Source organism: Mytilus galloprovincialis, chromosome 12 (genome assembly GCF_965363235.1).
Source record: "Mytilus galloprovincialis chromosome 12, xbMytGall1.hap1.1, whole genome shotgun sequence".
NCBI lineage: Eukaryota > Metazoa > Mollusca > Bivalvia > Mytilida > Mytilidae > Mytilus > Mytilus galloprovincialis.
This window is the reverse complement of record NC_134849.1, coordinates 35,054,165-35,198,343: the sequence shown is the minus strand read 5'-3', so window position 1 is coordinate 35,198,343 and position 144,179 is coordinate 35,054,165. Positions and strand designations below refer to the sequence as shown.

The 144,179-nt window shown below is 31.6% G+C and overlaps 3 protein-coding genes across 3 annotated transcripts; all 3 read right to left on the bottom strand.

Moving 5' to 3' along the window:
* Positions 1 to 50,501: 50,501 nt before the first annotated feature.
* Positions 50,502 to 70,583, bottom strand: LOC143053651 (uncharacterized). Its single transcript, XM_076226438.1, has 11 exons — positions 70,397 to 70,583; positions 69,548 to 69,692; positions 69,205 to 69,362; positions 59,904 to 60,048; positions 59,392 to 59,555; positions 58,827 to 58,993; positions 55,982 to 56,123; positions 55,119 to 55,321; positions 54,131 to 54,284; positions 51,216 to 51,423; positions 50,502 to 50,659 (listed from the first exon to the last, which is right to left on the bottom strand). Exons 1-11 carry the CDS (start codon positions 70,581 to 70,583, stop codon positions 50,539 to 50,541), a joined length of 1,794 nt encoding a protein of 597 aa, XP_076082553.1. The 3' UTR covers positions 50,502 to 50,538.
* Positions 70,584 to 70,623: 40 nt separating this feature from the next.
* On the bottom strand, positions 70,624 to 102,828 carry LOC143053650 (scavenger receptor cysteine-rich domain superfamily protein-like). The gene is made up of 27 exons (XM_076226437.1): positions 102,671 to 102,828; positions 102,275 to 102,422; positions 101,292 to 101,446; positions 99,901 to 100,048; positions 98,187 to 98,353; positions 96,707 to 96,854; positions 95,270 to 95,433; positions 94,338 to 94,488; positions 91,616 to 91,779; positions 90,316 to 90,463; positions 89,621 to 89,784; positions 88,300 to 88,447; positions 86,755 to 86,912; positions 86,040 to 86,193; positions 84,468 to 84,625; positions 83,377 to 83,527; positions 82,746 to 82,903; positions 79,494 to 79,644; positions 78,904 to 79,073; positions 78,486 to 78,642; positions 76,543 to 76,715; positions 75,939 to 76,080; positions 75,066 to 75,253; positions 74,217 to 74,361; positions 73,875 to 74,032; positions 71,180 to 71,324; positions 70,624 to 70,831 (listed from the first exon to the last, which is right to left on the bottom strand). The coding sequence occupies exons 2-27, from the start codon at positions 102,394 to 102,396 to the stop codon at positions 70,624 to 70,626; spliced, it is 4,095 nt and encodes a 1,364-aa protein (XP_076082552.1). The 5' UTR covers positions 102,397 to 102,422; positions 102,671 to 102,828.
* Positions 102,829 to 126,211: 23,383 nt separating this feature from the next.
* On the bottom strand, positions 126,212 to 140,122 carry LOC143053648 (scavenger receptor class A member 5-like). The gene is made up of 5 exons (XM_076226436.1): positions 140,119 to 140,122; positions 138,410 to 138,550; positions 127,656 to 127,797; positions 126,439 to 126,605; positions 126,212 to 126,225 (listed from the first exon to the last, which is right to left on the bottom strand). The coding sequence occupies exons 1-5, from the start codon at positions 140,120 to 140,122 to the stop codon at positions 126,212 to 126,214; spliced, it is 468 nt and encodes a 155-aa protein (XP_076082551.1).
* Between the last annotated feature and the right edge of the window lie 4,057 nt (positions 140,123 to 144,179).

The following is a 144,179-nucleotide window of genomic DNA, read 5'->3' as shown; positions in this document are numbered from 1 at the left end:
CTTTGAGGTAGAACACATCTTCAGTAAATCTTCGAAAAAAAACGAATCATCAGTAGTTATTCTGTTCCGTTTCAGCCTTTAAACACTCGAAAATATAACTTTTTCACGTAAAAGACTTTGTTTCGCATAATTAAAGACTGAATAAATCAAAATTGATTGAAGTTGTCATCTGATTTACTCTTAAATAATCTCTTTGAATGAATACTGATCCTTGTATTAATAGTCGGAATACCATAGAACTAAAACATAAAATGTATCTCTCGTGAATAGCACTCATTACTTCACCAGTCTGTTTTTACTTTTGTCGTCTTTGGTGGATATTCCGATTCTCCGAGTTCAGGACTTTTGAATATGTTGGCTTTGACCATCCCTCAAGAGACATTTATAGTAAGAATGATCCTATGGTCATTATATGTAGTAGGGTTGATTTCGTTTAAGCAACATTAAGACTTATCGTTGACTTTCGTGAACTGTTTGATATTCCAATTGTATTGCAGGTACCTTTTTATTACAGACATACAGAAAGGGTCAGTTTTAATGTATGTAACGTTTTTATTTAATAATCAACTTTGTTTTCATCGAAATTTTGTCGTATGTAAACTGCACTCCACAGTTGTTTAACGTAATATCAAGGTATAATATCAGTAAATAACAGAATGGTCGTCTGTATAGTAACTTATCAATCGTGTCGTACTCCTTGTAGAGTGCATTACATAGACAGAAACGCTTGTAATGTCGTCGCATTCAGAATCGCTCAATTCGCTGTTCTGTTATTCCATCATTTGTTTCCCCAGTATTCAAAATTGTCGTACGAGATTTACACATCCGTACACTCATTGTAACTTCTTTTTATAAAAATAAAAATACTGTTCGTAACGTTAATAAGAAAACACGCACGGATAACATGGTGAAGCATTCGGGTGCTTCAATCACACGGAAGAACCACAATCATTTTATGGATTCGGGTATTCCATTTTAGACGTAATTCCAATATCTGATCCATAAAATCAGTATTTTGACGGTAGCAGTGCTGTCTGTTGAGGTGGGTCTATACTATCTGGAAGAAAATATTGCTAAATACATATTTGTTAAATAACTCGAAAAGCTATAACTATATAATGGATGTGAATGTCTTAGGAGGATGTTTTTAAAATATAAGCATGGAACTTTAAAACTATTATAACTACAAAATGTTAAGGTTTATCGCTGAATTAGATGATCATACATATTTTTACCTGTCTCAAGACTAGTGATTTGCCTTTTATCTAGTGAATTGGGTTAAGGTATCTGACTAAATTGTTTAGTTGTTTTACCTGAAGACCTCTAGTAAGGTTTGTTCTATTTATTCCGTTCACCAAGTGCATACAAAGTTTAGTACTGCATTAGTTAATAAACCCTTTATACTGATTTGACTTATATTCACCCAAATGTGGTGCAGTAACCGGCTTACATCTTATCTTTTTTTTTGTAAGTCGGCCTGCATTTATACATCGTATATGCAATGCAACTTTTAAAGGTATTTCAGAATTCGAACTTAACATTTCGTTCTTTAATGTATCCACATAGGTTGATTAAAAATAACAATGCTACAAATGTTTTCGCATACGTGTTTCTGAATTTAGTTTTGTTAAGTGTCGTTAATAATTGATGTGAATAAAGCGCGTAAGCTGGGCATTGATTGTATCATCAGCCCAGTCGCTAGTATGTCGTTACTTGAATTATAATACGGGTATTGTTTGGTTAAAATTTGCTGTTTCAACATTTCAAAACATCTTTAAATTAAGATTATCTCCATCAGGCTTAGTTATTTTTATTCAACTGGATTTTGAGTGTTCTTTTTATCCTATTTTGTTTTATTAAAAGTAAAATAAAGAAAAACCGACCTCTTAGAAAACTTCAAATCAGAAAGTCACTTATTAAATAAAAAAAAAAAGCGCAAACATATCAACCGAATGGACACCAACTGTAACATTCCTAAACCTGGTTATAAAGCTACATTTTGTACTAAACCTCTCACATGTATCACATGATTAAAAAAGCTGTTACATAAAGTTTGAACTATTAAATATTTTAGCACCGCCGATGAGACATGCATTATCGAAATGCGCATCTGGTGCAGTGACAATGTTACCGTAATCGCTTGAATGTGATTAAACAGACAAAGAAATGGAGGACAAAAGAGAATAAAAACAAAGAAGAAACAACAAACCTTCAATTGAAGATGTCAATAACACCATGGTGGTATCAATAAATGACGGAATATATATTAAAAATCCCGCATATAAAACATTACACAAAAACAAACATAATATTTGAAACGCAAAACCCAAAAACAAAACAAACAGAGGAATAAATGCTCATGCTTCACAAGTTTCAATAATTCCTGCAATACTATCAAATCAATTTTGTGAAAAAAAGCTTTCAATAACAATTGCAATAAATAACAAATAAGTGGACCACACATAAATATTTACACTTATTCTCACTAAGTCAATTAAATTGTTTAATGTATTTAAAAGTTATTATAACAAAAATCATAAAAAAGATTTCAGTAATCCACAGGGACAGTACATCTTCTTATGAATTTTGTCGTCATAGTTTAACAATTATTTTCATTAACTTCAAATTATCTACGGCAAAAGGCGTTCATACTACCACTCAGTATAACTGTAGTTTAATTAAACCATTTGGAACAGAGAAGGTTTTGTTCATCACATTTGATTAAGATATTAGATATCAAATTAAACAATTAATGAATTAGTATTAACAAAACAGACAGTGATTTCCTAGTATATATCACAGTCATCAGATGATCGAATCATTGTAATGGATGTAAAGCGGAGTGTGAAAATTGTTGCCAAAAAAAAAAAATCACCAATGTTTGTACACAAACTGACAGTTGTCAAAAAGCATTCTCACCACCATGCCATTCTCGTTCATAAAGATACAAGGCTACTAAATGTGTACACCAGACGCGAGTTTTGACTTAGTACGACCCTTAAATGGAGCTTGCAGTAAAATCAATGAAATGCCTAATTAAGGCCAAAGTTTATGATTTTTTTAATGTTCTTGTTATGTTGTTGTTATGTTGTGATTTGGACAACATTTGTATATAAATAGTTTATAATAACCGTCTTACAAACGACAATGGTATGTTTTCATTTAGATTGTAACAACTTAGTATATGTGATAGTCAACATGTCTGCTTTAGTCAGCAAAATGCGTTGCACTAAAGTTATTATGTGAAGATGTCGCGGCGTTGATTTAACATTGTAAAATATTTTGACATGGTTGAATTGCGTGCTGAACGACAGATAGGAAATGTATTCTAGTAATCATAAGTATTCAATATATTCACATTACAATCAATATAACAAAACGTATACCTACAGAGGGAAAACGTCAATAAGTCAACTTCTCAATGCCTCAAGGTGACCAAAAGTGAACACCTTGAGGTTATCATGTAATCTGTAACAATGAGTTGACGTAGTGATTTCTAAAATAGTTCAAGGTTAACCTGTTCAGACATAGTATGTGATAGTACAAGTTCAATGACTTCGCATACCTGAGTGCATGGTATTTTTTTTCAATAATTATATAGCATATTTACCTGACGATATCGGGATATCGATATTTAGTCGGATCTTATCATGTACTTGACAATGAGATTTATTCCAAACCGGTATTTCTTAAAATAAACAATTCAATTTTGCATTTCAAAGTTTTATTGCCATATACACTTTACAATTTGTGACATATAACAAAACAAATGTCAAAATGTTCAGGTCTTAATTAAATCTGTATTTGGGTAAGACGATCTTTATTGCGTCTTACACTTTGAGAAGCAAATAATCTTTTACTACTTTATTAAAATATTGTGTAAAAACGTTAATCATTTATAAGCTATGAAAGTCAAGTGACTCGAGCATTTTTCTCAGGAAGTTTTTAAAAAATTTCAAAGATTTTTTTACAGTGGGTTAGCTTTCATTAGTCTTCACAATCCTATAGATTAACAACTTTTGGTTATATTTATAATTTAGAATCTTCATTGAAGGTGGAGCACGAACGTACAGTTAGTTAGAAATATTGATGTGCCATTTGTATGCAAGAGTGACATTCCTTTGTTTTATGTGCCGATTCGAAAAAGTTATGCGAGCATTGTCTCCCTTTAATTCATTATTTTATAATTAAGTATAGATTTCTGATATAATTTTTAATAATTACAAAATGTAACAATTCAATATATTTCAGTTTTTGTTATTGGTGTATCAAACACATTGATGTACGAATATAATTTCATAAATTTGGAACGTTTAAAATGATTGCATACCAATATAAAGAACTGTTCATTATTTTTGAAAAAGACTATAATGAAAGTCGAAAACGCTCTCCAACCGCCTTCGACCACCGAGCCGACCGTGCGAGGGCTATATAGTCAGTCAAGGTTGTTAAAAACTTCCATTTGTTTGAACTACTTATCTCCCCTTCATGATAGATGGATTGGGAAATAACCAGAGTTATTTAATATTAATCACAGACAGGGACTAGCGAGCAATTTTTAAGTGTAGCTCATTTAACGTTAAAACAATTTTCCACTAAACAAATGTTACTTTGTACAAGTATAAGACTATGTAAGCTAAATCTACAAATTTATTAGATATTATGAATTTTTATTACAATAGATTAATATGCTAAATTATAAACACATAAGTTAACAATAAGTTAATATGTTTGACTTTTTGTTACCTCTAGTTCGTATCAAAATTATAAAAAAAACCCAGCTTTAACAAAAAATCAAAACAAAAATTCTGTTTGTTTGTTTTTGATATACAAAGTTGCTGACAATTTGCAATGTATCAACTACAATCTTCTATTTTGCAGGCTTCATAAGCAGTTACACAAATGTGAAATAAATAAATACAATGATTGATTCATTGTTAGTGTCTAGCGTCATATTTTGCACTCATGGTGGCCATTTTTTTATGTTATAGGAAGCTGCAGTGACGTAAGATACACACAAACCTTCTGGAAATTATCAATCATATAGTAGAAAAACAAAAGATATAGTCAGGTTTCTACCCTGGTCGAAGGAGATTAAATTTTCAAAAAAAAATCTGACTGTAGGTGAAGTATTTAAGAACAAAAAAAAAATTTAGTTGGACACAAGTTTAAGAAAATAGTAAGTGATGTTCATATGTTAGGATGTTTATGAATGTTAAAAGAATGTATTTAACCAGAAAAGAGGTTGACGATAAATAATACTCTGTATTACTAGTTCTTGTTGCATTCATGGTGTGTGGAACACCTGTTTAAAATCCGTTCGTCCCTGTTTCTATCTGAATAACGAATTAATTACAAACAAAACATCCGAATGCATAGAAAATATAAAAAAATAAAGTAACTTAAAAGCTCGTAATGATCATTAAGACGTGTACATCACACCCATTTTTTTGTTTATATAATATGCTGCAAATGAAGCCTTTGGAAGAATACTAAACGATCGAGACTTAAGGGAAGATAGTATATCAAATTACCTCCTTAAAGAGGCTCGCGGGTACAAAAATTTCAGCAAAAAAACTCGTTACAAATTTTATTTATTACTCTATTATTTATAACTTTATGATATGGTACAAAAATCAACCAAAAAAAATCGATTCGGTTTGGCCCCAGATGACTTTTAAAACGTTTATATCATTGAAAAGGCTCCAAATTATCTCCCTTTGGTTCAAAAATGCCATTTTGTGGCATTAAAATTGAAATATCTTTTTTAACTCATCGGTGACCTATATTTTTTATTATTGTTTTCTAATAAGCTGTACACAAACTAAAAAATTGTAAAATTTAAGCGATTTCTGTAATTTAGTTCTTTTTTTACTTCGATATAACCTCTATTTCTCCTATTAGTTCAACAGAAAAAAGGGAAATTAACAAAATGTATGCTTCTTTCGGAGGCAGATTTTGGGGCCAAACCGAATCGATTTATTTGGGTTGATTTTTGTACCATATCATTAAGTAATAACTAATAGTGTAGTAAACAAAATTTGTAATAAAAAAAAAGAAATGTTTATTTTTTTGCTGAAATTTTTGTACCCGCGAGCCTCCTTAAGGTCCCTTTAAGTCCCCTTTAGGAAATAAAATGGCTAAGAGATGATGAATTTCTCACTACAAACAATTGAAAGTTCTGTTTAATGCTTTGTCATTTGTGATCAAGGTTTACAACTATATTTTTGTACATCTTGATTCCCAATATTACGAAAGTCGGTAAGATTAATTCGTTACACATTGTCCTAGTGACCTAATATGATGTATACAGGGTCAGTATATTCCATGTAGGGCTCGAACTAAGGTCCCTATGTAGAGATTACAGATCCTGTATATATCGTACTGGGTCACTTGAACGCTGTGTAACATATGATACCATAACACTCTTCGGGAATATATCTTAGTATAAGAATACTTTTGCTAACAAGATTCCTTATTTATATACAAACGACATTAAATGAAAATTAAACAAACAAAATGACTCAGCAAAAGGTACAAATATGGTTAAATACCAATTTTGAAAATTCTGTTTCCAAGCAGTTATTCCTAAAACGTATTGGAAAAGTCAGCATAAGCTTATACTACTTATATCAATCGCAAAGATAGGTAGGTAAACAAGAAATACTGTTAACAAGATCTAAAGTGCCCAGATAAGTAAATATAACAGTTTTCTTTGACTTCTCATTTGTCATAGATATTAAAGATAAATGTCTATTAAATCATCTATGTTCACTCACTACCATCCTAACTTGAGAGGTATCATAATGGTATATTACTTGACTTACTAACTATTGAAAAATGAATGCAAATTGGTATATTTAAGGCAGTACCCAACACTTTCACTAAAATTAATTTGGCTCGTTTAATTTTCATAAAATTTTACAAAGTATTTAATTTGACCCTTTAACAAAAATATAAAAAATTGAAAAAATTTGAACCAAGCGTTTTATCAGAAAAATTACACTGGTTATATAGCAGTTTAACAAACACTAATTTTGATCATTGAGAAGCTTAATATTTTCTTAACAATACAACGTAATTAAAACGTTTAGCTAATATTACAGAGTTATATCCCTGTAGTGTTAGGTACCACCTTTAGAGTTAATATTGGTATCATACATTAATATAAGTATAATTGGTTTGGTGCAGCTGCTTCAAGACTGTTCTCGGGGTTGCATGTCAATGCATGTCAGTTTACATAACTTAAATACTTAAATACTGTTCATGTTTAACACGTATTTGGGCTTCTAAAGTTTCAGTCAATATAGCATTTGATGAAGACAGTACGCGTCGACGCATGGCATTTATAAACGTGTATTATAATGCAATTATTTTGTATCAATGGTTCTGATTGGATGACTGTTAGCGTAAAATTCTCTATCTCCTTGTCTGTAACTAAGCAAGCCGACATTTTGAATTGCTGAATGTATTGACATGTAATTTCTACAATAATACGACAAAAAACTTACATGTTGCACCTAAACATCTTCTTTTTATCAAATTTTAGTACTTTCTGAAGCGGCACAGAAACCAGAAAACGCACGGTGTTTGTGTTTAACGCCGGAAGCATATGTATGACATCACCTAGTGTAGGGACCAAAGAAGATGACATTTTTTCGCGGAATTTTTTTTAATGAAGATTTTACACTGAAATAATGATTGAACTTTAATTATGAACTTGTTTTGCATTAGAATAGAAATAACTGTATTGTATTTGAAGCTTTGCGGACGTCCATCGGTAGTTTTATTGTCGCAAATACCCGTTTACCTGTCTCCGCTCCGCGTCGCCAGGTAAACTAAATTTCGACAGTAAAACTACAGATGGACGTCCTTAAAGCTTCAAATACAATGCAGTTATCTCTTAATTTTTACAGTCTATTTTTGCAAATGACAGGAGTCAAATTTGATCAAAGACGATATTTGATAGTGTGAATATGCTTTACTTTAATTTGAATCTCGAAATCTAAGATAATTATTCAGATGGGTTTATAGAGTGTATGTACAGATGTACCTGAAGCTAAAGTCATGATCATAGTGACATATGTTTATTATAATTGGCATCAAGTACTTGAATTTGTACTTGCGTTATGTGGTTGTCATACCGCTGAATAAAACTCATTCACCAAATATGTGGTAACGTAACATCTATGTGTACTTACATTAACCACAAGTCAATCATTGAATACTTTAGTCGTTCCTTTTAAAGTCAAAGTGTGTTGACTGTTGTATCCCTATTTTTGAAATTTTTATCTAAGTATAATGTCTGTTTGTTTTGTTCACGCATCGTTGTCAAGATAATGAAATTTGATGCGACTGGCATACAAGTGAGAGGTTTAACTAGCTATAATTAAACAGGTTTAATCCATCATTTTCTACATAAAGAAATGCCTGTACCAAGTCAGGAGTATTATAGTTGTTTTCCATTCGTTTGATGTGTGTGACCTTCAAAGTTTGCCATTTGATATAGGACTTTCCGTTTTGAGTTCAGTATTTTTGTGATTGCATTTTGAATGTGTAAAGGAGATCGTATTATCAATGAAATATTTCAAGAGTCAAATTGATCTTATATTAATTATTGCGATTTAATATTGCATGGTATACAAGAGTAAATTTGTACTGTAGTATTAATCTGTCAATATAAACAACACAAAAAGACCACCACATGTACATGCCATATTGCAAAAACGTAACGTTAACAGTGTGTGTAAAGCTTTCGACTTTCGTTGTTGTTAGGGCTCAGCCAACTGATAGTAGTCGTTATATCATTCTATAAATGTAAATAGAGTAAAATAAAATTGTCAAACAAAAAAGATACATCGTGAGAGAAAAACAACGATAGCAACATTGAAAGACGTACACCTGCCAAAAAGTATTTGAACGAGAAACCTTTTAACAAATATGATGATATACAAAAAAAAAAAAAGAATGATCAACTTCATTTTCGTGAGTAAAACTTATGTTTTTACTCAACGCTGTTTAAGCCTTTACCATGTTTGGAAAGTACGAAAACAAGTAAGTGCGATAGGACGGGAAATTGAATGACTAATGTTGACCAGAATGACTGTTACATTAACTGGCACAGACGTCATTATATTGGGTTACCAAATCACAATACAGACTTTGAAAATGACTATCTGATGAAAGTACACAAAGAATTACAAATGAGGAACATTTAACATCTTGTATCTTTTATTTAATAAATCTTCGTGTTTGTTTTCGCATAAAATATCTACTATATTTAACAAACCGTTTTATCGATACTACATTTGTGCGATATTGGAAATAAATGACCATATTTATATTCATTAGTAAACAATAGTTTTCTTTTTCGGACATCGTGGGGAAGTTTATATATCTTGACACAAACAAAAAAGTTCTAATTATAGCACACTAAAGCGTTATAACATAATTTCCCATATGGTAAAACATACAATGTTATTATTCATCAGACGTAAATCAGTGTTTCATCTGACCTGGGCAAAATTAATTGCACATTTGACATGTTTAACTTTAATCAACGCTGATTGATCCCTTAACATTAGTGGAAAGTGCGATAGAACGAGAAATTGAATGACTAATCTTGACATTGAAACTGTCGACAGTCCGACAATATTACCAGGTATTACATTTTGTTTAAGCTGTCCAGCATAGTTAATACGTCTAGCAGTTCGACCCTTCATTAAATTTAGTGCGACTGCTGTCCTATTTGTTTCCTACTGCTATGATAATAAAATTGAGAATGGTAATTGAGAAGTTGTCAAAGAGAAAACAGCCTGACCAACGAGCAGGAAACAGCCGAAGACCAACAACAGGTCCTCAAAAAAGCTGTTTGAGCTTATGCGGCGTAATCTGTGATCCCATGTTGTCAAAAGCCATTATTTGACTTACACGCCATGTTTGGATATTAAATTGTGTTGTGTTAAACAACAAAACTAACCACAATAATATTAGACTTTGTGTTTGTTTATTTTCTACATGTACGTCTATTTTTTTTTTTTTTTTGTATTTGGATAACAAATTTGTATAGTCTTTTTCAGAATCTAATGTCTACATAGACGTTTCTTTTCTGTCATTTGATGTGTCAAACCACTAACAGTTGAAACTGGACAGTAGGTACAATATAATTATAAGTGTCATTTCAGAAACTATTCAGTGTAATCTGATTTTTCTTTTTTTATGTTTTTGATTTAATGAATTTGTTACAAAGGAAAATAAGTGTATTCATTTGAATAAATGTATCTGTGCAAAGAATATAAATTTGCAAACCCAATACCGTAGAGTATAAAAAAACGCAGGTGATTAGTAAAAACTTATTATATGTAAACATGGTAAAAGATTAAACAAATAAAAAGACCAAACACAAAGAAGACGCAAACCACAACCAATTTATTAATCTTCATAGTTCTTGCTATTATGGTAATTTTTCAGAAAAGGGAGTTTCTTTAACAAGAAGGTAATACCATACTATACTGCGCATTTTAAAAGTTTTTCTTATATATGTCGGTGAAAATCTTTTCTATATACCTTGCCTTGTCTCTTAATTGATTATAAATGAGAGTATAGTTTTGGGGGGTTTCTTTAAAATGCAGCAACAGGAACATTTGTAAAGTTTTGTGTCGACTTTGACATAGATATTTCGAGAAAATTAAAGGAACATATTAAAGGTCTTTTTTCTGTAATATACTACTTTGACATAGATATTTCAAGAACAATTCAAGTGCAATGCAAGACATCCTCAAAAATGTCTTAAACGTGCATAACAGAAACATTTGTAAAGTATTTTGTCTTCAATATACGACTTTGACATATATATTTCAAGAACAATTCAAATACAACGTCAAATGTCCTCGAAAAGGTCTTAAAAGTGAATTTGACTGACTTTATCTTTGCGTTGACATTGATAGTAGTCTGCACATTTGTCGTGTCTCAAGGTGACTATACTATTTCATTGATCAGTTAAATAGGTGAAGGTTTTCTGAAATCTTCAAGTTGTCATACTTGGAGCAAAAACTGTACGTGTTCATATCTCGTTTACTAAGGACTCAAAGTCGTAGTAACATTTGTCAGATAGTTTGGGTTTTTGTTCTCATGCAAAAACAATGTATGTTGCGATTCAGTTATTCATTTTATCATATCTTTAATTATATACTATTAAGTGCGAGCTAAGGCTCCGTGCTGAAGAGTGTAATTTAGCCTATAATGGTTTACTATTAAAAATTTTGACTTGGATGGAGAGTTGTTTCGTTGGCACTCATACCACATCTTCTTATTTTTTTTTAAAAATAAATCAGTTTCCAACAATGGACGACTCGATACACTTGCCTTCTTTGTTAAATGATGGATAGGTAAATTGAAAGTAAACGTCCAGCGGACAATCTTTCAGGAACGGTGGCCAGGTGGTTTACGTAGTTCGTCTATTAGTACTGTCTCGCTGAGTTTATGAGTTCTAACCTTTCACGTGGTACATGTCGGTACGTCTGACAAAAATTTTGGTTGACTAGGATTGTCTGTCCTCCGACCGAAGGTCTCTGATTTAATCCGGACACTCCGGCTTCCTCCGCCAATAAATACTGGCCTCAACGAAATATAGTCAATATTGTTGAATTTGCTTTACACACTAAAATTCATATCAAACAAAGACGAGAAATAAATGTATGGTTTTAATAGAACCAACGCGATGAACAATATTTTCAATGTGATAGCTAGAAAACATTTCACATGAAAACATTTCACATGAAAACATTTCACACGAACACATGATATCTTAACAGGATATACTATTCTTACCCAGAGTCTAGCATTATTTACTCTCATTCTAAGATGCAATATGTCTCGGAGGCGAATAACAAAAAGGCAATTTCAAAGTCTTAAGTTGGACAGTTCTAAATCAAACAACGATCGCCCCACTCTATGCACACAACTGTGCTAAATAATGTACATACAATCATCTAATATATAGAAACTATAAATCTTGGTATCACATCATCTGAAATCGTATTTTCTTCGCTACTGTAAGCATGAAATAGGTATTTTATTTTTTATTACAACAGAAAAACCAAAGAGATGTAGAAATACGGTGACTTTAAAACTATACGGTATTTAAGTACGCTATATTCGACGTATACACATTTCAATATCTAATAGCGTTAGTGGCCATTATATCTTTTTAATATTGGTTTTTGATAGATTTCTTTAATTTTGAGATTATCTTTTATATGGTCAAATTCGAAACATTTTACTTTGAAGGAAACAAAACTATTAGTATATGCATGTATCGTGTTTTAATGTGTATTCAATTTTGAATACCATACATCCGTACGTAATGCAAATAATTTTCTTTCCTTATTTCTTCAAAATTACGTTGCATCTTAGAAGGTAAAAACTAAAGTCATGTAAAGAATTACAGGTACATTTGTTACAGTACGTGTCCGCATTTTTATACAAATGGGACCATAATCAAAATTGACCATTATATATCTTCATAAAATCAGCTTAGGAATAATATTTTGCACTTTGTTTTACTATATTAGTCACCAACTATATAATTTGAAAAATTATTTAAACGTCATTAGCAAAACACGTGCTTGATTAGAAATGTAGAGCAACGACGTCAGCAAGACACGTCATAGTAGGGTCAAACTATACCGTGTCATACTATCGTACGTTTATTAAATTTATAAATTAGAAATTAAATGACAGCAAACAAAATTATCTAGTCAGAAACACCTATAATGGGCAAGAAAAGTAAATGTTAAAATCTCATACTGATAATATTTCTTTGCGTCGATGTCAAAGTCATTATGATAAATGAAGATTTTATTTCCATTAAGCTAAAATTAGTATGACCCCAGACAGTCTTTGGTGGAGTATAGTTTATTTTATGGAAAGGGTAATTAACTAGATTTAATAAAGTTTCTGTTCCTTCTTTGTAAATATATTCTAATGAGTATCGCCTAAATTCTTACGAAATATTTTGTCAGAATGAAAAATTTGCTGACTGTAACATTTTCTGTTGAAATATTAGATGTAAGAGAGTCTGAAATAAAAAAAAATGAAATGCTCTCCTTACGCTACATCGGTTATAGGTACAATATATAGGGGGATTGAGATCTCATAAAAAAAATTGTTTAACCCCGCCGCATGTTTGCGCCTGTTACAAGGCAATATCCTCTGGTCTGTGTTAACGTTATTCTTGTATGTTTTTTTTTTTAGTTTATTTATATGTTTTGGAGTTTTAATTAGTAAGACATCCATTTCCACTGAACAAGTATAAATTTTTATTGATAACCAAGCTGAGGCCCAGCTCCGGGTGCTGGATTTTCTCGCTGCGTGGAAAAACTCATTGGTAGCCTTTTGGTTGTTATCTACTCATTGGTCGAGTTGTTTTCTTTTGACATATTCCCCATTTCCATTCTCAATTTTATTTTTGTTAATTTTATAAATTAAGTAAATAAATGTAACAAAATCTTTTAGATTTGAAATTCATTCAAAAGCAAAGTTTCACTCAATGATAACTGCTCGTTAATTGATATTTTTATAATGTCCAGCGGCATATATTACATATCATGCATTTGCAAAATGAGAACACAATTACAATAAAAACATATAAGGATTTTGCAAAGTGAATAAATGACGGTGTTCAATGTACAGCCAAAAATATGACCACAATCACATTCAAAAAGAGTACTTGAAATTCAAAAAGGGGCAAGTTTCATCTTGGGCTTTATGATCTAATGTAACAAATGAGCAGATGTGGTATTATTGCAAACGAGACAACTATTCCTGCATCAAAGCTCAAATAAAGCGCGTGTCGCCAACCGCACGGCCTTCAATATTGAGAAAAAAAGATACATGTATACCGTATAGTCGGTTATTAAAGATCCCGAATGAAAAATATAAAAACAATGCGTCTATATATGGATCTATCAAAGGGTTGTTACAAACGCTATTTAATGTACAGAGAGCATGGCTCTTTCCAAAGATGAATCGTGGTATTTGACTCACTATACCAATCACCAATGTTCCAAAAATTGAATGTACCTGTAAAAATAAATGAAATAAGGAGATGAGGTACCATTGCCAATAAGAAAACTATCCATCAGAAATTTTACCGTTTAACTTAGTTTTCTCAAATGAATTATTTAATATGTTACATGTCCATGCCTTTTATAGCCGACTTTACAGTGTGATTTTTTTCTTATTGATGAAAACCAAACGGTTGCATATGATTTCTTCATCCACTCCATTTGAACGTTGATTGATAGTTGTCTAATTCGCAATTATCCACGTTTTCTTATTTTCATATCATGAATAAAACAAGAAACAAATAGCAAAATTGAATATGAAATACAATAGCAACTTCGGAACATTGGACAAGAATATACATAATGGGGCGCGGTTAAAAAAATGCCGGAGCACTACACAGGAACAAACATGTTAGGGTTATAAAGAAGAGGTGTCGTATATGTAAGCAATCCAATAACATACGACATTGCAAAATAGCAAGAGGCCTTCATGCGTTCTTCGCCAATCGCTGATAGTGATTCTACAAATGTATATAAAAAATATCTTCTGACAAGGTTTCACTATTTGGACGAATCGGCAGTTTATCATGTTTTGGGGATAAGCAGGTATTTTAAAGTAATGAACAACCCTTTTTCCAAATTATTAAACTGAACATTCGAATTTAAGAGGTCATAAACGAAATTAGATCATTGTAGTTAAGAACACGCGAATACAAACGGATTACGCATGAACAATAATTTATTGAGGTAAATTTATTAGTGAAGCTTTAAACTAATTGTAAAATGCTTTGAAGTTTTATCTTATCAAAAGTGAAAAAAGATTAAGGTAATACGTTAGTAAATATAATAAATTCAGTAACAAATGCAATAAATTTAATAAAATAAATATTGAATTCGATATAAGTATAAATCTTATCCATTCATTCATCAAATCATTTTAGCAAGATCAGCATTTTAATGGAGTGAATTACGTTCTTCGTGACCCAATGTAACCGCATACAAAGACTACCACGATAACCTTTTTAATGAAAGTGTCAACTCGATTCAAGACTTTAAAACCGCAAATCATATGTAAATATACAGCCGAGATACATGTGAAGTTTAGATAACACGAAGATTAAAGGGTTAGTTAATACAATTGTACAATTTGTTTGAAACACTACGCGATAGTTGCTTGGGATATGCGAATACACATCTGAAACTCAAGTATATTGTTGCTAGACAGTGAGCGTAAGAAATACAATTCCATTGAGTTTGTAATGTCTCAATGTTTGAATTAGGATAATAAATTACTAAATATGCACTGTTTTGTCCTATTTTTTTTATATGTTAAGAGGTTTTTTGCAGCCTTATTTTCCATACATTAGATGCATACTGCTTGCATATTTCATGATATGAACGCCAGGTTATTTAGGTCATTGTTATGTTATCAAGTTCAGATCGGTGGATCGTACGACAAAAAAAAAATGGTATCAGATCGAAAGATCAGTTTACAGACTAAAATAAAACAAATCGCGTACTTTATAATTTTGGGGATTTGCATTAACAATACGATGAACCTTTAATATTGGGAAATGTGTTAGTTCTGGTATTTTTTTCAAAATTCGAATCTTTTCGTTTCATTTATACGTTGTCTCAGTTTAAGGATATTACAAACATCGCGTTTTTTAAATATGAAGATTAATTCAATGCAATGAAGAAGAAAAAAGATATTCTGTACTGACTGATATAAGGCACGCAGTCACTTGAAAAATGCAAAGCAAACGATCAATTATTTTGCTTATGTTCCTCATATAAAAAAAAACTATGAACGCTGCCATAAAATTATAGACAGTTACAATAAGTCAAAACGACATTTTCACGAACGGTCTTCTAGCTGTCACATAGACGTTTACGCTATGCCTTGAGGAACAACGACATGTGTGGAAACTCAGCAGTATGCGGACTAAGGGGGTATCTTGCATGTACTATCAAAATAAGCTAATCAATATTTTAAATATGTCAGCTATAGCATAGGAGAGTGCAATGTTTATCCAATGTTAATTTCTTTTGCTCTACTTTTGATAGTCATCATGGCATAATCAAAGGAATAGATGCTTAAAGTGAAGGAGTTATAGTAATTTAAATCATCTACGAGGTCCTCACGAGACCACACATGCGCTAAATGTATACCAATTAGTGTCAAGTATTACCTACAAGTACCTACAAGTAATTACCTTCTATTCTATTTTGCAAAGGGGACTCAAAATGTCTTACATGTACATGTATCAGCTGCTTCTTTATATAAGAGAGCTACCATTTGATTTTTATGGGGGGGGGGGGGGGGCTAGGATGAAAAATGTTGTCCTGCATTTTTTTTTTAGTTGTAATCTCTGTCCTGCCTTTTTATTTTTCACTCTAACTCAAAACTCCTGTCCTGCCTATTTTTTTCAAATTTCATCCTAGCGCCCCCCCCCCCCCCCCCTTTCCCATCAAATGGTAGCTCCCTGAAACAAATCAATACAAGGTAGGATGGCCAGTTAAAGCATTATACATTAGAGACCAATTAAATGACTGGGTACACACAACTATACATCTGGCCGTTTGAATCTACGTTTTCTCATTTCGGTTTTCTTATATAGCTGAATATATTGTATGGGTTTCGATCATTGTTGAAGGCAGTTTGGTGACCTTTAAAGGTATACATGTATATCAACTGCATTTAGACTCTTTGTGACAGATGCATCGCTGACAGTCATACCACATATCCTTATTTTATGTAGGTCATACATAGTACGGCCTTCAACAATGTAAAAAAAAATTGAACCTTACAGTAAGCGTTAACAGTCCTTGGGTGACAAAAAGTGAAGCAATTTAAAACAGATTACCAACGTCTTGATATAATATGATAAACAAAAAAAAACGAAAAAAAAAAAAAAAAAACAGCAATGCAAAAACTTTTTATTCGGATAAAATTCAATACCGTAAGCTAGAATATTTGGTTATAGTACTCTGTACAATATTTACTACGACCCGATTTCACCCAACTTGCTGGTTTATATGGTCTTTTTTTGCTTTCTATGCTAAATGCTTTATTTTGGCTGGTCATGTAATGTTGAATGTGGCTATTAACCGACATTTTGTCAAACATGACAAATAGCTTGTAACGTAGCATATGCCAATGTTGTGTTGCTTTCTGCAAAGAATAGCAATCAACTATAAATGAATCATTGGTGGCATTTAGCTGTTCTCTGCTCTTTGATCGAATTGTTGTCTCTTTGACATTTCCATTTTCAATTTAATCTACTTGACAATAATCATTAGAATCGGATTTGCTTTTCTTTAATCGAAAGATAAATATAAAGACAGTTTATATAATGATACGGGTCTATATTTGTAAAATTTTTCTCTAAATCGAGGTATATATATGATAGCCATTACAATTAAATTTTAATATATCAGATATCATTGACTAAGAGTCCTAAATATAAAAACTGGAGAGAAAACGAAGTCCCCCACGTTGAGTTCACCTTGTTAATTTATTGATAACGTCTGAGATTTGTTCCACGTTCTTAGATGCACAAGTGAATAAGGTGAAGGACGTTTCCCATGACGTCATGCAGACCTGACTTTATCTTTCTGCAAACAGATAAATCAGATCTCTTTCGACAGTTGACCTTGTCGGCAAGTAAAATTCGTGTGTGACAGTTCGGAAACCTAGTTTACATGAAATCATCTAAATTTTAATGAACAAATAGACAGTTTTTTGGGGTCTTTTTATACATGTATGTTGAAATTTTAAACTTTAATATCTGTTGTCTAGAGGATGCGTACTGATTGATCTATAGTCTGGATAATATGATTTATATTAGTATATCATTGTGTGTCATTGACTTTGAACTAGGCTAAGCTTTGAGTATATGTAGTACTTTTATGTCAACACTCTATGTCTATAGTCTTCAAGGTATTTTTTTCTTGTGACTTGCCGGTCTGATGAGTCATGTTATTTCAAATCATTGACCTTTTCTTTTTTATAGTTTGTTTTTCCTATGTTATGTAGTAACATCATTGTTTCATGTTTTTTTTCCTTTTGCCAGCATTTCTAATTAATGAAAACAAGTTATTCGGATGGAGAGTTGTCTCATTGACACTCACACTACATCTTCATATATCTATATACAAGGTTCCCAGTTTAAAACATGCAGTCGTTAATTTCACTATAAATCAAATATTGAATGGGCAATCTAGTGTTACCAAATTTTTTTTTTAACACTTCTTTAAAGTACTTTTTTTTGTCTTCAAGTACCTCTAACTGATACCATTTTGTGATAGCTTTCTTTGACGATAGTATATAATCTTGGCTTTGTTTGAAATTTTAAAAATGTAAATTTTGCACATATTTCTTTCACATATCGACCATGCAATACCCTTATGGGTAGTCATGTTAGTTAGAAACTGTTCTTTTATGGTATTGCCATGTTTTGTTTTTGCTTGATATAAGCAATGGCATAATTCTATTTTTTGTTATTTACAAAGTGAGATAGTTTTATAAATATACAGTTCCAATAGTCTAAGATTTGTTTCTCTTCTGAAGTTATTTTGAGTTTATTATTTGTGCACTGTTTCACTAACCGATATTAAATGTGAAAGGTTTTTTTTTAATAGTTATCCCATAAGGACGCAGTGTGTCAGTGTAAGATCATCCCAATGGCCGGAGGCCAGAGGGTGATCTCCGACCATCGGGATGATCTTTACACTGACACACCAAGTCCAAATGGGATAACTATTTTACATCACAGCTATTTTAGATTAGACGAAAAAACATTTTTAATTCATAAAATCTAGTTTAGAACGCCACACAACCATTATTATATACTTTATATATTACTATATGATGTATACCATTTACGACCCCCTAACACGATGAGAAGATATCAAACAATGTCAACTCGCCCCACTGGCCAATCGGCCCACTTATATCGCCACTTTATGAAAAAATCGCCTCACTCTTGTAACCGACTCGCCCAACTTTAAAAAAGTGTAAAATCAAATTGAACAATCAGTCTGAAAACTCATTTATATAACGAAAAGGATTTAAACCCCACTGAGTAAAAGTCCGCAAACTCGCCCCAGTTATAAAAATATCTTGCTTCCTTTAAGTATATTAAATTTCTGATAGTTCGTATGCAGTCGTCCTGGTGAAGTGGTATGTGTCGTGGCTTGATATGCTAAAGGTCTTGAGTTCGAATGCCAGCATATACACTGGATTTTTTCTACGTGAATTTTGATAGATAGTCTTCTCCGTATGGTTAATTATAAGTTTTATACTGGATTTGACATTCCCGCCGAAATGTTACAGAACAAAGGAAAGCATGCATAACAAAGAAACTTAAACTGGGGTGATCCAGCTGAGGTCACCCCTGTTAGAAGAAAGGAGCTGGCATGTAATTGTTGTTGTTTTTTTGGTAGGGTGTGTTTATCTCTGTTAATTCTTTACATTAATTCTTTTCATATACTTAGCAATTAAAGTCATAAGAAACCTCAAATAAAAAAATAATAAATATGGATAGTTTTCATTATAAAACTTATGTACATATACTTTTTTTCTGAAGAAAATTCTTTAATTTATTCATATTTAGAAGAAGTTTACTTTATTTTAATTGCTTCCCCCGACATATTTTCCGTATGTAAAGTGACCTCAGTGTGACCCATCTCGTAAAAATCCGGTGATCACAATACGCATGGATGTCCTTAAAATAGACTATTATCTGAATTTACATGTTAAACACGTGCTCAATTTCCATGCTTTTTTGTTGATTTTTTTTTTCGATTGTTGACAAACAGGTGACAATCGTTAAACTTCGGCTTCAAAACACGAACTTTAATTACCTGCCATATTTTGACAACAACACTGACCGATTGAAAAAAAAATTGACTATTATACGAAATTTACACGAAAAAAATGATAAATTCGTGCACAGAAGACTAAGTTTATGATGTTTGTATGCATTGGTTCAAGAATTGGAAGAACATTATTTTTCACCGGTCACTCGTTTCTTATGACTTTAATAAGAAATTAAAAATGCATGTCTACAGCTGAAGACCGTGACTGTGTTGACATCAAGACGTCCTTTGTTTTTGTTGTCGTTGGGTAGCTGCTGTCTGATCGTGGTTTGTCTTAATCAATTTCTATTCATATTTACTTTGCATTGCAAGACAGAAGAAATAACAATGTATTATGAAGGCTGGCAGGATTACTTTACTTTTAAAGACAATAAGCAGTAGTGGCCAAGTTTAATAACTAATTTTTAACATGTTTAATGCAGGAAAATAAATTTTGCATTCAAAAAAATAAAGAGAATGGAATTGGGGAAAATGTCAAAAAATGAATTTGTGACTTGGTGTATCGTTCTAATTTATCACCTATAGACAGACATCATTTTATAAACGTGCAGTTTTAACGTGTAGTTCAAAACAGATTTAAAAAAAAAAAGAATTACTTTTCATGCGGATATATATATTCTTATTAATTTATGGGGTTTTCTCATTGTTATAGAATGCCTGGATGTATGGTGAACTTTAATTACTTTTAACCTTGTTAACTGAACTCTGGTGGATAGTTTTCTTATACGAAATTCCCTTAGTGTTCTACTTTTATGCTGTATGAGTCAGACGGTGTTGTTAAATTCGCACAATGACCTTGCAATACTTACACTCACGTGTTTTGAACTCGGGTATATAGATGTATGAAAAGCATACATGTACCTAACTCCTTATTTTTTTTAATATAATGTTTCAATCGATCATAACGTTATTTCGAAAAGGTTTTACAAATCCTTATATTTAACAGTTTTGGGACATATAAATGAAAGAACGTTCTAGCCAACTCGTAATTTAAAACAAACGATGCCTTATTCTTGCTTATTATTATAGTATTAATGAATGGGTGTTTTTATAATGGCCCTGTTATATGTCCAAGGTCTGTAATAATGGTCGAGGAAGTCTGTAATGGCCCGAGGCAACGCCGAGGGCTATTACAGACATCCGAGGCCATTATTACTGACCGAGGACATATAACAGGGCCATTATAAAAACACCCATTTCTTAATACATTTATTAACCAACTGACCAAAAGTGTATGTGTTGCTGCTAACTTGATGTACGGTCTTACTCTTTTAATGACAGTTTAGTTTGAACAAAATAATTTGTACTTCACCTTTATAAAGCTTTAAATATACCAAATATTCAAGATATAAAGTTGAAAGAGATATGTGTTAAAAAACAGGATGAACAGTGATCCCTTTATATGGTTCTTTAATGTTGGCTGCTGGTTACTAAATTAAATAAAATACAAAAAGGTATTTATTATACTCTTTGCAACTTAGTTTTATAAACTTTATTAAAAACCCTAACAAGGCTTAATACAGACAAACTGGGCATTAATACAGGGCCATTACAGAAAAACAGGGCCATTACAAAAAAAACAAAAACAGGGCCATTACAGAAAATCAGGGCCATTACAGAAAAAACAGGGCCATTACAGAAAAACAGGGCCATTACAGAAAAAAACAGGGCCATTACAGAAAAACAGGGCCATTACAGAAAATATGTAATTTTTAATAAACAGTCACTTTTGGCAATAATGCACTTAGTTGGTTAATAAAAGTTTATAATTGCGTGTTTATAAAAATGTTTTAAATATGGGTACATTATAAATTTACATTATGCATGGTGATGCTGTTTTATATCATTATAAATAAATTTGGTGTTTTTACTGTCTTCTGATTGGTTACAATTATTTTCAATGTTGTCAATTTTGATGGCGACCCGCGCACTCTGACGTTGTGTATTCATACGCCAACATGTGTGTACGTTGTTATGGTTAATATAAATAATATAAAAAATTCTTTTAGCCTTATTTTTGAAAGAATTTATTTATAATGAATGGCAATAATTTATTTTGATTTAATTGAACCATAAAACTATTTTTTGACTCTTCACATTTTACATAATCTGCTTTGCGGATTATTCAATGTGAAGAGTCAAAAATTAGTTTTATGGTTCAATAATTCAAAATAGATAATAGCCTTTCATTAGGTAAAATTATGAAGAAGTGAAATGATTGCCAATGAGTACACTCCCTACAAGAGATCAAATGACGTAGGGGATTTAACAACTATATATCAACATTTGACCTTAAACAATGAGCAAAAACTAGATTGCCTTAGTAAACTATTAACATCACGGAATGATAAGTGTCAACACAACCATGTAGGTCAAACAGTTAAGGTTTCATCAACCTGATGAACATTTTAAAAACTATTTCTATTATTTATTTGTTCAGTTAGCCGTTTACCTCATTCAATGGACACTGGTATTAAACTTTTGTATCTGCACAAGACGCACCATTCCGTAAAGATGTAAACATTTTACATACACGTACATGTATGTTTTTAAATATTTCCTTTTGTATTTAAATGCAACCATCATAATATATGTTTGAATTTGTCTTTTGTTTAAACGTTTGTATTATGGCATGTTGTAATGTCGATTTTCGTAGTATGGACCTTAAAGGTTAATAAAAAATTAAGACAATCTCTGACTATATGAGTTCTGAATTTCGTCTATTTTCGAATTTCGAATTGTGGACGCTCTCTAACACAACATAGTTTAGCAGGGAGAAAGCAAAAACAATTAAAATAATAATTATAGATTCACAACACTTTTCTGGAATTAACCATATTCAAGCCAAGTATTCGAAATGCAAGGATGTATAACAACCGACAAATTTAAAACGCAATTTGACCAAAATAATTCATACATGTAGTTAAACATTCCACAACATGGAAATATTCAACGCGAGATAACTCCGATTCTTTTAAGACAATTAGAAAAGAAATCCAGTACTGTATTTAAAACTCAAATTTGAGAATTAGTTTGTTTGCAACAAATGTAATGATGCAATGTGTTTGCACTGTTTTGTTTTTGTGTATTCTTTTATTTTTTGCATTATTATATTTACTGACGATGCTACTGTTTCAAATTAAGAATCGCTAATACTCGATTATAATACAATGTATAATAGACCACTTTCGAGTTTGTCTTTCATCGGGAAAACCTCGTCAATTATGCGCGCCTTTATGGCGTCATTTACCAGAGAGAGGGGATCGCCTGTATCCCTGCACTATTAACGTTCATGAAGTGTCTTACTGATCGTCATTGTGCAGGATAACATAAGGTTTGTTCTGTAGGTACTTAATTACAATTCCCTGATGACAGTAGTGCTGGTTGTCTATAATGTGAATCAAATTTGCCGAATAATTCGTGCCATATAGCATCATAGATTTAAACAACAACGTTGAAAATTAAACCCAGCGTGTCCATCTTATACATGCATGGTTTAAATTCATTTCACAGGGATATTTTTTGTATTTATATCTTTGAAATTTTTGCTACTAGATGCTAAACACCAATCGTATCCTGCCATAAACCTTTGTGTTATAATATCCCTGCAATAGTTGCTACTAGACATGAACCACCAACAGCATCCCGTCCTCATCCTTTATGCCGACTTAACCACACGGTAGACATTGCCTGATGGTTGAATTAAAAACATGGTTACGTTGTTGTAATTACAATTCCCTCCACTTTATTCCTATTGGTTAATAAATCCAGTTTAATTTTCTTATCATAATATACTACATGTATGTATGTGGCTTTTCAAGCGTCTTGAACACTTTAATTATGATTTACGTAGTATTGTGCTCATCTTGAATATTTGTGAGTCAATGAGTTAGATCCTCGACATATCATTTCAATTATGGTTACAAGAGCACAATTATTCGTAATGCATTTTCCATAGGGTACCACTAGTGTTCCGTATTTTTTTTTTCTCGAAGACTACACAAACTAGGAAAAAAACGGGTAGCAGATCCTGTTACTAGAAATGCCAGTGTTGCATTACAACCAAAAAAATATATAGGGTCATGCGGCTCAAATTGACTTAAAATGCAGTTGAAAAAGATCGTCTTCTTTTGTCGCTTAATGAAAAAGCATATTTTTAATGGCTCCGACGTGCAGAAATGAAAGATATTTTCTATACTTCGTAAAATGTGAATATGATTTTCGGAAATTTTTAAACCTAATTGGATAAGTTTTCGATTAAATGTAATTCCAATCCCGTATCAACCAATCAGAAGCCGTATAGGATTCTATTTTGAGTAACATCTTCAAAAAAAACTTGCCGGTAAAAAGTCACGGGCGGATCCAGCCATTTAAAAAAGGGGGGGTGGGTTCCCAACCCAGAGTAAAAAGGGGGGGTTCAGCTATATGCTCCCATTCAAATGCATTGATCGGCCAAAAAAAAAAGGGGGGGGGGTTCCAACCCCCGGAAACCCCCCCCCCCCCCTCTGGATCTGTCAATGAATGTAAACAAATAATTGCGCTCTTGTAACCTATATGCAATTTGAAATTGTTTGTTCTTCATTATTTTTGCTACAACTACTGTTCTTGGGGGATAAATCAAAGCTTTGGTTGCTGCTAAGGTTACATGTAATGTTACTGAAGACTCTGATTCTCTGGACTAATTAATTAATTCATCGATCACATTCGTTCACTCATGTATGCATTAGATACAATACAAAGGTAACAAAGAAACAGGCCGGTAACAACCGTTGCCGGATAGTTTTTCTGCACGAGTAGTCAGGTCAAGGTCCGAGGCGCCAGACGAGGACCTTGACCTGACTACAAGTGCAGACAAACTATACGGCAGGTTGTTTCCGGCCTATTTTTTGTTACCTTTGTTTTGTATCCGACATGTACGACGTTTCAGGAAGGACGTAGTACATTTGCATTTAGAAGAGGTAGCAAAACTAAACATATTAGAAACTTCAATGGCCATATACCAGATAATGTAAGTTACAGTTTAAACACATTTTTTTCACTTCCCTTAAGCCGAGAGGTTTTTTTTCTAAAGAGAATTTAAGAATTTAATAACTTTATAAAAAAAACCAACCACTTCAAGGAAAAGATGAATGTCGCTCACATTTGAGACTTTCTAGAATGCAATTTCGCTAGTAAAGTAATTTCTAAAAAAAAAACAGAGCTACCATTTGAATTTTTTTTATTGTGTAAAAAACAGAAGGAAAGCGGGGGGGGGGGGGGGGGGGGGGGTAATCAATTAAAAGAAACAGAATTGATATTTGTTTTTGTTGAAAAAGTGTAGGATATCAGGATATGCCATTCTACTCACCCCATTTTCCCCATAAAAAAACTGGATTTTGTCTTGTTATTAGATATATAAATAGGTATAGGTTTTGGATTTTTCTTAATAGTTAATACATATAGTTTTGTTTTTATATGTCTCTGATAGTAGTGTTGATCAGGATTTAACACGTGTCACTACATGTATATGATCCAATCACAGCTTACCGTTCAAAACTGATGACAATAGTTGAATGATTTTTCTTCACGATTTGCTGCATATTTGAACATGTATTATACGGAAACTTTTTATTTATAGGACCAATCGTGCATTGGTGAGTTGATAGGGATTTTATCTTTTGATTAGATTAAATTTTTTTATATATATTTCCTGTCTTTTTTATTGAAATAAACGTTGGTACCAGCATTTCTTTACTTTCAGCATTGTCCAGAATACTATTCATGTCCGTATGTTGAAGGGGAATAAACACTTACGGACCGACCATTTAGCTTCAAAAGGGGGTATGGTATCTTCTTTTCTGAGTAAGAACATTATTTATTTTTTCAACGCTATTACCCAACTATTTTCATTTTTTTTCGAAATTAGACAATTATATACGGTATACGGAAAATCAGGAATCAGAACATTATTTTGTCATCTGCTAGACCACAATATATTTTTTCTAATAAAATTGGGGATCAAAATATTTTTTAGAAAAAAGACATACCCCCCTTCTTTTTTTTTAAAGTTAAATGTTCAATCCCTTAGTGTACTGATATGAATAGTAATTTACTGGAATTGTTTGAAATATAGTTATTGATGCTAACGTAAATATTTTAATCAAAAAGACAGGAAATATGTCGGTGAAACAAAAAGTTAAAAAAAATCTAATTGAAATTTAAAGTGCCCATGAACTCACTGATCATGCACGAGTGATTCTATTCATAAAAAGTGTCCGTGTATCATCTAAAAAGTGTCCGTGTAACACCCGTTAATGTACTGTTTTTCTATAGCTCTGCTGGGGGTAAAGTCGTACAACACCCGTTAATATACTGTTTTTCTATAGGTCTATAATGAAGGTAAAATGAGGTAAAATATTTAAAGAAGTAAATTTTAATATTTCATATAAAACTAAGGAATCTTCTATGTAATTGTAGAAAATAACTAATTCTTGTATAAAGCTTGTTGTATAAAAGATATAATTAGAAAGTCTATAATGTTATGTAACTTTAGCTATATAAGTATTAGATGTGAAATTCTTCTTATTTGACACTTAGCGACATAAATAAGGTTTGACAGCTTAAACTCTTAGAAGTATTTCCTTTAGCAAATATATCTAATTCTTTTCTATTGTCCACTTAGAATTCTATCTAACCAAATAATCGGATTTCCCTAATGGTCGTAAAAACAAAGTATTAAGTAATTAAAAATAGTAACCTCAAACTATGCAAAACTATGAATAAGGTAAAAGAGATCTAACCAATAGAAACTGTCCTTATAAAAATAAGTATTCTAAAAGTCATTTTGATTGGTGAATAAAACAAGTCCAACCAGCACGTGTTCTTAGGGTTTAAAATAGGAAACCCTAAGGAATGAAACATTAATTTACTCGTATGGTTGGACTCCAAATAAACATATATTGACATCTTTGTTTTATTCACCAGGTTCGTAAACTTATAAATTTTGTTTAATGAAAAACATAACGTAACCTTAATAATCTTTTAATGTAACAGTTTATAACAGAAATCTTTCTTAATTAAAGTTGCCATTAATATCATGATAAACTATTTTAATTAATTGATAAAGTATTTTGATAATTGTTAATTCAATTTCATTTTAAGAATCAAACTCTTTATTTCATATTTATGTATTTGATTAATTTACTCGTATGGTTGGACTCCAAATAAACATATATTGACATCTTTGTTTTATTCACCAGGAAGCCTCGAAAGAACGCAAACGATAGTCCCCCAATTATCGTAGTTAAATAGAGAAGACAGAAATGTCAAACAACAGAGACCAACAACACGTTTAACCCTTTAGTGGGAAAGGGGAGGCGACTGCCTTAGTCTGCGCTTTCCCCCTCTTTCCCGCATAACAGAAATGGTGGAGGACCCGGGCAAGTGAAAAGATTCACGGTACCCGTAAAGCGAGTAGTTTCCCGAAGAATAGTGTATTCGAAATTCGAAAAGAAATCAAGTGTGTTAAATATATTCTAAAGGATAAAGTAGAAAGTAGAACGGAGAAAAGAGAATCGATAAAGGAAAATGGAGAAAGGAGACAGGAGAATACAAATGGAGCATTTAGACTTGAACAGAGAAAGGAGAACAAAGAACGGAGAAAGGAGAATCGAGAAAAGAAAATGGAGAAAGGAAACAGGAGAATGGAAAAGGAGCATGGAGAACGGAGAAAGGAGTGTGTAGAAAGGAGAAAGAAGTACGCAGAATGGAGAACGGAGAAATGTGTAACATTACGGAGCTTAATTCGGACATTGATTCTGAACAGTGGGATTTAAAATGAACTATATTGCATTATTCTTTGTGTATATATTGTATATATGTTCTATTGTTAAAAAAATATGTTTCTTAAATAGCAAGTAAGTTAAAGTTAATTTTAAAAATAAATCGAATAGCAAATATATAAGTTTATAAGTTTAAGTTGAAGTTAAAATAGATAAAATAGCGAATATACTTATAGAGAAAAAAAAAGATAAGATAATGAATAAGTTAAAATTATTAAGAAAAGAAATCTATGTAAGAATAAGTTAAATTGAAAATATGGTAATTGATAAAGCTAAATTTGAAAAGAAATGTAAGGCAAGCAGAATGTGAATTATTATATTAGGTACCTAAATATCTTATAAAAAAAGTGTGATAAAGAAAAATATTTAACATGGATAACTGTAAATGGCAAATAAGATACTACAATGACGATAATCTGATGTAAAAAAGTAAAGAAGTAAAGAAATAGATGAGAGGTAAAATATTTAAATTGTTTACTAAATAGAAAATTCAAAAAGTAACATTGAAATGTAATATCTGAGAAGTTAATGTTCAGGCGATTCAAATTCATTTAACGTAAAAGAGTAGAAAGAAATACCCTTGTTTATATGAGAATCGTAAAATAATGCCTTAGATGTTAACCTTCAAAAGATAAAAGTAAAAAAAAAAAATCTGTAAGAAGAGGTTGGTTGTTTAAAGACTTAAAAAAAAAGCAAAATTGCCGAAGTAAGGCACAGTGTCCTATAAGGAATAAAAATAGAGAAATTTAAAGAGAAATGCACGTGTAAAAATGAATAAAATGTTGGTAAATTGTGTAAGTTTTTAATGGTTCTATAGCGATTACGATAAATGTTGAGTAAAACATGTGTTTTAAGGTTCCCGTATGTAAGAATTTAATGTGAGTTTAATCATAAGAATTAGGACGGTACACACCTAATTTAGTGCTAAATATGTTGACCTAACTAGTCATCATGTAAAATCTTGATTATAGCAAACATAATGTATTCTAGCATAAGCAAATCATTAACCATAATGTAAAATCTTAACTGTAATCAAATGTTTTAGAAAACTATCCATTGTAAAACAAACAACAAATCCGACTAAAAGAAATATAATAGAAAATGAGGGTATGACTTGCGGTAGTTCTGGAGTCGGAGCAAAGTACCCAGGAAATGAGCATACTCCAGCGAGAGGAAATGACTCGGGTATGTTTGGAGTTCGAGCAGACTACCAAGAAAAGCGGGCTTACCACATATAAGAAATAGCAAACGATAATAATAATGGTAATAAAATAAAACACCAACGCTCTTACAATAAAGATGAAGAGATCGAAAATGTAAAATATTAAAGAATAAAAATTGTTTAATTAATAAGAAATATAAAAACAAGAATATCTAAAACGCAATAAGTCATCTTGTTCATAACAACTTGTATTTAACCAAAACATCTTATATAAAATGATCATAAGCCACAAAGTCAAAAAGTCAAATCCAGTTAAGAGAATATTTAAAAAAAAAAAATTTTTTAAATTTAAACAAGTTTGAAAAGAAATAAATTAGAATGTAAAATTGCGGAGCAATTTCTTCGAACAACAGGGATATATAATGAAGGTAAAATGAGGTAAAATATTTAAAGAAGTAAATTTTAATATTTCATATAAAACTAAGGAATCTTCTATGTAATTGTAGAAAATAACTAATTCTTGTATAAAGCTTGTTGTATAAAAGATATAATTAGAAAGTCTATAATGTTATGTAACTTTAGCTATATAAGTATTAGATGTGAAATTCTTCTTATTTGACACTTAGCGACATAAATAAGGTTTGACAGCTTAAACTCTTAGAAGTATTTCCTTTAGCAAATATATCTAATTCTTTTCTATTGTCCACTTAGAATTCTATCTAACCAAATAATCGGATTTCCCTAATGGTCGTAAAAACAAAGTATTAAGTAATTAAAAATAGTAACCTCAAACTATGCAAAACTATGAATAAGGTAAAAGAGATCTAACCAATAGAAACTGTCCTTATAAAAATAAGTATTCTAAAAGTCATTTTGATTGGTGAATAAAACAAGTCCAACCAGCACGTGTTCTTAGGGTTTAAAATAGGAAACCCTAAGGAATGAAACATTAATTTACTCGTATGGTTGGACTCCAAATAAACATATATTGACATCTTTGTTTTATTCACCAGGTTCGTAAACTTATAAATTTTGTTTAATGAAAAACATAACGTAACCTTAATAATCTTTTAATGTAACAGTTTATAACAGAAATCTTTCTTAATTAAAGTTGCCATTAATATCATGATAAACTATTTTAATTAATTGATAAAGTATTTTGATAATTGTTAATTCAATTTCATTTTAAGAATCAAACTCTTTATTTCATATTTATGTATTTGATTAATTTACTCGTATGGTTGGACTCCAAATAAACATATATTGACATCTTTGTTTTATTCACCAGGAAGCCTCGAAAGAACGCAAACGATAGTCCCCCAATTATCGTAGTTAAATAGAGAAGACAGAAATGTCAAACAACAGAGACCAACAACACGTTTAACCCTTTAGTGGGAAAGGGGAGGCGACTGCCTTAGTCTGCGCTTTCCCCCTCTTTCCCGCATAACAGGTCTGCGGGGGCAAAGTCGTACAAGCATTTAAAAACCAGTTGTTGGCATGACACGGGTTATGTTCTTCTCATATATTTTATGATGGTATAACACTTAACACATAAAGGGATGGATTGTGCCTGATATTCATACGAAGAAGACATAATCTTTCAATCAGTTTAATTGAGGCCTGGAGCTGGTATGTCAGTAACTGCTACATGTAGTAATCTGTTGTTATTTATGTATTATTGTCATTTTGTTTATTTTATTTTGTTTCCTCTTCTGACATCGGACTCGGACTTCTCTTGAATTAAATTTTACTGTTGTGAGTTTACTTTTCTGCATTGGCTAGATGTATAGGGGGAGGGTTGAGATCTCAATAAAACATGGTTAACCCCGCCGCATTTTTGTGTCTGTCCCAAGTCAGGAGTCTCTTGCCTTTGTTAGTCTTGTATGATTTTTAATGTTAGTTTCTTGTGTATAATTTGGAGTTTAGTATGACGTCCATTATCACTGAACTAGTATATATATATATATTTGTTTAGGGGCTAGCTGAGGGACGACTGCAGGTGCGGGAGTTTCTCGCTGCATTGAAGACCTACATGTATTGGTGACCTTCTGTTTTTTGTATGTTCTATGGTCGGGTTGTTGTCTCTTTGACACATTCCCTATTTCCTTTTTCAATTTGATGCGTTCAGTTATTCATTCAATCATTCAATTTTTGTAAAGTTTGCAATTCGAAGCTGATACTGTACTTCTCAGTCAGAGGAGATAATTATGTTATATATTGTTCAATATTTGAAACCACAAGCTTTGCTTAGAACTAGACACATAGGCATTAACACTTTGTCATTCTTTTCATTCACTTAAACGTATTTATTTTATAACTATAAACTGTATTTGTGATAAAACTTAATAAAAACTGTGTTGTATTTGATTCTTTTAAATTTAATTCCAGTGTGAAATTCTACTATGAAGGTCCAGAACGATAAGAATTACGGGTTGTCTGCTCTTTGATCGGGTTGTTGTCTCTGTGACATATTCCCCATTTCTATTCTCAATAGGCTACTTGCCAATTCCTGTTATTGACCCTGTAATTAAAGATCCCTTTTTTAGTTGTCTCCATTATGAGGGACATTAATTTTAAATTTTATAATTACATTAATTTGTTGTTCAGCTAAATACTTTTGACATCAGAAATAAGTTCTGATAAAAAAATTAGTTAAAACCGACGATACTTCACTTTCAATTCATCATGCTATGCATTGGAAAATGACAATTTTGTCCGGTATGGAACCAGTGGACGATTGACAAAGGGAAGTAATTTGCTTAAAAAGTATGTAACAACAGAATCAAATCAGTAATTGGCAAATGGACTATTTCATTAGTAGTTAGAGAAAGTACAACAGGGAATATTTCATCTTCATATTTAGAAATCAATTTAGAATTATTTTTAAAAAAGAGAATATAATAATTAATTTTTTTAATCTCTGCCAGTATAAATAAAACAAGTCTGTCAGGTGGTATTTCCTTTGACTTTTATGAAAAGTAAATAAAAATCTATAGTTTCAAGATCGGCTCAATAAATCATCAAATATAGATTCTCTAAAAAACAAAACATAAAAGAGTATAAAAGTATATATATATTTATTTCAAATAGCAAGTCTCAACGACTTCAACTTGAATGATAATACATTTCTAAAACCAAAAAAAAAAAAAAGCCAGGCAAGTTGAAAAGTTACTACATTCATAATTGTAAGAAAATTACCATGTTACCGTAATAGCGGGTTATTTTCGCGGGTATACAATTTCGCGATTCTCATTAAATAAAGTACATGTATGCAACATATTTTAGCGGTTATTCATTTGGCGGATTCAAAACTTTTATTAATACCTTTTAAATTGCCGGAATTTATTCGATTTTATCATTATTTAAGCGAAAATTTTCACCCCGTGAAAATAACCCGGTAGTCTCCCGTAAAATAGTATATTTTCATCATATCGTCTGATTTATCAATTATATATATCTTATCAACAGTACAACAACCGCTATCCACTTGCGTACATAACGTATTTGTAGATACATGTATAAATATATCTATCAAATCATGTGAGCTTTGTACATGTAATTATTGATAGTCCCGAATTGGGCGGTTTGTACGTGTATGTAAAATGGAGAAAGAAAAAATGGTTTGAACAGTGTAGAACTTTCAGTAAGTGTATTAAACTGTTTTTTTTTTTTGCATATTTACCCATTTTAAAAATCTGAATAGCAAATAAGCGCATTTATTATTGAATTTAATCAAATTTTAAACTATTGTACTCTATCGTGTTCGTCTATAACTCAGACCAACGTAACTTAAAATTACATCGCAATTCATTTTATCCCGAAGGTAAGTGCGTTCAGCGCAGTCAGTTTTTTGACAGTGAGATCATATTACGAGATAACGTATATTATAAGATACAGCCATCGGATGAAGGTACAAAAAATGTATTAGGGTAGATTAACACACAGGGGAAACAAATCTGTCAAGACGAGGTCAATGGCAGCATGTATTTTTATTATACTGAATGCCTTATGAATCAAGTGTGCACTGTTTTATCAGAAGGACAATTGTCAAGCATTAAGATAGTTTACTTATAACAACAACAAAACGACAGTTATGGTATAAAAATAAGAAGTGGTAAACCTAATGCAGGTGTTAACTGTTTCGAATCAGCATACTTCGGGCTCATTGGGTGATAATTTAAGACAATATCACATGTTGCTATGGGTTGCCGAGGCTAACTAAAGGTAAATGAAAATTAATAAATGCCAGTCCAATCTAATGAATAGATAATATAATAAATTTGCATAAAGTATAATAAATCATTTGATTGGAACTTTTTTTTATCAATACAAGCGTATAATAACATTTTTATCTGTTTCTTTACAAATATAAAGGTATTAAACTAACTATTTAATTTATAAGGTATGCCAGAGTGAGATTATCAGATACTGGCTGTGATATTCTAGAACAATGTTGAGATGTGTCGTCGAATAAATCTTTCCAAGTGTCAATGGAATGATTGCATGATTTGTTTTAAAGAGTTTTAATGAATAAAACAACTACTAGTAATTAGTTTAAATACCAAATGTAGTATTGACTACTACATTTGGTATATTATAAACTAATTGCAAAGTGAGTCTGTCAATCTTACTTGATGTCATTTTGTAGTTCAGTGGATAATATACAATTTTTGTGGTCATATTCTTTTCTAATGTACTGCAAGTAAGACGTAAAAAAAATAATTGTACTTTCGTAAGGATAACATTTCAAATTGACAAGGTTCAGTTTCATATTTCATTGATTCAGCGGCAATTGAAAGTTTTTGATTATGTTCCTTTTGAAGATACTTTCAATACCGATTTTTGAATTTATTCATCAATTATACAAGGAACAGTAGTGTCAAAATGCAAATGATCTCGATATGGAAATAAGAATATGTGGTATGATTAACAATGAGATAACTTTCCATCAGAGACCAATTACATAGAAGTATGCATCTGTAGGGTACGATATGGCATCTATGTCACATAAAATACCCTGAAATGATTAATGTAAAACAGATCCACGTTTCGGATGTTTATATTAGAAATTGTGTTTTTCTTTGAGATATATGCATGTTACAACAAACAAGATGTTGTTTGTTGTTCATAGTTTGTGACGTTTTGTTGCTTATCCAATTACCTGCAATTAAAGTCAAATTCCTATCTTACAATATTATCACAATTCATAAAAACTCGGATTCATTAACATATTTATTTGAAGCACTTCAACTTGTTAAAACAATTTTTACCAAATGGTGAACTTAAAATGTTCAAATTGGTGTTGTCGGATTATTTATTTATTCGGTTCATAATTTCAAATACCAACGAAAAACAAATCTATATTTGTTGTTTTAAGATTTAATGTATGATGCAATTTAATTCTCGTAGCAACTTACATTTAACTTCTATTGCAGAAAAATGGCGGGAAATTTACCACACTGTGACATTTGCAGTCTTCGTGATATTTTTAAACTAGCTACTGTTTGGTGTTCTGAATGTAATGAGTCAATTTGTTCCGAATGTCAAGAGCACCATTGTCTTAGTAAAGCTACCAGCGGTCATCCCACATTACCGATCGAAGATTTCCTGAAACTTCCGGATTTTGTTCGGGCAATTAATATAAGATGTGAGGAACATAAGGAAAAATTTGATTGGTACTGTACAAAACATGCTGCCCCTTGTTGTGGTAAATGCTTGAAAGTAAATCACGAAAATTGTCTCGATATCAAACCGATCCGTGAAATAGATCAAAATATAAAATCATCGTCCGCTTTCTCGGAAATCGAAAGTCGTTGTACTCACCTTAGAGATGTCTACAAAACAATGGAAGATGAAAAGATACAACACATACAAAAAGTTGACAGTCAAGCTACGACTATACTTGATTTAATCCAATACAGAAGGCTAGATATCATTCGCCATTTAGATAACCTTGAGCAAAAGTTGAGGGATGACGTTAAGGAAAAGAAGGCACAACTAAAAGAAAATATCGTTTTAGTTACAACTGAACTTAACACCAGGGGGCGTTGTGTTCAGACTTTTCTAACACAGTATGAAGATATGAAGCGGTATGCATCAAACCATCAAACACTTCTATGGCTTTACAAAATCGACAAAGATATTAATTCAGAAATTCGTATTTTGCCTTCTTTGAAGGCAACACAGTTTGATCTTAAGTTTGTTCCTTCAAATAACTTGAACACCATCCTTGATTTTGGAAAAATTGACGCATTGTCAACGCCATTGAATATAAGGTTTGATAAAACTAACCAGGTTCAAATTCCGACAGGAATACAAACCGTCGTAGACATTGATAATATCTCCCTTAAGGAAAGAGACCGTGGTAAAGCCATTGAAGTTCTAGACTTCTTACCCAACGACACGTACCTTGTTCGTGATGGTAAACAGCTTTATCAATTTTCAACATCGGGCAAATTACTAAATGAATACGGCATGCTTTGGAAACCTCAACATGCAATACATATTGATGATCAAAATATAGTGGTCTTATTTGGGAACGCATACAAGATTTGCATTTTCAATATGGCGGCCAATGTGATGAAAACTGTCATCAACTGCATTACAAATGATGTTAAATCAAATATAGTCTTCAATGATAACAATTTGTTTTATATCGCTTCTGCATACATGGGAAATGAGATTAAAATTGTTAATATTTTAGACCGATCAATATTATCTCATGATTGCAGAATTGTTTTTAAAACGGCGCACATTTCAAAATATAAGGACATGCAAATTTATTATTCGCATGGAAGGAAAGTTACTTGTTGTGATATGAAGGGCAATACCATATGGGAAAACACAGACCCTCTTCTTATAAAACCCACCGGTATATGTTGTGATAGTAATGGCATTGTTTACGTTGTCGATGTCGAAACAGAACTACTATTTGGATTTTCACCTGATGGCCAAAGAGTGAAAGTTCTTCTGGATAAATCAGCCGGACTTAAAAGTCCATACTCCGTTGTAATAGGGTCAAACAAAAACCAACTCATTATAAATGGAAATAAGGAGAGATACCAATATGACATCGTATGGCAAATTTAGTTTCTTTTTTGTGTTATCCTCACTATGTAACAATTTATGTGCATTCAGTATTTTTACACATGCGTGTACACTTTGTAGAGTGGGCTTTTTTTGTTTTTGTTTTCATTTAGCAAAGTTATTTATTACTGTATATATCATATAACAAATATTTACGCATGTATAGTACAATGTAAAGTTTTTAAAATTAGATTGACTTTTGCAATTGCTTTCTTCTTATAATCATAATTAGAATAAATTGGTATGGCAACCTACGATAATACTTCTGCATCATATGTTTCGAACAGTATTTTAAAAGATCGAACAACAGATGAGAAAAACAACCTTACTTTAAAAAATACAATTAGGTATTTTTAGCCCAAACATTTTTACCTGTTTCATCGAGAAGTCGAGCATGTTAAACAAATTTACCAAAAATCAAAGTTGAGCAGTTTTCGTTATTTGAAAATATCTTCTAATTCTTTATCACAACATGTTTGAATATAAATTTAAGGAGGTGTGTTATGAGGCAACAATATACCAGATCCCATGAGGCCACCGAACAATACTTATACCGCATAGTACGCTATAAAAAAACCAATTTAAGTCAGAAAATTAATGACCTGATTTATATACCAATTTGACAGACAAAAAAAGCTAACATACCGTTTGATTGGCAACATTAATACAGACAACACAAATACACTAACGAAAACAGGAACACAATTCTCATCTTCGAGTCAATCTGTTACTGAAAACGAATGAAAGACAATCAGAACTGACAAATATATCAAATAACGAAGACTAAAAAAAAAGTCAATCATATTAATGTTAACTGTGTAGTTTTTTTTTATTATAATCATTAAACTTAATCATCCATTAAGTCAGATGACTCTAAAAATGTTAAAGGCAAATTTAGTCTTTTTATAGAGTATATATGTCGTGTACAAGTTACAATTTTGTACAGGTTATACCATGTATGAAAATATTGTACATGTTATAATTTGTACAATGCTAAAATACATGTTATAATATGTACAAAAGTACCTCGTACATGTTATAACACTGTACAAAAGTACCTCGTACATGTTATAACATTGTACAAAATATTGCTTAAAAACGGTTTTAACTTGTACAGAATTTAAAAATAATAATAAAGAAGAATATACATTTACAATTAAAATTTGTCTGATTTTAAGAATATGCTTTAAATTGTAATAAAATATTGGAATTAGCCCTCGCCGCGATATAATCTTATTGTGCTAATGCGGAATAAAGCAACCAACAATCAATCAAATATCAAAGAACAATAATCAAATGCAAAAGAAGGTACATTATTTACAGCATGCATAAAGACTTCATTGTCATACATTTTAGAAACAGGTTTATTTAATTGTTGCTACAAGACAGAGACGTGTGACACCTTTGAGTTGGACAAAACTTTCATTCTTCTACATTTACACCTACCAGACTTACAACTGCGTTTCTTACACTGACAATGCACAAAACTTTACCCTCCACATAATGATATCTGAGACACTATTTCTCTCACTCATATCTCTCTTTGGGATTTCAGAAACATTTAAAGTTGAATTTGCAAGACATTTAACCTGGTTTCTACTCAAGTGTCCATGTATTTGTCCAAACTAAGTCTTTAGATCCAATTTTATAGCCGCCATGTTCATTCAAATTCATCACCACGCCTGTTATAGTTTTATCATCGACAGGCCATCGACAGGGTCCATATCAATGGACGGAATAGTAATGATAATGTTATCACCTTTGGAGAGAACAGTTTATCTAGTTTTTGAGTACTTTGTCAAGGCATCAGCTTGTATCTGCTGATCAGAAAGGGCCCTCTTTCAAGCACGCCTGATTTTAATATTTAAAGTTTCAGACAAACCCTCACTGATATTGACAGCAGAAGTATCACTACCAGAAAACGTCCTTTTTCGAGGAAGTATACCAGAAGATGTCATGTTGATACTCCCTTACCCACGCTGTTAGTGTCACTACATTCAATTACCAATGTTTATGTTTTTTCCTAAATTGTTTGTTCATTGTTTTCTACTGAATCAAGGGCCTTCGGTGACCGAGTGGTCTAAGTACTTAGTACTGTAATCACTTGCAATTTTTGTGTTGGTATAATGTTCTGTCTCTGTAAAAAGGTTTTTTCTATCAGAACTTGCTTCTAATACATGTGTTGCTTCAAAGTCTTCTTCTGTTTGAATTAACAGGTTAGAATACCGAATAATATTTATGTATTGATTACATATGTAATTTAAAAGTCTTTAAGGCATTAAGTAATAAGAAAAAATATTTATTTGGTCATTAACTGTATCAGAAAGATAGCACACTAACATGAATGGACATTAACAAACAGATGATGAAACTATCATTGAGGTTATTGGCATGTGTTGTAAAATGAAAACATTTTTATTTTCAAATTTTGTAAGTGTTAAAAACATTTTTAACAAATATTTTGTACATGTTATAACATGTATGTGGTACTTTTGTACATGTCATAACATGTATGTGGTACTTTTGTACATGTTGTAACTTGTATTTTTCCTTTGTACAAATTATAACATGTACCATGTTTTTGTACATGTTATAACAAGTACAAAATCGCAACTTGTACACGACATATACATCATTGAGACTGCAACAACCCAACTACAAAATAATATCCTCAAACTCATCATCATGCAGCAAAAAGTCTTCAGTGTTATACCAAATACTTTGCTTAGTCTTTAGTTTATTATGTTGTTTATTTTTGTACTATTTTTTTGTCTGTATGTCTTTTTTAAGCCATGATTTTATCAGTTAATTTCTGATCTGCGAGTTTGAATGTTCCTTTGGTATATTTCGCCCCTCTTTGATGTAAGTTGTATGCTTGATCCCATGAATATTTTACCAAACGGTAATAAGTTCGTGTCGATTGTTACATTACATTTCAGTTTCGGTAAGCATTGTAGATACTACTTACCTCATTCAAAGTTACACATTACAAATATCTGAATGCATTTACTATGATAACCTATATATAGACAGTTTCGAGATGAACACTATCAAAAATGTTTTACAGCTTTGAATACAAATATATGTTTTTGAAGAAAATTTGCTTTAATTTTAAAAATCAAATAAGAAAAATTAAAATTGTCCTGAACATTAAAGTACCCATGTAAACATTTGGAACGATTGAATTTCGTTCATTTCATCTCAGCAAAGTAGTCGGCATTTCTGTGATGTCATGAATTGTCACTGATATGGTCATAATTATATTATGAACAACTGGACACCTAAAGCTTTATTATTGTACAGTATAGGTGATCAATTGGTCTAACGCGGTTGGTACAGTGCTACGCTATTTCAGTAGCATGATTTCAAATCTCGACCAGGGACAAAAAGAAAAAAAAAGCTTCTGCAAATTTACAGATCAATCAATGTTTGTCTGATGCTTAGACACATTTTTATAAAAAAATATATTTTCAGCTTTGTACCACCATCACTGGTGATCAGATGGATGAAATCAAATCTGTCGTATAGTTGTCACTGGTTCAGACGTACTTTATGCATTCACGCTATATATGCATTCGTCTCAACAGCAGCCCAACAATGAAAGATCAGTAAATTTGCTTTTACAAGTTTGTTGTTCTTCCGTCGCCTAGATTTGAACTCGTTGTACTGATATACCATGGCACCAAATCGCCTTACACTATGCCCAACGCGCTAGACCATTCGAACACCTATGCTCTAGTAAAGTAACGCGTTCGTCGGAAAGCTGTAACGTTTCCTCGTCAGTTTTAAACTAGCGTTGCAACACAATACATAATATATAAGGCATGCAGATGGGATTGTTACACATCAGCAAAAATGTGTATTGTAAAGGATCCTACAAATTAATATAAGATGCTGTCACAGATATAATAATATTATAAGTACGTCTGAAACAGTGTCGACTCTTCAACAGATTTTATCCATCGGATCACTAGCAGTTATAATGATACAAGGCTGACAATACATTCTGTATATATATTTCAACTAAACATCAGCCCAGCAATGTAAGACCTGTAAGTTTGCTTTTGCAAATACTATGTTTTTCCCTCACCGAGATTAGATCTCATGCTACATATATATCGTGACACCATGTTGCCTAGCTTTATGTCCGACGCAGTAGACCACTTGACCACCACAGTAACGCTTTCGTTTGCCTGGTATAAATCATGTATACAGGATCCAACAGTATGTATTGACTGTATCAGATATGGCAAGGAAGAGACACATCAAACAGGAAAATATCAGATAAATTTTACAAATAACAAGTAGTATCTTAAATAAAAGATATCTGACACATTTTAACGAGGTGCATAACACTACATGTAGATAACTCTGTAAAATCAACTAAAAGGTTTAATCGCGTTGTATCGTTTTGAAAAGGTTAATCTTCTCGATGATCAAAATAAGTCTTTGTCAAACCTCTATATAACCAATGAAATTTTTCTGATAAATTGGACGGTTTCATTTTTTTTTTAATTGTTACATTTTTGTCGAAGGGTCAAAGTAAATAGTTATCAAAGGTACCAGGATTATAAGTTAGTTCGCCAGACGCGCGTTTCGTCTACATAAGACTCATCAGTGACGCTCGTATCAAAATATTTATAAAGCCAAACAAGTGCGAAGTTAGGGAGCATTGAGGATCCAAAATTCCAAAAAGGTTTGCCTAATACGGCTAAGGTAATCTATTCCTGGGATAAGAAAATCCTTAGTTTTTCGAAAATTCAAAGTTTTACATTCAGGTAATTTATAAAAATGACCACATAATTGATATTCATGTCAACACCGAAGTGCTGACTACTGGGCTGGTGATAAACATTTTGTAAAATTTTTATTAAAATTAATTGAGCCAAATTGATATAAGTCAATGTGTTGAGTATCAACGTAAGATATGAGCATAGAGTTTAATATTTATCATGTTTATTTCCATTTGTTTGATTAAAAATTAGAAAAGCACCACACAATTTGACGATAGCAGGCTCATGATTCAAAAAGTTGATAATATGCATTTTTTCCAAGTATTAACAAATATTCTTCATTGTTATTAACTAAATGTATTTATCATATACTTAGCATTGATATGATAGCTTTTGCATATGTGTAATGAGCGGAAGTACACAAGCCATAATTTCCCAACCGGGCTGATAACCCATATCAGGGGCGTCTCGTGCAAAAACCCATGACAGTGCTTCTCGTGTAAGTTACTTCCGGTGTTTCTGGTATCGATTGTTTACTTTTCCATTGTGACGTCAGATATTTTTATGACGACGTCAAAATTTACGGGATCTTTTGTGGGGATAGTTTAGTACTTGCTAACAAATGCCATTGACAATTAAGAATCATTTTATAGTACAACAAACATGGAGTAATAATGATCATTAAACTCTTCCAAATTTTCAATGTTTCAAAATGCCTCTATAGGAAATATTACCATACATATATATGGAGGTAGTGATGCTGTTGTTGGACAATTATGGTATATTTGATTTATAATTTAACTTCTTTATAAAGTTTTTGACTGTTTTAGTTATTGCATTTGTTTATTTGCCTTACATAAAACTATTGTCTGAAGTATATGATAAAGCGATTAATACATGGCCTTTTCCATATCAGCCTGGGTATTATCCGTCTCGGGCTGATATGGGGGTCTCGGGATGATACCCAGGCTGATATGGAAAAGGCCATGTATTAATCTCTATATATTCTTCACGTGTAAAAATAATTTAAATAAAGTCACACTATGAAATATAAAATCAAATTTCAGATTTAGTCCCACAATTTGGTAAATGTGTATTATTGTTGTATACTACAATGTATATGCTTTTCGCAAAAATAAAATGTACAACATTGTCCCTACAAAACGTCGTTATAACGCTTTGGTCGCAAACTTAATTGCACACATCTATCGTCATACGCGGAATACATTTTATAACATTGAAAAAAAGACTTGAATTTTTTTCGGCGCGATCATTCATTCGTTAAATATGACGTCATGTATCGTTGTTTATATACACAAAAATCAAAGAGATCAAAGAAGGACAAGCACAGTATGCAGACCTCAAACTAAAACTACTAAACAAACGCATTTGATTTTTTTTGTCATATATACAATTAATTATAAAATTACATCCATTCATTTTATTTATGGACAAATATCTCCTTCTTTAGGCCTTCCGACAATGAACAGATATGTTCTACCCATGGTTTTTGCAGTGATACATCTTAAATATATGACAATTCAAATATATATATATAATATATATATATAGATTTATCATGTATATAATATTTTTTATGACAAAAGTCCTTTTTTTTATGAAAATATAACAAAAGAATAGCAAACAAACAAAAAATTATCAGGGCACCAAGTCAGGAATAAGACAGTTGTAATCCATTCGTTTGATGTGTTTTGTTTATTAAGCCATTTGACTATGGACTTTCTGTTTTGATTTTTTCCTCGGAGTAAGTTTTTTTGTGATTTTTACCTAAAATACCAAATTGCTTTGGCATGTTTTGTCCTAATCCTGCATCTGACTTACCATTGCATGCTTAACAAATATCGATCTTTTGTTTATTGAAATTCAAATGGTTGCGGGACCATTCCTTAATATTCTATGTATGTTCATATTTTAAGAAAAGAGATTGTCATTTTGGTATAATTGATCGGCCCTTGTTTTTCCTAATATCTTTTTAAAGCTGAAGAAAAACTGTAATACTGTGAGGATGCTTCAGTTTGTCTACTTTTTTAAAAATTGTATGGACACTACAAAAGTGATGGCATTCTAAAAAAACAGTCCATCTTTTACACATAAGCATAATTTTTCAATCCCAAGGAAATTTAGCCACCCATTATCATTGTATGAAAAACACACACAGTATCGTGTGTCAATATACTGTGTTGTATGACGGAAGGTCTCCCAAGAACAAGACATAAGTCCCACAAACCAATAAACAATAGTCTCACGTGTCAAGCGTCTAAATATAGTCTTACATGTTAATATACTGTGTTGTATGACTTCATTTTTTTTTTGTAAATGTATCACAAAAACAAAATGAAAGGTTCATCAGCGCATAATCTATAGTCCTATATGTCAATGGTTAAACAGGGTCCTGGTTGAATACTTTCCTTGCAGTGAAAACAAAAGTAAAAGATGTATAGCATATGTCCCATAATGTAGATAAAAAAGCCGTGCTGCAGGTAACTTTATAAAAAATTAAAATAACAAAATATTGAAGTCAGAGGAAAATTAAAAATGGAAGTCCGTAATCAAATGGCCAATTCAAAATATAAAACACATCAAACGAATGGATTTGATTGACTTGGTCAAGCAATTTGTTATGCAGAACATGGTTAGTTTAAACTAGTTTTATAGCTACCTAAAGCTATCACTTGTATGGCAGTCTGAATTAAATGAAATAATTAAATGCAGCTTGAAAAGCAAACTGTTTGATGCCATTTATCATCCATGAACATAATATCAACTTTTCTTTAAGGGGTTGATGTATAATACATTATATTTTTTTGTTTTTAAACTTTGTTTTCATTTGTTTTAATTAACTTGAAAAATCAACAATTTTTTAATTTGTTTTAGAAGGATTGACATATCTTAAATGACTTCTATGGATGTTGACTATTGTTAAACCTTAGAGTGAAAAAATACCAGGAGGAGTAATGGCAAAAAATGGTACAAAACATCCTTCTTTCCTTTTACATCAGCTGCGCTAACTGCTTTCGTTGCAAAACTTCGAAATTGATGTATTTTATACATCCGTTTAAGGGAACATAAAAATATAAAGTTCTATAATTTTTTTAAATACTTTATTTGATAAATTTTAGATTTTCTAAAAACAAAACCATTTAAAAAATTGACACGTTTCGTCGAACTTGATCATAGATATGTTTCTTTTTAAATTCGAACTAGTTGAAAAGGAAATATTTTATGAGTTTATTGTTTTCAATTTTTTTCTTACTAGATATTTTAATATTACGTATATGTTTTTAACTTCATCATAATTGAAGTGTTATATCATATTAATAATATATTGAACTGAGATTCCTTTGTGGGTCATGGACATAGTGTCTTGTGCTGCAATAAGCAATAAGCACAAGATGTGTTCTTATTTCAGTTACAATGATAATGATAAACTCTGCGTGATTCATTCAAATCTTGAAGGGGAAAGAACCCTCAAAACAGTTTTACAATGGAGGATATACAAGCCAGGTAAATTTTACATTACTTTTCTTATAACAATTCAAAATATGGAGATGTGTAAACGTGATACGCAATGAGACAAACGCCATAGACATTTACAATTATACGTCATTGTGTAGCCGTGAACAATGAGTAAATCTCATACCGCATAGTCATGACAGCGTCAAACATTGGCGTATGGACCGACATGCACCAGAAGAATATGTAGAAAATCTTTCTATGTATGTTTTATAACAGTACAAGTTTTAGTATATATATAATATTTTGTTCTTGTTTTGTTATCGTGGAATTTTTTTTTTTTGATGCTGTATATGTTTTCTTGTTTTTTATTTCTCATGTTTTCTTTTTTCTTTGGGAATGGTATTCAAAGAAAATGTACTTTTAAAACAACTACCTAACTATCAGTTTTGTTAGTGCTGTAGCACTCACACTTCAACAAGAATGCATAAAACGCTATAATTTCACGAGTGCACCTTTAGATTTCTGAAACGTATTACCAAACAATAATTTAATAGCAAGTCAGACCAATTGGACCTAGCGAACATTGAGACTTTCCTGTTGGGTGCTTCATTCTAGGAGACTGAATTACCAAAAACTCACCCTCCTTTCGATTCGTACCATATTTATAAAGGATGTGTGGATATAATAAATGAAAAATACTAAACTTGTGTAATCTCATTCACTTTTCAATCCTTTTACAAACGGTAATCTCGTCTTGAAAAGCATGGAATACTTATCACAGAACGTTAAACATCCACCAATCAATCAAATGCAATGCCAACCAGACGCGCCGATTGTTTTTAAACTGCCAATGTTCTTCTTAAATGAATAAGGGAGATAAATCGAACGCATATATTCGACATGTAATCATACGAAACTCAATAATACGTAACATTCAATATCAGGAAATAAATTTAAACAGCGATGTTTTACTACAAAAATAAAATACAAGGTTGCAAATATGCCATTGTTAACTGTTGTCTTCTAACAGACTGCAATATCGGTAGACATTTATCGTGAATTTTTATGTAAGCAAAATTACTGCTCCTTAACGATTTGTTCGTAGGGTTTCGTTCGTTCGTAAGATGTTGAGAAATCTCTATTAATAGAGCATTTGCATTATTCACGTATTGGGATACGTGCACAGATCGACGTAAACGTATCAGACAGATTTATATAAAAAAGAAAGATTAAGCCCCGACCTCAATTACAAATGAATTAAAATTAAATGCATCATAAAAACTCTCCATCAGGTCTTACTTGACTTTTCCTAATATACGGGTTATACAATACGTCGATACGGATACGCCATCAAATACGTGAATAATGCAAATGTTATATATATAGATTATATATCCGTAACCAGTCAAACACGAAGTTATCCCAGGAAAAGATTACCTTACCCGTATTTGGCACAACTTTTTGGAAGTTTGGATCCTCAATGTTCTTCAACTGCGTAATTGTTTGGCTTGATAAATATTTTGATATGAGCGTCACTGATGAGTCTTATCAGACTTATGTTGACGAAACGCGCGTATGGCGTACTAAATTATAACCCTGGTACCTTTGATATGAAAAGTCGGCATCATATCTTGACTTACATCTAGAAATTGACAATGAGGGTCGGTTGAAAACAAAACTTTACGACAAAAGAGATGATTTCAGCTTTCCAATTGTAAACTTTCCATTTCTAAGTAGTAACATTCCAGCAGCACCTGCATACGGGGTATATATCTCCCAATTGATACGATATTCCCGTGCTTGTATTGTCTATCATGATTTTCTTGATAGAGGGTTGCTGCTCACAAGGAAGTTATTAAACCAAGAGTTCCAAATGGTGAAGTTGAAATCATCCCTTCGTAAATTTTACGGACGCCATCACGAGTTGGTTGACCGTTATAGAATAACCGTTTCACAAATGATATCGGATATATGTTCCTTACGTCGTAACTACAATCCCCTTCCCTTTCATGAATGTGACCTACCGAATAAGACTATTTACCAGATTTGTTATCACATAAGCAACACGACGGGTGCAGCATGTGGAGCAGGATCTGCTTACCCTTCCGGAGCACCTGAGATCACCCCTAGTTTTTTGGTTGGGTTCGTGTTGTTTATTCTTTAGTTTTCTATGTTGTGTCGTGTGTGCTGTTGTTTGTTTGTCTTTTTCGTTTTTAGCCATGGCGTTGTCAGTTTGTTTTAGATTTATGAGTTTGACTGTCCCCTTGGTATCTTTCGTCCCTCTTTGATAACTATTTATGTAATGGAAATCTTTCTCGCAACAATACATCAGAATGCCCTCACGGTCATCGCGATGTAAAAATGACAATACACTGAAACAGTATCCTTTTAGTAAGATCATTTTATTCTGACTTTCTTAACATTTTATTAAAGGGTGTGCCACTTCAATATAGCGTGATATGAATGGCCTCTGGAATATATATGAATTTTGTATAAACATTTTTAATAAACCTTATTTTTTTGTGTCTGTCAAAGTCTGCAACATCTTTAAATTCTCCATGTCTTGCAGTGCACTTGGGTAAATTCCATTCGTTTTCCGATATGCATTGTCTTTTGTAACTTGTCATCCTTGTCATGTTCTGACTACGGACATGTCTGTACCAAGTTAGGAATACGACTGTTGTTTTATATTAGTTAGTAAGACGTGGTTCTAAACAATAATTGACATTATTATTTTTTTGTGTTGGGTGCTGTTTAACTTTAATGTGTAACAAAAAAAAATATTTTCCTAGAAATCACAAAAAATGCATAATAATGAATTTACTGATGTTAAGTGACATTGCAAATTTTAATCTCCGATTCATTTACTGGTTACCAATGTAGATAACAAATTGGTTGCATTCATAACAATGAAACAGAATCCACATGATATATGCTACCATTCTTTGATGAAATTAATATTACTGTTGATATTACACTTTTTGAAACCATTGCTATAAATTTTCAATTTCCATTGTCTTAATTTATGTTTGATTGTGCGTGTATTGTTTCCGTATATTTTAAACGCTCGTCTTGAGCCGACTTATTTGTTCCGATAACACCTCATATATCAATCAATATTACACTTTTATCGCCATTCATAACTCTTAACAGACCATTTAACAGACCGGGTTTAACACATCCAACCCATTAACAGACCATATTTTAATTTTGTATGTTTTGTAAAGTGTTTTTGACTTTACAACACGTTTATATATATATATGGTGAACAAAAAAATTAAAGTATAAACAACCTAAGACAATGTAAGATACAATTTATTATGTCGCAAAAATGTACATAAAGAACAATGCATGGATATTAAAGCTAATCTAAATTGATGTTTGTCGACTGCAAAAAAATCTGTTGATCGTATTTTGTAGTGTTTACACACTGTCCATTTATTTGGGAGCTTTTTGAAGGTCACTGTTATTTTTTCAAACAAGACCAGAGATCATGTCATGATTCAAAGGTTCGTATTAACCATAACACAATTCTAAATATGTCTTAAACATACAAAAAGAAATTCATTACACCCATAATGATTTCGACGTTTCAATTGACAATTTCCCATTTATCAAAATTAATCTACATATACGATCTGTTCTATTTTCTGGGCCTAAGTGACTCTATTAATTTTGTACTATTGCATGTACAGACCATGTGGTCTAAATGAAAGTGGGGTACTCATTTCACCACAAACACCCTTGCTATCAAACCAAGAGTTCAAAATGGTGCAGCTGAAATCATCCCAGACGCCATCGCAAGTGAGTTGACCGTTTTGAAATAACCGTTTCACAGATAATATCGGATATGTTCCTTATGTCGTAACAACAATACCCTTCCCTTTTCACGAATGTGACCTACCTAATTAGACTATTTACCGGATTTGTAATGACATAAGCAACACAACGGGTACCACATGTAGAGCAGGATCTGCTTACCCATCCGGAGCACCTAATATCATTCCCCAGTTTTTAGTGGGGTTCGTGTTGATTAGTCTTTAGTTATCTATGCTGTGTCTTCTGTATTATTATTTGTCTTTTTGTCTTTTTATTTTTTAGCCATGGAGTTGTTAGTTTATTTTTCATCTATGAGTTTGATTGTTCCTCTGGTATGGATTCTTTTTATTATTATTATTTTAAACCACCATATTACCATATGTATTTGTTTGATTTTATTCGAATTGATATTGTGACACAGTATTGAATGTTGGACCCCTATTTTGACAATTTTACATATTATGTCCGTTTTGTTCACGCACCGTTGTAAATAAAAAGGAAGCTGATGCGACTGTTATGCAAGTGAGAGGTTTAGCGCTATAAAACCAGGTTCAATTTACCATTTTCTATATTTGAAAAAGCCTGTACTAAGTCAGAAATATGACAGTATTTGTTTATTCGTTTGGTGTGTTTTATCATTGATTTTGCCATTTGATCTTTCCGTTTTGAGTTCTCCTCGGAGTTTAGTATTGTTGTGATTTTACTTTTACAGGTATATTGTGAGGAACAACAAAGCATGCTTGTAGAGGTATATTCTGAAAATGAGAAGAACTTCTTGAAAGGAAAGGCAATGGGATATCGATCATTTATGTACAATATACGCATTATACGAGTAGAAACCTTGAACAAATCGTTTCCTTTAATTTTTATATCGTTAAATAAATTAAAATAGGTTTTACTTCTTTTTAAAATTAAAAGAATAATATCATTTTGATTCAAAAGAACAATAAATATTAATGCTAGTTTTTAGTACAAATATCAGTCTGTACAAATGTAAAAAACATTTTCAAGAGTATATCTCTGACGCCTTCTCTAATAATATCACCTCGGTTGAAAGATTTTTTTAGTCGAGATCTCTGTACATACCTTAATCAGACATGTAAATCTACGTGTTTAATCTTCAAACATAAATGCGTGTTTTAAAGTAAATGATATAATACAGCAACAACATACAGATAAGCACATGCAACGTAAAACATTTTGTCAAACAAATGAAAATGAACTCATATAATAAAGATACGCTAAAACTATAAAAATTCTCCAAATATGTAATATTTTTCAAGTATGACATCGTACAACTACAGACGAAATCATCGATGCTCTTTTTTTTATATAATAGTCTGTATGTCAGCAGTAATTGGTCTTTTTAGAGGCTAATATATGGATTGAGGAGAATACACAACCATGTAAAATTAAATGAGGTAATCGCAAACACTCTACAAAGAGGGAGGCTTGACGCACAAACTAGGTACGCGTCTCCTGCTGTACATATATAATTCGCCATTCAAATTCACACTCAGTCAATGTGTTCATCAATCTTAATTTCGTTGACAAATGTTGATGTCTGAACCTCTCTGACTCTATTGAAAATGATCTTGGGAAATAGCTGTCATCATTTAATATCATATATCATCTCCTTTTTTATACTGATGCATTGCTTTTCTTTTTTTTTTCGTCCGAAAAATGAAAATGTTATTTGTCTACGGGCGATCATAAAACAGGAAAAACATTGTTTATGTATCTTAATCTTTTCAATTGACCTATCAGAAATCTTATAAGAGGGTCGTTCGAACATTTTTCTATTACAGCCTATTGGATTGGAGCAACAGATTTTGAAACAGAAGACGTTTGGAAATGGAACACTACTCAGACTATGGTTACGGTAACTGACTGGTCTCCAGGTCAACCAGATAACTATCTAGGGAACCAGGATTGTGTGCAAATTATGACGTCAGAAGGGTACAGATGGGATGACAACCTATGTGAAGCTTTGAGAGCTTTTGTTTGTGAAATGCTGACATTTTAGCAGATTGTTTAATAATCTCAAAGACATTTGCAAATATATGCAGAAGTGTAATTTAGATTATTAAGAAGTGCTTATATGTACTCTTCGCAATCATTGAAATTCATAGATCCTTGAATACTATTGTTATTTCTGTCCTGAAAGTCTATTTGGGCCGTTAAACCTGGTCGTGCTTTTTTTTTACCATTGCATAGAAGACATTACTTAATTTTTAAATACTATGATTTTATTATTATAAAGGTATTTTGTATAGAAAAGAATAATTGTGATTTGAAATTATAGAATAAAAAATCAGATTTTGGCTTTTTTTTATACAACTTACTGAGTCATGGGTTTCAAAACACTTTTTTTTTATTAAAATGTCCGTTAATACATTTTTAAATGCAAAATATTAAAATTCCGTACTACTAAGATTTACTAAACTAGACAATATTTATAATGGTTCAGCAACTTTTATTGAATACAATTATTATAACTTCCAAGAGGCCTCACATTCTAGATAACTTGAAACATTATCTGAAACTTGTACTTCTAACACAATTACACCTTTTTCAAGATATTTGATGATTACATTCTCCAGTAAAGGTGATCTAAAATATAATAAAAAATGAGTAAATATCAAAGTTAATGTTGGCAATAGAAGAGCTCATTTATCTTAAATGATAAAGCAGATTTTAAATCCTGTTAAATAAAGGGGGAAACTACCGATATCAGAAATCACTATAAGAACATCAATAATTCCTTTAATAAATTGTGTCTAGCCTTGATGGAGAGTTGTCTCATTAACACTCATATGACATATTCCTATATAATGTCAATTTTGGTTGCAAACTATTGAATGCAAAACAATCATCCCTTCTTTATTTGTTTCGTAATCTGTGTTTCTTTTTCGATCAGTTTTTTATAACATTTTGGCTGTTTTTTTTTTGTAATTTTTGTACAGTTCTCACAACCAAATGATTACCATGTGGTTGTTCTATTCTATTTTGTTTGATGATACTTGTTCCTCGACGCTCGTTGAAAATAAATTATCATATTCGATGAAATGAGGACGACATTGTGGTGTCAGTAATTTGTACATAATCATCGTCATATGAAATGTATTTTGGTGGAAGTGTTTAGAGTCGCACATGCATTTATACTTACGAGTTTTTCACGATTAAAAATGTTTCATCAATTCCATTTTTCTTTGTTGTAAGAAAGCATTGAGCCAATAAAAGATAGCGATCATTGTGGTCCTCTTTTACAGTTATTCTGTACACAAGTTTCCCGCTAAACTGATCGTCGTCTGTTTGTGTCAATTCAGAATCATAGTATAGGTCGACATCAAATAAACTTACTTTAAAGCTGTTTGCTGTAAGTATTTAACATGTGTGTAAATATTTTAACATATAAAACAGATTATGAATTAAGGTATTGATGATCTTATATTAATTTGACATTGAGAGCAAATCTTGTTTGTTCTACACTGACTATAATTCCGGAATTTTGAACGTATTTGTTCAAAAGGTAACATGTAACTGTCATGGTTTCCTACATGGCCATATTTGTATGACTACTAGAAAAAAGTAAAATCACAAAAACACTGAACACGTGTGCTTAACTCAGAGGAAAATCTAATCGAACATTCCATAATAACATGGTAAAATCAAATGACAAAACACATCAAAAACGAATGGACACAAACTGTCATATTCCTGACTTGGTGCAAGCATTTTCAAATGTAGAAAATGGTGGATTAAACTAGACGATAAATGTCCGATTAATCATCTTACTGCCACGTGCTAGAGAACAAGTCTTTAATCTAGTCGTAAAAAAACCTTAATATCAATTACGCAGGTCAATTTTAAAGCAACAATCATAAGAATAAAATTTGAATCGTTTCTAAATTTTCATTACAATTGTAAAGGGAATATGTTATATAATTATTTTAAATAATTTTTCCAAAAGTTGGTCTCCTTTTTGGGCATTACATGTCTAAATTTGTTATAGGGTAAATCTGTTATAATCTGTTATATTTTGACTAGTTCTTAATTGCGTGGATACCAGTCGATCTTTCTTAATCTTCATTTAGAACAGTCTTTTTCAAGATTTTTCTTTGAATAAATTTAGTATTCCTATATGATACACACTAAAAATGAAAACTATATAAAAACATGATAACGAAATAAATACTACTTTATAAAAGTGAACAACCGTGAAGATATAATAATTATTATGAAATGCATATTTAATTCGCGGAACCATTTGTCTCGCCTGCTATCGGGCATTTCAAAATCAAGGTTGCATGTTAAAAAGATTAGGTCTTTGTGTCAGTATACTAAGAATTTGAATATTAAGGGACAATTTTCATTGCTTACAAGGATGTTTAAAGAGAGGTTAGTGGTATCTAAATAAATGTTGATCTGTTAACATCTCTTTATCATTCATAATTATAAGTAAATAAAGGTTCCACAACTGCAACAAGTGTATTACGATATTTCTTCACTCGAGTCAGTTAAATTTTAATATGTAAAGCGAGAGGCTTGCCGAGCTTTTTAGATAATTAAAATTTAACTGTTGAGAGTGGAGAAATGTAGTAATACACGAGTTACATTGGTGGAATCTGTTTCTCTAATATTTTTTTTCCTTCCTTTTCAACGATTTGAGGAAAGTTGTGTACTTTTGATGTGACGTCATCAGGCATGGTCGCCTTTTTTTTATGACGTCACAATAAGAAAATTCAGAAGAAAACAAGAAAATTTAACGTCACAATTAAATTTCAACCAATCATTTGCCGAGAATAGATTTTTTACTAGTGAGGAGAAATTTTGCTCTCATGCCGGTCAGGAAATGTGAAAATAGCACAAAGATTAGAGAAAAGGTGTTCTACAAGAATCACCATCACTTCACCTTTCTTTCTTACACGTAGGATCTATTTTGTTTGTTTACAAGCTTGATGTTCATATTGACTGGGCCCCAGTTGGTTGTGTTATTTTTCACATAGTCTACCCGAATTAACTAATTCCATGAAATATCTTCATGTGCCCCATGCATGCCATGGTTTCATAAATATTTGTATTGGTTTGTTATTTTGTTCCCGCTACAGTATGATTTCCGGGTTAACATAGTGACAGCACATGTTAGATGTATGTGTCACTTTCATTTTCGTGACATTACTTCATAGCTTCATAGATTGTCAGTTTGCAAAGAATCTGCTCAAATCGTGTTAGAGACAGTTGAAAACTTTAAATGGGGAGAGAGTGTTTTGCACCGTGTTAAAGGCCTCACTTTTATTTCGATATTGTCTGACAAAGTTATCGATGTTTAACAAAAGAAAATCCGTCTATCAGTTTGATAAAATTATAATATTGTGCACATTTTGAGCATGTACGGATACTCTCAAAGATTCTTATGATTCCAGGTATATTTGACCTATATTTGATGGTTCAAATTATTTCAACTTCAAAATACTGTAGATTCATTAATATTCGTTGGATACTAATTTTCGTGGATTTCGTGAGTACAGGTAAATTAAGAAATAAAATGTTCAACGAATGACACACTTTCTATAGGTTTGTATGTAGACTTCGGCAAAACTACGACATTAAACATCCACGGACATACAAGTTGTTCTTTTTCCACGAAAATTGGCACCCACGAACATAAATGAATCCACAGTGAACTCAAATATTTACTCCTCTAAAATCGACGAAGACACATGTCGACGAACTTTAACATAGCTTTTTCTAGACAAAAAGTACATATTATTATTATATCGTTTAGTACTTTGTTTCAAAAAGTTGGAAGGGTTGGAGGGTTACATACATACATAAATGAATAAATATACAAGTAAATAATAAAAAGCGTAGTTTGCTTAGATCGACAAAGCGTAGTTTGGCTAGTTTGATTGATTATTGGTATCGATAATTCATTTTTTTTTGTAATTTAATCACACTTTACTGCAGGTCAGTCTTTCGTACATACTTGTACTCCTGGTTTCTATAAATTTTTCTCTTTATTAATTTCAAAATTATAGAGAAAACTGAAAGCAATACTATATATATTGTAAACATTCTTACCGTTGTCATCATCTAAGTCTAAATTTCCGCCGATCTGATGGTTATGAAGAACTCTGTCATCCTTAAAAATTTGACACTCTAACGGAATTTCATGTGTTACATTCTCTGATATAAATGTTAAGTTATTTTGGTAGGTAATATAGAAATGAGATATCTGGAAGAAAGAAGTTAACATTTATTCTATCTATTGCTAATGATATTCCTTATAATTAAAACAAAAAATATGTATTGACAACAATCATTTAAAATGTATGCATTGCACAGAATCCTCAATACGGCAAGTGAAATTGATTGAACTATTCGACACGTAACATAACCAATATAATACAATCCCTAAATAAAGGCATACATTGTTATGTGTAAAATTCTTGACTTACTAAATTGTTGTATGATTGAATGATATATATCTTCTTCTTTCACATTAAATCCACGAATATTGATTATTCCACAAAGAGGTAATAAAAAGCGTAGTTTTTCATGTGTTCATTTCATATCTTTTTGGGGTATTTGGGGGTAAAAATCGAAAACAAAACGCAGTTCGGAACGACTTTTCTACGCAATATTCGACTCTGAAATGTACGTGCTGTCATAATTGCTTTCATTGGAAGTCTGCACGGCACAATTAAATTTTATTTCGTAGCAAATATTGACTTTACACTGAAACTCTTGGGGGATTACTTCAGTTTCCGATAAAAAAAAATAAATGGGTAACGAATTGCGGGTGTTACGTGACCCACCCCTTTGATATATTAATGCATTTTTGTAAAAATCACAATCAGTTTTTACAGTATTATAAACACATTATGTTGATCAATGCAATGCATCCAGGGTTTAACAATGACATATCTTGTTTCTGGTTGGAAGACTATTCTTTTGGGTGTCAGATTGAGTGGTTGTATTCCGTCTGTGACACGCTTTAAAATAATTGAAGATCCTTATATCGCCTTACACCATCAGTACAATGTGTGAAACAATAACTTGTATTTACATTTTTGGTAGACCCACATTCACTATACAGCTGATTAAACAGAAGTTTGTCACCAACTATCTGTCCATAACAGTCAGGATCCGTCATGTATATGTCAGAGTAATTGACATGTAGATTTGCCATTTTTAATAACGTGATGTTGATTGCTGCTCCCCATCTATTCACTTCACAGTTCAGGGACAACAGATCTTTGAAATCAAATGCTGAAATATAATTAAGCTTTTCAGATGATTACTAAAAATATTGGTTTACTTTTTTTAATAACTTTATATATTGCTTAACTTTCAATAATACAAAGTAAAACAAAATTCAATAACTAATATACCTGCAGACTTCAGAGAGTAGCTGAATTTTGCTCCAGGAAACAGTTATTTAATATAAATTGTATTGGGATTTCAAATGAATACAGTAAGATGCAAAATACGATGTTAGTTGCGATTAAAAGATATGTATTTCGTTTACAGATAGTAAGAACAAATGATGTTTTGAATATGAAAGACAAAAAAAATATTTTAATACAAATAACAAATGAATAATCCAAAAGGCTCTTTTGGAATAAATAAAATTGAACAAAACATAATTGTGACCCAATATGTGAGTCTTAAATTTCCATCGTTCTATATATTTACGTGCAAAGGAAATATAAACATAATTTTGTGTTGAACAACAAAACTTTAATCTTGATTGGTGCTATTGCACATTTTAAAATGACTAAAACATAAGATTAAACATCTCAGAACAAATTAAAATACGACAACTTCATAACATTATTCAATCATTTCAATTGGTTTAAAATACACTTAGTTAAAAAAAAAAACAGAAATGTTCACATGCAAACCATGCTGAAATATTATTCCACTTACGCGACCAATGCAGTTTGAAACCTCGTGCTGATCTCTGATCATCTGTCTTGAACCTTATCCAAAACTGACTGGATAGAGCCACTGGGATATATGATGAAACTGAGTATTGTCCTAGTTCTTTTCCAAAGGGTGATTCTTTGATCTACAATATAATAACGATAATGATATGCGCATGGTTGCCAATGAGACAACCATCGCTGTGAAATAATCAAATTTTGAGAAAACTAACAATGTCCATTTCAAACATATAAACAATATATAATTGTAGACCTAATAACTCTCAGTTTTATATTTAAAATAACTATGAATTTATACAACATAATACTGTTTGAAAAATATTATTTATTATGTGTCAAAGATTATTTTAAATTGTTTCGTTCTGTAGTTTAAAGTTTAAACATATTTTTTTATAGTGGATTGGGAAACAAGTTTTGCAACTTATATTAATCCCTTTCCACTTTGCGGGTGCGAGTGCTGCCTTGTAGCGGCATTAGCCTGCTCTTTTTCGAAATCTACTAGGGTGTCTTTAACGTGCAAGAGATATGGCTCTCTCTTAACACGGGCCAGCCATTTATCGTCCCCTTCCGACGGACTATCATTGTTTCCTCGAGACCATACTCGCAAATGGTGTCAAGGGAGAGCTGAAAATTCAGTTCCTGAAATTTTCATCCGAGACGGGAATCGAACCAGGAACCATTGTGTTAGTAGTCCGATGCACTAACCACTACACCACGGCTCACACGTTCTATGTTACCTGAACAAAGTCGTTTTTATCTTATGGTGCAAATGCAATAAAAAATTGTGGCGTAAATTTTTTTTAACTTGGTTGGGCCAAAACAAATTGGATTTAAAAAAAATGTGCAAATGCAATACACCTGTTTTATATTTATTTTAATCTAATTCACAATATTTATTCAAATGCAACTTTAAGCAATTCTACTTTTGTAAGTAGAAAAGTCCTCTTTATTTACGTTCTTACAATTTTTTTGTATATCAATATACCGAGATTCATTGATTAAAGTAATAAACTGCCTATGTCCTTTCTAAATACCCCTTCATTGAATATTCTTTTATAGCGCTTAATAATGTTCATAATTGATATAAAAAAAAAACGATTAAGACATGGACATTAGTAAAAAGATATATATAGAATGAATGTATACTTATTCTTTTTCTCTGAAAGTTTACAAAAACTTTCCGCAAATCGTTATCCGCAAGTTTGTAGTGTAATTTAATCAAACTGCGGTATACTACTGTTGCCTTTATTTAATTTTAAATGTATTCATTTGGGCTTGTCAAGTACAATATTCAATTAATATTTAAAACATGTTCAGTTGTCTTGGATGTTTACAACGACACTATACGTATTAAAGGGTAAAGATATTTGGAGACGTTCTTTTGTAGAAATGTCAAATATCAAAAAGTAGACACACAACTAGATATACAAATACTTTAAAACAATATTGTCAAGTAATCCGTTTAACAATTGTAAGCAAGTATATGAACACTTTTTTAAGCTGCTGTATTTCTAAGCCATGCAGCACTATGATTAATTTTTTATCATGTTGTTTTTTTTAGGGTGGAGAGGATTTTGGAGCAGGGGTTTGCAGTATCTGGTAATTGAGCTTACACCATAAAAAATTATCACATTAAAAGAGGGTACTAACAGCTACTTTTAAGTTGTCATATATTACCCTTTCTTAAAATGTGTGCTTTTCGGAAGTCAGGTGACTGCAATTTAGTGGTTGTCGCAGTTGGTTGCTGTAATATTGATCTAGTTTTGTTTTGCAATTAATCATGACGTTGTTTTTATCGTTTGAATTGTTTCACATTCTGACATGTCTTGGACTTTTGAAGCGGACTATCACTATAGGTTTGCCGATTGTTGAAAGCCGTACGATGCACTCTAGATGACAAAAATCATTGGCTAACAACCACATCTCTTATCTCAACATTTTTAGATAAACACAAATAGCATTATTTGTACATGTGTCATTTCTCGTTGCAACGGATTGTTGCAATAGTAAAAAATCCAATAAACAGATGGTAAGGAACTGGCATAACAAAACTTAAAAGATACAAAACTAAATATTGTGCATATAAACTCATCATAGATACTGTACCAGGATTTAAATTTTATATATAAGCCAGACGCGCGTTTCGTCTACAAAAGACTCCTTAGTGACGATCGAATAAAAACATGTTAAAACGGCCAAATATAATACGAAGTTGAAGAGCATGGAGGACCGAAAATTCCTAAAAGTTTTGCCAAATACAACTAAGGTACATGTAATCTATTTATGAGGTAGAAAAGCCTTAATATTAAACAAAAAAGTTTTGTTTAAAGTTAATTTATGATTATGAACATACCAATGATAACTCAAGTCAACACAGAAGTGCTGACTACTGGGCTAGTGATACCCTCGGGGATGCACTTGTTCATCTCGGATGAGCCAAAATTTCCTGAATTTATGCTTTTCCTCAAGTCGACAATTTGGTTTATATGATTGTCAGATCTATTTTGGCTAATGATACTTATCGGATTGGTTATGAAATTTGAAAGTATTATAACCCAAAAACTACACGTACCAGATAAGTACACAATTTAATTACAATATTTGTTAAGTTCGGGTATTTTCCACTTGCATCATATGATATGCCATGGTGTTGTCCGTTTATTTTCGATTTATGAATTTGACTGTCCCTTTGGTATCTTTCGTCCCTCATTTTATGGGTATAATTCTCCTACGAAATTTCCTCGAGACTGAAACTTTATAAGGATACACACATATAACATATTTAAGCAACTATAATTTATGAATTGTCTGAATACAAGAACAATTACCTGTAGGACATCACCTATGTCTGCCATTTGGAAAACATCAACGGATAGTTTGTACAGTCCTGGAGGTGGTTTTATGATGTACAAATTATCTGTATTTGGATTATAACGACCAGGATAGTTATCAGACGTGAGAGTACCAGTTGTAGAATAAAATTGTTGTACAGAATCTAAAATTTAAATTTCTTTTAAAGTTAAGATTCAGTAAGTTTTTGGAAAGAAGGCGAACAGTTGTTAATGTGATAACTATTCTATATCTTGGAGTTGAATTTTTCTCGTTCTGTATCTAGATATTACCTCCTTTTATAATTCACAAATATGAGCATGGAAATGAACATTACATTCTAGTTTGTTACATCGTTACAGGATTATGATTGATAAATGATACGAAGCACTAGGTCTGTCATTAATTTAGCGATACATTTTTATAAAGTATGCAGCCATATTGTAGTTGCAATTAGATTTTGAAAATCTACCATTCCGAAGTTTTACTTATCATGTGCTTTTGTGGGATTTATTTTCTCTCAAATAAAATAAATCAAACCAGTCGTGCCATAATTATTCTCACCAAAACATTTTAAATGAGCGTAACGATGATGACAGGATGCTGTTGTCGACATTTGACACTGAGCTATATGATCCTCCATTCCGCTGCATGTCATTTGATTAACCCCAAACGGTACACGATGCATTTCTAATGAAGGCAAGTGATATAAGTAGGGTAATGTGTCCCTAAAATACAAGAACATAATAACGCTATCAATTGCTCACCTTTTTTCTCACTAATGTTTTATCTTTTATTTTGATTTTCCCTTTTTTCAATATCTAAAAAAATTCTAATTTGCTTTTTCAAAATTTTCAAGACAATGTTGATGTGTACTTTTGTTTGTAGTTTCAACCCGAACGTAATGTCGAAATTTGGAAGTGCAAGGTTAAAGAATTGTTTACCTTTAGTGTTTACTATTATCGAATATATTATTGACATTTTCTTATTGACGTGCTTATCTTGTGGACATCAATTCAATCTCATCTTCAATTTTAATATTGGCATTTTCACAGTTTTATATAAAAAAAGCCTACCTGTACCCAAGCGTATTACAAATCACTTGCAGTTCTGCGAGTCCATAATTATTGTCACAAAGACTGCCCCATTGTCCATTCTCTTTTATATCGACTCGGCCATCAGCTGGTGACGATCCCCCGAAAAGTCTAATTTCCACTCCTCCTTTGATTTGAATCAGAGAAAAAATATTTCGAAGAGTTCACAAGAATAACATAAATAACAATAAAAAGTATAATATGTTTCATATCAATCAAAATCACTTTCCTACGCAAAGTGAAATAACTTTAAAAATGTTGAATATAAAAGATACCAAGGTACTAAGTATCCTTTTATGTCTAAGAATATCTAAGGAAGATAAAAATTCGTACAGATACAAGTTGTTCTGATTGATTTTATTGTAATACAAGTAAATAATGATATTCTTTGATAAATATCCCGAATTAAAATGAAAGACACAAAACAAAGAAAAATTAATGACATGTACTTAAGTCTAAGTGCCATCATCGTAATAATTTGAAATACTAGTTGTTCAGGCTCGGGGATATGAAATCACGTTTTGTTGAGAAGCTAACGTTGTTAGAGATTGTTAGATTGGTAGACACGACAAAATCTATTGTCTAGTTCATTCAACCAAAATATAAAATGAGAAATATTAAGTACAGCTCTTTATAAGAACCAGGCAGAGTGCCATATACATGTGATACATGGGGGTTTTCAGATTTTATCTATAAATGGCCTAGTAGAAGCAATAAATGAATCCTGCTCAAAAAATAATTTTGAGTGGGAAAATATGAGTGGTTGCCATGGTAACAGACACACAATTTTTTGGTTGTTAAGCGTAGTAAAATCTTTCAAAAATTAGCTAAATCACCACATTTCAGAGCCTGATTATGAATAGAATCTTGCATTTTTCATTAATTTTCATATGTAACATTGATAGAACTTAGTTTAAGCTTCATTTTAGTGAAGATTGCATGTCAACCAAATTTGTAAATTTTATGAAAAATTTTGCGAAAAAATGCATATTTTCAACTTTTCTGAAATTGGGATTTTTGCTGAATTATCAATTTTTTTCTGATGTTTTTAAGAAAAGTGCAAATGTGTACAGAATAGTTAGCACTGTAGTTATGAAGTTTGGATACTACTTTACCAAATTTAATAGAAAAATGTGTGGGATTTTTTTTAGTTTTATCACCATAGCAACCGATTTTTTCCTTGGAAACAGAGTTTTCATTTGCAGAATATTGCAGTTTAAGAGCTTAAATGTCCTGAATTGTTTTATAACCAATAAGAAAATACATAAAAGCTAACGCAAACTTTAACTTACTATTGTCAAGTGTTGTTGACTTCAATTGTTACCACGGAAAGACATATTATCCATAGCAACATCCACTAAAAAACTGCATAAATAGAAATTTATGTAAAAAATATATAAATAGAGGGTGTTTATTTTCAAATTGGAATATGACTTCATTCTTTGCTTCACTCACAGTCTTGTCTGAGTTTCTTTTTTCAGATTGTTCAATAAATGTAATATGTAATGAAACATTGGGGTTGGGGTTGGGGTTGGGGGGGGGGGGGGTGGAAAAAGGGGGAGGGGGTATGTTGATTTTTTTAAATGTTGCATACAAGTAGATACTTGAAAAGATAATTGCGTTTCATCGTCCGAAGACACATTGGTTTTCGCACTTTAACTTTAGTTTAAGTTAATAGAAATCTATGAAATTTTATTACTTTATAAAGAAGGTTGGGATTGATTTTGAGAGTTTTGTTCCAAACAGTTTAGGAATTAGGGGCCAAAAAAGGGCCCATTTAGGCATTTTTCTTGGTTTTCACACTATAACTTTTGTATAAGTCAATAGAAATCTATGAAATTCAAACACAATTTTTATGAACACAAAAGAAAGGTTGGGATTGATTTTGGAAGATTTGATTCCAACAGTTTAGGAAATAGGGGCCAAAAAGGGGCCTAATTAAGCATTTTTCTTGGTTTTCGCACCATAACTTTAGTATAAGTAAATAGAAATCTATGACCATAAAAGGAAAGTTGGGATTGATTTTGGGAGTTTTGGTCCCAACAGTTTAGTAATTAGGGACCCAAAGGGTCAGAATTAAACTTTGTTTGATTTCATCAAAAATTGAATATTTGGATTCTTTGAAATGCCGCATCTAACTGTGAATGTAGATTCTTAATTTTTGGTCCCATTTTCAAATTGGTCTACATTAAGGTCCTATAAACTTAGTTTGATGTTAACAAAAAATGAATTCTTGGGGTTCTTTGATATGCTGAATCTAACCATGTATCTAGATTTTGGATATTGGACCATAATAGGTAAATGTCCAATTTTTAAGTTTTTAAGTTTAAGTTCTTAGACCACATTCATTCTGTGTCAGAAAACTATGTTGTGTCAACTATTTAATCGCAATCAAAATTCAGAGCTGTATCAAGCTTGAATGTTGTGTCCATACTTGCCCCAACTGTTCAGGGTTCGAATCTGCGGTTGTATAAAGCTGTGCCCTGTGGAGCATCTGGTTTAAATTAACAGAAAAGATAAAAAAAAAATCTACATGAAAGTCGAAAAATATAATATTGAATGTATGACAAAAAGAGGGCTCCAGAAAGGTTCTCCTAAGATCAAATGGTCACTTTTAGAAATTTCTTTAGTTAACCAGGCCATATAAGGCAAATTATACAGTTAACAGTGACAGATTCAGCATATCAAAGAACCCCAAGAATTCAATGTTTGATGAAAATGTGGACCAATTTGATAACCGGGCCCAAACATCAAAAATCTTAATACATGGTTATATTAAGCTTAAAGAACCCAATATATACAATTTTTGTTGAAATCAAACTAAGTTTAATTTTGGACCCCAATTTGGACCAACTTGAAAACTGGGCCTATAATCAAAAATTTAAATATATGTTTAGATTCAGCATATCAAAGAACCCCAAGGATTCAATTTTTGTTGATATCAAACAAAGTTTAATTTTGGACCACGACTTGTACCACTTTGAAAACTGGGCCCATAATAAAAATTCTATGTTCATGTTTAGATTCAGCATATCAAAGAACCCAAAGAATTCATTTTTTGTTAAAATCAAGCTAAGTTTAATTTTGGACCCTTTGGACCTTAATGTAGACCAATTTGAAAACAGGACCAAAAATTAAGAATCTGAATACACGGTTAGATATGGCATATCACATAACGCCAATAATCATTTTTTTGATGAAATCAAACAAAGTTTAATTTTGAACCCTTTTGGCCCCTAATTCGTGGGGACCAAAACTCCCAAAATCAATCCAAACTTATCTTTTGTGGTCATAAACCTTGTGTTAGAATTTCATAGATTTCTATCAACTTCTAAAGTTATGGTGCAAAAACCAAGAAAAATGCTTATTTGGGACCTGTTTTTGGCCCCTTATCCTAAACTGTTGGGACTAAAACTCCCAAAATCAATCCCAACCTTCCGTTTGTGGTCATAGACATTATGTTAAAATGTCATAGATTTATGTTTACTTATACTAAAGTTATTGTGCGAAAACCAAGAAAAATGCTTATTTGGGCCCTTTTTGGCCCCTAATTCCTAAACTGTTGGGACGGACCAAAACACCCAAAATCAATCCCAACCTTCCTTTTATGGTCACTAACTCTGTGTTTAAATTTCATAGATTTCTATTTACTTTTACTAAAGTTAGAGTGCGAAAACTAAATGTCTTTGGATGACGACGCAAATCTGATACCAATATACGACCAAAAAATTTTTAATTTTTGCGGTTGTATAAAAAGAAGATGTGGTATAATTGTTAATGAGACGGTTACAAGCCATTATTCCGACAGCCCATTAGTCTGACAGCCCATTAGTCCGACAGCCCATTAGTCCGACAGCCCAATGGTCTGACAGCCCATTAGTCCGACAGCCCATTGGTCGGACAGCCCATTAGTCTGACAGCCCATTGGTCCGACAGCCCATTAGTCCGACAGCCCATTGGTCCGACAGCCCATTAGTCCGACAGCCCATTAGTCTGACAGCCCATTGGTCCGACAACCCATTAGTCCAACAACCCAATAGTCCGACAATCCATTGCTCCAACAGTAGTTCGAATACTTTCTATATACTCAATTCGAAATCTGTATATAGAATTCGAATAAAACAGAACAGAATATTTCATTTTTCCAAATTAAAGGGTCTATAAAGAGCATATAAACAATCAGTGATGGTGCGAACTACTGATGATAACCCGCCCAAATATTTCGTTGTTGAGTTGTGAATCTGAAAAAGCATCACACAGTATAGCTGACTAATATAAACCCTGAAACCAAATTTCAGAAATCATTGTATTGTAGTTCCTCAAAAAATATGACGATTTTTTTTTTAACTTGGCTGTCATGTGAAAAGTGTTCGGTTAACAAGAAGGGGTTGAGTAATGAATCTGAAAACTTATCACACGATATAGCCGACTTCAATAAACCTTTCAGAAATCCTTGTAATGTAGTTCATGAAAAAAATGCAACGGAAATATTCATGGGATGGAGGGATGAACTGGACGATTGGAAGGACGGACAGACAGAGATAAAACAGTCTACACCACTTTTTTGAAGGGTGGTATAATGATTGGATCAACATAAAGACTTTACAACAATAATAATATGATATAATTATCTTAATAGCACCATAACCCTCAGTCACAATCGGAGCCAAAACAAAATAGAAAAAAAAAAACCAACTATATATATCAAATAACAGTCAGTATCAAGACATGTACTAAATAATCATGATAATTTGAAAGAACTATTGTTTAACAATACAATCGTCAGTATCCCCCATAATAGTAAAGTTTTCTTGTGTTAACATCGAGATGTGTTAGAAATGTGCTGAAAGAGTTCCTCCCTCAAATTATTATAAAGTGAGCATTCAATTGAAAAATGACGCTCATCCTCAACTCTATCAGCTGTATCTGGCATTTTTCAATTCTTAATGTAATGGGTGAGCACCAATTCTTAACTAACATATGCACTACCTTTCTTTAAATCTACGGAAGCGTATTAGCGCCACACATTTTAAAAAAATTTTCTTCCAATGTTTGCGTTACAACGCACACCTTTGCGAAATAACGCCAACCTTTGTTTTATCTTATTTCTTATTTAAGATTCAAAGGAAACAATAGTTATTAATAGAGGAGGCTGTATATATTAAAATTTATCACCATTTTAGTCATTGCAAAGTAAAATCCTTGAATAATTAGATCATATCATTGACTTCAATAATGAGCAGAATAATATAAGAAAATGTGGTATGAATGCCAATAAGAAAACTCTCTATCTAAGTCACTATTCCTAAAAGTAAACCATCATAGGCCAAAGTACGGTCTTCAACACGGAGCATTGGCTTACACTGAACAACAAACTACAAAGGCCCCCTGAAACGATATCCTTGTTACTACTAGTACATTTATTACAAAGAAAATTGAGTAAATTGAGGTTATAAGGAAGAACAAAAATCAACCCTGCTTATATAGCTATAACCGAATATAGATATACTTCCAAAGAAAGCTCTCGTTTGAGAACTGTGTAAAGTAGGTTGGCAATAAATATATAGAATGAAGATGTTTTATATATAAAATTATGTTCTCTCTATTCAAATTGCTACCCAAGCATCTTAAAAGTACTTCATTATATTGAAATGAAAATTCAATGACTTTCTATCAAAGAATCTTGATCATATTCTAAGATTTAAAAAAAATGTTTCCTTATTAAAAATCATTTTAAAGCAGAAAAATAAATTTGTTTATTTGACTTGGAGTTTCACAATTGTATGACATTATTTTGGATCTTTCAATTTAAATATAAGTAAATATCGATAGGGGATTAATAAAGGAATCAAAAGAGTAAAAAAATATACAGATCAATGTGCTTGTTTTCGAGATATTAGCCATTGAAATTTTGGCGGGAAAATATTCTCTCTTGACTTTTCATAGCTTTATCATTGACAAGTTTACATTCTCAAAAACTATCAAAGAATAATTTAAATTTTATAAGACTTCTAAAGATGGCCTATCATTATACATGTAAAAGATTTATAAAAAGATAAATCGGGGTCAATGCCATTTTTTTTAAGGCATTCAAATGAATAAAACCTGAGGTTTCCTAAAATCTGAAAAAAATCCCAAAACATGACAAGCGAACTTCAATGTACCTTAACTAAGCTCTGAAGCTAAAACCAAGTTAGGGATTATCGATCTTATATATGAAATTTCTGAGAAAAAAAATGACTCTATTTATAATCAGGCTCTCCGACCTAACATAATCTTTTCAAAAATCTACACATGTATGATATCTTTAAAAATTAAACCTACCCCCCCCTTTTTTTTACCTTTCAACCCCAATATTACATTTGTTGAACCATATAATATGAAAAGAACAGAAAAGACTGTAAGTGAAGCAAAGCATGTAGTCATATTCCAATTCGAAAATCAACAGCCTTTATTTATGTATTTTTTTACATAAATTTCTATTTATGCAATTTCAGAGTGGGTGTTGCTATGGATAATATGTGTTTCCGTGGTAACAATTGAAGTCAACAACACTAAACGATTGTAATTTAAAGTTTGCGTTAGCATTTATGTATTTTTTTTATCGGTTATGAAAAATTCAGGACATTTAAGCTCTTAAACTGCAATATTCTGCAAATAAAAACTCCGTTTCTAAGGAAAAAATCGGTTGCTATGGTGATAAAACTTGAGAAAATCCCACGCATTTCACTATTCAATTTGGTAAAGAAGTATCCAAACTTCATAACTACAGTGCTAACTATTCTGTACACATTTGCACTTTTCTGAAAAACACCAGAGAAAATTTGATAATTCAGCAAAAATCCCAATATCAGAAAAGTTGAAAATATGCATTTTTTCACAAAATTTTACAAAAAATTTACAAATTTGGTTGATATGCAATCTTCACTAAATTGAAGCTTAAACCAAGTTCTATCAATGTTACATATGAAAATTAATGAAAAATGCACGATTTTATTCATAATCAGGCTCTGAATTGTGGTGATTTAGCTGATTTTTGAAAGATTTTACCACCTTTAACAACCAAAAAATCGAGTGTCCGTTACCATAGCAACCACTCATATTTTCCCACTCAAAATTATTTTTTGAGCAGTATTCATTGATTGCTTCTACTACGCCAATTATAGAGAAAATCTGAAACCATCATGTATCGCACTCTGCCTGGTTCTTACAAAGAGCTGTACTTAACTATGAAATATAATGAAATATTATGAATGTAAATTTTATTTTTATGCACCTAAAAGTTCATACGTATGGGATTTCTCTTTCTTTTGATATTATTGGAAGTACTAAAGGAAGTTTAACAGATAGAGAATGTGTTCAATAATAATAGTGTTGATATAAATGTAATCTGGTGCAGACATTTTTTTGTGATTGTAATACTTCTATTTTGTTTAGGTATTCTGACTACAACTGAAAAATTGGAAACACGACGATGACGATCATTTATACTATTTTGATGTGCTTAAGGGCATAAGAAAAAAAAAGCAGAATGAACATTATTTAAGGGAGTTCGCTTCTCAGTTTCAAAATAATTTACCCCTCAAAACACTGGTTTCTATCGATAGGGGGTTAATAATGGAATCAAAAAAGCAAAAAAAAATATAAAGGTCAACGTGCTTGTTTTCGAGATACTAACCTTTGAAATTTGGCGGGAAAATGTTCTCTCTTAACTTTGCATAACTTTATTATTGACAAGCTCTCAAATAGTTATCAAAAGTACCAGGATTATAATTTTATACGCCAGACGCGCGTTTCGTCTACATAAGACTCATCAGTGACGCTCAGATCGAAATAGTTAAAAAGCCAAACAAATACAAAGTTGAAGAGCATTGAGGACCCAAAATTCCAAAAAGTTGTGCCAAATACGGCTAAGGTAATCTACTCCTGGGGTAAGAAAATCCTTAGTTTTTTGAAAAATTCAAAGTTTTGTAAACAGAAAATTGATAAAAATGACCATATAATTGATATTCATGTCAACACCGAAGTGCTGACTACTGGGCTGGTGATACCCTCGGGGACGAAACGTCCACCAGCAGTGGCATCGACCCAGTGGTGTAAATAGTTATCAAAAGTACCAGGATTATAACTTTATACGCCAGACGCGCGTTTCGTCTACATAAGACTCATCAGTGACGCTCAGATCGAAATAGTTAAAAAGCCAAACAAATACAAAGTTGAAGAGCATTGAGGACCCGAAATTCCAAAAAGTTGTGCCAAATACGGCTAAGGTAATCTACTCCTGGGGTAAGAAAATCCTTAGTTTTTCGAAAAATTCAAAGTTTTGTAAACAGAAAATTTATAAAAATTACCATATAATTGATATTCATGTCAACAGCGAAGTGCTGACTACTGGGCTGGTGATACCCTCGGTGACGAAACGTCCACCAGCAACGGCATCGACCCAGTGGTGTAAATAGTTATCAAAAGTACCAGGATTATAATTTTATACGCCAGACGCGCGTTTCGTCTACATAAGACTCATCAGTGACGCTCAGATCGAAATAGTTAAAAAGCCAAACAAATACAAATGTGAAGAGCATTGAGGACCCAAAATTCCAAAAAAGTTGTGCCAAATAAGGCTAAGGTAATCTACTCCTGGGGTAAGAAAATCCTTAGTTTTTCGAAAAATTCAAAGTTTTGTAAACAGAAAATTTATAAAAATTACCATATAATTGATATTCATGTCAACACCGAAGTGCTGACTACTGGGCTGGTGATACCCTTGGGGACGAAACGTCCACCAGCAGTGGCATCGACCCAGTGGTGTAAATAGTTATCAAAAGTACCAGGATTATAATTTTATACGCCAGAAAATCATAGAAAAAAAAAATAAAATTTTATAAGATTTTTACAGATGGCTTATCCTAACACATGTAAAAGATTTATAAAAAGAAAAATGGGGGTCAATAGGCAAATTTTTTTAAGGCGTTCAAATGAATAAAACAAGAGGATTCCGAAAATCTGACAAAAATGCAAAAACATGACCAGCGATCTTCCTTAAACATCTTTTGAATTAATACATTTTTATAAATATTACACACGGACAGTTATATCGTTACATGGGGTTTTCAACTTATAAAACCCTTTCCATAAGCCTGTTATGTTAATGATATGTAAGCCTGTTTCGCTGATATTGTAAACTCATATATATATATTCGAGTAATAACAGTATTACAATTTATTGAATAACTTTCAATTCCATAACTCTATATCGTTATATTCTTATTAGTATTTATTATACCTGAGCAGTCAATGTTTACAATTTCATCACTACAATTCGACTTATCGGGGTCACCTTTGCAGAAACCGATATCATTTTCGACTCCAAGACAGTCTAAAGACCCAAGAGCAACTGGTGTGTCATTCCGATGTATGGAGTTTGTTACTATGGTACGATTTCTATAAAAAAAAAAAGTCGTAAGATATGTAGTGGTAATCGAGATTTTGTTTTGTGATATTCATAAAATGCTTTATTTCCAGGTATCTTTCAAATGTTGTATAGCAGAGAATTGGTTTATTTCTGAATAATAACTGAGTTATATAAACACGAAGTTAACTTTGACGTTCAATTTCTAATATCTTACTGGTAGCCTAACATTCTGCAAACGGCTTTTGAGTTCTGCGATGTCCATCGTTCGGAACACACTTCACCCCATTTTGCGTTATACTTTATTTCAAGTCTACCATTGCTATTCGATGGACCAAGAGCTAGTCTAACTTTATTGAGACCTGAAACAGATTGTAAAATTTTAATTTGTTTAATGGTAGACACATAAATCTTTACTCAGACTTTTCAAAACTGTTTACTTAATTTTCGTAGCTTTTCGTAACTTGTATGTTCTTCCAAACTTTTCCTTAGATGTCAACTACCGAAAAAGACCTGTCATCGGTTTTTGTCATATATAGAGCAGGTTTATATATCATATATAATATGATTTAGTATCTGTGAATGGGTTTTCTTGTTAGATGCTGAAAAGTAAAATTTATATTATATTCATTTAAAGAATTAATAGAAAAAAATCATTGTGCTATTTCTGCTTAAATGGCTGAGTTAAAAATTGATTCGAACAAATACAAGTGTTTTTGTTTAATAAAACAGTGTAAATAATGCAGTTAAAAATGTATTTAACATACTCAGACATTAATCGCCAATCTGTTTTAAAAAGATTCAAGTTTAAACAAAGAACTGGACCGATTGTATACTTCAATTTAGGATCCAAACTTGCGGTGTACAGTGTTTCTACCTCAAACATATCTTTTCTCATATAACTGTTACCAAGTCGTGGTCTTTAAGTTAGTTACATCGGAATTGAGAATAAACATCTATTTGATAATTGGGAGAGAACTGTTGAACTTTACGCTGCGGTAACAAGATTAACAACTCAAAACCTCAACAATTACTTTAAAGAGATATCGTGTTTCTTTCATTTTACCTAGTGGTGTAGCTGCACACTGAACACCTACATCCTCAGCGTGTGAACAATTTTGTTTTCCGAATGTATTCCTTAGAGGGCAGAAGTAAATCTTTGATTCTTTTCCCGAACATTCTGTCTGTAGATCAAATGATACTCCATTTCCTTGACCAAACCATGCATTTTTGTAGAGTACTGCTGTGTTCATCCTGAAACTTATCATGTGCTTTTGTGGGATTTATTTTCTCTCAAATAAAATAAATCAAACCAGTCGTGCCATAATTATTCTCACCAAAACATTTTAAATGAGCGTAACGATGATGACAGGATGCTGTTGTCGACATTTGACACTGAGCTATATGATCCTCCATTCCGCTGCATGTCATTTGATTAACCCCAAACGGTACACGATGCATTTCTAATGAAGGCAAGTGATATAAGTAGGGTAATGTGTCCCTAAAATACAAGAACATAATAACGCTATCAATTGCTCACCTTTTTTCTCACTAATGTTTTATCTTTTATTTTGATTTTCCCTTTTTTCAATATCTAAAAAAATTCTAATTTGCTTTTTCAAAATTTTCAAGACAATGTTGATGTGTACTTTTGTTTGTAGTTTCAACCCGAACGTAATGTCGAAATTTGGAAGTGCAAGGTTAAAGAATTGTTTACCTTTAGTGTTTACTATTATCGAATATATTATTGACATTTTCTTATTGACGTGCTTATCTTGTGGACATCAATTCAATCTCATCTTCAATTTTAATATTGGCATTTTCACAGTTTTATATAAAAAAAGCCTACCTGTACCCAAGCGTATTACAAATCACTTGCAGTTCTGCGAGTCCATAATTATTGTCACAAAGACTGCCCCATTGTCCATTCTCTTTTATATCGACTCGGCCATCAGCTGGTGACGATCCCCCGAAAAGTCTAATTTCCACTCCTACTTTGATTTGAATCAGAGAAAAAATATTTCGAAGAGTTCACAAGAATAACATAAATAACAATAAAAAGTATAATATGTTTCATATCAATCAAAATCACTTTCCTACGCAAAGTGAAATAACTTTAAAAATGTTGAATATAAAAGATACCAAGGTACTAAGTATCCTTTTATGTCTAAGAATATCTAAGGAAGATAAAAATTCGTACAGATACAAGTTGTTCTGATTGATTTTATTGTAATACAAGTAAATAATGATATTCTTTGATAAATATCCCGAATTAAAATGAAAGACACAAAACAAAGAAAAATTAATGACATGTACTTAAGTCTAAGTGCCATCATCGTAATAATTTGAAATACTAGTTGTTCAGGCTCGGGGATATGAAATCACGTTTTGTTGAGAAGCTAACGTTGTTAGAGATTGTTAGATTGGTAGACACGACAAAATCTATTGTCTAGTTCATTCAACCAAAATATAAAATGAGAAATATTAACTATGAAATATAATGAAATATTATGAATGTAAATTTTATTTTTATGCACCTAAAAGTTCATACGTATGGGATTTCTCTTTCTTTTGATATTATTGGAAGTACTAAAGGAAGTTTAACAGATAGAGAATGTGTTCAATAATAATAGTGTTGATATAAATGTAATCTGGTGCAGACATTTTTTTGTGATTGTAATACTTCTATTTTGTTTAGGTATTCTGACTACAACTGAAAAATTGGAAACACGACGATGACGATCATTTATACTATTTTGATGTGCTTAAGGGCATAAGAAAAAAAAAGCAGAATGAACATTATTTAAGGGAGTTCGCTTCTCAGTTTCAAAATAATTTACCCCTCAAAACACTGGTTTCTATCGATAGGGGGTTAATAATGGAATCAAAAAAGCAAAAAAAAATATAAAGGTCAACGTGCTTGTTTTCGAGATACTAACCTTTGAAATTTGGCGGGAAAATGTTCTCTCTTAACTTTGCATAACTTTATTATTGACAAGCTCTCAAATAGTTATCAAAAGTACCAGGATTATAATTTTATACGCCAGACGCGCGTTTCGTCTACATAAGACTCATCAGTGACGCTCAGATCGAAATAGTTAAAAAGCCAAACAAATACAAAGTTGAAGAGCATTGAGGACCCAAAATTCCAAAAAGTTGTGCCAAATACGGCTAAGGTAATCTACTCCTGGGGTAAGAAAATCCTTAGTTTTTTGAAAAATTCAAAGTTTTGTAAACAGAAAATTGATAAAAATGACCATATAATTGATATTCATGTCAACACCGAAGTGCTGACTACTGGGCTGGTGATACCCTCGGGGACGAAACGTCCACCAGCAGTGGCATCGACCCAGTGGTGTAAATAGTTATCAAAAGTACCAGGATTATAACTTTATACGCCAGACGCGCGTTTCGTCTACATAAGACTCATCAGTGACGCTCAGATCGAAATAGTTAAAAAGCCAAACAAATACAAAGTTGAAGAGCATTGAGGACCCGAAATTCCAAAAAGTTGTGCCAAATACGGCTAAGGTAATCTACTCCTGGGGTAAGAAAATCCTTAGTTTTTCGAAAAATTCAAAGTTTTGTAAACAGAAAATTTATAAAAATTACCATATAATTGATATTCATGTCAACAGCGAAGTGCTGACTACTGGGCTGGTGATACCCTCGGTGACGAAACGTCCACCAGCAACGGCATCGACCCAGTGGTGTAAATAGTTATCAAAAGTACCAGGATTATAATTTTATACGCCAGACGCGCGTTTCGTCTACATAAGACTCATCAGTGACGCTCAGATCGAAATAGTTAAAAAGCCAAACAAATACAAATGTGAAGAGCATTGAGGACCCAAAATTCCAAAAAAGTTGTGCCAAATAAGGCTAAGGTAATCTACTCCTGGGGTAAGAAAATCCTTAGTTTTTCGAAAAATTCAAAGTTTTGTAAACAGAAAATTTATAAAAATTACCATATAATTGATATTCATGTCAACACCGAAGTGCTGACTACTGGGCTGGTGATACCCTTGGGGACGAAACGTCCACCAGCAGTGGCATCGACCCAGTGGTGTAAATAGTTATCAAAAGTACCAGGATTATAATTTTATACGCCAGAAAATCATAGAAAAAAAAAATAAAATTTTATAAGATTTTTACAGATGGCTTATCCTAACACATGTAAAAGATTTATAAAAAGAAAAATGGGGGTCAATAGGCAAATTTTTTTAAGGCGTTCAAATGAATAAAACAAGAGGATTCCGAAAATCTGACAAAAATGCAAAAACATGACCAGCGATCTTCCTTAAACATCTTTTGAATTAATACATTTTTATAAATATTACACACGGACAGTTATATCGTTACATGGGGTTTTCAACTTATAAAACCCTTTCCATAAGCCTGTTATGTTAATGATATGTAAGCCTGTTTCGCTGATATTGTAAACTCATATATATATATTCGAGTAATAACAGTATTACAATTTATTGAATAACTTTCAATTCCATAACTCTATATCGTTATATTCTTATTAGTATTTATTATACCTGAGCAGTCAATGTTTACAATTTCATCACTACAATTCGACTTATCGGGGTCACCTTTGCAGAAACCGATATCATTTTCGACTCCAAGACAGTCTAAAGACCCAAGAGCAACTGGTGTGTCATTCCGATGTATGGAGTTTGTTACTATGGTACGATTTCTATAAAAAAAAAAGTCGTAAGATATGTAGTGGTAATCGAGATTTTGTTTTGTGATATTCATATAATGCTTTATTTCCAGGTATCTTTCAAATGTTGTATAGCAGAGAATTGGTTTATTTCTGAATAATAACTGAGTTATATAAACACGAAGTTAACTTTGACGTTCAATTTCTAATATCTTACTGGTAGCCTAACATTCTGCAAACGGCTTTTGAGTTCTGCGATGTCCATCGTTCGGAACACACTGCACCCCATTTTGCGTTATACTTTATTTCAAGTCTACCATTGCTATTCGATGGACCAAGAGCTAGTCTAACTTTATTGAGACCTGAAACAGATTGTAAAATTTTAATTTGTTTAATGGTAGACACATAAATCTTTACTCAGACTTTTCAAAACTGTTTACTTAATTTTCGTAGCTTTTCGTAACTTGTATGTTCTTCCAAACTTTTCCTTAGATGTCAACTACCGAAAAAGACCTGTCATCGGTTTTTGTCATATATAGAGCAGGTTTATATATCATATATAATATGATTTAGTATCTGTGAATGGGTTTTCTTGTTAGATGCTGAAAAGTAAAATTTATATTATATTCATTTAAAGAATTAATAGAAAAAAATCATTGTGCTATTTCTGCTTAAATGGCTGAGTTAAAAATTGATTCGAACAAATACAAGTGTTTTTGTTTAATAAAACAGTGTAAATAATGCAGTTAAAAATGTATTTAACATACTCAGACATTAATCGCCAATCTGTTTTAAAAAGATTCAAGTTTAAACAAAGAACTGGACCGATTGTATACTTCAATTTAGGATCCAAACTTGCGGTGTACAGTGTTTCTACCTCAAACATATCTTTTCTCATATAACTGTTACCAAGTCGTGGTCTTTAAGTTAGTTACATCGGAATTGAGAATAAACATCTATTTGATAATTGGGAGAGAACTGTTGAACTTTACGCTGCGGTAACAAGATTAACAACTCAAAACCTCAACAATTACTTTAAAGAGATATCGTGTTTCTTTCATTTTACCTAGTGGTGTAGCTGCACACTGAACACCTACATCCTCAGCGTGTGAACAATTTTGTTTTCCGAATGTATTCCTTAGAGGGCAGAAGTAAATCTTTGATTCTTTTCCCGAACATTCTGTCTGTAGATCAAATGATACTCCATTTCCTTGACCAAACCATGCATTTTTGTAGAGTACTGCTGTGTTCATCCTGAAACAATCAGTCTCATATTTAAATCTTTAATACAAGCTATGTCTAAATACCATGTCTTCCTTATTAACTTTTGACGATTATATCTGAAATCTGCTCATTAGTACAGCTACTGGTGCAAAACTGTGGGACAAGCTCAATTGAGTGAACTCTTTCAGTACGACTGCAATCATTCATAAATTATATTTTTCAGATTGAGAACTCGCATAAACATGATAAAGGTATGCATTAAACAATCAAATCATTTAATTTGTAAGTTATTTTCAATAAACTAATTTTTCACCAACTAATTTGATTTCAAACGGGGTGATCAATTGTAGTTATGTGTATCTTTTTTGCATTTTGTCTTGACATTATCTGACTATATACATGTTATAATAACGATAGAAGATAATAATGTTAGAAATTTAATAACGTAAAAAACACATAACGGGTTTTTGTTTGTTTTATATTGAATTCCATATATATATAATAATGATAATATATTCATGATATTAGGTGGTCATCATATAAACGACAATCGAAGTCCATGTTTAAATACAATATAGATTAATGATTGGTGTACGTTCGAAATTATATCTTAGATGATAGTCAACGTTAAGAAAGAAAAAAGAAACATTTGTTTCTCCACAGTGTAACATGCTTATTAATCAAAAACAGTATTGAAAACATATTAATATCTTACCAATATCCTAAACTGTTGCATAAAACAGTTCCTGTAATATCGTTAACATTTCTTCCACAGATACTACCATCGTATGTACCAACATGCGTGTGTATGGTGCCTTTATATTTGTTGTTGCCATCAATATGTGACGTGGAATTTACTAAAATAAAAAGTCCAATTACACCTTTTTCCAAGAAATCAACCCGACTTTGTTCGTATATCCGTTGAAAGAACCGAGAGAAAAAATCTTCGTCGAAATAAAAGGGGTTATTTTAACGTGAATGAAATCAAGAAAGTATCTTATAATTTGTCCGCAGCTTCATGATCTTGGGTTGTTACGGGTAAAATTTTTGTTGATATATCATGCAATTAATACTGTTTGCCAATGATTGAAATCTCCATCAATTAAACAACTAAATTATATTCACTAGATTGTACATGTTGTAGTCGTTTTTATTCTGTGCACATTCAAAATGTACGATGCTGCTATCTGAATTATGCCAAATTGTTCTTTTTTTATATCATTATTGTATTTAAATTTAAACATATACCTCTTCCTGTAGAGTCAGGTCCATTGCTTTAGTAAAAGTATTATGGTTTTACTTTGGAAAAATTTACTCACGTGAACAAGACACTCCAGCATCATGAGAATGATCACAATTCGGACGGCCACCTTTTTTCATTGAACAGTGTAATAGGTCTACTTCTGTTCCGTTGCATTTAAGATTTGATAACATGGCCGTACCACTGCCTTCCCCAAAATAACTGTTTCTGAATGCTTTGCCTTGAACTAAACTGAAAGTTTATGAGGTTTTGAATGTCGATTTCACAATTTTTACATTGAAGCTCACAGCTATTTAGAACCTCGTTTAAAACAAATACCAACGAGACTTACACATATTATTTACCCACTTATACTTATAGATCCATTGTAAACGTTTAATACCGTTTTCGAATGGTACGTGTTTTTAAAGTAATTGTTACCGTAGTGTAATAAAGCGTTATATCAATATACCATGCCTGTAGAAATAACCACTAAAATGAAGCCAAAACTTGCAATGCACGTTATTTCGAACATCGCATAGTTGTGAATTTCCTGTTGAAAAATTATTAAATTTATATTAAGATTTGATACAATTTACCAAGGGCAAATCTAACCTTTTTTTCATGATTCTTTAAATTTGATTTCCCCATGATATTCTCTCTGAGAGAAATAAAATAATATCTTCATATATATCTTATGCACTTACAAAATACAATATGTTCGAAAACTTTTAAGTGCATATGAAAATCTATACATGTTACTTTTGTGAACGTAACGTTGCAGTTGCTAATTTAGCACATACACATATTGACTATCTACATGTATAACGATTTTGCACTAATCTCAGTATATAAAAATTAAAGAGGATTGTTACATTTTGGCAAGCAAGCTATCGCACCAAGAAAACTTCTCATTATATTGGTCCCACGATTAGACTTCTGATGACACTTTAAAGTAACCTTTAGTATATGGTTAAAACAGGATACATGTATCGAATACATCGTTTAACCGAGCTATCAATAAATGTTGCAATACACATGGTTCATCAAACAAACACACTTAAATATAAATAATCCTTTAAATGAACCTTTTCATACTCTATGGTTTTGATAGAAGAAACGTTTTGGTTATTTTATAAAACAACACAATTCTCAAACAGCAATAATAATGCATTAAAAAAGATATACACATGTTTTAAAATCTATAGTGCGTTGTGTAGATTATTAGACGATGAATTTCACTTTGTATTACAGAGGTTGGACACCTATCGTCTAAGAACAATATTGTGGAATAAATATAAAAACATAGTCAAAGTCAAATTACTCTGGCATACATTGTCGTATTAGAATGTTTGTATTATATGCTCAACTTCACGTTATTAAAACGATTCTAAATGATCAATGTAACTTTTACCTTGTTTGATTCTTTATTCAATTATGTTCGAAACTATTTTATTTGATTATTTCTAAGTTCTTATTTAGTACATTCAAATATTGAGATATCAGTTGTGTCAGATCATTCCTACGACTGTAACTGTTCTAGCCCAAGATAATCATGTAAAAGGTAAAACTTCAAATCTTAAAATGTGCATTTTTATTTTCCAATGGTGTAGATATTTTATCGAGCAATTTCTAGAATATCACTCGATAAAATCAACAAGTACACGAAGTAGGTATATTTTCGGAAATCACAGGGTGTCATCGTTTATAAAAGGTTAATAACAGGAGCATACAAAATTATGATTCATCAATTTTCTGGTAAAATATTCAAATTCAAAATTGAGTGATTTGACTTTCAGAACAAAAATGATACATTTTGTTACCATCCTACCTTAGATGTATTTGGCAAAACTTTAAGAATTTTTTTATTCTCAATGGTTTTCAACCTAGTACTTAATTTGGTCTTTTGAAAAAGAAAATGATATAAAATGTCAATCGATTGGTATCTATGATCAGTTTATTAACCCCATTGTTCTAATAATATATTGTATGAAGAAAATGTATGCATTACTGTTATATTACCGATTCAAGGGATATGCTGTTAACATTTTACAGATAATTGTTGCCTCATTATCATTCCATTCTTCATCACATAACGATGACCAAGTTCCGTCGATCTTTATTTCAACTCGGCCTTCCATCGTGTGTGATCCACCAGAAAGTCGCACATTCGTTGCTCCTATTGAAATACAAATTATTATAACGATATGTTCAAAATTTGAGTAATCAAACGAACGAGACGAAAAAGATATAAAGAGGTCATCGAACTCATAATTCGAAAATAAACTTGTACAGCTGTTTATGCTCATTGTTGCAGGCCGTACGATGACATATTGTTGTTAATTTCTGTGTTATTTTAGATGAACATTACTGTAAACTAGTATAATGTTCATTAAAATACCCGAAAATACGTAACACTTGTAAAAATATAAATACAAACTGCACAATACTCCGGCTTCATGATTACTGTCGCACGTATGATATCCCCAATCCTTTGTTCTACATCCATTTATATCCAATTCTGTTCCGGTACATGATATTTGGTCAAGGATAATAGGGAGCCTGGTTTTTCCATAAAAGGATCCATGGTGTACAAACGCGTCTGTAGTACTAAAATCAAAATTAGATTTATTATTATTTTGAAGATTAAATACAATGAAAACCAGAATAACTAAAATATAGAAAAATAGTTTTTTACCTTGTGCAAATATATTTTATTATTCTAATTTGGGCATGCATTAATTTATAACATTTCAAAATGTTTCGAATTATTACCGTTTTAATTTTCAAAACTGTTGTTTTATGATATTTTGGACAGTATTGTCTAGAATACTTATCGGATAATAAAACTACCCATGTTTAGTACAGGTACCATAGATCAAAGAAACATAATTAACAAGTTCCTTTACAATGTAATATAATATATTACTGTTGTTTTATTAATTGTAACTTGTATCTTTCTGTTATCACATGCATTTATGAAACAACTTTTTATTGATTTTAAATTTTAATAAATGTTTGACTATATACTCATCAAGAAATCCCAACATTCTGCATACAACTCCAGCTGCTTCATTCCCAAAACCTGTGTCGCAGACTGTACCCCACTGACCGTTATGAAAAATCTCTACCCGTCCTTCCCATGGGCCGCCACCACCAGCTAATCGTATAGGAGTTGGCCCTAAAATTAATTTCATATCTAAGATAAAGATAAAACAAAATCTAAAAGTATTGCTTGTGCTATACTTTGTATAAAATATACCATAATACAAGACGCCACCTTAATCACAAGGCAAATGAAAGGAACAAATTGGTAAAATATTTAACATAACTCATCGACCCATAAACACACCTATGTGTAAAGGTTATCTTATTAATGTTGCAATGATATTTTTGAATATTGTTTACATCGACACTTACATCGATTTTGTCATCAATAGATTGTTACATTACTAAATGTGTATTTGATTTGATTTTTTTGTTATGTATAACATGTATAAATACACATCCACGTTAATTTACAATAAAGAGATCATTGTTTGATCTATATATAACATGAAACACATAATCTAACTTTGCTATTGCTTGTCGATATTTTTTGTTTTGGCAAAGCACAAGACAAATATCCTTTGATAGTCCATGACGTTCACACACAGAATCCCTGGTTGTGTTTTAATTGATTTTAGTATATGATGTATGGTATTTTATTGTTAACTTTTTATACTCTCAAATCATATGTTTTAGTTAAGTTGAGCTGCTGACACAAGTTGTAATGCATTTCTGTAATGCATTGTTTACTTCTTTTGTGCTACATCTTGACTCATTTTTCTTTTTTATATATGTACAACATTGTACAACCTTTGATAAGTGCTTAGCATGACGATGACTTTTCACTTTTCAGACTCTTACTCGGGACAATGTTTAGTTATTTTGAGAAAAGTGTTTAAGTACGTACTCCTACAAAAATGTAAAAACACGTTATTACATTTTTACCTGAATATGTTCGTTGATTTAGTTAACGCCATGTTGGCCCTCGTAAGAGTTGTCTTATTGACATATTGTTTAATACTACATGTAACATTTTTGTTATGTATTCACATACGTTTTCAATTTGTATGTGTATTGTGTGATATATTAACCTTATTCGATCGGTTTATGTTATGTTATCTTTATTTAAATGCCCTGTTAATAGAGGTAAGTCATTTCAATAGATATGTTATGGTGTAATATTACACTACTGTATAATGTTATGATAAAATGTTGGTACTTGTCAACGTGTTGAAACCCGCTGTATTTTTATGCACCTGTCATAAGGTAGCATATTAATCTATTATAATAAAAATTCATAATATCTAATAAAATTTGTAGATTTAGCTTACAAGGTCCTTATATTTGTATAAAATAACATTTTTTTTATAGTGGAAAGTTGTTTAAACGTTAAATAAGCTACAATTAAAAATTGCTTGCTAGTCCCTCTCTGTGATTACCTTTAGAGCACTTTGGTTCATTTCCCAATCAATCTATCATTAAGGGAAGATAATTAATACGGATTTCAATCATAGTCTTTTTCAAAAATGATGAACGGTTCTTTGTATTGGTATGTAATCATTTTAAACGTCTCAAATTTATGAAATTATATTCGTACATCAATGTTTTTGATACACCAATAACAAAAGCTGAAATATATTGAATCGATACATTTTGTAACTATTCAAATTAATATCAGAAACCTAAACTTAATTATAAAATAATGAACCTGTTAAAGGGAGACAATACTCGCATAACTTTTTCGAATTGGCACATAATACAACGGAATGTCACTCTTGCATACAAATGGCACATCAATATATTAATTAACTGTGCAATCGCGCTCCACCTTCAATGATTATTCTAAATTATAAATATAACCAAAAGTTGTTAATCTATAGATAGTAAAGACTAATGAAATCTAACCCACTGTTAAAATATTTCTTTGCATTTTTTAAAAACTTCCTTAGTAAAATGCTTGAGCCACTTGACTTTCATAGCTCATAATTAACGTTTTTACATAATATTTAAACAAAGTAGTTAAAGATTATTCGCTTCTCAAAGTGTAAGACGCAATAAAAATCGTATGCTTGCACCATCTTACCAAAATACCAAAAAACAGATTTAAATAAGTTCTGAACTTTTCGACATTTCTTCGTTAAAACCGGTTTTAAACAAATCACAAGTACATGTTAAGATCCGACAAAATACCCATATCCCGATATCGTCAGGTTAATTTGCTACATAAGGCAGGAGTCTGTTTTTTAGGGATTGTCGTGTGGTGGTGTTGTTTATATGTTTTCTCGTTTCTAGTTTTTTATATACAGATTAGACCGGTCATTTTTCTGCTTATAATGTTTTACATAAGTCATTGTGTAGCTTGCTGTTCTGTGTAAGCCAATGATCCATGCTGAAGTCCGTGCTTTAAATCTATATTTGTTAAATAACTTTATTGCTTGTTGGGTAGAGAGTTTGGCACTCTGACCACATTTTCTTATTATGAAAAGTAAAAAACTAGGGACGAATCTATTTTCCCAAAATACTCGTTACATCCTCAGAATGTTGCGTTTTGTTTTGACTGAAGATTTCATCAGACTCCATATGAGAGTTATTCCCCTGCGTGTATTTGAAATAAGTAAAGTGTATTTGTAACAGGTAAACCACAAGTGACCGAGACATATAATATTTTGACTTAAGGTTATTGGTCCAAAAAAAGGTCGAGGTCAAATGCCAGGATCACATTTTAAATCTAGATCTTTGTTTATTTTCACTTCCTGTGAAAACCCGAAAAGATATTTAAAACATAGTTTTATTAAATTCTTAGTTCTGGCATGTCGTGAGACAAACACGTTGTTTAAAAGGGCACCTGGACAATTGATTGGAGTTTTACCATGCATTATAAATACCTAGGAATTTTTAATTTAAAGTCCTTGGTTTATGACCTAGAAATTGAGGTCAAGGATATAAATAAATTTGACGTTCTAGATTTTGACACTTTCTTTTTCTATAAATGTATGCCACATATATTTGAATAAAGCCAAATATCCTTCTGCATTAGGTTGGTATCGATATGACCTTGAAAAAGTCAACCGGTGTACCGGGTGTAAACAAGAAGTAGCTATTTTGAGTACTGGATTGATGTTTAAGTATATAGTAACATATATTTTAGAATCAATGTCACATAAACTATCAAATAATACCGGAATTTTTTTCTTCTTCAAAAAACGTACAAGGAAATTCCATGCATAACCTTACCACATCTAACGCCAACAGCAGATTGATTTGAACAATTGTGTACATTCCAGCTTAGCAAACAACCTGATATGTCATTCTCGTTTCCCGTACAAGAAGGGTTTTGAAGAATAACAGGACTGTTTGATGTTCCAAATTCGTCATTGAGAAACACCTGCTCCCTTTGTAATTAAAAACAAAAGATTTTTTCTTGAAAAACGATAAAAGATAATTTTAAGCATAACACTCGAAGTAAATAAAAAAGATAATTACAACAAATTTTGATAAAATAGTGTTGTTTTTTTTATCTGATTAACAAGAATACACATTTAAGTGGTACGAAAACTTAGATAATAAATAACATTAATTTGTCACCACATGTTACCTAGGATAACTGTTAATAATTCACACTTCTGGAGACCTGTTGTTAAAAAGTTAATAAACTCATTTTAAGCAGAGCTTGATGGATAGTTTCATCATTGATAATCATATCTGATACTTAAATCCTAATTTTACATCTGATACATAACAGGAGTGTTATTCCTAAAATACAAGTATGGGTTAAGTGTACCTATTACAAAATTCACTACCACAAGAAAAACGATGTTTTAGTTTCAGTAATCACTATAGATAATTTGAACTGTTGTAATCTTACTCAGTCTGTAATCCAAGCATTCTACAGATAACGCTTGCGTCATATGTGTGAAATCCTCCACTACAAATTGTACCCCATTGACCATTATGATATATTTCAACTATTCCCTCGTTTGGTTGTTTACCATCTACTAGTCGTACGGCTATTCGGGCTAAAACAATGCAATGGTATTACTGTTATAAGGTGATGTTATAAATTAATTGAAAAAAAAAAACAATCATGTTTGCAAGGTAAATCATAATGATCATGCGTTACACTCTAAGGAATGCTAGTATGTGTTTTACTAACTCGAAAAATTTAAAACTGACATTCAAAATTGTACATTATCTGACAAAGCCATTGTAAAATAAGATATAAATAAAATGACAATTTCACCTTTACTCGTCTTTACAGTTTTGCAGTAAGATGTCGTGTTTAGACTTCATTTCAACGAAAAAGATTTGTTACCAATGTTTAAGATCATCTTTGTATGAATAAAATGACAATTTCACCTTTACTCGTCTTTACAGTTTTGCAGTAAGATGTCGTGTTTAGACTTCATTTCAACGAAAAAGATTTGTTACCAATGTTTAAGATCATCTTTGTATGAAAGCAAAATGAAGTCATAAACAAACAAAATGTTTTATCTGATTAGAAACGTCAATTTTAACTATAAAGTGACGTATTTAAAAACAGATATTCCCTACCTTCTACATGAATGATGAATGAAACATTGTCTTTTTTTTTTTAAATTTTTAACATAATTTTCATTCCTGAATTTAATCCAAATTAACAGTTCAGAAAATATTAGTAAATGTATAATTGATGACTTGTCATCTCAAAAATGCAAAAAATCCGAACCCTCCTTTTGTTTACGTTATCATTTATTGAAACTTTATATTTTTCCTTTTCGATATTCATAATTTAGACATATATCAACTGTTTGCGGTGGGTGTACTTGTTTTGTATGTTTCTATCACTATATAAATATAACCCGAACATGATTATCATCTAGTGTTTTTGTTCGACTGTTTGTTTGCTTGTTGTGCTTTTTTCCTCATATTAACTATTTTCATTTAGCATTAGTTTATCCAGATTGAAACGATACTCACGACATCTTATGATTTGCTGTGAACAGTTGCTTGTTATTTCTTTTAAATGACACAATCCGATATCTCCCTCCGATCCAGAACAAGAGAGAGTTTGTCCAAAATCTGTTAAACTTTCAACAAAATAACCATTGACACTGTTCAGTAGTTCCGGATCATTGCTGTCGTGAAAAAAAAATGAAACTATAGGACTTTGAAAATATGTCTTTCAATGTGATTGTTCTGATTAATAGTGATTAACTTGTATTACTTATAGTTATTATCATGTAACGGTTAGGTACTCTTTCCACTATCAAATGTTTTTATGCCCCACCTACGACAGTAGAGGGGCATTATGTTTTTTGGTCTGTGCGTCCTTCCGTCTGTTCGTCCGTCCTTTCGTCCCACTTCAGGTTAAAGTTTTTGGTCAAGGTAGTTTTTGATGAAGCTGAAGTCCAATCAATTTGAAACCTAGAACACATGTTCCTTATGATATGATTTTCCTTATTTTACAACAAAATTCAACTTTTGACTCCATTTTCATGGTCCACTGAACATAGAAATTAAAAGTGCGAGTTTCAGGTTAAAGTTTTTGGTCAAGGTAGTTTTTGATGAATCTGAAGTCCAACCATCTTGAAACTTAGTACACAGGTTCCCTATGATATGATCTTTCTCATCTTAAAACCAAATTAGACTTTTGACCCCATTTTCATGGTCCACTGAACATAGAAATTAAAAGTGTGAGTTTCAGGTTCAAGTTTTTGGTCAAGGTAGTTTTCAATGAAGTTAAAGTCCAATCAACTTGAAACTTAGTACACATGTTCCCTTTTGGTTGATCTTTTTACTTTTAAGGCCAAATTCGATTGTTTACCCAATTTCACGGTCCATTGAACATGGAAAATAATAATGCGAGTGGGGCATCCGTGTACTTTGGACACATTCTTGTTTCCCCTTGTTCTTCTACTATTGAGTTTTTAACATGTTAATGAATACAAATGTATGTTGGTTTTTATTCGACTTGTTCAATCATGACATCGCTTATCTTAATGAGAGTTGAACCTGTATTCTTACTAACTGATGGTCAATTTCAAGATAATGCATGGCCTTTGTTAGTCTAGTATTATTTTAATTTTAGTTTCTTGTGTACAATTTGGAAATTAGTATGGCGTTCATTATCACTGAACTAGTATATATTTGTTAAGGGGCCAGTTGAAGGATGCCTCCGGGTGCGGGATTTTCCCGCTACATTGAAGACCTGTTGGTGACCTTTTGATGTTGGTTTTTTTCTATGGTCGGGTTGTTGTCTCTTTGGCACATTCCTCAATTTTATGGACAAATTTTCTTAATTTCAAAACTATTGCTGATGGAATGACAGTTTGGGTTGGGTATACTGATAAAAAATATAACGAATATAGAGCAATTAGAAAAAAAATTAAAATTGGATAATAATGGGATGAACAATTATGAAAAATAATTGTAAAAAAATAATTTGGTAATACAATAGTGTTAACGATGACAAACGATCAACAGTTAAGAATATTCTCTATCGCAATAATTTCTATGTAAATCACTCGTTTATAAAATTAACAAATTTACCTATCAGGGAAGCCAAGCGTTCGGCAAACCACTTTAGCAGCAGACATGCTAAAACCTTCCTGACATACAGGATACCATTTGTTTCCCTCAAAAATGTCAACATTTCCTTCATAAGAGCCTTTCCCACCATGAATTCGGACTTGAATATCTTGACCTACAATGAATATGAACAATTATTAGTTTAACTTTATACCCCACCATTTTTTTTTTCTAAAAATGTCCTGTACCAAGTCAGGAAAATGGCCATTGTTACATTATTGTTCATTTCTGTGTATATTAAATTTCGATGATGTGTCGTTGTTCTCCTCTCATAATTGATTCGTTCCCTCATTTTTAGTTTTTATCCCCGGATTTGTTTTTTGTTCTCAATCGATCTATGAGTTTCGAACAGCGGTATAATACTGTTGCTTTTATTATCTGAGTCTGCTTTTGAAAGAGTATTCCCTATCGTAAGTCAGTGGTTTTCTCCGGGCACTCCGCCCTTTTCCCCGCAAAACACTGGCCGCCACGAAATAGTTCAAAATCAGTGCTTACAATTGGTGTTAAAATAAAATCAAAAAACAAAAAAATCGATAGAGTGTTATTCGTGATTTCAATCGGAATAAATTTTTATTGAGATATAGAGTTCAGAATATTTTCCTTAGTAAAACATGGAAATATGTGACTTTAAATTTATATGTTTCAAATGTTCAAATGTGTTCAACAATATGTATACCACAGTATATTGCTGCTTTTCTATTATTGGAGCATGTCTTCGATCCAAAACCATCCGATTTGCATAAAGCGACATCCGTTTCATCTCCATCACATCGAAGATTATCCATCCAAACTAAACCTGTTCCACTGCCAGTACTATTCAGCAAACGTGGTACTCTTAAATTAAAGTTTTAAATATACATATTAACACTTTTATATTGTTAACCTTTAAATTGAAAATGAACACAGGGTATGCGCATAACAGAGAACAATCCAATTTAGAGAAGAAAAAAAAACGAGAAAGGCCATCAATGGGTCATCATCACTTGAGAAGTAAATATTGTCAAATTTCATACAAGTCTGTTTCATTTTCTTTTTTTTTTAAGTTCATATCTGGTGATTCACATAGAAGTTTCGAGATATTTGTCACATTTTATTTTTGCCACCAATTTATGCAAAGCATTACCTTTAGATTCCAAATAAAAATATTGTATTTAAAGGTTGACTTGAGTACAATATTTTTTTGAAGCTTTAAAATATCAGAAGCAATTTTAGATACTAACAACAAGCATAACACGTTTTTGTGTGCGAAATATCGTACTTATAGGTCTTATACATGTTATGTTGTATTTTGTTCTCTTCACATCAACACACTTTGCAAGAATATCACTTTTGTTTCAGCTGGTCTTGTGTCTTATCGTATCAAAATTTGCATCGTAAACATATATTGGTTTTCTCGAATATTGAACAAGAATCATTTCTGTCATTAAACGTGAATTAACTTTAACCGTTGATCAATTCTTGTCGCTGAACATACTTTCACATTTGTATTGAAATTCTGTTCTCGATCCTCTGTATATTAAATAAGTATGCACATTTCATCTTTTTTTCCATCAAAATTAATTGCAAAACTTTATACTTTTTGCTACCATCATGTCTGGGGAAATAGTTTCCACACATATACAAAACCGAAATAATCCACAAATTTAGACTGGCTAGTTACATGTCATCAATAGCCATTTCCCACTGTTATTAAAATGTCGAACCTACTTAGTTTTATCACAGTTTCATGAATTTTAGAATATATAAGAATGAATCGAGTGCTCGATTTTGAATACAAATATATATAAGAATTCCGAAAATACAATACGCGCAACATTTTAATCATTATCGATTCTGCCTAAAAATGGCCGCTAGTTTGAATTTAATCAGGAAAAATCATTCAAAATGAAAAACGACTTTTTGTTTCTGAGTTCTAATACGCGCTTTTGAACCAATAACGTTAGGGTATATTTTTTCAATAAAAATTGATCAACCAAGGCCTCCCATATGCTTATTTGCAGTGGATGATACGTAACAATTTGCAAAACGATAATTGGATGTTGTCTGCTCTTTGGTCGGGTTATGATTGTTTCTTTGACACATTCCCTATTACCATTCTAAATAATAAAAAAAACAAATTTCGTTAATTACAGACTTGTATTCTTTTTGTAACAGATAGAAAGAAGACAATTGGTATTTTCCTATCATTACGATTACATTATATTGCGCTATTTAAACTTACCCAACTGTATAACCAAGCATTTTGCAAATTACTTCAGCATCCCTAACGTCGAAGTTGTTATCGCAAACTTCTCCCCATTTCCCTGAATGATATAATTCTACAGTTCCTTCAAATGGACCTCGTCCACCCAGCAATCGTACAGGAGTAGCTAAAATGAATATATAAACTAAACGTGAAAATCGGATTGAAAGTCAACTAAATTAAAATAAAATCCTCCTCCTCCTCCTCCTCCTCCTCCTCCTCCTCCTCCTCATCATCTTCATCATCATCATCATCATCATCATCATCATCATCATCATCATCATCATCGTCACTATCATATACGTTCACATAAATGTACATACATATTTAATATCAGGTAATATTCACGTGTTGTAAACTTTTCAGTTACTTTATTGAATTCTGAAATCAAAAATTTGTGTGCACGCTACTGAAGTCATCACAAGTTTAGCGATAATAGAACATTTTTGGGAAAAAGATACTGAAACTTCCTTTTAGGCAACCCAGCACTTTGATCCAGATATTGAGAATGACTAAATTTGTTAGAGCAACATTTTTAAATTAGCTCTATTGGTTTCTTGTATGATAAATAACCTGACAGTTCTTGTTGTACTAAGTAATAATACAGGTAGCTATAGAACTAGTTGTATAAGTATTTGTAATACTATTATTATTATATGATCTGTCAATTCAGAAATTAATTTGTGCATTTAAGACTAAAATGCGATTTTCAATATTGCGATCTTAAGAAAAACCAGTTTAATTTATATAAAAGAAATTAAAATGTTTTAATTATTTCGATTATAACCCCATCGTAAATTACGCAGTAACAAAAACTTCGCAATAATTTCTGAATTTACAGTAATCATGACAATACGTATAATAAAAAAAAAATATAAAAGGGGACTACACGAGATAGATAATAATACAAAAAAATGTTTTGTTCTATCATTAATCGAACTGAAATATTATTGGCTTTTAGCAGCCAGTATGGGTGAGTTTTCTCAATCTATTCATATTCCATATTCATGTTCACATCGCTTATTTTGTAATTAAAGGACTTCTGATGCCAACTCGGTAGTTAATAAGAAGGCTTCATACTAAAAAACAGTCGAAACGAAGCTACATTTCATCGAGCCCATGCCCTGTATATATTCTAGAATTTTAATAGTTTGGATTAATGTTTCACATTGCTATAAATCAGATATTGGATTTTGAATCAAATCGATGAACATGATTATGATAGCTAGTGCCTCTTTAACATGTTTAATGGTGTTTTTTAAACATTGTAAAAAGTTAATAATTGAAATTTAGTTTATACCACAATCTATTGACATGTCATTATTATGAGTGCATTGTGAGTTATCCCAGGTAGAATATTTGCAGTTTTCTAGGTCCAACTCTGTTCCAGTACAATGAAGGTTGGTGAAAAATATTTTCCCTGTTCCTGGTCCATATTGAGCATGGGGATACATGACTGCGTCGCTAAAACAAAACAAATGTTAACCTCCAAAAAGGTATATACATAAGTGTAAGCTTATACGTACATGGAAAACTGGATTACAATGTTATTTATGAAAATAATTCTAGTGCATTTTTTTTTTTAAATATTTCTACTTTTGTCAAAGCTCATATTATTTGCAGTATAACTAATACGTACATGTCTATAATAGTACATTCAGTAAAAATATCTGCAAAGCCATATCAAGATATATATATTTGAATTATTTAATAGTTATTCTTTTTATTACATTGGCAAATGGCTTTTTTTTATAAAATTAAAGTAAAAAATGTAGGAACTGTATCTTTTTCTACGCATTCACAATTTGTTTTGATCCGACATAATCGATGTTTTGACAACGCCTATTGTTTTATGACGTCAGAGGAATGAAATAACCACGTTTATTTCACATGTGAAATTATCGGGTTTTTTTTACTGGGAAATCAATGTAATTCATTGCAACCAATGTAATAATAAGATGTAAACTAAATTGTTTAATTCAATTTCAAGCTTACGAGTTATTGTAACCCAGCATAGTACAAATGACTGTCGCTGTGGACTGGTCAAAATTTGCATCACATATGGTACCCCAGAGTCCATTATGTAGTATTTCAATTCTACCATTTGCGGGTTTAGATCCTCCAGCTAATCGAACCATTGTATCTTACAAAAATAAAACGACGAGTGCATTAAACATAAATGAAAATATCTATACAGTATGAAAAAAAACCCGGTATGGTATGCATTCTTTATATTATATACATTTATATATTTTTCCGAAATATCTGGAAAAAGGGGATAACCCCGTTAAATTTTCAGAAACATTACTCACCTAAAATGTCTAAACAAACACAAGCAGTCTGAAGATTAAAGAAGTTCAACAAAGTTGTGTACAAAGTTTGATGCTAAAAGCATTTTGGTCATTACAATCGTGTTTTCCCTTTTAATCAAACAAGGCATGTATGTCTTTTTTAAAAAAAAATTAAAGAATATAATATATGAAAGAGCTTATGATTTCAGATTAATTAATTTTTGGATATCAAAATAATGGAATTATTTTAAAGTAATTTGCTTCGATGTGTAACCTATGTTAAAAGATGCGCTTTGTTATTTTCATGATTTAGACATTTAGATACGAAGGGCATATGATACAGTTTTTATCCCCAGGTGATTTTTTGCGAAAATGTGCATACAAAGTCTTTTTCACAAAGACAATTCAGGGATTTTAAAGAATGCACATTTACTCTAAAACTCTTTTTTTCTGGACAGTGTTTTGCTTTCAACATACATACATGCCTTGTTTGATTAAAAGGGAAAACACGATTGTAATTTTATAAAACCGTGTGGGATATCATCTTAAAAAAAAACTATACTCAAAACCTGTGTTATAATTCTTTGGAAATAATTATTTTTTATTCAGTTTTCATGATTTAAAAAAAAAAAACATGTTTTGCTGTATATTTTTCTTATACAAAACTTTTTTATCGGTGATTTGTGTAACATGTGTAACTAAGCACAAACATGTTTTTACACATTATCTAGCTGAATGTATCTTTAAAGAAAAATGTCGTTTTCAAGCTATTGAATAAATTTAATCGTAAATTGTTTCTCAAATTACGCCATAGTTTGACGTTGCAAAAAATAACATTATACATTTGCTAAGTCATTACCTACTATCTTACTGTATCGTATGCCCTTATATCACTAATTTGTCAAATATATATAGGAACGATCTGCAATAAAACTTAAATATATTGTTTTACAATACTTTGTATGAACATGATGACGAGCATGCAATTACAAATGAATTATTACCACACAAAATTGAGACATCTTTTGAATGTCCACAATCTGTACGACCCCAGCCATTTGATCCACATTTATATATGTCATCCTCTGTCCCGTTACAGTTGATCTCATCCAACCATACTAATCCTGTACCTTCCCCGAAGAAAGCTTGTCCAATGGCATACGGATACCTTAAATATTGTTATTTCAAACATGTATCTATGAGGAAATGAGTATTCCAATCTTCGGAACAATTGCTGCAGTACGATATGTGTTGGTTTTTCTAAATCTTAGACGGTGATCAGATGTTTTTGTTATTAATTTTATTTTGTGAGCCACGCCGGATAGAAATCAAACTGATGCAAAAAAAATCACCATTTGAGTTGTGATCGTATTTATGTTGCTTATAGTCATACAATTTGAATGCAGAAAACCGTTTTACATTAGCTTTCTTCTTTAAAAAGTTTCGCCATTTCAAAGTGTTAACGGATAATTATATTTAACCTCAGAATTTTACGACAACGTCGTGAAATTTACGTTATCGTGCATTAATTTTATTCTGTATCAGTCCCTTTCCCTTTACGGGTCCAGCCATTTTAAAAAGTGGGTTTCCTATCCTAGGACAAAGGATGGATTCCAACACTGTCCCAATTCAAATGCATTACTCGTCCAAAAAAGGGGGTCAACCCCCGGATCTTCCCCTGGATAGTTGGCTTGTGTCACATGTATTTTCAATATCAAATTCGTCATTTACAACCGCCGTTATAAGACACATTCAGTTTATTACTGCTTGAAGCCAAAACCTCTGGTATTGACCCTTCATATATATATTGTTCCTTCATTTTCTAGTCTCCGCATCCTATGTTATTAAACCAGTCCAATTCAGGAATTTAATACAACATTAGAAAGGAATGGATTTGAAGATGAATTGAACCATGAGATTGTTTCTCAACGAATTGTTTTTGCACTTTGCGCCGTTATAGTTCTCCAGTGATTTATGACATGTAGATCAAAATTTAAAATAATTTATGTTAAACTTTTAGTAATTAAAATTTCAAAATAAACGTTTTTTTAGATGAAAGTTTGGTTAAATAGTATAAATTACCCAAACATCACAGTTTACATGTTTTTAAATTGTTGCCTAACTTAATCCCACAGACGGACGGATGCGAAAAATGCAAGACCCAATGATGCATAGATCGGGAGTTTATTGCCTGAATACTAATGTTATAGTTGTCGGGATATGAAAAAATAGGTTGACAATTATAAGCTCTCCCAATACATGTACAAATGTATTTTGCAAATATTACCCCCTTTCTTTCAAATCTAAATAGATATGTCATTGAACAGTATTTATAGGTCATTATGCGCAACACGTCTCTAATTTTTTTTTTTATAGATATGAACATAAATAGCCAAGCAAACATTACAAAATCCAACTTGAGCGCGCACATTTTTTTTTGTCTTTCTTACTTTCTTACTATTGAATATGTGTGTTGTGGTTTCTTTTAAAATTTTATATAATGTACGGTACAATGTGGGTTTCATTAGGGTCTAAGCATGACGCGGGATTGTCGATTTTTTGTAAGCGTGACACGTGAAAGTCAAATTATTGTGCCATGAAAACGTGAAATAAAGTCTTGCGGGACATGGGAAATTACAAAAAAAAAATGAGAATTACTTACTTACATAGTGTCAGCAGGATACGGGAATCTGACAAAACAGTTTGCGCGATCCAGGATCAGAACCCTTCCTCCCATTCCCAATGAGACCCCTTACAATGATATGAATAACTTTTGACTTATTTTGTTTTGCGTGTGTTTGGCAAAGTTTTGTAATACAGCACATATTGCGTTATAAACCACCTGACATAGTTTATCAAATTAGTACCTTAGATAAGTATAACTTATAACAGATGTTATGCTACTTTTTAAAAAAAAGTGTATATAAAAGGCATTTATGTTGGATTTTCGACAAATAGGGAGCTTAAAGACGCAAAAGTATACTAGTTTAATTTTTCATAGTTTTTTCTCACGCTATGAGCATGTATAACAGTGTTTATAGATTTAAATTTCGTTGAAAGTCATAAGAAATTTCTGAAAAAAAGCAATACTGATCACTTTACCAAAAATTGAAAACGTTCTGCAAAAAAAAAAATATATATAAAAAAAAACAAATATAACTGTGACAATTCTGCTTCTATTGGTATCATGTATATAATAATCCGACCAAAAATGTCCCCACAATAATTTTTTGAAAGAAAACAAAACGTAGATTTGTAAAAAAACAGACATGTATTTTTTTTATAACATCAGTATCTACATGCATGCAAACGATGCGTAACCTTATCGTAACGTTACTCATTTTGACGTCGAGTTACATAAGGTCGATTTCTATCCGACCCAGTTCATGTTTTGGTTAGTCAGTGTTTTTTTTTTTTATTATTCTGTACTTAGGACATTTGAATCTACAGATCATACGTATTCTTTTTTATGCACCTACATCATGCAATTACTTGCAGAAAGTTGATGGAACAGGGGTGTGAATACACGTCTCAGATACCAAAATACATCATGCAATTACTTGCAGAAAATTGATGAAACAGGGGTGTGAATACACGTCTCAGATACCAAAATACAATTTACATCGACATTTGTTTCTACCAAGTCCTAATTTTGTGTTATTTATTGTAAATTGGACCTATTGATTTAGTTGACATGAATCAATCATGAAATAAAAAGTAATATACCTAGTCTCATATCCCATTATTTTACAAACAGTTGCAGCATCGAGAGTGTCAAAGTTGTCACTACAAACTGTACCCCAAGCATTGTTATGAAATATTTCAAGGCGGCCTTCAGATGGACGAATACTGCCTGCAAGTCGCATCTTTGTTCCTCCTACAAATCATATTTTTATTATTGAATGGACAGCCAAATTCCACACATTGTTCCCCCAAAAAACAAAGACTTTTATTTGGCTTAAACGCGAAAGGATTAAAATTTCTTGGTTTTTACGGAAAATATAATTGACAGGTTTATGTGAAGTATACATGTATTCACTCTTTTTAAACGTTTTAATTGTTTTTAAAACCAGCATCTGAAGGATGTTTGCTCCTCTATTTTTGTAATTTTTGCCTGATTTTCGGAATTCTCTGGTTTTATCAATATGTATTGACATTAAAAAAATTTCCTGCAAACCCCTATTTCTCTTTTCACAGTTTTATTACTTATAATTTAAAAAGCAGAATTTCAAAATCTTATCAAATTCTTGTTATTGTTTCATTTTTTTTTAACAAAAAAGGTCCCAATGTTAAATGTAAGAAAAATCTAGAGAGAATTACGTCCCGCCAAATTTTCAATGGCTCATATCTCGTAAACAAGCACACGCACCCTCCATTTTTTCTACTTTTTTGTTTCTTTATGGCTTCAATAAACATTACGTTATATACTATCAATTTATAACAGTATTTTAAAAAGCTTATAATGTTTAAACAGAGTAGCGAACCTCCTTAAGTCAATGTATGAAAACAAAATTTACAATTTATTGTATTATAATTTTCGTATTTTAACAGCAGCATTCAATTTAGATATACAAAGGTCTATCATACAAACTTAAATGAATAACTCATAATGCTGATTTCAGCTGTTAGATACTTTAAAATGTTTATTATCTAATTACCACATATAACTCCAACTGCACCTCCGCTGGTACATCGAACATGACCCCAACCACGAAATTTACAAGCTGCAACGTGTGATTCAGATCCTGTACATTTCAAATCTTCAATCTTGATACTTTGATTTCCATTGCCATGTGTTGACGATGAAACAACTGTGACATTTCTAATAAGATGAAGACAAAAAAAAATATCAAAATTAAATTTTTTGTTGTTTCAGGTGGTATGGGTTGTCTAAATTAGAAATGATAGAATTTGGTCAAACTTTGTCAAAACGTAGTATATATTGATATTTGTTCAAAAATATAATACACATGATAGATCACCGCTCTTTTTCTCAAGCAAAAGGTTGTGACAAAATGACTTTTGTATGGATTATACAGGAGAAAAGGCATCATTTTGTGATTACAAGCTAAACTAAATGATAGATTTGTTAAACAAAATACGAGAAGATAGCTTTAAGAAAATTCTTAGAGAATATGATTAGCGTCACAGTGCGTTTTTGTTATTGTTTATTTTTTGGCCTTAATACACAATAGCAAAATTATATGTAGATTACATCAGAAAATGCAATATTTCAGTGTTACCTCCTCTTAAAATGCCAATTTGAAAACATAAAAAAAAAAAATTATTTACATGTAAAAATATAAATCTGTCTAAGTTATAGTCTAATAGAATTGTTTCTTTAAATGCAAGGTCAAATTAGCTATCAGCAGTTTGCATCAAATTTTGCTAACTTCACTGAAAATCCGATCGTTAGATTCTCTGTTTTTATAGTCAAAGATAGTAAAGCACACCCATACTACCTGATCATGTTTAATAAATCTTAATAACTTTATTTTTTTCTTTTTAAGCGACTATACATCATTTGTTTCATTTTTGCTCTCAATATATCTAAGATATACAGTTATTTTCTCAATGAAATTTAATTTTTGAACGAAAAAAAACCACTTCATACTGTTTATATTTTTTCTTCCTTTTGTTTAGGCATTGGTCTGCAAAGATATTTCATACTTTTATAAAGCAAAGAACGAACACATGAGCTTATGTAATGCAGATTGTCGATTTGTAATCTGTTTCAATTTTGTAAAACTTCCAGATAAATCCAGTGTTTTGCTTCATCTATCTAATAATTTGGTAAAATATTATTATTTCAGTTCATCTGAAAAATATATATCTCAAACAATTTACGCTATTTGAGGTCACTGTGACCACATTGATGGATTGTAATTCGATTTAAGCTATCACTGTGACATTTGCAGACATTTATATTAAAGAACATATTTTGATATAGGTGGGTATATAGTCCAATCTTAAGAATTTTTAACGAACTATTTGTACATGTGTATTTATTATAAAATTGTTGTAAGCATTATTTACATACAATGTACAGCTACATGTACTGATTAAAAGCTATAGCTTAAGGTAAAAAAAATTACTCAGTATCTAAGCCCAGCATCCGACATACAACCATCCCCTCGTTCTTTGAGAAATTTGTCTCACAAATAGTTCCCCATTCGTTTGCATGGTGAATTTCTACTCTCCCTTCGTTATAGGAAGCTCCTCCAATCAATCGTACACTAATACCTGAAACAACGAATAATATAAAAACAACATGCTACGGTTATCAACATATATTTTGACCTAAGGAAAAAAAATGGTTATTGCATGTACATTTTACCGTTTGACTGATAATAAACAAAATAATGAGAGAGAAGCTATGTTATTAAACTTCGTTTGCTGTCTTAAATGGTATTTAAAACTTTTCGTAACGTACTTAAAAGAGTAAATTCATAAAATAGCAAAACATCGTGTACCAAATTATTACAAAAGGAGACGAATGATGGACGTCACTAAAATTCAATCCAACAATTAACTGAAAAATACTAAATTACAGGTATATGTAAAAATCAGCGTATGGTCTTCAATAACATGAATAACATACACATGACTATGAAATTCGAAAATATTAAGTAATCTGATTCAAGCCAAGTTGTAAATGATTTCAAACAGATTTCATATCAGTTCCTTATTCTTGATGAAGCAGGAAAACTAGTATATAAATACAGATTAGTAATGATATGGCTCCTACATGTAACATAGATCATGTACAAAACGGATCATATAAATGAATATAGTATGGATTTAAGTTTTTGTTTAATTAGTTAATAAATATTACAAAATACGAATTGTACACGACTTTGTGTAAGTAAACGATTCGGGTTCAGTTAAAACTTGCTCAAAGTTTAAACGTTCTTTTTGATTAATCATGTATCTAGCTGGTCATCTCCTTGCTTTATTCCGCGTATGTTTTAAAACGTCATTATTATTGCATAAATAAAGACGGACAAATTTCCAAGGTCAGTTTAAACAAGAATGTGTCCCCCGCACTATCATTGTCTATGTTCAGTGGACTGTGAAAGTGGGGGAAATCTCTAATTTGGCACAAAAATGAGCAAAAGTATATCATAGGGAAATGTGTACTAAGTTTAAATTTGATTGGACTTCAATTTCATAAAAAACTACATTGACCAAAACTTGAACCTGAAGCGGGACGCATGGACGGACAGACGAACCAATAAACCGACACACAGACCAGAAAACATAATGCCCATAGATGGGGCATAAAATAGAGAATATTTTGAGTAATGTACTATACACTTTATAATATTTCTGATTAGCTTACACAGAATGATCCATCTGCAAGCCCATTCCAAGTTCAACAACATATCGTGTTTCTTGCATGTAACTTCACTTAATTATGTATGCAAAACATATTAAACATTTAAGGAATGACTGTAATATTTTTTCTGTCTATGGAGAAATAAAATAAAAAATGTGGTGCACACTGAATAAACAAAACGACGTCATCCAATCAGAAGACGCGTTACATCCACAATTAAGTTATTTAAAACTAACCACAAGCTATACCAACATCCTGTTGATGAGTACAATTATTAAGCCCCCAGGGAGAAAAGTTACATTGTCCAAGATCATCTTCAGTTCCCCAGCAACCTAGATTGTCCATCCATATCTTCTTACTTCCGTTGAGTTGAAAATGATTTCCAATATATATAGACGGATTTCTATCAATATAAGGGTACATACTTAGTTCATAAACAGTAATATAGATAGACCGATTGTCATTACACGAACCTTGTATTATAACAAAGTAAACAACTACGACACAATAGGACTTGTCACATGTGTCACATATGAATATTTTTGAGAACATTCAAATGACTAGGGTTGAGAGTTGTCTCATTAGCATCATACAACAAACTCCTATATATACTATGTAAATGAGGCACCTTCTCAGACGTTGCTCAAAAGTGTCCATTTTGCTCAAACCTTTCCCGAAATTCCAATATCGTTGAAACCTGACCGACTTTTGTCTTCGATCAAAGATTTGAATATATTGATGTCGAGTATAACCGAATAGACATTATATATGGTCAGAGAAGGTCACAAAAATGATATCTATCAGGGTTATAGCATACATGATATTGTGTTTTAAACAAAACCCAGATGCAATGAAGATCTGACTGTTAATTATCTGTTGTCACATATGTACATGATGTGTAGTATTAAATATATTTGGGTATCGTTCATAGCAATGACATAGCCTTAACTGTGTTGTTGAGTGATTGGTGTTTTCAAGGCTTTTGGGCAATGAATATAATGTTTTGTTTGCGTTTTCTCAACCACAAATTAAGCCTACAATATCTATTGATGAGTCAAGAAGTATTTAACTATACCGGGAACACTTTATTATCTGACACCTCGAACGAATCATGATAAGGATATTTCGATGAAAATTCAATTTGGCACAAACGGTAGTTGAACATGACTTATGACAAAAAGACATTTCCACTGTGCATACAATAAGATATTGTGTATACATTTATAAGTTATTAAAGTATTGACATGTTTAATAAAATAAATATGTTTAGGGGAAAACACCAGTGTGTTGTCCTAAATAATAGCTATCTGTCTGGACAATAAAATAAATGCTCAAGCTACACAAGCTTAAGTGTTTGACGAATAAGCCGTAAAAATCATGTTTTATTAGATGTATATATAATATAATATCTTGACTTTATCCTAATATTCCTATATATGTGTTTGCACTTTATGGAAGAAAATATTTCAGGTGTTATAAAAATCATGTCAAAGCGAAAACATTGAAATGTAAAAACATGAAGATATGCACAAAACATTTCCGGGAAAAAGACGAAAACGCATTTACTTCATGTCGGATTGACAAATAAACGGACAGCCAGAATGAAGACAGTGAAAATGATACAAATTCTCAAATAAATGAATACATATATCATGTATATTATAATGTATCGGTTGGCGTCAAATCAACCTGATTGTGAAAACGAGTGGCATTTACTATATCTTAATTATAAGCCTGGTACCTTTGATTACTATTTACACACCAAACGTACGACATAACTAATAACATTATTTTATAAAACGCTAGAATACATTCAAACAGATAATACGAAATATCTGTCAACTATTTTCCTTTTAAAACCAAAGTGTTATGATGAATTGTGATATCCAATAAGATGGATATCTATAAACGTATCAATATATTGAAAATGAAATAGGTATATAAATTTACTCTGTATCATAACCAAACATGCGACAAACAACACGGCTATCGGATGCATCAAAGTTTGTACCACAGACTGTACCCCATTCATTGTTGTGTTTAACTTCCAGTCGTCCTTCTGAAGGATTGCTACCATCCAGTAGTCGAATTTGAGTCCCTAGTTTAACAATAAAACATACCTTAATGGAATGAAAGTTTATATCCCTAGAGTCGACCTAGTGTTATCCAAAATATGGCTATTCAGTGTTGGCATGAGGCTTACGTGTTTAAACGGCTTCATAGTACTTTGTAGCAAGAGTTTACAATAATTGATTTCGGTTCATGCCTTCATTTTTGTACATTGATATCTATATGGATAAGATTTGCACAGCTGATTATACACTGGTATTATTAGTATTAATATCAATTGCTTTATATTTCAGAGTAAAAATATGTTTTTGTTAAGATGACAACTGCCTTTCTTATATAAAATGACATATTATAAAATTCCATTTCTCTATTTGACCTCGTTGATATGTTAATACATACTACATCAGATATCTATGCACCATTGGTGTGTTATATAGTTTGTATTTGATTCTTCCTCAAATATGGCTGAAGATATTTTGTTAATAAAAATAAAAACAAGTTTATTTAGGGATTTATTTTCATTATTGCAGATTTGACGACAACACATCATTTTGAAAAGAAACAGTTTTACCGCATATACAATGTATACAAGGTAAACTTTAATCGAAAGTGAAAGTAAACTTATGTCGGTATGTTCACTATGACATCAAATGTTTTAACGGAATTGTCACTGTGTGACAACAAAGTAACGCCCATAAGACCATCATTTACAATCTATAAATGTTACAAACCTGTCAAATATATTATATGACCACTGTATGCATTACCCGGATGACAATACAAAATCATATAATGCTAGTAACCAAGGGGTAAATTATCTAATATAATATGTTTCAAATCGGAATAATTATCTTGTATTACTGCTTCTCAGATGTAGATTTATTCAAACTAGATTTTTAAAAAGTGCAGAACTTATTTTTTATTTCCTTACATACAGTGGTGTTATTTTAAATGTAGGGTTTCCTTGTAACTTATTTTTCTCCAACACAATTAATTCACTGTTGTTCGAAAATCTCATGCAGATGAAAAATAAAAAAAAATAAAAAATAAAAAAATAAAAAAAAAACAATTGGACATGTCTGGAGAGAATGTTTATCTTAGTTTGGTTTAGTAGCATTGTGAACAAGTGTGTGATAATTTAGATGTGAGTCCTAAATCAAAGAGATACAGTTCTTTAGAAAAAGTTAAAACCACTATATTTCATTTAAAATTATTTGTAGTACGACTTTATCCTAATTCTAAATATTTGTATTCATTTACTGATAACTCACTGCAAAATAGTCCTAATATATTCCCACAAACTCTATCCCCTCTTCTAAACGAACACTGGGAAATATCAATTTCATTTCCAATACAGTTCAGATCTGATATTACAGGTTTCAAATTTCCTTTTCCAAAACAAGATGTGTTACATATTTCTGGAAACCTAAAACATGTAAATCAATTAGCTCAATTTAAGCTACGTTAGAAGCATTTATTTTGAAGATGTCAAAATGAGTATAACATATTCGATTTAACTAGTTAAAGAATCACGGACTTATTTAGGATTCATACTGTATTGTGTTGTTTGCATCTAAAATAGAGGGTTACCCTGAATTTGTTCTTGCAGCCCAAAACAAATTTTCTACTACCTGAGAAGTTAATAAATGGTCTAACTATGTTCATCACAAAACTGAAGATGTTAAACATAATGACGATTTTGAACGGTTGAAGAGAAACAATGAATTCAAATAACTTCAGATTGTTCAGATGGTTAATTTTTTGTTTGAACGGCGACTTTTAGCTGGATAAATAATTGTTTCCATAAATAAAAAAGAATAAACTAAATTAACGAGAAACATTTTTAGTTCCAAAGACCTCCTTCTGTTAAACGTTTCATAAAACATTAACTAGATTTCATTTCATTTGTGTTTCTTTGTTCAACCTTTTCTATTTCAGCTGTCTAGTCAATATTAGTATTGCATATTTCGTATGATTTTGGAGACATATAATTATATTATATACATTTGTACATGTATATTGTTTTTATTTATTTGTGATAAAAAAAAACCGGGTTGTGCGGCATTTTTTTCTATGTGTATACAAAGTGAGCTAAAATAATCGATGTCAAATCGGTAAATAAAGGCAATAGTAGTATTCCACTGTTCAAAATGCATAAATCGATTGAGAGAAACAAATACGTGTTAAACTTAACTTAACCTAAAACCGAGAAATAGTGCATTACTATTTAAAAATCAAACTAAGTAGTTCTTACGGATTATCAAAGCCCAACATCGAACAAATCACTCTGGCTTCCGATATGTCAAAAGTTTCTGCACACACAGTACCCCATGTTCCATTATTTTGAACTTCTAGTCTCCCTTCATTATTGTACATTCCATTTACTAATCTAATCTGTGTAGCTATGTGAAGAAATAAGTTACAAATAGTTTGATGACTTGGCAATTGTCAATTTTTCTTCATAAATACTCCAATAAACCGATTTTATCTGACTACGTGGTCCTTCAACGTTCGAGAATATTTACTGGCTATTTCATTGTAAATGACAAGGTATTGTTATCCAACAAAACATTTAAATCATTCCAGTTTGCTACCATAAAGTATTTGTTAACTAGCAAAGTATAATTAATATCTTTATTGAAATACTTACAGCAGGAAATTACAACCTCCTCTCCATTAGAACAGTTTGAATGTCCTTCAACTCCAAATTGACATTCGCTAATGTATTTTTCAGATCCTGAACATCTTAACGTATTAACCGTGTGGTTATTGCTCGTGATTCCATATTCGTCTGAGGTGTAAACTTCAGGTGCTCTGTAAAATAATATATTACGTCTTCTTTCAGATACTTCTTTTGGGAGCGACCTAATTAAAACAATTGTTGAAACTACTCAAATATGATAAAAAAAAAGCGCATAAGTTTAAAATGTCCACGTTCCAATTCAGGGGTGCTTTTTTGGCTGTTCTATCCAAAAATTTAAATAAAAAGATGTTATATGATAACTCAAGGACAAACACGGTCTTAAAACACCCTTATACCGACAATCGATGCTACTCGGAACATTTAAAACAAAAGGAATATTAAGAGCTTATTGAGCAAATCCATGCTGTAATTGTCCCAATATAATTCATTGTTACGTTGCGCAAAATGTTGGTACTACTTAGCGTTGCACGACGTCCCTCATAATAAGGCGAGTTCATAATATATCCTAGAACATTTTTGTAGAATGAAATGTTTATTTACATTACTATTTTATTCAAAGCTCAAAACATAGGGCTGTGCAACATATATATTCATCATTTATATGACCTTTACCTTTTAGTGTTTAAACTTATACTAGAATGCTACCTTCATTTTGGGCCTACTTCAGAATTTTGTTTTCCTCGCAACCATATGTATTTATACTAGTAACATTAGCTACGTCTCAATAATATAAAACATAGAGATGATATCTGGAAACTGGTACGTAAACGAAAAGAAATAGCTATGAATAGTTTGGATCTCCCTAAAGTAGGCGAGGTTTAAGAACACCTGTATTAACAAAGTGCAATTTTGAATATTTCTTAAGTAAAGTTTAATATATATACTTACGTAAAGGTATAACCAAGACTTCGACACGCAACAGTTGCTTCTGTCTTTGTAAAATTTTCGCTACAAATTGGTGTCCATTTCCCTCCAATCTGGAGCTCCAGTCTGCCTTCACTGATTATTTTCCCTCCATTAAGTCTCAATGGAATCCCTGAATACATATCATGATTAATTCATTATAATGATTAAATACTAATTGCCTTAACGGAAAGATGACCTCCATGTTCATCATTTATATTATTGTTCTCATTTCTGTTTTACACATGAATAGTTAGTTCAACTTTTATAGACACTGATAGCGCTTAAAACAAATTTAACTTATTGTAAAATACATCATTTGAAAAACAAGTACATTAACGTTGTAAGTAGACATCTTCAAAACAAACAATAATATGATGTTGTCATTACTTAATATATCTTGTTAATCATTAATAAATTTTGCGTTTGTGTCCTTCTGTATGCAATGCGAAGATGTAGCGTAGCTGTCTTCTTTTAATCTATTTGAGCTCTAACAGGAGCTCATAATAGAGATGACCAGGGTATTGACGAACGAACGGATCTCGACGAAAAAACGACAAAGGAGCGGTAACTATATGTTTACCAATATTACTTTAAACAAGCATGGCAAGTACAATGTGATAAAAAAATTAAAATCAAGATGAAATGTACATCATACATAAGATTATCCGCGTGCACTGACGGCCAGAATGGGACATTAAAGCCGATACTTCGTGACGGGAGATTGGCAAACCCTTGCAACAGTTATATAAGCGGTCCGTTTAAGTACATGGCCTTTTGCAATGGTGAATTTTCAATAGACTCTCGTTTTGCACTAGCAATCTTAACTTACCCGACACATGGACACTATAACATTGTATTTCTTGTTTGATTTATCTCGTCCTTCATATGCATGAATGATTTACCACTAGGCGTTTAGCAACAAATAATAGACCCATCAACTTATCAAGTTTCAAACAAATCTATCATTTTACATACACAAAACAACAAATTGTACTTTAAACCAATTAAAAATAATCATAGATTTCTCTTTATCATATGTGTTTACCTCTGATGATGGCAAAACTTATAAGCGTATAAACACTAGACGTAAGTGTACTGACGTTTTATTTAAAAGAGATCTAAAATGACACAAGGGTAGAGAAGAGCATTACAAATATATCAATTGTAAATCCGATCCAGTATGCTCCTCTGACATGTTTGTGGTTCTTTTTTGCGATTGATGAAATTAGTTTCAATAATCTATGTATCTTAAGTTTAATTAATTCCATCACGTACACATACGGCGAATGATATGATTGGTAATAAAGATTATTAAGATGATGGTACGTCAACCTTTTTAAATTCGAATGTTAAATTAATTTGTGTTCTCTCTCAATGTCATTACCCTGTATGTTGAGTTTAAAAAGTCTATTTCCTTAATCTTAATTTCGTCTATAAAATAGAGTTGTTTTCTTACGAAAGGAAATATCACATTCTTCACACTAACTGTTGTAAAGATAATAAATGGATATATTTGTTGAACGTGTTCTTTCATATTTTTTTTTAATTTAACAAGGCCATTAATTCTCTCGATTGAATTGTTTGACACTGTCATTTCGGGGCCTTTTATAGCTGATTAAGCGGTATTGGCTTTGGTAATTGTTGAAGGCCGTACAGTTACCTATAATTGTTTATTTCTGTGTCATTTCGGTCTCTTGTGGAGAGTTGTCTCATTGGCAACCATGCATGTACCACCTCTTCTTTATTTATAGGCTATGCAAATACACAAATCTTTACTTTTATAATAAGTTAACTGTTTACATTGCGTATTTATTAGAACTATACCATCTTTATTTTTTACACAAATAACAAGTAGCAGTTACTCCTTACAAATACAAATCGATTTGATCAATAAAAAAAGTAAGAGCGTATATATGAGCCTCCAAGGTAAATTAAGAAAAATCGATTATATGTAAAAAACCAAACGCTTGATTTAAAGAGAAATTAAAATCAATGGAAAATAAATGCTATATTCCTGAATTATTATGGACTATTTCAAAAGAAAATAGTTGGTACAACCTGGTTTTACATTGGGTTTATTACTCAACTTGTATCAACGCCTTTTTTATTTCCTATCATTGACAAATTGTAAATTATTGAGAAAACCCTTACATACACTTTAAATAGGTTTTATTAATTAAATCACACATTATTACTTAAAAAAGATATTATTACGTACAATACATATCCAATTTTAAGTTTGTCACAAAGCTGAGGATTTTTTTTAGCACAATACCAAACCAAATTGGTTTCATACCCAAATCACACGTTCATATCGTCAAGGTAAACTATTATTCCGGTAATGCACCACTTAAAATTCAGGTGAATAAAATATTTTCATTCTAGCGACTTTTGAATCCGGTTACCTATATTACCTACGACATCCTTGTATTCGGTCAATTAAGAGCAACGTAAAGAAGTAACATCAAACATTTAATCGGTACAATTAGTTGGGATTATATACTGCTGCATGTGTTTTTTACACAACAAACTCATCGGAAAATAGTAAAATTTCTACACAGATTAAATGTTTAATGTAACTTCTTTGCGTTGCTCTCAATTGACCGAGTTCCAGGATGTTGTAGGTAACCTGTCGAAAAATAATATAAACTGGTCAAAAGTCAAACATATGAAAATAGTATATTTAATCTGAAGCACTGTCATCAAGATGGGTTACAAAATCAAACATAAGTTTATAGTTAGTTTAACATGTTTACATTGGTATTCTCGATATAACTTATTATAATGCAATTGTCGCGTAAAACATTAAGTGACGCACTAATCCAGAGACCCGTCTGTTTATCACTTTAACAGTTGACCTAAAGGTTTATATAGTTTGAATTTTGATGCGTAAAAAACTTCGTCATGTGTGATTTTTTTTGTTGAAAATCTGTTGATATTGTTTTGAATATCAATATTCTTCTTTCACTCTTTTAACATGTGGCGTTGTTTTTTTTTTGTTTTTTTTTGGTCAATATCATGAATATGTCGATAACAAATATAACAAACAAGCGTTTGAAACTCAAACTCAAACTTGTTTGTATACATTGTTTAATTGCAATAGCATCATTGTTGTTGTTAGCTACTGTGTAACAAAAACAGATATCGAATAACTGTGTTTGTTATGTTGTTAAATTGTTATCAATGGTTGAAAACAAAATCCAGGGACATACTGTAAGAGTTATACCGCCTTTAATATTTTTACTTATATTTAACCTTGATATTTAACTATGATAACACCTTTTTGCGTTTCACAAAGGGTTGCATTTGATCTATCAAGTCAACCTGCAGTAGCTTTTCGTAAACTTCGATGAGCCATACGTGCAACACCGATGGACAATCAACATGCAACCATTATTTTATTTCGAATCGGCATACAGTTACCTATCTTTTAATGCAAGAAGTGACATTTTTTGGAGGAGGAAACTCACTATTTGCCTTTTGCCTTTTATGCAAGACAAAGGAAATATTCCCATGAAGATGAAAGAGCATTTTAGTGAACTAGCAGTCGTTTAAGTTTGCAATATTGTACTCGTTCGGAATTTTTTTTTTAAAAACAAACAATACAGGATTTAAAAAAAAAACACACTTTAGAATTATTAACAATAATATTAATAACGTATCTGATGAAATTAGGCGGTTTAAATTAAATATTCGTTTTTAAAATTGTCTACTTACTACAATCTAGCCATACAGCATTAGTACAACTACTTGATGTCCATCCCTTGAACGAACATAATGAAATGTCTTCTTCGTCTCCTAAACATTCTAAGTTATCAGTAATCAATGGAATGCCTCCTGAATTTCCTATAATTATGTGTGCCTGTCTGCATGATAAATATTTTTTTAAAAATATGATATTAGAGCACACAATTATCTCAAAAGTAAGAATGAGTACGTTACGCTTAAAAGTGGAGTTTGTTTAATCAGAATTTTACTTGATGAAAATTTTTTATTAAGCTTTTTGAAGATCATTTTTATGAACTTATAACCGTCACAAACCTGTCATCAAATCCCAGCATTCGGCAAACTGTATTTGCTTCCTTGATGTCGAATTCATCAGCGCACATTGTTCCCCATTGACCATTATAATGTATTTCAAGTCGACCTTTTGCTGGACTAGTGGAATTGGCAAGTCTGAGTCGTGTTCCTGTCAATATATATTAATATATAGATTTACATATATGTGTCAACAAGAAAGTTAAGCTGTTTAACACCGAAGAACATTTTTTTTTATTAAAAGAAAATGAAAATAAACATGATCGTAAATGGAACAACTTCCACAAAAGACCGAATGACAACTTATGACCCCTAAAAAAAAAAAAAACAAAAAAAAACACAAAACAGAAAACCACCTTATTTGGGTCAGACACATACAAACAGTCACGAGGTTAAACATATTTGCAATCGCCAATCACCTATTCTGACCAGAGACAGTGACGAAACTGTGCGACACAATAACATTTAAGAAAACTTAATTTAAATCGTCCTCACTCATCAGATAAATTTAAAGTATGTAATCTCTAAACCAAGCAGAAGACATACAGAGTAATAATCCGAGAGCTTTTACAAAATGAAAATAGATAGGGTCATATATATAGAGGTTGGAAATGAATATAACATTGTTCATTAACATTAATGCTTACGTTCTGCATTTATTTGGCCTTTTTGTATATGAGTCGAAGTTTTACAGTGCAACACATTTTTGGTAAAAGTTTCTTTTTTCAAATCATTAATCATCTTTATTGTATTGTAATTTGTGTCATACATTATCTTTTTAGTCCTCACATTAACGATATCGGCAGACATGGTTTGTAAATGGTCACCCATGACCATTTAAACATGCATTGATCATAAATTTTCATTACACAAAAAACATTTGCAAAATTGCGAAAGTGTCATGGCAGACAAAAAAAGAACCTAATTTTTAAATAATTGTTGACAGACAGCAATCGTCGCAATATTGTTGTTTTTTTACAGTGCTTGCAACCTTAGGTGTTACTGTTTGACGTGAACTTGACTGATCGGTGAATGATTAAATATTATATTATGATGTTCTAAACATTGCTTAAAATTGCCAAACTTTCTTATCTTTTGAAAGATTATGCAGCAATAGTATTTGTAATTTTAATCTTAAAGGCCTCAAGATAAGTCTTTATCTAGAATTTCGATTTTCATTACAGCAAAAGAATTAAAAAAAATATATATGCTATAATGTTCTTCGGATTGTTTAAATTACCAACATGTTTTTATCTTTTGAAAAATGATGCAGCAATCTTATTTGTAATTTGTTATTTTAATGGCCTCGATTGAGATACGTTTAATTTTTAAGGATTTTAAGAGTGTAAGGATACAAAACTTTAAAATAAAAAAATAATAATACACCAACAGTTTTAAGAACTGCTCATTTATACATTTGTCAATCTATTTACGGAAAAAATCGAAATCATAATATAAAAACCCTTTCTAGATCTGTCCAGGTTTGAACATATATAACATAAATAAAAGCGAAAATGACCATTCTGTTATGATAATATTCAAATTTAGGTTTTGTCTGTATATTTCTTTTCATTTAAATGCATGGAAGCAGAAGGTACACGTTTATTGGAATAATGTTGGCCTGTAAAATGTACAATGACGAAACATATTTTTTTAAAGCAACAATAACAAAATTTATGTTCCATATAAACGTACCGCAAGATACACTTAAAAACGAAGAATTCGTACATCTAGTAGATCTAATACTTCTGCTGCAAGAGGCAAAACTGCTTTCACTTCCAGAACAATGTATATTATACATGAATCTATGGTCTGGGTTGTTTGCTTTTTCATTTGTTATATTTGATGCTTCTGAAAATCTTAAATGGAAAGTCAATAATTGCGATACATGTATACGAAATAACATTTACATAATACATAAAGTTTTACACTGTAGCTTGTAAAATTCAGCAATACATACAATTATAAAAGAAAAAATGTTTCCCTAATAAAATTGAGAACGGAAATGGGGAATGTGTCAAAGAGACAACAACCCGACCAAATAAAAAACAACAGCAGAGGGTCACCAACAGGTCTTCAATGTAGCGAGAAATTCCCGCACCCGGAGGCGTCCTTCAGCTGTCCCCTAAACAAATATATACTAGTCCAGTGATAATGAACGCCATACTAATTTCCAAATTGTACACAAGAAACTAAAATTAAAATAATACAAGACTAACAAAGGCCAGAGGCTCCTGACTTGCGACAGGCGCAAATATGTGGCGGGGTTAAACATGTTTGTGAGATCTCAATCCTCCCCCTATACCTCCAACCAATGTAGAAAAGTAAACGCATAACAATACGCACATTAAAATTCAGTTCAAGAGAAGTCCGAGTCTGATGTCAGAAGATGTAACCAAGAAAATAAACAAAATGACTAAGACTGCTTCTTTTTTATTGTTGCAAAATTGAGCCATATCTTGTTTAATTGCATATAGACGCACTCAAATCATGTCTATATTTCTGTTACGGCATATAAATGATGAAATAATAGCAAGTACAAGACTCATTCGAGTATGATTTGCACTATTGTAATAGTGAAAGGAAAGATAATTGAATGTATTAAGATTACAAGTGAAACATATCTGTTGGTATCTGTATTAAAGAACTCGTCTACCAGCAACTAAGTATTTAGTACGCAAGATCTAAACTGACCTATTCTAGATGATGTCAACATGTGAAAAAGATACGATGAGTAAGAAACATAAAACTCTTCTTTAACAAATTTAAAACAATGCCAAATAATCTACTGTAACCTTGGACATATATAGGAAACATATACTTATTAGGATAGAAATAAAAATAAATAAAATATGTGAAACTGGATTTACTAGTTAAAATTTTAAAATTCCATGATTCCATGTAAAAGAAAAACAATTTGCAAAATTAATTAAGCATGTTAAGATATATTCTGCAATGACATACTGAGTTATTGGCCATTCTAAGAAATTAGAAAGATAATGTCATGTGGAGCCTGTGTACTAAGTGTCAAGTTGATTGGACTTCAACTTCATCAAAATCTACATTGACCAAAAACTTTAACCTGAAGCGGGACGAACGGACCAAAGGACGAACAGACGGACGGACAGACATACGGGCGGACGGACGGACGAATGGATTGACGGACGGACGAACGGACGCATAGACCAAAAACCATAATGCCCCTATACTATCGTAAGTAGGGCATAAAAATGAAGTAAAAGACACAAAAGGGAAGCATGGGTTAAAAATAATCCATCACAATGGCAGACAAAAACAAATCACTTTCAACAGTACACGAAACCAACAAAAAACCTTCAGTCAAAACATTGTTTTTAAAACAACGCAAACATACGAATAACACTTTTTGAAATTGGTACGTCCGTGGCATTCTTTTATAGTACCAAGAAAAAGACATTAAAGAACGGCAAAATGTTCCTTATGTCATCTATAGGTTGCATTACTGTAAATATTGACAATACAATTTCCCATAGGAACTCCTTTTACGGCTGAAACTGTACCACTATGAAGTTTTGAAAAAAATTTATCTTGGAATTTAAAGTTCATATGCACTACAATTGTTTTCAGAGGTCAAAATATAGGGCTGTGCGGCATATTTTCAACGTGTATATGCCCTGAACTTTTCAAAGTTTAAACTAACACTAATTTTCTTAACTACCCCTACCTCGAATGAAGCGTTACCACATATTTCAATGTAAACAATATGCACATGTATATTTACTGGTAAGTTATTTCTCTGTGAGATGGAACACAGAGAGCATAGCTGGGAACCAGTATGTGAACAAAATTTATTTTTTATGAATATTCTAAATCTCCCTAAAAGAAGCGTGGTTTGAGAAACAGCTGTATTTACAATTTGCATACTATACAAACATTTATTCAAATAGAAAACTCTTTAAAATCAGGTTTTCTCACAAAAAATACTCATTTATCAGAGTTATAGCGTAAAAAAAATCACTGTGTATACTCTAAGTGTTTTTAACTGAACATTTTATACATTTTTTGAAATTTGAAAACAAGACTTTAATTATTGCCAGTTTACCCTGTTTGCATATTTTCTGATATAAAATGCCTAGAAACTGTTTGAAACTGTTTTGATAACATATTGAAAGCATATCAGTATACTATAAATGTAATGTATAGCAGTCAATCATTACAACATTCAAGATTATATAAAGTATCAAATCCTGCCTCTGTCTGCAGTCCACATCTTACTGTATGCCTATTTGTCAATAAAAGTTCACATTTTCTACCTCAAATGGTCAATTTAGAATTATTGTCACAACAATTTCCTCTGTAACCATATATCTGACACAATTTGCCTAATAAATATACTAGAAGTGTTCAAACAAAGCCATATTTGCAATAGTTGTGTGTATTCAAATACAAGTCTGAGATATAAATTCACTTAAAATGTTATAGAGATGACTGCTAACATCTGATTTTTCATAACTTCCAAGCATAGTTATTGTTTTCTAAATCAAGAACTTAAAAAATCATTAAATCATAGCATTCACAAGTTAAATTATTTGTTTTATGACCCAGGGGTACGCAATTTTCTATGTTTTTTGTGTCCCTGGGGCCTCAAATTTCCTAAATTATTCTGCTGTTTCTAGCAATTTGGAATATTAAGTACGTATTCAGGATAGAACACACTATTTTTTTTGTTGAGATATCTTATTATTTGTAGCTTTTATTTTTTTATATGTGGTGACAAAAAAGCAGATTTAGGTATTACGGTTTACTTGTTATCGACAGGACACAAACACCCCATAAATAATATTCAGGAAGGATCGATGAGTTTAAATGACTGTTAAGAGTAAATATAAGCACTTCTTAACAATTTAACTTACATATATGCAAATATTATGAATTAATTTTGTATTCAGGACTTTAAGTAATCTATGCATACAGTAAACTGTGAATTTATGCTGAGTTATCATATCTACGGCCCAGGATTCTATCAATCTTCATGAAATATTTATAAAACTTCATATTCCGAGTTAATTTCTTTAAAATCTGTGAGATAAAGCAAAGTTGGTTTAATTCTGAATGTTATCTTTTTTCACCCTATAAAGTTACGGGATTTAGTATCTTAGTTTTATTCGTATTGCCAAATTAAACAAAGGTGGAATTCGATAAGAAATTCAATCTGTTATTAAAACGTTAGCTGTCTCGGGAATTTTTCGAAATCGACAAAAGTATTGAAGGCTTTTTCTCACAAAATCTTGAAAGGAACCTTTTTAAATTGCAACTTTTTATCTCTTCATGTTTAAGTAAATAATGTGATTTCATAAAGTCACATTGACAGATAAACATTTAATATACTTACTCAGGTTTATATCCGAGCGACTTGCATATGACACGTGCTGTGTTAACATCAGCAGAGCTGCTGTAACATATTTGTATCCACTGACCACTGTAATACGTCTCTACAAAACCGTCATATGGTGTTGATCCATTTACCAATCGTAAATTGTAAGTACCAAATGAATCAGTATGGAGTGAACTATAAACTGGATCTAGTTACAAAACAAGCATTAGTTAGTATAAGGTTAATGTTTTTTTTTTCATTTGATAAAAACTGTAGTTTTCAACATTCAAAGCTATATTATATTAATATAGTTTTCAATATAATATGCTCAATTTTGCTCATCCATATAATAATTCTTAAGATAATGATATGTGGTATTAAGCTGCATTTACGAATATAATTTAACTGGTCACTATAGGTTAAACCGCAACAGTGGTATTAAAACCGACAGAATACTGTTGATTTATGAATTATTTCAAACATTTATTAAAATTCCGATTATTTTTCTTAATGGTAAAAATGCGAGATTTATTACGGAAATTACAATTAAATCTCCATACAGCTTGTATTATATCACGAGTAACATTCGGTTTTACGAGAGATATGATCGTGAAAGAATATCTAACGCTGGTCAAGTATTTCGAGACGACCGTGAAAGCTCTGATTCCGGATCGTGAGAGACATTTTATGTAAAATCCAGTTCAGAATCTGTGAAAAAATCGCTTAATAATTTTAAAACGCGAAACAAATTCGAATAAAAAAATATGTCTGCCCAAATGGTTCAACTTCCTTAACATTACTGTGCAATAAGATTTTAAAAAAAGTACTTTATGAAAATATACAAGAGCTGCAATGCATGTCTATGGAATTAATTTTAAAAAACACGACATTTGTACCTATAATGGTCATATTTTAATATATCATGATATATTTGACATTTAATTTTTGGTGTATCTGATAGTGCATTTAAATTTAAGTAGGATCTTCCCTTAAAAGCGTTAATTTGCTTATGTAAACCTTAACTTTTGTTGAATTTTCACCAAACGTGATCGTGAAAGATCAGGCAACGCATTACTAAAATTTTCATCCATGAAATGAGGCAAATTCAAGGTCAGATGAATCCTGTCTGACGGACATGTAGATTATAGGAACTTATATACAAAATGTAGTTATCCTATAACTTGTGATAAGTCAGTACATCACAATACAATAAAAATCTTCATCTGTAATCAGCCAACTATTTTACAAATAACATGTTCACAAATGCACAAATAATAATTTGTTTGTATTATTTGTATTTGTACAAATAATATCTCCTGTTTCTCCGCTTATATATCTTGAGCAAGCGATAATACGGATTGTCTTTATGCATAGCAGTTCACTTTTAGCTCCTCGTGAGGTCTTTGTTTAAACAAAGTTTCAAGTGACGGGTATAACCAGTTGATTCATTCAAATAGAACGCCCTTATTCTGATAAAAGTAGTCTATTTTATTCGAATTTGTGAGAAAAAAGAACATGTTTGGTTACATTTCTTATGTCATTGAAATGTCGTGAAGCAATCTGCCTTTTGTTGTTTTGTAAAAACTATGTACTTTTAAAACTGGATTTTCTCATACTGATCATAATGTTGAATCATTTTGACAGATAGTTTTATTTTGTTGTAAATTTGTCTGTGTAATTAATTAAATTAGATTATTTACTGACTTTTCATACGTCTTCTCGATTAAATTTCTTTCACGATCCGTTACCAGAGCTTTCACGATCGTCTCGCAATACTTAGCCACCGTTAGATATTCTTTCACGATAATTTCTCTCGTTAAACCGAATGAAACCCGTGCAGATAAAATAATGTAAGTCAGTATACATGTAATATTCGTACAGGTAGGCATTGCAATTTTGTTAATTTGACCCACGACGAAACTCACCTTATCAGAGCTGTTTTGTCTTAGTATACATTTTACTTTTGACAAAAAATCTGATCAGAAAGTATTTCGTTACATTGTTTATCTATTATATATAAAAGATATAACTTTCCGCGGCACGTTTAAATAACAATTTCTTGAAATTGTGTTAACATTTTTTTTAGATTAAAAAAGCATCTTCTTTACCTATGTTAAGATTTCGTAGGATTGATTAATATCGACGAGTGTTCGTGTCTCGTATTGATTGTGCTACTCAAGTAGAAATCACAGATCTGTTGATGCACTGGGCATATGACAAAATACGAGTAAAAGGATTGAACACTTACCGCAAAAAAAGTATCAATGACATTGTGTTTACAAGGTGATATTATTTATTGTTTAATAGATTGTTACATATCATAATGTTCATGAATCCAAAAAGAGCTACGAAATTGAAATAGCCATCAATTTATCTTGAAATGAGTTTCTACTTCAAACACATTCCAAAAGGAGAAACGTTGATGCTAAAAAGGGACATTTAGCAATCGTAAAGCGCATAAGCGAAAAACCAGAAACTCCAACAGCTCAACTGATTCTTAAGTGGTTATGGAAATCATGTGAAAATAGATTAAAAAAATCATAACAGATAAGCTGAAAAGGATTAAGGTCAAAGTAAGTTTCATATTGGTTTCGTTATCAAAAAGCAAAAGACTATTGTAAAGTTAAAACAAGTTTCTACAAAGAAACAACACTTGGTCAACACCTCATAGGGTACATTCATGCCATGTTCGGAATCATTTCTTCAGTGGAAAACAACAAATTTTGTAAGTATTTCACATATGGTCCTTTCTTGGTGATATTTTGACTAAAACGTAACAACACTTGACCAGTAGCTCATTGGGAAGATTCATTTAATGTTTGGTTGTATTCAATTTATTGGTTCTCTAAAAGTTGCATTTCTATATATATCGACAATGCAATTTCCCATAGGACTACTTATACAGCTAAAACTATATATCATATATTGGTTAGTTTATATGTGCTACTTATTTTTTCAAAGATCAGAATAAAGGGTTGTACGACATTTTTTAATGGGTACATGTATATACCCTGAACTTTTAAGAGTTCAAACTTACATTAAATTAATATACTAAACCTACTTTAGATTTCCACATATTACAATATTACAATATGACTGATATGCATACGGATCATTTCTATAACCAGTATATGCAAAAATTTAAATATCTATGAATAAGGGACGTGGTTTGAGAAACAGCTGTAGTTACAAAGTGCAACCAATAAGAAGACATTTGTATGTATTATTCATATGTCCCACGCTAGCGGCCATATTTGATGATGGGTCGCCTACACAGCACATGGTCAACACCTCATTAGAATCATTCATGACACGTTTTATTTCATTCGATTCAGTGGTAATCTCATAGAAGACAATTGTATGTATTTCCAATATGGTCCTAATTTGAACTTAGTAACTATATTGGTGCCACTTTGGATGATTGATCGGCTTCAAACATAACAAGATTTGTCAGCGCCTCATAAAAACCGTTCATGCCATGTTTGGTTTCATTCCATTCAGCGATTTCCTAAAAAAAAAAAGACATTTGCATATATTGTCGACCTTGTGTCCCATTAAAAACGAAATCTCCTGCTGGTAGCAATCCTAAATGATTGATCACCTTCATAGTTACAACTCTTGATCACCACTTTATAAGACACATTCATGTAATGTTTTATTTTATTCAATTTAGTGGTTTATTAAAAGAAAACATGTTTATATATTGTCCAAACATGTAAAAACATGATACTGAAATCCGCAGAAATTTCAAAAGCAAAATCTAGAATCAAATGGCAAAATCATGAGCTCGAAAACATCAATCGAATAGATGATAACTGTCATATTCCTGACTTGGGACATGCATTTTTTTTTAAGAAAAAATGGTGAATAAAACAGGGTTTTAATTAAAGCTAATTAAACCTCTCACGTGTTTGACAGTTGCATTAAATTCAATTATTTTAACAACATTATGTGAACAAAACAAGCAGACATGATATATAAACATGTATATAAAATAGGGACACAACAGTAAAAACTGTGCTAATGTTAATCGTAATCACTTTATAAAACAAATATATAACAAAGAAGCACAAAATGGCATATAGACCAAGCATATTGGAAAAAATTCAGGACATGAATCCAAAAATTTAATATAATACAATAAAACAATGATGGGTATAAGTACAGTGCAAATTCATATACATGTATGTATATTAAACAAGAGCGCTCACCTGATATATTTTTTGGTAAACTGCATTTTATCCCTATGTTCAATTTTTAGCCAAGTCAGCCATGTTGGTTGACAGGCAAATTTTTAAACTAAATACCATTATGATGATTGTGGCCAAGTTTGGTTAAATTTGTCTCAGTAGTTTCAGAGGAGAAGATTAACAAATATTTACGAAAAACTCTTAAAAACTGACTGTAAAGGGCAATGACTTCTTAAGGGGGCAGTTGACCATTTTGGTCACGTTAACTTATTTGTAGATTTTACTTTGCTGAACATTATTGCTGTTTACAGTTTATCTTTATCTATAATTATATTCGAGATGATAACCAAAAACTGCAAAAATTCTTTAATATTACTTATTCAGGAGCAGCAACCCAACAAGGGGTTGTCTGATTTGTCTGAAAATTTCAGGGCGGATAAACATTTTATTTTTGTTAATTATGCTCTAAATGCTTAAGTTTCAGAGATATAAGCCAAAAAAATGCATTTCCCCCGTATGTTCTATTTTTATCCATGTCGGCCATGTTGGTTTGCAGGCGGGCTCATCAGACACATTTTGTTAAACTTGATACCCTAATGATGATTTTAGCCAAGTTTGGTTAAATTTGTCTATGTAGTTTAAGAGGAGAAGATTTTTGTAAAAGATTACAAAAAATTTATGAAAAACTGGTAAAAATTGACTATAAATGTCAATCACTCATTAACAAGTATTAAGGAGTCAATTGACAATTTTGGTCATGTTGACTTATTTGCAGATCTTACTTTGCTGAACATTATTCTTGTTTACAGTTTATCACTATCTATAATAATATTCAAGATAATAACCAAAAACTGCAAAATGTTCTTAAAATTACTAATTCAGGGGCGGCAACCCAACAACGGGCTGTCTCATTCATCTGAAAATTATGGGGCAGATAGATCTCAATCTGATGATCATGTTTACCCCTTGTCAGATTTATTCTAAATGCTTTAGTTTCAGAAATATAAGCCCAAAACTGCATTTTACCCCTATGTTCTATTTTTATCCATGTCAGTCATCTTGATTTTCGTGCCGGGTCATCGGACACATTTGTTTAACTAGATTTCACAATGATGATTGTGGCCAAGTTTGGTTCAATTTTGCCCAGTAGTTTCAGAGGAAAATATTTTTGTAAAAGTAAACAGCGACAACGGACGACGGACGCCAAGTGATGAGAAAAGCTCAATTGGCCTTTTAGGCCAGTTGAGCTAAAAATTTAAGATAAACGTTTACAGGCAAGTTGAGATAAAAAAAAAGACAAAGAGGAAAAACAAAATACTTAATACCACAGTACGATTTTGCAGCAACATGTGCAAATTAAATATTTAAAAAAATGCAATTTGCATACTTGGTACGAATTCTAACACATCAGTACGAATTGTCAAAGCTACCATATAGAATTACTGTTAACTTCACATAATGATAATTAAGACACATTCATAGAAGATGATAGCTTCAGGAAAACAGATCATATGCGTTTAAAGATGTCGAAGTGTTGAGATAGTCTGTATAGTGTTAATGTTAAATAACTTCTACAAATCTAAGAGGATAAAAACCTCCTTACATGAATTGCTTTTAAAAAGCATTAGTGTGTTATAAACAAAAAAGTCAACGTTAATAAATAAGAACAATGTTAATGCATAATAACATATATGGTGACAAATAATCAATTTAAGTACGAAATGTTCACGCAAACAGTATCATAATAATAGCATTTTTATAGTATCATAGTGTTACATAGGTTACAAAAAATATAGTACTTTACATGTAACTGCCGTGGAAATCGTCGAATCAAAATAATGATACAAAATTTAATTTAAAAAAATAACCTTTTCAAAACTGATTGCTTATTTTCTAAATACATGTGCGAATAGCTAAACTAAGAAAAACACAACGATTGAAAACTCAAAAAGTATTATAACGGAGCCGCTGTGGAGCGCACTAGCAGAAGAGGTGCTCATGACAGTTATGTTTGATATGAGCATATAAAGTCAATAATGTATGGATTCTCCGTCTGAACTTTGCCAAATAATTTGTATTTGTTGGTGTAATTTTCCTAATTGATGTAAAACAAAATCAATTATGGTATTGGATAAAGCTTTTGCTTATATCTGAATAATAAATTGCAGGATCTTAAAAGGAAGTCATCATAGAGGCTGTTGCAGTCTTGCGTGCTATGTACTAAATTTGGACTATTTAGGGATACAGATGACACATTTGTGTAACAATTGTTTACTTTAACTTATTTTGAATTGTATAATATTTGAATCCACTTGAGTCTCTTTTAATTTTCATAAATTGGACATGATAGAAGAGTTAAAAAACTTATGTTCAGTATTTGTCGTTTGTTGATCTGTTCCATGAGTGTTTCTTGTTGGTCGTTCTTTTATAGATTAGACCATTGTTTCTCCCGTTTGAACGGTTTTACACTAGAACTTTGAGGGGTCCTAATAGGTTGCAGTTCGGTGTAAGCCAAGTCTATGTGTTGAAAACCGTACTTTGACATATAATTATTTACTATTTTAGCATGTGACTTGGCTGGAGAATTGTCTTATTAACACTCATACCACATCTTCGCATATCTAGTAAAAATCTATCTTTCTTTGGTTATTTCGGTATCATATAGCTCCATCTTACTGTTGAATTTAAAAAGAGAAAAGTTTTCTGGCCACACAAATTCTAACAACTTTATCGTTTAACAATAACACCAATTTACTCACTACATATAACGGAAACATCTTTCGAGTGACTTCCGCATAAACCAATTGCAGGTGCGACAGAACAGGAATCTATTGTACTTTCAGATCCTGAGCAGTGTTTAACAACATACTGTTCACCCGTTCCCTCGCCAAAATAGGCACCTGCTTTTACTAGCGGGTTTCTGAAATATTGTATCGTAAAATATATATTCCTTCATAAAACAATACTTATTTTTTCCTTCCATATCTTTAATGTCGCCATATGCATATTGTGTACGTGCCTTACCTAACAAGAAGTCTGTACATGTATTCAGTGACAATCTTAGATCAAGTTGATCATATTAAGTTTATGTTTATAATGTTTGTCTTATAAATCAGGCCAATTTGTTTTCTCTCGCATATGGAGGACTCAAATCGTAATCTATGGCAAATATGACGTCATGCCATTTCGAATTAATGGCAATTCTTTTTTAAATTCCTAATCTATGGCAAGTTTTGGAATTTTCTAATGTATGGTGCATTTTTGTTGTTTCCAATTCTATGGCAGATTTTGTGCAAACGGAAAACAATGCAGCACATATACGACCAATGAAATGTCTTAAACATGTGGAAATGTTCGACAACGGAAGCGTGTCTTTAAACATTTGTGAAATAAAAAAATACATAATGGTCACCAAAACTGTGTTGGCAACCAAACAAAAATCGTAAATGGGGAATTCATATACCGTAATACAGAATTCAAGATTGAAATGATATGCCCCATAAAAATAAACATTTGTTAATGTGTGCATGTTACATATTTAAACAAGTTTATTGAACTAACTAAAAAGCCCTAAAAACAAAAAAAGTTGTATTTCAAAGAATGAATAAAACTAAACAGTTTGAATGTATAAATACTATTTATTTCATTGTTAATACATCTATTTGATTCGATTTGAATCAAATTGGTTTTCAGTAAATTAATCTTTCATTTCATCAACTTTTCCAGGAGGTTAACTATTTAATATAACTTCTTTCTTCAAGCGGCATTCGGCCGGTATAGCACATATCCCTCTTCCTGATATAAGCTCACATATTCCATTAAACCATCCGCAAATTATTGAAGAGAGCAACACCTTCATCTGGAATTGTTTTCAAACTTATGAGTTTCTCAATCGTGAGCGACGGAGACGATGTTATATGGCGTAGTTCAGTTGTGACATGTGTATTTTCTCTTTCCCGGGAAAATTACGCAAGCTACAATTTATTTGGAGTAAACAAAAATCGGCAATATATTTGATTTGTTTGACGTTTGTCTCGTCACATTTGCCATATATTAGGGATCTACCATAACTATTGAACTCGCGATAAATTTGAATTCTACATATATACTGAACCGCAAAAGAAACGTCGTATTTTTCGAAAGCCTAAATGCATTGAAAAAAATATCTATTTCCTTTTGGTTTAGGTAAATTACCTTGAAATGATGCTAAGATTATGTTTAAAAATCCGTTATGGCTGACTGCGTTAATTAATTTGGTCGTTCTAAAAGTGGTCTGGATAGGTCCGTGGGACACGTTTCGCAGTTATATTTCATGATGATGAGATGCACGTTGAATCCGTGCCTCTTTAAGGGTATTTTAGTGGTATGAAGTTTTTGTGTCATCATAATCAATTTGATGCAGTACTGATGCCACGACTTAACCCACGATAAAGAGAACAGACAATAGGACGTTTGAATGCTGGACAGCGACTTCAAGTCGTTGGAAATGCATTTAACTGCAATGTACGCACCACCCAACGTCTACGTGAACGCCACAATGCAACACACAGTACAAATGACCGTCCTCGTACTCAACGCTAATGGAGGACCTGAATTAAACAAATCTGTGATATGGTAGTGAAAAAGTGTATCAATGAACAGTAGATGAACTGAAATAATGCGAATTGGTTAACTAATAAGCTTAAGGGTATTTATACGTTCATTCAATAAAAAATATAGCATTTATTCTTCCATTATGTTCGCATTAAATTACTGCGACGTTTATTTTGCCGTTCAGTATATAAGGAGTCTATTTAACGATTTTAATCTTCCGGACCATGATCCTTCTTTGTCTAAGAAATACGCATCATCGGAGTACTCCTTTCCGAAAATGTGGATAACATTTCTTGATAAGGCAACTAGGTACTGCAATGTCATATGGTTGCATTGATAATATCAAAAGAGTAGGAAATGTTTTAACAACATCAAAGTAGTCATTGGCACAAACTTAACCTTCGGCCGAATGTAAAGAAGTCTTCCAAATCTAGATGTCCCTCTAGCATCGTTGGTTACATTTTTTTTATATCTTCATCATCCGCTAGGATTGCATTACATTAGAACTATTATGTTGTTCACTGCCTTCTACTTTTCTCGGATATATCGAACGATAAAGTGGTAGTATGTGACATGTGCAATCAGTGATACATTTATCATGTAGTTGTTTGACCACTACACAATACAACTAGTTTGGAATGACAGCACAAAAGAGTAAAACTGTATGACGTGTGCTTGTCATATTCAACATTATGCTGATCAATAATTTCAAACATATCCAACCAATTCAGTACTCTGTCTAACACATGTCATGCAAGTCCAATTACCTTCAATTTCGAATCGAAAAAAAATCAGAAGAACTTTTAAGACAACGGTAACATTAATTAGATAACTAAAAGTTATACATCGAAGTATCAAAATAAACAAAACATACATCTCATAAATATCATGAACCAGATAAAATCTTTGGTACAAAAACATGGGAATACGACATGACACCTGACATATACATATATCATATTCTGGACGGATAGAAACTTTAGTGGATGTCTTGCACTAGATTAGATAAAAGAAGCATATATTACCAATGCAATCCCTGAACCTAAAAAAAGTAAAATCACTAAAAGATGGTGGATTGAACATAATTTATAGTGCTAAACACTTGTATTACAGTCAAATTCCATTATATTGACAACGATCAGAGAAGAAAACAGACATACTAGTAATAGGTAAAATTGTCAAAAAAGGGGTACACCAGTCATCACCGTGTTAACATCTCAATCAGAACAGAAACAAACCGTTGGTTTTCCCGTTTGAATAGTTTTACACTAGTAATTTTGGGGCCCTTTATAGGCTTGTTGTTCGGTGTGATCCAAGGCTCCGTGTTGAAGTCCGTACATTGACCTAGATGATGGTTTACTTTTTAAAATTTTTATTTGGATGGAAAGTTGTCTCATTGGCACTCACACCACATCTTCCTATATCTACATATTTTAAAAGAAGAACAAAAAGCATATATCAAATCACGTCCATTGCTTACTTATTTTTGTATTTTATTTTGGTTTGTTAAATCATTCCATAAAGGATTGAAATATTTTGAATCATGTGACCGAATGGCTGGATTACCATCAACTTTAGAGATGTCAAATAATTGTGTCGTTCTAAGTATGCAAACATTATAATAGAACAATAACATACCGGCGGGATATTCAAACTACAGAGCCATGTCATATGTATCAAAGAAACGCGAAAAGTCACACGAACACCATAGACAAAGCACACTTAGTCTAGCAAAAATGAAAGATATTACAACCAACACAATTACGGGATGCACGAGCCACGTGAAATGGATATCACAAAACAGACAAAACAGTATAAGTAGTATTAGAAAAATATAAAGAAGAGGCGCAGAGTTCGTTCCCATAGGAATGCCGACAATTTGTTGAAAAGTCTACATCCAAATTCAACAAATATATTGTCGATAAGAAACTCCAGCATACTGATCACTTGTTCCTCTGAGTGTTATATTTTACACTTGTGTATAAACAAAATATTCCTTATGGTATCCCAAAGTAGTAAATTCACAGCGTATGCTACAATGTTTATGTTGAAAGGCATCGTGGATTATTTCTTTTAAGTGATTTTTCAATTTCACATGGGGAATGGGGTATACAGGGTTGCAAAATCAAAAGTTTTGATAAAGCTAATTACAGAAAAATAGCGAGATTTTAAATTATCCAAAAATTCCTTATATTTTTTTAGAATTCACAAATGGTTAATACCACTACGCGAGTAAACATTTTCTCCCCCAATGTAAGCATACCGACATTATGAATTGCACTTACCGAACATTAAATTGAAGACTTCTACATACGACAATTGCCTCATTTTCGTGAAATTCATGGTCACAGACTGTTCGCCATTTACCATATCTAAAGATTTCTAACCTTCCACTATCTATATTCAGACCATCAACTAATCGTATCAATCCTGATATAAAAAAAAATATTCAGTATTAAACCATTAGAATGGGTGTGTGTGTGTGCGTGTGTAGGGATAAGGGTGTGATTTTGTATTCGTGTGTATGTTAAATTATGATACAAATTGTAATTTAAAGTTGTTTAACATCAGGATCGCAGTAAAGTGCGTAATTTACAGGTGACTGTTCCAGTTTCAAGGCAGAATGTTAACCTTCTTTGTAAGGATATGCGTGTTGCCAAAAATGCGAACGAATGTACATTTAATGTTTCTCTTTCAGTAATTTAAAAATGATTTATCTAATAAATCATAATCATTATTATAGCTTAGATGCATAAATGTTCCAACCCATATGAGTATGGGCAAGAATGCTTATGGTTATAACCGCATGGTGTTAGCTGATATGTTCAGACCGGATATTTAATGTATATATCGTTGAAACGTTCACCATAATACTGTGAGTGTCATATGATTATATGCTTCGAGTTGTTAAAAAAATCACTATTATAGTGAATGCATTAATTGTGTTGAAATCATCGTTACACGATTAATTGAATACAATGACGACAAATGACACACGTTTATGTATCCACATTACTGGCATACAAGACATAAAGGGGAAAAAACTATTCAGACAATATGTAGTCATTGGGTTGCATTGTATTTTGCAAATAATGCTTTAAAAACGTCTTGCGTCCGAAGCTTTTCTTGATTTACCTTCATCAGGAACGCTCAAAAACTTAAAATTAAAAAATTAAGTGGCTATTTTCACTATGAAGGCACATATAAAAAAGAAGACGTGATATGATTGCCAATGAGACAACTGTCCACAAGAGACCAAAATGACACAGACATTAACAACCATAGGTCATCGTACGGCCTTCAACAATGAGCAAACTCATACCGCATAGTCAGCTATAAAAGGCCCCAATATGACAATGTAAAACAATTCAAACGAGAAAACTAACGGCCTTATTTATATAAAAAATGCATAACTTACTATAACATGACACTGTTGTGATACCATAAGTTATACAAGAAATTAGAGGTGACAAATATGCACGTCTTTCTTATAAAACATTTTTGTATGCACACTTAACAATACCCTGTCTTCCTCCGACTGACTGTTTACATTTTTCATCATTTTTGTACTTTGTATGAACAAAATTTTCAGGCTACATTTTTTTATTTATTTTTACAAAATCTATAAATGAAAACCTTTGTATTCAGGTTTAAACGCGTGTTGAATTTGTGTAATGTAAAAAATTAAACTTGCATTAGAATGGTGTTGATTATTTATACCAGGGGTATTCTGCTGTAGTGTTTACAAACTAAGTTCGTTTAAATAAAGGATTTAGTTTACTACATGCAAAACTCTTTAGATAAAATACAGGATATTTTTCTTTTCCTTATTAAGCATTTTGTTAAGCTTCAGCTTCATGTAAAGATGCATTTTTGTTGTCTCACTCACGTGAAAATTTACAAAATTCTAAATGTAACTTTTTAGATGGCCTCTCTTCATCAGAACTTAAAATGTCTGTTATTTGAACTGCATAATATTGTTTGCCAGTAACAAATAATGAGTGTGCTGACCAACTGACGAAACAAGACATGTTTCTGTTCACCTTGAAGTGGATGGTCTGAATCGATTATTCAGATATACACATCGATAAATATTGCTTTAAATTCACAGTTCTATAGGAAAATGTATATGGTACAATTGAATGGCACATGTTTTGTTTATATTGTGTCTATGTGCATGTGTAAATTAATAAATACATTTATTTAGGGGCCATCTGAAGGACGCCTCCGGGTGCAGGAGTTTCTCGCTACATTGAAGACCTGTTGTTGACCTTCTGCTGTTGTTTTTTCTATGGTCGGGTTGTTGTCCCTTTGACACATTCCCTATTTCCATTCTCAGTTTTATTCTATTATAAAAACATCTTTTATCTAAAATGTCATTGTTAATAGGCCCACAAATCAAACCTATCATCTATTAGAATCTATAATAAAGAATGATTTAGATAAATTAGATAAAATACAAGAATCATGAGCCTTTTCTAATGATCATTTCAATTATTTCATATTTTTTTTCTTTTAATCGGTGCAGTTGTGTTTAGAATTAATTATCTTTGTGACTTTGTATGATGTTAAGAACCCTTGATGTTTACTCAAATGGCTATTAGCATATACATTTAATTAAAACTTTATCTTACCACCACATGCTACACCAGCGTCCTCTGTGTGGGTACAGTCGTGATTTCCCCATCCCCCGAATGAACATGAAAATAAACTAGACTCTCCTCCTCCACAACCTAAATCTTCCATCCAAATTTTTCCGGTTCCCTGGCCAAATTTTGCGCCTTGTAACTGTAGTGCATTTCTGAAACAGAAGACTTCAGATGTTGTGTATCGCTAAAAATAGTCCAAATATTTTAGACTAGAAATAAACCATTTTGATAAAAGAATATAACGGTGCAAAATACAATTGATATGTTAATTATCATGCTCAGCTTATCATTCACAAAATGGAATACAAGTGATATACATATTTTCTCGTCCATTGTTTGTAACGATTTGAATCTTTATTAAAAACTTTAATATTTATGAAATGAAATGACTATCAAATATGCAAGAATAATACAAAATATTTTATATAATTTGCTTGTAATCAAGACCCGATTTTTAAAAAGCAAGACAAAAAACTGTCGCTTCGAAAGAAAACAAACAGTTTAAACAAAAAGTTTCGCAACAAAAAGAAACAAACAAAGTACATGGAAAATTGACATTCTCTAGATTGTATCTTAAATGACATAACATACTGCATAATTAAAGTAATAATTATTGCTAGTAAATTTTTATTTAACAAAGTAGATATTCATTATGGAAAATGTATTGTATTTTTTTTCTTTTCGTCACGTTAATGGAGTTGGCTTCTCAGTTTCAAAGTAATTGACTTTTTATAACACTAGCATACATTGATAGGGGATTAATAAAGGAATCAAAAGAGAAAAAAAATATATAGGTCACCATGCTTGTTTTTGAGATATAAGCCATTGAAATTTTGTTGGGCAAATGTTTACTCTTGACTTTTCATAGCTTTATCATTAACAAGTTCAAGTCCTCAAAAACTATTAAAAAATAATCAAAATTTTATAAGACTTTAACAGACAGCTTATCATTACACATGTAAAAGAATTATAAAAAGAAAAATGGGGGTCACCGGACAAAATTTGTTAAGGCATTCAAATATATAAAAACAGAGGATGCCGAAAATCTGACCAAAACTCAAAAACATGACAAGCGAGCTTCCTTAAATTCTTTGCCGACAATCGTAGGCTAATGTAGTTATCCATCAGTGTAGTGATATATAAGACTCATCTTTTTCATCTGATTTATCATATAAAAGTACGATAAGTAGAATTATAGTTACTGGTTCGGGTATCCAAGCATACGGCATATAACTCTCGCTTCATTTGTATCAAAACCGTCATCGCAAACTGTACCCCAAACTCCATTATGTCTTATAAGAACGGTACCATACATTCCATCAGTAAGCTTAAGATCGGCCACACCTAAAATATTAAATGTTTAAATGTATTTTACGTGACTTTACTATGAATTTTTCCTCAAAGGAGGTAAATGCATTCAAACAATCAACTATTTGGAGGAACTTTTTGAATGTGCTCACATATCCGCTGAGGTAAAATTTTTAACTCTGACAATGCGCGACTTCTAAGTAGCCAAGTATTTTGTAGAACAACACAATTATTTTTAAATGAACTCTCATGTAAACAAAAAGTAGAGGATTAAAGAAACTTAAATGACGTTCAAAGTAATAAACCAAAAACAAACGGACAAGGTCATTTGAAAAGAAAAAAAAACGACAGACATAGAATCAACATGAAGTTAAAACCTTAAATTCAAAGACTGAGAAATACGAGCCGAACCGAAAATATAAGATAATCCCAGATGCTCCTAGAGGATAAACAGATCTTGCTTTACCTGTGTCAAAGTTCGCCTTGCTAATATTATTACAAACAGAGTGGAAAGTCAAATTTGATAGTCGCCTCCATCTGAGAAACAAATACTTTACAAAACCTAGACGGCTTCCGTCTTTTTACTTGGCCCTTAATGTTTTAACAGCTCCATTATAAGCAGCAACACTGTACCAAGAAAAATTCTAAAGATAAAAAAGAAACAGCATATCAACTGAGTGGTATATACCAGCTACTGAAATTTTAAAAGGTAAAAATGGAAGGTTGGTAATTGGGAATCTGACATCTCGTATTTGTTGTCAAAAAGATCTGTCCTCAATTTAACTTTAGTTCGAAATATAAGTCAAGAATTACCTTCATTGATATCCTCTATTTTAAATGTGATGAATTGGTCAAACAGTCATCAAGTTTTATATTATTAAATTCGGCAAGTAGGGGGGAAATCAAGCATCGTGACATGGCACCATCATATATTGTTTCTGTTGAATCAGAGTAATTATATATCCTTCCATCTGGCATGACACATTAACGTTGGCGTTTGTTGAATCAAGGCAATTTGTCTTTAGTTACGACTTAAGAATACATATGTACAAGGCAGAACAATGCAAAAGGAAATTGACTAAGATTACCTATATCTTAACAAATCTTTGGACTTTCGTATTGTCATTATATGGTTACAACCTCCCAAAACTGTGAAGTGCAGTTTTCATTGCGAATACAACTTATCTTAATAGTTAGAACCAGCCGTCTTATAGCGCGTGTAAAATCTGACAGTGTTCAGGGTACTTTAAGTACCGACGATAAGGGAGACAGATCGATTTTGTTTTTCCAATTTAGCTGAGATTCAAATGGAAGATAGTACAGATATCTGATTTTTCAGGATTTTCACCTTGGTATTTGTCATTTATATATGTTGAGTTTCCAAGCAAATCAATACCTCATCCTTTCACCAATTAGTTTATGTAAAGTGACTTACAAACCAGCAATGGTGGTTGTCGCTTTATCTGTTACGGAGGGAATTTTCAACATTCGGCTCTTTAAAGATCAACGAAGTATTATTATTCATATACCCATTCAGTTTTTATATTACAATTTTTTCAACGACCATAATGCATTCACCCATTCGGAAAGGATGTTTACTACTTTTTTAGTGTTTAGCTTATTGCACGGCATAATCTTTGACTAAATCCATCAGTTCTTTGATTTTGATGTTGCGTATACAGTAATAACTGTTGAATTTAGGCTCAAGAAATATCGAGGCGTTTATTTAAGACATTTGCAGAGATCAGTGAAGATAACTTCTAATACTACGATCAAACGACCAAACGAGTGAAATGGTCTATTATGAGTGTATTGCTCAATTTAATTGCATCCTGAAACTGTTTTTTTCACGATTTTTATTTTCGTCTTTTCTGGTGAGACCCGGTTTTAAAGTATGTGTCTGGTAATGTCAGAGATAATAACTGTACGTTTGTGTTGGTTGAATTGAAGTTTGATTGGTGTTTGAAGAAGTGGTTTCCAAACATAAGTAATACAGAGAATGAGGTCATGAATGAAAGTTCGTTGCAATGGTCATTAATAATATCTTATGCAGATTTGATGATGTTTAATAAGGATGAACGTGACTGCGTCTACATTGATGGAACATGTGATATTGTAAGGTTTTCGTCGTAATGCAAGTGAATGATTTGCTGCCTTTGTGTTATGTTTTTTTTTTTTTTTAGTTATGTGTCTACTTTCGATTTTCATCATGCGAAAGTGTTTGTTCAGTTAAAGAATTGAAATAAACTGTGTTACACATAAATTTGTGTTCGTTTTGCATGGACATTTTTACAAACCACAAAGATATTTTTCTTTTCATTTAAATGTTTGTTTGCCAAGGTCACTTCAGGACTCCGTTGTTCATCTCTTAAGGAAAATTTAACCAAGGGTTAAGGATAATATCCATTTGTTTACATTTAACCATAGGTTGTTTTCTGTTGTTCATCCTGTGGTTAAATTAAACCCGTAGTTAAATTATTGGTTAACTGATTCAGAATTAAACTTGCTTTAGACCTTTGTTAAAATTTGAACCAAGGAATCATTTTGTTTGAAAGTACAATTCTCTATTCATTACAAGATTAGGAAGGTAACTAAATGTTGATACAGCATATTATTCTTTTTCTACGGCCATTTGCTATCAAAACTGATGAAGTATGTTTTACAGTCCTTTCCCTTTTCGTATCGAGGTTAACTGGTTAATGTCTCTAAAAATGTATTTTTTACGCTATCATATTTTATATTAATAAATTAACTGATGCAGAAAAATAAAAAAAAAATGAAAAAATAATGTATTTATCTAAATAAAAAAATGTGTTACAATCAACGCGTCTTTTCAAACAAAAAGTGCTATCTGTCGCGTCCGCCTTGTTGTTCTACTTAATCAACATAGACGCCGAAAAGCTTTTTTCTTCATTTTTTATGTAGATAAGACCGTTCCGGATTGACAACTGAACTTGTTCTCTAAAAGGTGATTTTCATATTTTCACTATAATTTGCGTTCGGTTTAAAGCCTTTATTGATTTCTTCTGAAATTTGTGATATCTGCAGTGGGAAATGATGAGATTTAGTAACAGTTAATAAATAAGAGTTTAAAGGACGACTAATATTGTCCAACTTCAAATAAAATAATTTAAATCATTCGATTTGTTCATTGCCTGATTTAACAAATTAAAACTATTTGTAGATACAAATATTTTCCGCAAAAACAATTAACATAGCAATTACTAGCATTAGGTCGGGAAAATAAAACTCAAATAAATTGAAATATAGTTCCAATTTTTTTTTATGGTGTACATACTTACCATGAGTACATTTTAAAACAACTGTATTCTTGCAAGTTCTTGAATTATCTGTGTTAAACTGACATTTCCGAATATCGTGTTCAACACCTAAACATTTTATGTTGTTCATAACAACCTGGTCCAATAATGTCTTCGATGGGTGTACTTCTGTTTTTCTAAATTGAAAAAATCAAAAAGAAAAACATATGGTTTGATACTAACGTCTGTAAAACTATTTGAACAATATATCAAATTATTAACCAACTAAGTACATTATTGCCAAAAATGACTGGTTATTAAAAATAACATATTTTCTGTAATGGCCCTGTTTTTCTGTAATGGCCCTGGCTTTTTTTTTTTGTAATTGCCCTGTTTTTCTGTAATGGCCCTGTTTTTTTTCTGTAATGGTCCTGTTTTTCTGTATAAAGCACAGTTGGGGTTTTTAATAAAGTTAATAACATTAAGTTGTCAGTGAAAGAGTATAATACTTTTTTGTATTTTATTTAATTTAGTAACCAGCAACCAACATTAGAGAACCATATATAGGGATCACTGTTCCTCTTGTTTTTCAACTAATAACTTCTGTCAAATTAATATCTTGGATATTTGGTATATTAACATATACATTTTTTTTCAGTTGGTTAATAGATGTATTAAGAAATGGGTGTTTTTATAATGGCTCTGTTATATGTCCTCGGTCAGTAATAATGGCCCTCGGCGTTGCCTCGGGCCATTACAGACTTCCTCGACCATTAGAACAGACCTTGGACATATAACAGGGCCATTATAAAAACACCCATTCATTAATACTATAATATTGATATGATTGTCAAAGACCAAACACCTGACTTGAACATGAAGGATGAAGATTTCGAGCGGTTAAACCATATGTTTTTTTTCTAGAATTTAAATATCAAGATTACAAAATATAATACACTGAACGCAATTCGGCCGTATATTTTGCCTGTCTATTATCAACACAACACAACACTGGAAAAATGGTACCCCAGTTAAAAGTCCCATGATATAGTACATAAAGAAAAATTTACAATCCTTGTCAATTGTGGAATGCGCATATCTCATGTTTTTCGACGCTACAGTCCAATTGAAAGTGATTTGACGATTCGTGATTTGTCATGTGACATTTATATGTATATATCATGTACTGTAGTACGACGCCTGATTAAAACTGACGTGCAAAGGTAACACCCGGCCACCGAAAGCTTCATCTTTTATGAAGCCCAGGTGATCGTGTGGTCTAGCGGGACGGCTACGATGCAGGCGATTTGGTGTAACGATATCTCAGTAGCATGGGTTCGAATCCCGTTGAGGGAAGAACAAAAACTTTGCGAAAGCAAATTTACAGAACAAACAGTGTTGGGTTGATGTTTAGACGAGTTATATATATATGAAAATGAAGCTTTCGGTGGCCAGGTGTTACCTTTCCATGTCAGTTTTAATCTAGCGTCGTATTACAGTTCATGATATATAAGGCATGGAGATGTTATTTTTACAGATCAGCTAAATTATCTATAGTAAAGGATCCTACAAATTAATGTAAGATACAGTCACAGAAAATGATTATATTTATAACTTCGTCTGAGTCAGTGACAACTCTACAACAGATTTATCCATCGGATCACCAGCAGTGATGATGATACATGACTGTGTAAATTATGTATACACAACTCGTCTAAACATCAACCCAACAATGTTAGATCTGTAAATTTGCTTTCGCAAATTTTTTGCTCTTCCCTCTCCGGGATTCGAACCCATGCCACTGAGATATCGTGACACCAAATCGCCTGCACTGTAGCCGTCCCTAGATCACACGACCACCTTGGCTTAATAAAAATGAAGCTTTCGGTGGCCGGGTGTTACCTTTCCACGTCAGTTTTAATCTAGCGTCATACTACAGTACATGATATATAAGGCATGGAAATGTTATTTTTCCAGATCAGCTATCTATATATATACAACTCGTCTAAACATCAACCCAACAATGTTAGATCTGTAAATTTGCTTTCGCACATTTTTTGTTCTTCCCTCGCCGGGATTCGAACCCATGCTACTGAGATATCGTGACACCAAATCGCCTGCACTGTAGCCGTCCCGCTAGACCACACGACCACCTTGGCTTCATAAAAATGAAGCTTTCGATGGTCGGGTGTTACCTTTGCACGTCAGTTTTAATCTAGCGTCGTACTACAGTACATGATATATAAGGCATGGAGATGTTATTTTTACAGATCAGTTAATTTATCTGTAGTAAAGGATCCTACAAATTATATATAATAATAATGTAAGATACAGTCACAGAAAATAATTATATTTATAAGTACGTATATATATATATATCATTTGTCTTGATTGTTCTACAAACTATTAAATTGTTGAACAACGGATTAAATTCAAAGAAATTCAAATACAAATACGTACAGTTTTAATAAAACGGTTAATATTGTTGTGTGATATTTTTCTATTTATGACAAATTAAATTTAGAGTCATATAATAACGTCTGAACATCATATTTAGGTGACACAATACATACTGTTGTTGGGAAAACAAAACAGAAGCTCCTTTACTCAGGCATTTATTACAGTTTTGGATAAAAGGGATAAAGATTAAAAATGAAACCGCATATAATGACGACTATATTATCTTGTTAAAGAACAAATTGAAGAAGCATTTTTTCCTCTTGTATTTTCACATTTTAATGATCAACTGATTTCGAATATTTTATCTTTCTTTTTTAAAACAACATATGTGGTGACGAAATATACATTTGTGTTAAAAAGCAAAAGTTGTCTATTTGCTGTTTTATTTTTCGTCAAATTCAACCATTCATGAGGTGTCAGTAGTATAGATTTATATTAAAAGTTCATCTTGTCAATAAATAATTTTTAGAAACATTTGGACCAATTTAGGCAAGCAAAAAAAATAATCTAGTCCTTGGCTATTAAACGTTTTCACATTTGACAAAGAAGAAAAATCCTAAGAGCACTAACAGTAAATGATCTACAACCGGAAACAAACAGAACATTGATTCTCTTAAAAAAAGCAAAGTCATCATTAGAAAAGCAACATATTAGTACATTGTTTTATTCAAAAGAAATATATAATTCCCTTCTGCTAAATAATAAATTAAAAAGTGTAAACACAGACTCGTATTTGTATGTTAAGAAAACCTATTTGTCCTTGTGCAGGTTAGCTTCATGTTGATTGACAATTCGCCGTTTCAGAAACAAATGCATTCTTGTTAATATCTAGAAAAGCGTACACCAAAACGTTGTGATTGGTTTAAAAAGGGATAAACAATAGAAATTCAACCAATGACAATTGAACATGTTGAATGTGAAAACGACGGGGAGACACACAAAATTTTAAACAACAAATATCAAAAAAATTTAGAATACAAAACATCGAACAAAATGACATGGTCATATTAGTGTTTTAGAAAGGTCAGCAGAAGTGGATTATGATGCTAATCAATATAAGGACCTATTTTTGTACGACACACTTAGGTACTTGATGTATGCTTCAGGGGCCGTGTCAATGAAAGTATCCTAGGACATGTCCTAAGATAGGTCTTAGGACATTATTTATGATGGTCTTAGGACGTGTCTGAGACATGTCTTAGGATGTAAAACAAAACTGTCTTATGACAGTCCTAACTACGATGGTCCTAGGACCATCCTTATACATTTATTTAATTGAAAATATATGTAGAGATTTGTATGACATAGATTGAATTGTATTTTAGAACCTATGTGTAAAGAGAGGGAGGATGACTCTTATACCGAAAACGATTAACGCAAAATAAAAGTTAAAGTTTTACGGAATACTAATAAATACGTTATTAAATATGACAAAAGATATAAATGAATTTAATACGAAAACAAAAGTAAATGATCACAAAACTTTGTGATATTCGTGCTGCAATTTTAGTACATAAACTAGTTTTGTCCTTAGGTCCACTCGATTTCATTATATGTATCGAATCAGAATTAGGTATAAAAGAAGTAAACTTTTCCCTTATTTGAATCATTTAGAATATGTTGCTTATGATGATAGTATTGTTTAGGCTTCAAATAAGGCAGCACGAAATAATTTAATTCTTTAACAAACATTAAACAATATTTTTTTTATTAATTTTATCTAATGATAGTTTAATATTGAATTAGTATTTTTAGTATTGAGTTTATGCCATATTTGTTGTTTTCATTACGTTTTTGGACGATGTAAACTTTAGGACTATCCTAACCCACCTAATTATATATCTTAACTTTAGGACCAAATTTATGACATATCTTATTTTAGGAGACTTTCGTGAACCCGACTTAGGACTAAGACGTGTCCTAAGACAATCCTAAGACATGTCTTAGTCCTAGGACAGCTTCGTTGACACGGCCCCAGAATACTAGCATACTGTGGAAATATTGTGTACATTTCGGTTAACGCAAAATTTGCACAAAACTGTTCGGTAATTTCGTCTTTTGTCACGTATGGATATTACATTTCGTTTTTATTCAAATTTACTTTCTCAATATATTCATTATATCATTTTATATTTATATATACTGAAAATAAGTTATTATTATTTGTGGGATTCAAATTATAGCGGATTTTGTAAACGAATTGAAAGTATGCTGTATGGTTATATGTAGTCTTATGGAGAGAAAAAAAAACCGTGAGATCAGATATCCATGAAAATGCAAGTTTTCACAATCCACCAAATTTGGTACCCACAAATATATGAATCCACAGTAATCGATAGACCATATGGATAGTCTAACATCCTATCCACATGTTCAATATTACAAATACGAGATTGATATTTGAATTATAGATCAATTAGCTGCAAATTATTAACCGATCTGTCCACTTTCACTCACAAAGAAAACCATAAGTTTGCAAGAACTGTGCGAGGATTATTTTGAAAAAAGTAGCCTAATGGTAGGAATACGATAGGTTACTTTTTTATCTTATTTTGGTGTAAAGACAAAAATTTGATATACCGAATGTAGTCTTATATATTAACAAATACGGACGAACGGTGACCAGCAGTTTTTAACAGCCTGGCTCTTTAGTCTGTGGTGGATAGTTGTACAACTTTTACGCTTATAACTTATGACACATAAAACAGAATGTAAGTCCTATTAAAAGCTTATTTGCACATACTGGTTTTGATATCCTAACATACGGCATGCAACAGTGGCTTCTTCATAACCAAATCCATCAGCACACACAGTTCCCCACCGTCCAAATACCTTTACTTGAAGTATTTCAATGGAATTGGATTTCGTCCGGATATCCAGATCTGTCAAAAAAAACTAATTAATTATAATATTTGTCATTTCTAAGTATCTTCATTACGAGTATTTATAGCTGTAAACAAGACAGAATGATTGTTGATGAGAAAACCGTTGATTTAATACTTTATAAAAACAACGAATCAATAAATTTAAATCCGTTATAATTTGGTTAATAAATATCAACAGCAGTATATATATTCATCAGAGATATGAGGGCTGAAATTGATTACAAAAGATTCATCAGTGACGCTCAAATAAAAAAGTTAAAAATTCAAAATAAAATACGAAGTTGGTGAGTATTGGGGATTCACATTTTCTGTTTGCAAAATACAGCTAATATTTTTCTAAAGTTAAAAGCCGTATTTCGAATATTAAAAGTTTATAATAGTTTGCTCATAACCATGACGAAATCCATGATAGTTTGTCTATTGTATTTTTCACATTTTATGGTAAGGGGATTTGGACAACGAGTGTAATATCTTAACAGCTTAATTATTAACAAAACATATACTGCTTAAACAAAATCAAACGAGGCAGTTGTTTATATGCTGTGATAATCAGGGTTTTATCTATAAGTGTCATTAAAACAGCATATTTAAATTGATCGAAAAAATAATTAATTTAGACTTTCAAAGAACAACCATCGTCGCTAGCCGAAGGTTACGATCATTACCATTGGCTATAGAAGATGAAGAATTGGAATTTAGATTCTTAATGCATGTAATGTACATGATGTAACTATAAAACCATATGTTTGGTAAGGACATAAACAATGTTGTTAAAATTTATTATAAGTAGCATATGTTCGACTGAGAAAATTGTATTTTCACATTTCATGATAAAAGGGACAAAAGAAACTATAGTTTTTTCCACTTAAGTTTTGTTATTTAACAATGTATATGCAAGACCGATTCTGGTTATATACATAAACTGTGGGAAAAATTAAGAAAAAAACAAGTATTTACCGTTCTTTTTTGTGACTTATCAATATGAATTAAGTTCTACATATTATATTCTAAAGATTTTTTTTGTCATCAAATCATCCTGCTATCATGTAGTTTTACTGTTTTCGAAATCTCAAAAATATTATGTCAAAGGCACTCACCAAAAATTAAAAAAAACAAGTATTTACCGTTCTTTCTTGTGACGTATTAATATGAATTTATTTCTATGTATTATATTCTAAAGATTTTTTTGTCATCAAATATGTCAAAGGCACTCACCACAGCTTATTGATATTGATTCTTGGTATGTACAGTCAGATTTGCCCCATCCATTAAATCTGCAGTTAGCAATATCCGTTTCTGTCCCAATACACTTGAGATCATCCATTAAAACTGGTGTACTGCTTACAAAACTACCATATGGTGTTAGTTTGGGAATAACAGGATGTCTTAAAAAAGACGTATATTACTTTATATAAGCGATGTTTAAAAACACTACAAGGGATAAATTGCGTTACAAACTTATACTTCATAGTGATCATTTCCTTTTTTTTTCTATTGGTTTTCCTATAATTAATATGATATCATTTATATAACAATCCTCGTTTTTGTCTTCTTGCTTTGGTATACATGTTTATGAACAATATATTTGGAAACAACCACGTGAAATGCTGCAACTAAAAGATTCTGATCATTGCTCCTAAATTCAATACGACTTAAAAAATACAAGTAGATATCATGTATCGCTTAGTAGCTTTGACATGTTTAAATAAAAAAAGCAACAGTTGTATACCGCTGTTCGAAAGTCATGAAAAGATTGAGAGAATACATCTCCGGGTAACAAACTAAAACTGAGGGAAACACTCAAAAGATAAACGAAACATCTTACTCAATACTACATGTATACTGCATCAACAAATGATCAATAATTCTTTTTATTACACTGACTGCAAGGTATAACCTGGAAGTTTATATATACTTCAGATATACATGATATACAAAAATTGTCAATTCCGTTTTTCGTAATGTGGTTCGTGTACTACAGATTTGTTTGTATAGCTTGAATAAATTTAATTTGTAATTAGATACTTTTGACTTACGACGAACTGAAACCTAAAGTATGACATAAGACTCTTGCATCATTGATGTCGAACATATCGTCACAAATTGTTCCCCAGGTTCCATTGTGAAAGACTTCTACGCGACCTTCCGTAGGTTTGCTTCCACCACTTAATCTTACTGAAGTTGCTGAAGGAAATAAAAAGCAAAATGTAATAATGGTCGATCATTCAATATACATTACAAAAAAGAGACAATAGACATACAAGGGCTTTAGTTCATTTAAGATGGGTTCAATATAACATGTTCTAGTAGGTGTACTTAAAAGTATAATTTTTACATACCACATGTAATGCCAACATCCGTTAAATGAGTACAATTGGACTCTCCCCAACCTCGAAAGGAACAATTACTAATATCAAGTTCATTGCCAATGCAGTCAAGATTGTCCATCCAAATATCGTTTCTTCCTTTTCCAAACTTTGAACCTGGATAAACTGTTGCTTGACTGAATAAAGAATATGATGAGACAATACATATATTCATTTCACATTGTATGTGTGTTTCAATCTTGGATATGTGGGTTTTTATTATATAGGTGATCGCTAACAGTCAATCAGAAGTATATTCTGGTATTTTGTAACAAAAGTTATTATCTGTTAGTAACAGTGTTTTTCTGTTATCATGCTATAATACAAGAATCAATTAATTGGTTATTCTTATTTGCTTAAAAGATTATTTATCTTTAAAATGTTATACATTTGAAATATCTGTATTTTGTTTTCTTTCGTGTCATTAAATATACAAACACAAACAAAATATGAACTCAGAGGAATTTAAAAGTCCCTAATCAAATGACAAAATTAAAAGGTCAAACACATCAAACGAATGGACAAAAAATCACCCAACGGCATATAAACAAAACATAGTATCAAACATGAAAGACGAGAATATTAAAATTACCAAAAAACAATAACGGGATGTATTAGTACAAAGCCATTTCAAATGGATACCACCAAAGCATTTTTTTTTCTTCAAGATTTAGAGATTATATCGTAGTTCTGTTTAATAATCTCGGTTTTCTTATTCGAATGCCATATGACCCAATGAGATATATCACCGAGTTAGCCCTATCATGAACAAAACGTCGAGTGCGAAAAAAGACAAATGATCTGATCCGCCTTCCGAATACGTTAGATCTCCCCTGTTTTTGTAGAATTTGTGTTATTCAGTTTTTAATCTTTTTCTGTTAACTACTTTGGAGATTTTGTCCTTTTTTCTTCATTTTTTCTCCATGGTATTGTAAGTTTTTTTTAAAACGAGTGTTTGCACATTCCTTTAGTGTTTTGAGACCGTCTATTTGTCCCAATTCAGTTGTGTTAGGGTTAGATATGACTAAAAATTTAACACAATGCCTTTATATAAAAAATGTTTATGTAAATCAATTTTCACATGTATCGTTACATAGTATAATAACATTTCTTCGCCGTCAATGATGCATCATTTGTATTCATTGTATCGAAGCTCTTAGCAATTGATTCTTAAGTACAATTACAAAATACAGCAGTTTTCACAGTATTATAGATAGACTGACTTCTTATCATCTATTAAAACTAGATGAATATATATATCTTCCTCTATCTATTGCTTGTGTTAGCGTTATATATTATGTTGTCGATGTTTTCGTTAAAAAAATTATAAGATTGCCTCAGGTGCCGATGCGCATTATTTTCCAGTGTATTAAAGCTTTTACTTACGCATTTTTATATCCAAGCATTCCACAAATGACCTTGGCATCATTGATATCAAAACTCGTGTTACAAATCGTACCCCATATATTGTCATGGAGTACTTCAACTCTTCCCTCTGTTGAGGAAGAACCGTTGGTAAGCCGGACTTGTATGTCTAAAATTCGATGAAATGATGAATAATGAATGCTCCATGACAGTAAAGATCAGAAAATATAATGGTTGTAACTCTCTTCTTTGATTTGTTTAAAATATAGCGACAACGATTGTTTGCCTCGTTTTTTCATCCTGCTTCCTATTCTTTTGAATTGAACAGATTGAAGAAGTTATGTTCTATGCATTTGTGAACTGAGTATAATTCTAAACGAATAAAAAATAGAAACATCAGACGTATTTTTACGTCATATGATAAAATCCATGAAATATACATCTCTACAGACATCAACGAGTATGTGCAAAATGCGGTATTAGGTTATCATCACCGTTATCTGAACCCTACCCATTTACTCTAGATTCTAAAATATTATGTACCTACACAAACGTATACAATACAAATCAGTACAGGAAACGCAATAATGATAAACGCAGCATTAAAGAGTGAACGCAATTGTCAAAAGTAAGTTGAGAGTACGTACTCTGCTTTTGAAAATGTTGTCATGATACGTACTATTCAATGAACAGATTATTGCAAAAATTATCTGAAAGGGTTGCGATAAAATTTAATGTTATACATGGTATTTATTTTACTTTCTTGTCGTCCTATCAATAAAACATTTCGAAGTTCACACCTATTTCAGAAACAAACAAGTCTCAAAGTAGAAATTAATTTTATTGGATCATTACATCGATCCAAACATCAATACAAACAAAGGCAATCATTTCCGCTGAAATCGGAAAATGCAGATGCTACAGATTGCCACTTCAAGTATTTTGAATTTCAAATTGAAGATAAACATCACAGCCGAAGAAGCATCGAAAAGTTAACAACGTAATGGCTGATATTGTACTTGTATTTTATTGAGGTGCAATTGGGTATTTGAAAGTTTGAGATTGTGAAAACGTGTCGCTTTAAAACATTAAAGCATCAATAATGTTCAAATTGAAATTTTCGTGATTATTTTATATATGATGACCATTTAATACTACATATCTTACCACAATTTAGTCCCACGTCTTCATCATGCCCGCAACCCCCTCTAGCCCAGCCACTGTTTCCGCATAGTGATATATCTGTCTCGTATCCTATACATTCTAGATCGCTCAACCAGATCGTGCCATTACCACCACCGAAGTGTGGAGTAGGGAATATAATCGGCTGTCTAAAAACATTTGATACATACAATGAAAACTCTTGTAATGTTACAAACTATCATATTCCATTTGAAACTTGATCTTACAGTTTCCTTGTAGGTGGTATGAGAAACATCAAATCGAAAATAAAAAAATATTTTATAGATATTCGTCCAAAATGCTTTAATTGATTTTCCATTAATTTCAATTTGCAAAGCAAAGATGAATAAATGATTTACCATTTTTACCATTTACATTTTACCATTTTTACCCACTTTCCCCATAAAATACAAAAGAAGACTTTTTATATGACTTACATAATACATAGACAATACTAAAAACACATAAATTAATTCTGTTGCAATTTCTTTGAGGTTTAAGTTTTTTTACCTTTAGATTGACTGGACTAATAGTATGAAATGATTTTTTGAATTTATATGTATATCACTTAGGCTAGATGGATGTACCTGTGTATCTACAGAGAATCGGGTTTCTGTTCAATGTTTTAAAAATGGTAAGCATCAAAGAACTATAATATAACTGTAAAGTTAAGTGTATCTCTTTCTGAAATTCAAAAAATTACAACAAATTTGGAGGTCAACACATTGTCTAGATCTAACAAAGACAATGATAGACTCTCAGTTGTTACAGATGTAAAATGTGATATAACCAATACTGTAAAAATATAACTTCTATATAATACTTACACTAACGGCTTTCCTATCATACCACATATAACCTTAGCATCTCTTTGATCAAAATTTCTTCTACAAATAGTCCCCCATTGTCCACTGTGGAAAATTTCGACCCTGCCTTCATATTTGGTTTTTCCACCCTCAAACCGAATAGGAGCTGAAACCAAATTTATTCTAAAAAACAATTGAAAGAACAAACGACAAGTAACGTTATCAGTTATATTAAAATATATATATATGTATATGCATTTATATTTTTCAAACAAGACTTCCTATAATGTTATTATAATATCGATTGCTGTTTGAGCTTTACAACAATTTTAAAACAGGATGCGATTAAAGTAAATGTAAGTACACACTATACTTATATATAACAATAAATATATCAAACACAATTTATAATTGCCGATCGCCCACAAGACTAGAAGGACACCGGATTTTATTATAATCTATCATAACAAACATAATATTTTGTAATAATATATATATATACATATAAACAATGCTTTCAATACAAAATGAAAACATTGACTTCGTCATAAACGAACCCACCGGCCAGGAAAAACCAACAACCAAGTTACCTTAGTCGATAAGGAAACCTGTGTCCAAACCCTAATGCTCGGACGATCGTCTCGAGAGGTGTACTTGGACAATACTGAAAATTAGCTTATGTTTACATAAACAACATATCATCAAAATGTGTAATAGGAAACAAAAATACCAATATATAGTACAAAAACAAGAAAAAATGAAACAATAATGAACCAACATTAAATCTGAACTTGACCAGTTCGAAGTTGGCGAGAGAATGGTCTGATAGGGAAATTAACCCGCCAAAAATTACCATTCACGTGATACTACAATTAATATCACGTGTCCATACATATATTGAAAGAACCGTTAGTACAATAATTTTCCTATATACTTCGAAACGCGGAAAATTATAATTATCGATAACTTTGTGAATAGCTGACAGCTAGTTCATTTCCATAAGAACGTCTGAACATTTAAAAAATTGCTGTCCGTTTTTTAATTGTACTCTTTCTTATGTAAATGAGTGTGACAACTTTTGCACACCTAAGAGCTCTTACCATGCTTACGCAACTCTTTTCTTGTCTTCGAGTTATCCTCAGTTCAAATTACATGGATAACACATTTGATGTGAGTGCTCCTGTTATGTATAGATTCTACCACTGCATCGAATGGGTGTGATATGATATTAATCCACTTGAGACCGTTAAATTTTCAAATTTAAAACGCGATGCTCGCCGAGCGTTTTAAATATTCAAAATTTAACTATCGAGAGTGGACAAATATCGTATTACACGAGATTTGGTGGTGGAATCTGTTTCTCTAATAATTTTCAAACAATACGCAGGCAAACTTATTTCTTCTTTGCGACTGATCTGCAAAAAGATGTGTTCTTTCTATGTAACGGCATCAGGCATGGTCGCCTTTTTTCATGCCGTCACTATAGGAAATTCAGAGGAAAACAAGAAATTTCGACATCATAATCGGATTTTAACCAATGAAGAACTGAGATCAAACGAACCACGTTGCTTAAATTTTTTTCTACAAAGGGTGTAGAAAGGGATACATTGACGAGGAATAGATATAATTAGAGAAAAGGAAATTATCAATTTATGTGGAAGACAATTCATGAATTTTGAAAGATTTTATTTATTTCATCTCTTCATGTAGCAGATTTCGTATAAATTCTGCTTTAATTTAATGCAAGAAGTCGCTTGCATGAGAATACTATTAAAACTGATAAGAATACAAACTAATATTGTTGATCTACAATTAAACCGATAAAACACTATCAGTTGTATACTGCAACTATGAGGATTCTGTAAAAGCAATAAGTATGGTTCATAACTCTGAATGATTATCTAGTCTATAGACAATTATAATCTGGATTCAATACAATGACAAAGACTAAAAGTAGTTCAAGGGCATAGAAACAAATGACAGAATTTTGTTATACTTTGCCAAAACGAAGTTTTACTATTTACAAAATATAATAGGAAGTATAGGTCATCGCTTTTTTTCAAGGTACGAGTCGTTCAAAATTGCCAACATTTA

Excerpts from the sequence above, each read along its gene's own strand:
- LOC143053651 (XM_076226438.1), bottom strand. The coding sequence starts at position 70,583 with ATGAACACAGCAGTACTCTACAAAAATGCATGGTTTGGTCAAGGAAAT. Across the intron at positions 56,124-58,826 it reads ACATAGGTGATGTCCTACAG|ATCAAAGAATCACCCTTTGG; the intron begins GTAATTGTTCTT and ends ATTATATTGTAG. Across the intron at positions 50,660-51,215 it reads TTTTTAATCGTGAAAAACTC|ATCACCTTTACTGGAGAATG; the intron begins GTAAGTATAAAT and ends ATTATATTTTAG.
- LOC143053650 (XM_076226437.1), bottom strand. The coding sequence starts at position 102,396 with ATGTACAATAATGAAGGGAGACTAGAAGTTCAAAATAATGGAACATGG. Across the intron at positions 91,780-94,337 it reads ATAATGGGATATGAGACTAG|GTATCCGTATGCCATTGGAC; the intron begins GTATATTACTTT and ends ACAATATTTAAG. Across the intron at positions 82,904-83,376 it reads ATGCTTGGATTACAGACTGA|GGAGCAGGTGTTTCTCAATG; the intron begins GTAAGATTACAA and ends TTAATTACAAAG.
- LOC143053648 (XM_076226436.1), bottom strand. Across the intron at positions 127,798-138,409 it reads ATGTCATACTTTAGGTTTCA|GTGTGGCCGATCTTAAGCTT; the intron begins GTTCGTCGTAAG and ends TTAATATTTTAG. Across the intron at positions 126,606-127,655 it reads ATGCTTGGATACCCGAACCA|AAATGCACTACAGTTACAAG; the intron begins GTAACTATAATT and ends CTTCTGTTTCAG.